At 39.7% G+C, this 144,179-nt stretch overlaps 2 protein-coding genes, 2 long non-coding RNA genes and 1 other non-coding gene across 6 annotated transcripts in view; 3 read left to right on the plus strand and 2 right to left on the minus strand.

The window, feature by feature from the left end:
- Window positions 1–10,609: 10,609 nt before the first annotated feature.
- On the minus strand, window positions 10,610–14,597 carry LOC147363909 (uncharacterized). The gene is made up of 2 exons (XR_015133904.1): window positions 12,396–14,597; window positions 10,610–10,831 (listed from the first exon to the last, which is right to left on the minus strand). It is a non-coding gene; the product is annotated as an uncharacterized LOC147363909 (long non-coding RNA).
- Window positions 14,598–22,381: 7,784 nt separating this feature from the next.
- GTF2A1 (general transcription factor IIA subunit 1) lies at window positions 22,382–59,684 on the plus strand. Its single transcript, XM_086319357.1, has 9 exons — window positions 22,382–22,679; window positions 26,672–26,773; window positions 33,747–33,951; window positions 36,107–36,171; window positions 41,026–41,101; window positions 42,539–42,672; window positions 44,985–45,305; window positions 48,333–48,422; window positions 55,450–59,684. Exons 1-9 carry the CDS (start codon window positions 22,650–22,652, stop codon window positions 55,555–55,557), a joined length of 1,131 nt encoding a protein of 376 aa, XP_086175483.1. The 5' UTR covers window positions 22,382–22,649; the 3' UTR covers window positions 55,558–59,684.
- LOC147363911 (small nucleolar RNA SNORA79) lies at window positions 35,118–35,261 on the plus strand. The gene has a single exon (XR_015135636.1). It is a non-coding gene; the product is annotated as a small nucleolar RNA SNORA79 (small nucleolar RNA).
- A 40,967-nt stretch (window positions 59,685–100,651) lies between the features above and the next one.
- TSHR (thyroid stimulating hormone receptor) overlaps window positions 100,652–144,179 on the minus strand; it is a 158,324-nt gene continuing 114,796 nt past the window's right edge. The window contains exons 8-10 of one of the 2 annotated variants that reach the window (XM_086319359.1): window positions 133,079–133,156; window positions 104,986–105,174; window positions 100,652–103,935 (exon numbers count right to left, since the gene is read on the minus strand). In XM_086319359.1, coding sequence (XP_086175485.1) covers window positions 102,525–103,935; window positions 104,986–105,174; window positions 133,079–133,156 — 1,678 coding nt within the window. In that variant the 3' untranslated portion in view covers window positions 100,652–102,524. Of the gene's footprint in view, window positions 103,936–104,985; window positions 105,175–131,834; window positions 132,932–133,078; window positions 133,157–144,179 lie in introns of those variants that run through there. The other variant, XM_086319360.1, reaches the window with a different exon arrangement.
- The window catches only part of LOC147363913 (uncharacterized), a 29,526-nt gene continuing 6,267 nt past the window's right edge, over window positions 120,921–144,179 (plus strand). Inside the window, exon 1 of the long non-coding RNA XR_015133908.1 lies at window positions 120,921–121,052. This is a non-coding gene — a long non-coding RNA (uncharacterized LOC147363913). The remainder of the gene's footprint in view (window positions 121,053–144,179) is intronic.

The following is a 144,179-nucleotide window of genomic DNA, read 5'->3' on the forward strand; positions in this document are numbered from 1 at the left end:
AAACACCATATTACAGAAAGTTAATCATCATGAAACAGCAGAAAGTTATATCCCAGATGAAGGGACAATATAAAAGCCCAGAGAAAAAATATAAATGAAGTGGAGATAGGCCCACCATAAAAGTGAAGTGCCTTTGTTAATAAGCATGGAAGGAAGGGACCGAGGTCTCCATAAAATCCTCTTTTCCCGCACACTCTCGGAAGACTTGGCGCCACCTCTACAAGTTCGGGGAGAGCACCAGCAGACTGCCCACATGCGGCAGTGGGGCTGAAACCTGAGGTGTGCAGATTTATGCCTTCATGTCGGCTTTGGAAACTCAGTGCCTAAGGGATATCTGAGTGGAAGACAGAATAATGGAAATCACCCAATCAGAACAGCAGACAGAAAACCAAATGAAAAAAAAAAAAAATGAAAGCAATGTAAGAGACCTATAGAATAACATAAAGCTTGCCAATCTATGCATATTAGGGACTGCAGTAGGGGAAGAAAGAGAAAAAGGAGTCAAAAACAAACTGAAAAAAAACTGTGGCTGAAAACTTCCCACACCTGAAGAAGGAAAGAGACACTTGGGTACAGGAAGCACAGAAGGCCCCAAACAAGATGCATCCAAAGAGACCTACACTAAGACATATTATAATCAAAATATTCTACCCAGCAAGTTTATGAGTTAGAATAGAAGTGATAAAGAATTTTTCAGATCTGCAAAAACTAAAAGAATACAGCAATACTAAACCTTTCCTAAAAGAAATATTGAAAGATCTTTTATAAATATAAGAAAAGTAGTAATCTATTGGAAAGAAGAAATTACAACTGAAAAGTAAATTACTTAAATAGACCAGTCTTCAGATTAAAAAAACAAACAAAAAATCTTTGTGAAAGTGATAACCACAATGAATGGCAAAAGGACAAACACAAAGATATAAAAGAGGACATGAAAATCATAAAATGTGGGGGAAGAGATTAAGAAAAGGTAACTCTTTTTTAGAAGGTGTTTGAGCCTATTTTTCTAAGTCTAATGAAAGTATATATAGGAAAGGGTTAACATACTTGAAAAAACAGGGTAACCACAAATCAAAAACATACAACACAGTCAGAAAAGCCAAAAGAAAAGATCATAAGCATAATGCAAAAGAAAATCAGCAAATCACAAAAGGAAAAAGAAAAAGGAACAAGGAAGAAATACAAAATCAACTGGAAAATAAGGTCTAAAATGACAGTAAATACTTCTCTCTCATAATTACCTTCTGTGCCAATGAATTAAATGCTCCAGTCAAAAGAGTGGCAGATTGGATTAAAAAAACAAGATCCTACAATATGCCGCCTACAAGAGACTCACTTTAGGACAAAAGACACACACCTATTAAAAGTGATGGGGTGGAAAAATATATTTCATGCAAATGGAAATTACAAGAAAGCAGGGGTCATAATATTCATATCAGACAAAACAGATTTTAAAACAAAGGCCATAAAGAAAGATAAAGAAGGACACTATATAATGATAAAAGGATGACTAAGAGGAAATTATACTTGTCAACAAACATGCACCCAATATAGGAACACCCAAATACATAAAAACTAACAGATATAAAGGGAGAAATGATAAGAATACAATAATAGGAAAACATTTTTCAGGCTTACATACATCAATGGACAGATCTTCTGAACAGAAAATCAATAAGGCAACAGAGATCCTAAATGATACCATACTACTGAACACAATCTACAGATTCAATGCAATCCCTATCCAGATACCAACTGCATTTTTCACAGAACTAGAATAATTCAAAAATTTGTATGGAAACACAAAAGACCTTGAATAGCCAAAACAATCCTGAGAAAGAACAGAGCGGGAGGAATCAGGCTCCCTGACTTCACATTATATTACAAAACTATAGTAATCAAAACAATATGGTACTGGCACAAAAACAGACATGTAGATCTATGGGACAGAACAGATAGACTAGGGGAAAAACCCTGCACTTAAGGTCAGTTAATCTATGACAAAGAAGGCAAGACTATACGAAGGAGAAGAGACAGTCTCTTCAGTAAGTGGCACTGGGAAAACTGGACAGCTACATGTAAAAGAAGGAAACTAGACTATTTTCTAACACTATACACAAAAATAAACTCAAAGTAGACTGAAGACCTCAATGTAAGACTGGATAATATAAAACTCCTAGCGGAAAACATAAGCAGAATGCTGTTTGACATACATCACACCGGTATATTTTTGGCTCTCTTTCCTAAAGCAAAGGAATTATAAGTAAAAATAAACAAATAGGACCTAATCAAACTTAAAAGCTTTTGCACAGGAAAGGAAACCATTGACAGAATGGAAGGACAACCTACTGAATGGGAGAAAAACTTGGAAAATTGTATTATTTGTGAGTGGTTAATATCCCAAATGTTATATATACAGCTTATCCAGCTCATACAACTCAGCATCAACAAGTAAACAACCTCCTCCCCAAACCCAAACCACCCAATTAAAAAAATCTGCAAAAGAAATGAATAGACATTTTTCCAAAAAGGACATGCATGTGGCCAACAGGCATAGAAAAAGATGCTCAACACTGGTAATCATCAGGGAAATGAAAATCAAAACCGCAGGGATGTCACCTCAGACCTGCTGGGATAGTGATCATCAAATAGAATACAAGTAACAAATGTTGGCAAGAATGTTGAGAAAAGGGAACTTTTGAACACCATTGTTGGGAATGTTAATTTGTGTAGCCACTGTGGAAAACAGGTTTATTTAAAAACTAAAAATAGAACCACCACATGACCCGCCAATTCCATTCGTAGACATATATTGGAAAAAATGAAGCCACTAATTTGAAAAGATACATGCACCCCGATGTTCATAGCAGTGTTACTTACAATTGTCAAGATACAGAGGCAAATTAAGTGTCCATCAACAGACAGGTGAAGAAAATAAGGTGTGAAGTATAATGGAATACTACTCAGTCATAAAAACGAAGGAAATTTTGCCATTTGCAACCACAAATGGACTTGGAAGGTAATTTTGCAAAGTGAAATTAAGTCAGAAAAAGACTAATACTGTATGATATCACTTATGTGTGTAATCTAAGATACAAAACTATAACAAAATACAACCAAAAAAAGACTCACAGATATAGAGAACTAACAGTGGCTATGCAGGGGCAACATAAGGGTAGGAGATTCAGTTCAGTTCAGTTCAGTCGCTCAGTCGTGTCCGACTCTTTGCAACCCCATGAATCGCAGCACACCAGGCCTCCCTGTCCATCACCAACTCCCGGAGTTCACTCACACTCACATCCATTGAGTCAGTGATGCCATCCAGCTATCTCATCCTCTGTCGTCCGCTTCTCCTTCTGCCCCCATTCCCTCCCAGCATCAGTCTTTTCCAATGAGTCAACTCTTCGCATGAGGTGGCCACTCCCACCAAATACAATCCTATTTCTGTGTTTTAACAACAAAGCTTCTCAAAAAATTGTCTATATTTGTTCTCATCATTTTTTCACTTATTTTCTTCTCAACTCATTCCAATTTATTTTCCGTCTCCATCATTACACCTTAATGGTTTTTTCCCAAAGTGTTTCAACTTGATAAATCCAAGATTTTTTTTCTATCATTATCTTGCTTGCTTCTTAGCACCACTGGACAGCAAGAAGCACTCTCTTTGAAACATCCTCTTCCCTTGGTGCCTATATCCAGCCTTCATTCTTCGTCCCACTCTCCTGGTTTATATGCTACATCATTTCCTGCTCCTTCCCAGTTGTGTTTTTTGGCTCTTTCTCCTAGGTCTATTCCCTAAATATCAGCATGCTTCCACTTTCTCCCTTTACACTCCACCCATGATCTCATACATTCCATGGCTATAAATAATTGTATATGCTAAATGATTCACAAATCTTTATCTCCAGGTGAGTTTATTGAGCTCTAAACTCATATTCAGGCTTATTATTATCTCCATCTGAATGTTCAACAGACATCTAAACCTAACCAAAGCATAACTTTTCTCATCCAAACATGTCTTTCCTTCAGTTCTCCCCAACCTTAGTATAATAGGGCACCAATATTCTCTCATTTGCTTAATAGAAACCTATGAGGTGTTTTCAATTGTTCATTTTTCTAAGCTTCATATTCTACCCCAAGCAAGCCTCGTTGTGTCTCTTTTCAAAACACATGATCAGTCTATCTCCACTCTTCTTACCTGAGTTTCTACAATGACCAAACATGCTTCATAATGTTCTATTTATGTACCTCATCTATTGTGTCTCTCCAGCCTTATGAGCTTCACGGGTGAAGGGAATTTGGTCTGCTTTGCTCTGTGTGTGCCCTCCTGGCCTAGAACAGGACTTGATGCACCATAAATATTTGTTGAATGAATGGAAGAAAAGTCTAGTGGGAGTCAAAAATGTAATTATAAAACTTTCCAAAAAAGGAGAATATGTACACAATGTAGAAAAGATATTATTTCCAGACCTTAGAATTAGGTACAGCTTAATCTTTCTCTTTGTATGAAAGAAAAATAAGTACCCGAATAAAGAACACTGGGAAAATGTTTGTCTTAATTTTCCCTTTAAAATGTATGTCAGAACAAAATACACAAGTAATTGTATCAAATATTATTACTTTTCTAATGATTTTTAAAAAGAGAAATAATGATAGGGAAAATGATGGAAGGAATTAAAGGATTCAAGAGCTGATTTCTCCAGCAAGGAAGAAAAGATAAAGATCTGTGGAGACATTTAAGTGTGTGGTATGAAGAAAGGTACAGAAAAAGGTAAAGAACTTTTTTCTAGAGGAAAGAAAACAGAAGTTGGTCCCAATTTTACAGGATAGCTTTGTGGGATTTTACAAAGTCAAAGAGGCAGCAGGGACAACCTGTGGACTGGCTTGACTTGTGACTACTGATGAATACTTAACAGGTGGAAATCCTAAGACTCATAAACTCCATTTCTAACAATCCATCCTACAAAGATAGTAACAGAAGTATATACAGGGGAATGCACAAGGATATTGTTGCAGCAGTGTTTAAAATAGTTGGGGTGGGGGGGAAGAGTCTAACTGTACTTTTCAAGAGAATACAGTACTGCATATTCATACTATGAAATTCCATGCAGCCACTAAAAACACTTGAGTCAGCTTGAAATTCACTAGCCTAGAAAGAGATCTGTGATAGACTGGATCTATAAAAAAAAGCAAGTTGCCTCTAAAATTTAAAGCATGATTCCATTATCATATTTACCTATCTAGAGATACGTGCAGGGAAGACACAGGTGTGACTGAGAGGTCTGAGCAGAGACAGGAACACAGGAATTCCATTTTTATTTTCTATAATTTTTATTTGATGGTTTTAGTAATTTAACATTCCTCATTTTGCTGCCCTCCCACTCTCAACAAAATATTTTTTAAATGTTATGATTGGCTAAGGTTAAAATTAAGAGGGCTAAATAGAGACTAAGAACAAATTGAGACTTTCAAAATGGTCTGTATTTGATAATCATCCAATCACCTTTCTTAAAGGACAGGAACTCTGATTTGATTTTTTGAAGCCGTTATTAGGAGGATGAAACTACATCAAGGTCACTGAACAAGGGCTATGTTTACCATTCTGTAACTATTGCATTAAAAAGGAAAAATAAAAGCAAAGAGAGAAACGGAGACTATGAGAAGAAAAGGGAGGGAGAAAGAAAAGTATAATATGTTAATAGAACTTAAGGGAAAAGGGCAAAGAGAAAGAAGGGATTTAGACTTGACTGTGTTGTCATTTGCTAAAATTAGCAAGAATTAAGAAGGAAATTAAAAGACACTTACTCCTTGGAAGGAAAGTTATGACCAACCTAGACAGCATATTAAAAAGCAGAGACATTACTTTGTCAACAAAGGTCCGTCTAGTCAAGGTTATGGTTTTTCCAGTGGTCATGTATGGATGTGAGAGTTGGACTGTAAAGAAAGCTGAGAGCTGAAGAATTGATGCTTTTAAACTGTGGTGTTGGAGAAGACTCTTGAGAGTTCCTTGGAATGCAAGGAAATCCAACCAGTGCACCCTAAAGGAGGTCACTCCTGGGTGTTCATTGGAAGGGCTGATGTTGAAGCTGAGACTCCAATACTTTGGCCACCTCATGCGAAGAGCTGACTCATTTGAAAAGACCCTGATGCTGGGAAAGATTGAGGGCATGAGGAGAAGGGGACAACAGAGGATGAGATGGTTGGATGGCATCACTGACTCGATGCACATGAGCTTGGGTGAACTCTGGGAGCTGGTGACCGACAGGGAAGCCTGGCATGCTGCAGTTCATGGGGTTGCAGAGTCGGACATGACTGAGCAACTGAACTGAACTGAAGAAGGAAATATGTGATGATTTCTATCTTTTGAAAATAAAACCACAGTTAGTGATAAATGTCACTAAGGAGACAACAAAATATATGAAAAGGAAATGAAATACTACCCTAGGGACTGTGGTTTCCTAGTCTTGTATTCTATCCAGGCTCAGGTGTATTTTGCCATCCTGTGGCCAAATAACAGTATTGATTTTTATCACATACTACAATATATCTGAAATTAAAATTTCATGAAATTTTATGGAAATTGATATTTTGAAATTTCATGAAAGTTTTATGAAAATTTCATGAAATTTCAAAATATCATGAAATTAAAAGACACTTACTCCTTGGAAGGAAAGTTATGACCAACCTAGATAGCATATTGAAAAGCAGAGACATTACTTTGCCAACAAAGGTTCGTCTAGTCAAGGCTATGGTTTTTCCTGTGGTCATGTATGGATGTGAGAGTTGGACTGTGAAGAAGGCTGAGCACTGAAGGACTGATGCTTTTGAACTGTGATGTTGGAGAAGACTCCTGAGAGTCCCTTGGACTGCAAGGAGATCCAACCAGTCCATTCTGAAGGAGATCAGCCCTGGGATTTCTTTGGAAGGAATGATGCTAAAGCTGAAACTCCAGTACTTTGGCCACCTCATGCAAAGAGTTGACTCATTGGAAAAGACTCTGATGCTGGGAAGGATTGGGGGCAGGAAGAAAAGGGGACGACAGAAGATGAGATGGCTGGATGGCATCACTGACTCGATGGACGTGAGTCTGGGTGAACTCCGGGAGTTGGTGATGGACAGGGAGGCCTGGCGTGCTGCGATTCATGGGGTCGCAAAGAGTCGGACACAACTGAGCGACTGATCTGATCTGTGATCTGACAATATATCTGAAGCCTGAAAACTTATCATTTGAGATTTACTGAGGAATGATGCTAAAGCTGAAACTCCAATACTTTGGCCACCTCATGCGAAGAGTTGACTCATTAGAAAAGACTCTAATGCTGGGAGGGATTGGGGGCAGGAGGAGAAGGGGACGACAGAGGATGAGATGGCTGGATGGCATCACCGACTCAATGGACATGAGTTTGAGTGAACTCCAGGAGTTAGTGATGAATGGGGAGGCCTGGCGTGCTGTGATTCATGGGGTCGCAAAGAGTCGGAGATGACTGACTGAACTGAACTGATAATGGATTCTACACTTCACAAATGAGCAATTATAACTCTTGACTAGAGATTTATATAATGTCTCAGTTTTAAATAATCTGAGTCATTTTAGGAAACGTGATGATCTTCAACTGAAGTGAAAACAGAGAAATCAGTTATTCAAATGATCTATCCTCAAGAACTGGTATCTAGAGTGTAGTATGTGTTTTATCTCAAACCTGGAATTACTTTCTTTTTTGATTCTAATTTTACAGATGGAAAAAACTCACATGTTCAAAGATAGATATGTATTGGCAAACTCAGTTCAGAAGTATGTTCTGATTCCTAATTTTTATTCCACTCCACTGCTTAACATGATCTAGGCAAGGACAAAATAGAATCCATTTAATTTTCAGTGCTATCAATATTATCCTCATCTCTAATCATTATGGAGGACCTACTTTGTGCCAATCACTTAGATAGAGGGCTTGACATGTACTATCTCTTAGTCCTCCCACAGTTCTCTAAAGTAGAGAATTATTAATTTCACTGCCTGCCATTTTACAGATGAGGTAACTTGTCTATGCCTGGAATAAGGACAAGCATCTTAGTCTATGTAATTACAAAGTTCACGCTCTTGAGTACTGCTATTCCATTATTCCAGTCAATATACATGGCCTCTTCTAATTTATTGTGCAATGACATTGGCACAGACCCAATTTAATTATATTTTCCTGTCTACACAATGGGAGCTATACTATTGGTTCATCAGGTAAAATAGAAAGCCTTCTCCTTCCCAATGTTCTACCACTAAAAAGTCACCCTCCATTCTCTTGTTTTATGAAAGCATTTAAAATATAATTGTAAAGTTAAGACAGAAAGGTTTTGATTAGAAATACTTGCTAGAAAATGACCACTCTTGTCAAATTCTGTAAATGAGTAAATGCTATTTTGAATGGGAAATGGATGATTTTCAACTAATGTAGAAACAGAGAAATCAGTTATTTAAATGATTTAATAAATGCTTTTGATGATGCTTTTTACAGATGCAATTACATTTAATTGGAACAAAGTCTCCAACTTTGAATATGTTACAGTTTCTTCTCCCAAGTGAAGTTTAACACATTATATAATTAACATGTATCTGACAAGCTTAAGGACCAGCACAGGGGCTTCCCTGGTAGCTCAGCAGTAACAAATCTGCCTGCTAACACAGGAGACACAGGTTAGATTCCTGGGTCTGGAAGATCCCCTGGAGAGGGAAATTACAACCCACTCCAGTATTCTTGCTGGGAAATCCTATGGACAGAGGAGCCTGGCAGGCTATAGTCCATGGAGCTGCAAAAGAATCAGACACAACTAAACAACGACGACAACAGGGACCAACATGATTTAATTCAAATCCTTCACATCTTCCTTGATTGATAACTTGTTATTTCTAAGACAGGTGGAAAGAGCTTTGAACTTGGACCTCTAACACTTCATGAGAAAACAGCAATATGTTGGCAAGACACTGCTTAACCCGAGTCTGTTTCCTATCCATAACAAAGCGATAATATTACCTGTCTCATTGGACTATTACAAGTTTTAAAGGAGGTTGCATGTTTTTTAGAGTAAATTCACTATTGCTTCTCAGCTTGGCAGGGAACACAAGATGGCAAATTCCTCATCTTTTTTAAAACCTCCATTTTTTCCGGTTTAAACGTCCTTTCTTTGTGCCTCCTGGCCATCTCCTTACTTTGAGGAACCATCCTAATTTAATGCAGACCCTTGTTCTCAAGAAGGTATTAGAACTATGCATCTTGATTTCCTCCAAGAAACCCTTGTTAAATCAAATACCAGCCCTCAGTATTTACACATTCCTTGCTTCCATTATGGTCTGAAATCTATAATAATCTTTCTGCCACCTCCCCTCTTATAATCTCTCCTACCTTTACTATCAGAGGAAGGTAGGTTTTGCAGAACTGAAATTGGCCCATCTAGTTTCAGTAATAATTCTCTAAGATATAGTTTGTAGATTAAGATTTAATTTACCTGCTATGATGTATTTTATTAGAAAATTGTCTGTGTAGTTATCCTTCAAACCTCTTTCAAGTTGAAGATACAGGAACAATGAAGTTCGTAGGTAAATCAAAGAAAACCTGGCCATTAGAAAGATAAGCAAGCACCTTACTCTTCAGCATTTCTAACTGTCCCAAATCACAGCTGCTCAACTTGCAGCTGAGATCCAAGAATCAGAGAAACAGGAAACCTGTGTAATTAAACAAAATGTTTAATATTATTTACAATACCAGGCCTTGCTGTATGGATAAAGAACCATTTGATTGTAAATGATTCACTGGGCTTATTTTGAATTCTTTAGTGGAAAATTTCATTTAATAATTCCTTTAATTTCATCACATATCCAGTAAGTGTTCAAATTTCCAGTTGTCTTGCAAATTGTCATCTTTTATAGTTTATAGTTCTGTGTATTGTGATTGACTGTTAAGTCTCTTAAATGTCTTAAGCCTGAAAGTTCCACTCTCTTTCTGAAATTGTTTGTTGAAGAAGAGACATCATTTATCCCATACCTTCTCAGGGTCTGGATTTTAATGATTGCATTTTTGACACAAATAGTTTTAAACGTCCCTGCATCCTCTGTATTTTTTGTAAATTTTAGTTGGATATAGACGCTTGATCACATTCAGGGTTTATATTTTGGGGCGGTAGGAGTGTGAGTAAGACTACTTTACAGGTGGTAGTATTTTCTTCAAGAAGCACATAATATCTGGATAAAAAGTTTTTAAAAACTTTTAAAAAAGGACAGGGATGTCCCTGGTGGCCTACTGGCTAAGACTCTGCACTCCCAGTGCAGGGGCCTGGGTTTGATCCCTGGTCAGGGAACTAGATCCCACATGCCACAATTAAGAGCCTGAGCCATCAAATAAATAAATACTTAATTTTTTAAAAAAAGAAGGACACAATGTCAGGGTATTTTCCTTTTTATGATGCTGGCAGATGTCAGTGTCTATCTCTTAATTTATTAGAGTTTGGGAAACGGTGATATTTTATGATTCTTTATTCGCTTATTAGCTACTTCTTTAAAGAGAAACATCCTCTTATTTACTGTACTGGTTTCCTGAGGCTTTTGCAATAACCACAAACTTGGTGGCTTAAAAACAACAGAAATTTATTCTCGTAGTTCTGGAGGCCAGAAGTCCAAAACAAAAATGCTGGCAGTGACATACTTCCTCCAGAGGCTCTAAAGGAGAACTCTGTTGTCTCTTCCAACTTCTGTTAGCCGTTGGCATTCCTTGTTGCTGTACTGCTCCAATTTCTTCCACTGTAGTTACATTTCCTCTTCCTCTCCTGTTTGTTCATTTCTCTGTCCCTTATAAAGACATTTGCCAATGAATTTAGGGTGTACCATGGTAATGATCTCATCACAAAATCCTTAATTTAATTATACGTGCAAAGACCCTTTTTCCAAATAAATAAATAAGGATTAGAACATGAACATATCTTTTGGGAGGCTACCAGTCAAACCAGGACATCTACTATTTGATACTTGGTGTACAGTTCATAGGAAAAGCTGGAAATGCTTGACTATTTTTATTTACCAATCTTCAAGATGATGAATTGTTTCCCTACCATTCTCCAATGGTGACCAATCAGAATTTTCATTTTTTTAGCAGCATTATAAATTAACAAATATAAATATTCGATGGAGTTCAACTTGCTGCAAGAACAATCTTATTGATACAAGAATTCCAGGGGTTGCTAGCCACAACCAGAAGCTGGGAGGAATCAAGGAAAGATTCTAACCAGAGTGTCAAATAGGGCACGGCCCTGTTGACAGCTAGATTTTAGACTTAAAGCTTCCAGAACTATGAGGCAATATATTTCTGTTGCTTTAAGTCACTCAGTTTGCGCTATTTTGTTACAACAGCTCTAGAGAACCAATATACTTCAGTGCTAGCTGTATGAAAAGATATCCCAGGTTCATTCTGTATTAAGTAGGGCAATACTAAAAGAACTTTCCAGGTGGCTCAGTGGTAAAGTATCTGCCTGCCAATGCAGGAGACACAAGAGACATAGGTTTGATCCCTGGGTCAGGAAGATCCCCTTGGGGAGGAAAAGGCAACCCACTCCAGTATTCTTGCCTGGAAAATCCCATGGACAGAGGAGTCTGGTGGGTTACAGTTCCATGGGGTTGCAGAGTCCAGCAAAACTGAGTACCCACACACTCACATTGCAATAAGGCAATTTGGTTAAAATTAGTATTTTTCTTGCCCCAGTCCTGGAGTCAGAACTATTTTCAAGCAGTTCTGATTCCTCTTAGTGGAAAATGGTACTGTAAGATTATAACTTGGAGCTAGAAGTTATCATGTATACTGGGGTGATCACCAGTGAAGCGTCTAGGCTTTTTCAGAACTATGTATATAAGTTAAAATATACCAAATTTGGATTTTAGTTGCTTAAAAAAAAAAAAAAAAAAGACGTTTCCTGCTCTTGACCTAGAATCAGAGTAAGATATTTCTCCAAGGAAAACTCGTCTTGAAGTATCATAATCTAGGTACTAGGTGTACTCATTGCTACTGGCTTGGTTCTTGTTCCCAGGCTTTTTCAGAGCCAGGGAGAAAAATTTAAGACAAAATACCTCATGATATCTCTATTTCAAATTCAGGACTATAGAATTTTCACTCAGCCTCTTCTATCTTAAATCTAAATCTCTCCTATGTTGGGACTCCAGATTCTCAAGAATGATTGGAAGGGCATAATTCAATTCAGTTCAGTTTAGTCACTCAGTCATGTCCAACTCTTTGCGACCCCATGGGCTGCAGCACTCCAAGCTTCCATGTCCGTCATCAACTCCTGGAGCATGCTCAAACTCATGTCTGTCGAGTCAGTGATGCCATCCAACCATCTCACCCTCATTCATCCCCTTCTCCTACCTTCAATCTTTCCCAGCATCAAGGTCTTTTCCAATGAGTCCGTTCTTTGCATCAGGTGGCCAAAGTATTGGAGTTTTAGCTTCAGCATCAGTCCTTCCAATGAATATTCAATGATTTCCTTTAGGATGGACTGGTTGGATCTCCTTGCAGTCCAAGGGACTCTCAAGAGTCTTCTCCAGTATCACAGTTCAAAAGCATCAATTCTTTGGCGCTCAGCTTTCTTTATAGTCCAACTCTCACATCCACACGACTACTGGAAAAACCATAGCTTTGACTAGACTGACCTTTGTTGGCAAAGTGACTCTGCTTTTTAATATGCTGTCTAGGTTGGTTATAGCTTTTTTTCCAAGGACCTAGTGTCTTTTAATTTCATGGCTGCAGTCACCATATGCAGTGATTTTGGAGCCCCCAAAATAGTCTCTCACTGTTTCCCCATCTATTTGCTATGAAGTGATGAGACCAGATGCCATGTTCTTAGTTTTCTGAATGTTGAGTTTTAAGCCAACTTTTTCACTCTTTTTAATTAGAACATCATATAAAGTACTCATTTTCTTTATCTTACACATCACATTAAAAAAAGAATACATATACAACATTACTACCACCAATAAAACTACTAAAAAAAGTGAAAATAATCTTTTGATATGTTTGTCCTTAGAGAATATTCCACTGCAGATATACAATCTAACTACTGTGTTTTTCAAGTCACTTGAAAAAGTTCTTCTCTGTGTGTTAGGGAACATTCTGTTAATAATCTGCTTCATTTTGTTTTCAATTTTGGGATTTTTCTCAAAAGTTAATTTTGTTTTATAAGTATTTGTTTCCAGAGTCAAATCTAAATAATTCAGTATATTTGTATAAGCCAGCTTCTATTCCTGTCCTCTATACACTATTTTCTCATTGTTCTTATAAGTAACTTTATTTTTAAAAAATTATGGTTTATCTTTCCCTTTCTAATTTTTAATGTAAGCAAACATATATGTGCATATTTTATGATTATTTCTTAAAAGGTAGCATACAAAGAATACTTTCCTATTTTCACTCAACACTATATCCCAAAGATCATTCCACAGTGGTACATAGAGATATTCCTCATTTCTTGTCATAGTGCACAGTAATCTACTGCTCATCCAACCAATCTCCTTTTATGCACATGTGGGGTATTTCCATTCTCTCAGTTTACAATTAGTCTCACAATGAATAGTCCTGCATATACATCTTTCCATATTTTTGCCATATAGCTATGGGTCAGAGTCCTAAAACTAGGACTGTAAATGGGCAAGTTCACAAGTAACTTTGCTATATATAATTGGATATGTGAGTAAGCAACTTGATGAATTCAACCAATAAATTATCATTCACCTTAACTTTTAACTCATGATAGCACATAATTATATTTTGTATTCACCACTTGAAATACTAAAGCTTTGCCAAAGTTTTTGTAGAAAAGTAATCACTGACCATTGGCATCATTATTAAAATCTAATGGTAGTGTTCTACAACTGAGTTAGAGACATTCCACCTGTTTGGACATCACTGATATAGCTGTTGTATACTTACCATAATTAATAAATTACTTATTAATAATTAACTAGTAATATAATACTAATAATTAGTAATAATAAATTACTTGCCACCAAATACTTATTAAAGCACTTTCTAGTACCTTTGATCTTCCCAACATTCATATGCGGTGGTCTTAGCAATACAGAGAGGCTTAGTTACTGCAGAAGGTCATACAATAATTACAGTCAAGCCTGATTCCACAAAGACTCTGCTAAACTAATTTAATTCATTTTTGCTAAGTCACCACAGACTACTTTATATTTTGGTATATAGAAACTGCAGTTTAGTTTGCTGTTTTAAGGAACAGGATAACAATATCAAACTATAAGTGAGAAGGGAGGAAGAGAACATGAATAGAAATGATTTCTGTGGTCAGCCAATTTCATATTATACACTGGATCAAAAATTACTGTATGTGAAAATCAATATATATATATATATATTTTTTTTTTTTTTTTTTTTGTAAAAGCCTAAAAATTGGGTGAAACCTTCTCTGAAGAAACTCTGCAGGCCAGGAGGGGCATGATATAGCTGAAGTCCTGAAAGGGAAAAATCTGCAACCTAGACTACTCTATGACTCAAAATATTTAAAACAGAAGAATTTAGAATAGAGAGATAAAGAGTTTCTCAGACAAGCAAAAACAAAAAGAATTCAGCAATACTAAATCAACCCTGGGCTTCCCCAGTGGCACTAGTGAGTGGTGAAGAATCCATCTGCCAATGCCAATGCTAGACACATGGGTTTGATCCCTCGGTCAGAAAGATCCCCTGGAGGAGGAAATGGCAACCTACTCCAGCATTCTTCCCTGGAAAACTCCATGGACAGAGGAACCTGGCAAGCTACAGTCTTGCTACAGGGTTGCAGAGTTGGACAAGACTGAGCACACTCACACACACAAACCAACCCTAAGAGAAATAGTGAAAGGTCTTCTTTAAATAGAGATGAAACAAGAATCTATTGGAAAGGGAACAGTCCAATAAAAAAGGCAAAAATATAAAAACTTTGGTAAAAGTGATTATAACCACAGCCAACAGAAAAGGGTTGTGTTAATCATTCAGCACAAGGCTAAGCATAAACTTGTAAAATTAGACATCAAAATCACAAAGTGTGGGGAAGGGGAGCATAAAAATCCAGGTCTTTTAGAATGTGTTTGAACTTATATGATCATCAAGCAAGCAGATATAGTTATGGGTCAACAGACTTGAACATCATGGTAACCACAAATCAAAAACATGCAACAGATTCACACACACACACATTAAACAGAACTCAAGCATACTACTACTACTACTACATCGCTTCAGTCGTGTCCGATTCTGTGCGACCCAATGGACGGCAGCCCACCAGGCTCCCCTCTCCCTGGGATTCTCCAGGCAAGAATACTGGAGTGGGTTGCCATTTCCTTCTCCAATGCATGAAAGTGAAAAGTGAAAGTAAAGTCGCTCAGTCGTGTCCGACCCTCAGCGACCCCATGGACTGCAGCCTTCCAGGCTCCTCAGTCCATGGGATTTTCCAGGCAAGAGTACTGGAGTGGGGTGCCACTGCCTTCTCCAGAACTCAGGCATACGATACAAGAAAATCACCAGGCTATCAAAAAAGAACAAAAAGAAGAAATGAACAAAGAAGAACATAAACAACTGGTTTATGTTGTTTATGTTGTTTATGTTTATGTTGTTATGTTTAACAACTGGTTAAAATGGTTGTAAGCACATACTATCAATAATTACTTTAAATGTCAATAGACTAAATGCTCTGATCAAGAGACAGAGAACGGCATATTGGATTAAACAAGAACCTACAATGTGCTGCCTACAAGAGACTCATTTCAGGGTAAAAAACACAAAGAGACTGAAAATATTGAGATGTAAAAAGATATTTCAAGCACATGGAAACAGAAAGTGGGGGTGGAATGGGTAGCAATACTCATATCAGCAAAAACAGACTTTAAAACAAAGGACATAAAAGAAAGCAGAGAAGGACATTCAGTTCAGTTCAGGTCAGTCACTCAATCATGTCTGACTCTTTGCAACCCTCATGGACTGCAGCACTTAACCAACAAGGTGGCTATGTGTAAAAACTATAAGACACTGATAAAAGAAACTTAAGATGACTCAGAGAAATGAAAAGATATCCCATGTTATTACATTGAAAGAATTAACACTGTTAAAATGACCATACTACCCAAAGCAATCTACAGATTTAATGCAATCACTATCAAAATACCCAAGATATTTTTCACAGAACTAGAACAAATAATCCTAAAATTTACATGGAATGACAAAAGACCAAAAGAATCCTGACAATACTACAAAGCTAGAGTATCAAAACAGTATGGTACTGGTACAAAAAACAGACAATGGAACAGAATAGACAGCCCAGAAATAAACCCACACAACTACAGTCAATTAATCTACAAAAAAGAATATGAAAGAACATAACATGGAGAAAAGATAATCTCTTCAACAAGTGGTGCTGGGCAAGCAGAACAGTGATATGTAAATCAATGAAACCGTAACACTCCCTCACACCATACACAAAAATAAGCTCAAAATGGCTTAAAGGCCTAAATATAAGACATACTACATGAAACTCATAGAAGAGAACACAGACAAAACATCCTCGAACATAAATAGTAACAATATCTTCTTAGATCAGTCTCCCAAGGCCAAACAAATAACAGCTAAAATAAATAAGACCTAATGAAACTGAAAAGCTTTTACACAGCAATGGAAATCAGAGACGACGTGAAAAGACAACCTACAGAACGGGAGAAAATATTTGCAAACAACGCACTCAACAAGGAGCTAATATTCAAAATATACACACAACTCATATAACCTAATATTGAAAAAAATCCAGTCAAAAAATGGGCAGAAGGCCTAGACATTTGTTCAAAGACATACAGATGGCCAATAGGCACATGAAAAGATGTTCAACATTGCTAATTATTAGACAGTCAGTTCAATCGCTCAGTCATGTCCGACTCTTTGCGACCCCATGGACTGCAGCATGCCAGGCTTCCCTGTCCATCACCAACTCCTGGAGCTTGCTCAAATTCATGTCCATTGAAGTCAAAAAATGGGCAGAAGGCCTAGACATTTGTTCAAAGACATACAGATGGCCAATAGGCACATGAAAAGATGTTCAACATTGCTAATTATTAGACAGTCAGTTCAATCGCTCAGTCATGTCCGACTCTTTGCGACCCCATGGACTGCAGCATGCCAGGCTTCCCTGTCCATCACCAACTCCTGGAGCTTGCTCAAATTCATGTCCATTGAGTCAGTGATGCCATCCAACCATCTCCTCCTCTGTCATCCCCTTCTCTTCCTGCTTTCAATCTTTCCCAGCATCAGGGTCTTTTCCAATGAATTAGTTCTTCGCATTAGATGACCAAAGAAAATACGAAATTATTAGAGAAATGCAAACCAAAACCACTGTGAGGTATCATCTCACACAGGTCAAAATGTCTATCATCAAAGATCTACAAATAAGTGCTGGAGAGGGTGTGGAGAAAGGGAACCCTCTTATACTGTTGGTAGGAATGTAAATTGGTGCAGTGACTATAAAAAACAGTATGGAGGATCCTGACAAAACTAAAAGCAGGCTACCATATGACCCAGCAATCCAACTCCTGGATATATACCTAGAAAAGACGAAAACTCTAATTTGAAAAGATACATGCACCCTAATATTCATAGCAGTACTATTTATAAAGCCAAGACATGGAAACAATCCAAGTGCCCACCAACCAATGACTGCCTTCAGAAGATGTGGTATATATTTCTGGTGTGTTCACGTGTGTGTATATTTATCACTGAATATTAGTCTTAAAAAAGAATGAAATATCACCATTTTCAGCAACATAGATGGATCTAGAGAATATTATACTTAGTAAAGTAAGTGAGACAAAGAAAAGGAAGTATTATATGATATCACTTACATGTGGGATCTCAAAAAAAATCCAAATGAACCTAACAAAACAAAAACAGATTCACAAATATAGAAATCAAACTAGGGCTACCAAGAGAAAAAGGGAGGGTGGAGGGATAAATTAGCAGTATGGAATTAACAGATACAAACTACTACACATACAATAGATAAGCAACAAGGATTTACTGTATAGCACAGGGAACTATATTCAATATCTTATAATAACCTATAATAGAAAAAAATCTGAAAAAAATACACATATATAACTGAATCACTTTGATGTATACCTGAAACTAACACAATATCATAAGTCAACTATACCTCAAATAAAAATGAGGTGAAACCAGAATATTTTAGTAGGACTGAAATATATCAGTGCTTTTCACACCTTGAATGAATGCAGTATATACCTTGAATGAATGCAATAACTATGCAGTATACTTTACAATAAGACTTTCATTAGGATTAGCAAGTTTGAGATATAAGATCTTTCCTCTCAACTTATGTATCCCACAAAAGAAACCAACACTACTGAACATATATGAGCTGCATGATGCCTATATACATCATTTGCTTTATTTATTCATTTATCATTATTTAAGATATAGGATAAAGGGAAATTACAAAATGATATTTTACTTTAAGCCAATGAGTAGTCTTCTTAGATTTTCTTCTTCCTTGGTATTGTTGCTTAATAGTCATTTGGACAATAAAACATTTAAATGCTTGGACACACTAAAGTTTGGTGTCACTCTGTTCATGGTATATTAAAATTTAGGTATTGAGTTTTTCCTTTTCTTTCTTGACAGTTACTCAGTGTTAGGCAGATATTAATATTAAAAGAAATAAATAAGTTTTTATTCTCAAACATAAAATGTTTTGAAGTTAAAAAAAGATTCATTTAGAGGCAAGAGAGCACTACTAGGTTACTAAGTATGTGACTGCTATAAAGTATGAATTCACAAACTGAAAATCCAATATAAGTGTTTCATATATGGTATAAGGAGATGATAAAATTAGAAAAGTTATTTAAACTTTCATATATAAAAAAAAAGTTTCAGTTCAGTTCAGTTCAGTCACTCAGTTGTGTCCAACTCTTTGCGACCCCATAAACTGCAGCACGCCAGGCCTCCCTGTCCATCACCAACTCCCAGAGTTCACTCAAACTCACGTCAATCGAGTCAGTGATGCCATCCAACCATCTCATCCTCTGTCGTCCCCTTCTCCTCCTGCTCCCAATCCCTCCCAGCATCAGAGTCTTTTCCAATGAGTCAGCTCTTCGCATGGGGTGGCCAAAACACTGGAGTTTCAGCTTTAGCATCAGTCCTTCCAAAGAACACCCAGGACTGATCTCCTTTAGAATGGACTGGTTGGATCTCCTTGTAATCCAAGGGACTTTCAAGAGTCTTCTCCAACATCACAGTTCAAAAGCATCAGTTTTTCGGCGCTCAGCTTTCTTCATAGTCCAACTCTCACATCCATACATGACTACTGGAAAAACCATAGCCTTGACTAGACGGACCTTTGTTGGCAAAGTAATGTCTCTGCTTCTGAATATGCTATCTAGGTTGGTCATAACTTTCAAAGAAAAAGTTTAGATAAAAGCAACTGAAATATGATGGTAACCCCAGTCTTACATGGGAGGTTTTCTGTTCACAAATTTTCAGTTTTGTGAAGTCGAGAGCTATGACCTCCAAATTACTCAGACTACCATTTTGGTGCAAGATCAGAAAACGTCTTTTTCAGAATTAAACTAGCTGACATATACATATTGTGATTGAAGGCACATTATAGTTAAATGAATATTGTAAACAATTAATTGGAATGGAATCCATGATGGTTTCTTAGATGCTAGTCATGGGAGAGGAGCAGTGGTGAAGGTAAATGTGCCGTGCTCAGTTGCCTTCCACTCTGTACAGTCACGGACTATAGCCCGCCAGGCTCCTCCGTCTGTGGAACTTTTCAGGCAAGAATGTTGGAGTGGGTTGCCATGTCCTTCTCCAGGGGATCTTCCCAAACAGGGACCAAACGCATCTCCTGCATTGGCAGCAGGATTCTTTACCACTGAGACACTTGGGTAAGTATGAATCAAGGTATTATTGTAATGTAGAGTATGTAAAAGGAGGTTGATGCAGAGCCTCCAGGGAGTCTGAAGGTCCTAAATGGAGGCCTGGACTCAGTTTTCTGCCTTTTTAATCCAGTCACTGTATTCTATTATTTTACAGGTCAGATCCAGTCAGAGAATAACTGTCATCAATTCCTTTAAGGAATAATTCTGTGGCAAATAAATCTCATAAATTCTTCCCCATGCCCCATCTGCAATGATCTTAATTTTAACCGCAGAACACTTATCATTCAAGAACATGAAGCGATAAAGAAAATGAGGTTAAAAGTGAGGGATTCCACAGGCAAACAGCAGTATTATATAAGGCACCAGCAAGTCTTCTTAAAATAGAAAAGGAAAGTGTTGGTTAGTATTAACTTTTCCGGCTAAAGGTCACCTGACATTTAAATGAACTACAAATGTAGACAGAATCATAATTTTATATAATGTATAAAGAACACTAAAGGAAATCAACCCTGAATATTCATTGGAAGGACTGACGCTGAAGCTGAAGCTCCAACGCTTTGGCCACCTGATGCGAAGAGCCAATTCATTGCAAAAGACCCTGATGCTGGGAAAGATGGAAGGCAGTAGAAGGGGACATCACCGACTCAATGGACGAGTTTCAGCAAGCTCCGGTAGATGAAGGGTGTGCTGCAATCCATGGGGTTGCAAAGAGTCAGACAACAACTGAGCGGCTGAACAGCATAAAGAACACTATCATTTTCTGTGATTTTTTTTTTCCTTTTGATGCTCCCAAACAAGCAACTCTGCAGGGAACTGAGAAGCAAGTGATGTTCCTCCAATATGGCTTTAGACACTATATAACTTTGACATTTTGTTTTGCTTTGCCTTTTGAGGATAAACTCCCTCATTTGTCCAGACTACATTCCGTGTCTCTGGAAATTCCCTATGGACAAAAAAATTAGGTACTGTTAAGTTCCACCTTTTAAAACATAGAACATTCTCTGTTGTGTGAAATGCTGCTATAAAGGCGGGTGATTAGCTTCCGCAGAGTAGGTCAAATGTCTATGGAGCTGCACCCGAAGACAAGAACATTTTCTGCCCGCTCTTTAGCAGCAACAGGCCCTACCAGTTAGTGGGGGTCAGAGGCCCAATATTTCAGATGTTAATATACCTTTGCCACGTGGAGTCACTGAACTGGGGCAACGTTTTTAAAAACCGGTGGGACTTGTGCAGTCATAATCCCGGTGATCCGTTTCGGGTTGGAGAGGGAGGGGGTGGCTTTTTCCACTGCCTTGAAAAGTCATTTAAAGTACGTGGAGGCCGGACCTTTGGGAAACTTGAAACCCAGAGGCTTCGTGGATGTACCCGCGGAGACAACTCATCTGGCTTCAGGTGTCATTGATTCTGGAATGTGTTAAAGTGGGGAGGGGGGTGGTGTGGCAAGTCAGCTTTCATCCCTTTTAGGAACTCGGTACAATTCTGCAAGCTAAAGACCCAGGCCAGGCGAGAGGTGCCCACGCCTCCGAATGTGGTATCTGAGCTGAGCTCCTCTTCAGAGATGACTCCGCATTTGAACCTCTGCCCACGGTCCGAGCGCGCGCGGGCGACGGGGTGGGGCACGTGACCGACTCTCCTCCGCGACCAGGCCTAGTAGGGTGACCGCCACAGGCCCTTCCACATCTTCGAGCCCCTCCGGCACCGGACGGCGTATAGACACCCCTCAGGAGGCGGTCCCCCAGCTAGCTCTGGACTCCAGGGTTACCAGCACTCACGCCTTTTCTCCAGCAACGGTTAGCGAGCCCCTATATCCCGAAGCGGGAGAAGGAAATGGCAACCCACTCCAGTATTCTTGCCCGGAAGATCCCACGGACTGAGGCGCCTGGTGGGCTTACAGGCCACAGGGTCGCAAAGATGCGGACACGACTGAACCACCTCACTTTACTTCTCTATCCCGAAGCAGCTGCCCGAGACTTCCGCCTGGGTGCCGACCACGTGATCACGCGAGACTTGGGGAGGCGGCGGGTCTTCTTCACAACTTTAAGTCGGCCCCGCCCCTCACGATGCCTTCCACAGGGCTCGACAACGCGGCCTGCGGCGGCCTCCGCCCCGGCGCGCCTGCGCACGCGGCTCTCGCGGTGTTCTCGCGCTCGGCCCCGCCCACCGCTGCCCCCGCCCTTTCCGCCCCTCCCTCCCCCCCTCCGCCCTGTCTCTCGGCGGCGGCGGCGGCGGCAGCGGCGGCGGCTCGCGCAGCTCGTTGGCTCACTATATAAAGGGGAGAAGCGGGCGGACCGGACGGCTGGAGCTGCAGCCGGTGGCGGCGGCGGCGCGGGGAGCGGCGACTGGTGGTGGTTTCCCTCCTTGCCGCGGGGGTGGGGAGCGGGCAACGCCCCCCGGGACCCTTGAAGGGTCGTGGCCTTTTTTTTTTTTTTTTTAAAAGGGCGATTCTCGAGTTTTTTTAGCTCCGGGAGGACTCCCCCTCCCGCCGTCCTCCCCTTCCTCCTCTCGCCGCTCCCCTCTCCTCCGTCAGGATCCGATTTTGTTTGAAAGATTTTCCCCTCAGTTTTGCGGTGGCTTGGGTCACCCTCGAGTGTTCTTTTTTTTTTCCCCCCTTTCTTTTTCATTTTGTTTTCATCTTGTTTCCTCGGGGTGGCCCCCCCCACTCTTGTTTGTGTTGTGTGTGGAAATGGCGAACTCGGCAAATACAAACACCGTGGTAAGGACGTGGTTCGGTGGCCGGCGGGGGCTTCGTTCAGGCGGCGAGCAACGGCCGGACCGGGCGGGGGCGGGGACGGCGGCGACTCCCCGGCCTCGACTCTCCTCAGCCGCCCGCGCGCGGCCGCCGCTTCCCGCCTCGGGCGGCGCGGGCCGGGGCGGCGGGGCGCGGGGGGTGGTGGGGGGCGGGCGCCGGGGCTCGCGGCGGGGGCGCCGGCGGCGGGGAGGGCGGGGGCGCCGGCCGGGCCTGGGGCCGCCGCGGGGCGGTTGGGCCGGGGCGAGCGCGCGGTCCCGGCCTGGACCCCCCCCGGCCGCCAGGAGGGGAGGGCAGGAGGGGAGCCGCCGCTTCCCTACCCCCACCTCGCCCGCCCGCCCCCGAACCGGCAGGAGAAGGGGCTCCCCGCGAGCCGCCTCAAAGAAAAACCGGCGTCTGGGGGAGCCGGGCGAGTCCCCCCTCGAGACCCACCGCGATCCACTGTTAACGCGGTGGAAGGCGAATGGCTACTCTGGGGGTTACTCTGAGGTGTTCTGGCGGTTGTGCTTAGGGAGCCTTCACTGGGGCCATTTTATGTATTATTTAAAAAAAAAAAAAGACGAAGGTTGAAAAGCACTTATCTCGGTTCCTTCCGAATCGGTAAAATGGCGAAGGGGAAGCAACCCCCACCCCCCCGCACGTCGTATATACCTCCGACTAGCAAAAGCACCAAACAAAACAAAGCCTCCAGTGTCCAAAGTGCCCCGCTTTCGCCTTGAAATCTGCCAACTTGCCACCGTTGGTCCCTTTTTTTTTCCTTTTTTCCTTGCGATCACGTAGGTTTGCAAAAAGCAGTCACATAAATAACCTTGTCTGTCAGTCACCAACGCAGTGTGATCACGAGTCCACCCCCACTCTTTTTTATTTTTATTTTGACAATAAAACACGTTTCTGCCCGGTCCCAAACGCAGACCAGCCCCGCGGCAGCCCGGCCCCGTACCGTTGACGACTCGGGTCGATCCATCATGGCTGCGGCCGCTTACCCTGCTTTTCAGTCCCTGAGCCTTGTGGTCCTCCTCCCTTTGGCTGCCCTGTTTATATAGAGCCATTGCCGCTCTCTAATATAGACTCTGCCAGGATGGGAAGGTGCTTTTCAGGCCTACGTCACCGCCTCTCCATTTAAACACCAGATCCGGCTTTAAATAGTGAGAGCTGCTGAGAGCGGGGCTGGGAGGTGCGTGCTCCCGAGGCGAGAAGCAGACGCGTGCAGAGCTCACTTTTATTTCTAGGTCCTTTTCTCTCTACTGTAATTTTGTGCCCAGTCGGGGCGGCCTTCGGAGCCGCAAGTTTTTGTTTGGACGCAGCAGCTGGGATTTGCCGGTCTTTGTTAGGGGAGAATAGACTTGCCGTCTCTTCTTTTTATTTTTGTTTTTAAAAACAATTTTAAGCTCAGATGTCTAGTCGTTTCTGTATTTAAGAAGGTACATGCATTATTGTCATTTTTTTAAAAAGCTTTATAACCCTAACTGCTAGCTGTAGAGGGTTTGATTTGGTAGTATTTTTTTCACCGAGCATTCAGGACATGTTAGAAATACAGCTTATAATATTTCATCATGTTTTCCTATAATAAATGTTTGAGACACACAGCTTTGCAAAGAAATAGAGAAGTGCCTAAACCTTCGACGTAGGGTCTTGTGTCTACAGTATATTAATTGTTAGGGGAATTGTGAGTAATGTGAAGAGGCTTAGTGCAAACTGGGTATTAAAAAAGTTCTAAGTAGACTTTTTGCTGCATTGGATGTTCATATGGTATCCAGTGTAGAAATTAATCCAGTTTATTTTCCAGTATTGTACTAGGAACTAACACTTTTGAAAGAAATTCTTTGTTACTTAATGACACTAATGGCCCTTTAATTTACGAGTTTGGAATATCTGGTGTTTGAAAACCAGGACAAACCTCAATTACTGTGTATTCCATAAAAAGCAAAAACTGGTTCAAGTAAAGTTTAGCATTTTAAATAATTTGGAAATTGCTTTTTTCAAATATTGCCTATGTACTCGCATACTCTGAAAGATCACAGTAATTTGGGTGCTTTTTAACTCTTGAACAATTTAAAATTCTGTACTTAATGATGAATACACATTTCCCTTTAACTATAGTGCATACGAACACATTAAGTGGTCAGGTTGTGGGTTAATTAAAGCAGAAAAACAAAATATTAAAACAGGATTGTTTCATTAACTAGGGAGTGCCAGAAGAAAGCACATTGTACCAATAAATGTGCAGATATCCAAGCAGAATATTTTTAGGGATGACTAACTTCAGAAACATTACAATTATTTTGCTGAAAAATAAATTTATATTGTCAATATGAGATTTACACTGCCAATTGAAAATTACACTGCATCTTTATAATGCCTTGAATCATTGGTTAAAAAAACTTTATAAATGTATTTTTGTAATTCAGTAGTTGAATCACTATAGATAAAGTAATATCCATAGTCAGGCTTTCCTTGTTTATAGAGTCAGAGAGACATTTTAAGGAGATATTGTAGAGATGGCAGAAGTCACTTGAATAATTTTAGTTCACAGAGACAGATGTGGCAAAATAAAAAGAAGTGGAACAGCAAAGGTGAGAACTCAGATACATTGTTATTCTGTTGCATTGAAAGGGAACAAATGGATTTTAATGGTTGAGGTAAGTTATATAGAGGAACATAACTTGTATTTTTGGCTGGACAAGGACACATAAAGAGGTTTCCCCTGTGATAACAGTATTGCTGATGGAGATGCTAATAAAACTTTTGTATTTGAGGTTTGCTTATAAGAGCAAACCTTTGGTTTTATTGGGTAGCAGTAACTTTTACCTTAAGCAACATATAAAGTGCAAATAATGACAAAGCATTAAAACAAAAAGGCTGTTAATAGCTTTGTGTGATAATGGATAGAATTTATAACAAGGTGGTTCTGGTTTTACACTCTGACAGCAAACTTCCTTTTGTCCAACATGTTAAAAATAGGATATGGGTTGGGCAAATTGTTCTCTTACTTTTTGGTTTTTTAAAAATACTTTATATACTTTTGAAGTGCTTTCACATCTATTCTCATTTTACTTTTTGGCAACCTTCTAAAAGCCCCCCCCCCACCCCCGGCCAGTAATGCCAATAATAACAGTTATGATAATAATAGTTTAAAAAATAAGTATCAAGGCTGCTCATTATTCTGTTCCATAGCGTCATCTGGGGCAGCTCCTTGGTTTTAGTCTCTCAGTCATGTCCGACTCTTTGCGACCCCATGAACCCACCAGGCTCCTCTGTCCATGGGATTTCCCAGACAAGAATGCTGGAGTGGGTTGCCATTTCCTTCTCTGGGCAGTAGTAGGAGAGAAATCCTGGAAAAGAGATCATTGTGCCTTGTTCCTCTGAGACCGAGACCTGTTATTGTGGTTATAGGAAAGGCTTTATGGTATAATTTAAAGGTACAGACTGGGTAACAAAAGCCAAAATCAGGTGATTTTAAATTTGAATACTCATTAACTTGCAAATTACTGCCAGGCGAATGATCACAGAACATAAGACTCTCCGAAGTCTTAAGAGAGAGATGAGATTAGGAGATATAACGGGTTAAACTAAGCAAGGAATAATAAGAACCAGACATAGCAACCAGTAATACTATATTGTTGGGTCCCATTGACTGTTTTGACTATAACAACATAGAAATTATAACTGAAAATAGTGTGGGCTCTTTATGTGTAATGATCTTCTCTGTTAAATATGAATTGTATTAGTCATAAAACTTTTGTTACAATATGCAGTCATCAAGTCATTCAGTTTAACTAAGGCAAATGATCTTTTTACAATGACCATTCCTTTAAAGTTACATCTTCTAAAATAAGTTTTAGAGAGTTAGAAAAATGACTATTGTGTTAATTTGTTTTGAATTTATGAAACATGTTACCTATTTTAATATGTGAAAAAGTCTTTTTCAACAGTCTTAAATTTTTATTTTCCCTTTAAAGCCTAAATTATATAGATCTGTGATTGAAGATGTTATTAATGATGTGAGAGACATCTTTTTGGATGATGGAGTCGATGAACAAGTTCTGATGGAACTAAAAACTGTGAGTTTGCCTCTTTTTTTGCCTTTTTAACACTCTTCATTCAAAAACGATACTCCCATTATTTTTTCATATGATGGCCATTTGACTTTGTTGCAGGAGGCGGTGTAGTTATGTGAAGGATGCTCGTTTTGAATTCCATTTCTACCATACATTCTTCCTCTGACCTTAGGCAAACCACTTATATTTCAGTTTCTGTATATATCAGATGGGAGTTCATAGTACTGACCTTTTAGGTTTGTTTTGAGGATTTAATGTAATAACTATCTGAAGTGTTTAGCACAGTGCCTGGCAGTAGTATTAGCTATTATTAGTGGGCAGTTTCATTTATGATCTAATAACTTCATATTTATATTCCTGTAAGTTTTTTTTTCCTCTCCTTTTTTTTTGTTGTCTCAATGTATGGATATTCTAAAATGTGTATGCTGTAGAGATTGAGCAAGTGCTTGATAAATTTCACATTCTGGAGTCAGATTTTCCGTGTGGGCCAAGTATTTGGTTTATCATATATCCTAGTTTGGGAGCGCCTTTTCTGTCTCTCAGATGTATGTGGATTTAAGCAGAAAAATATAGATATTTTTATTTTATGTTTGTGTTTTCTTATTGATCTAATGAGTCATGAAATCAAGGAGTATTTTTACCTTACTGCTCAGAACCGAGGTTCTCAAAATATGGTCCATGGACTTTCCCACAGGCTCTTCCAAGGGGTCAGTGAGGTAGAGCAATGCCCAAGTCTGAATAATCATAGTATGTCTCTCACATTTCCAGTAAAAGTTGTATTACATGAAAAAAGTGACCAGTTAAACTTGAAACTCAAATGAACAAGTGCTATTGCTTGAGATAACTGCTCCATATGCAGCAGAAGTGCATTATGCATGCTTCATATTTTGATGCACTGACTGTTAAAAATATGCTTACTTTTACAGTTGAGATAAGATCATTGTTGATATTAAGATATTCAGTTGTTTGATATTCTGTAGTGAGATGTGTTAACATCAGCCTATCTGCATACTACACTGAACTCGCATTTTCCAAATGACCAATGCATGATGTTGCAAAATCCTTTCAAAGTTAAAGATAAATGAATGGATTTTAATCTAAGAATATGAAAAGTTAATTAGTATGTGGTTTCACATAGTACATTGCAGCTAACCTTTAAGAAACCATTACTTAAAATACTTCCTTTCCCAGCTACTTAGCTGTGGGAAGACAGATTTTCTTAATATACGTCGATGAAAACAAAGTGAATGCAGAAGCAGATGAGAGAACCCAACTATTTTCCTTTAAGCCATTTCTCACTAAATTTTATTTGGAAGACATGGTTATTTTCATTGAAAGTATTTATGTTAACATATAATGGATACATGTTACTTTTAAATAAGTAAAAGTTTTTTTTTCAATCTTATTTAAAATTTTGTAAAAGCTCATTGAGGGACTTGCTTGGTGGTCCAGTGGCTAAGACTCCATGCTTTCAATGCAAGGGGCCGGGGTTTGATCCCTGGTTAGGGAATTAGGTCCCACATTGGGCAGCAGAGTGTTCACGTGCAGCAACTAAAGAGTGCACATTGCACAACAAGGATGGAATATCTCATGTGCAGCAACTAAGACCCAGTGCAGCTGAGTAAATAAATAATTTTTTATTTTTAAAGCTCATTGAGGTCCTCATTAATTTGTGAAAATGATAAAGGAGCCTGAGACCAAAAAGTTTTAAAACTGCTGGTTTAGAGGCTGGAAATTGAGCTCCTTTAGAGCTCTGTATAAATAAGAAATCACAGTTAGTGAATGCTATGTAGCACTTGTTGTGGTCTTATTTATCCGTTCAACAGAGGTGTGGAGGCTGCAATTTAGCAACTTATAAATTTAAATAAAGCAAATCTCACTTGTATTGTGGTGATGAAATATATCTTAGAATATTGCAGCATCTGTAGGCAGCTTCTGTAGGGTTTTCATTAAGAGTCTGCCCATGTGAGGAAGGGAAAATACAGGTTTGAATGAGACGAGGAAACATTTATTTACCTTAGGAGAAATATGATGGTTACTGCAAGTGAAGAGTAGGTATCTAAAAATAAAATGAAGGAATGCCAACTCTGAGATATGAGTTGGAAAAATAGCAATGGAAATTGCTCAAACACATAATGTATCTCAGGGATATGAATAAGAGTATAAACTTATTTTGATTCCTTAGTGTTTTTTGGAATGAATATTTTACAAATTATGTTATAACCCTTAAGATGATTGTTGTAGTTCTGTGGCCTTATGTAAAAGATACAGCATTTTTAGGTGTAGAAAATTAGTCCCAAAGCTTTAATTTACCCTTGGTCAAACTACTGGTCAATCCAAGTTATTATCTGCTCTAGCTTTTCAGTCTGAGATTGATATTTTGCTCCTGGTCCCAGTTAGAATCAAGGTGTTGTCTTCAAACAGAATGAACTGTCTTTGAGACCAAATAGTTCCACCTACATTTTTAGTACATAGGATTTTACGTATATATGCACACATACTTGCAGATATATGTACGTATATTGTAAAAGTAATATATATATCTATGCTCTATAGGTTATGCACTGATTTTTTGTTCAATGCTTAGCTTTATATGACAAAAATTGCCTTATTTAATTTTGAATTCCCAGCCTCTACCACAATGCTTGGTGTATGTGATTGGCATTCAGTAAATATTTAATTAAACAACTTAATAACAAATGTTGCTTCAGAATCTAACTGAAAAAAGTATTTTAATGTTTTTGTTGCTTTTTAAATGGGACATACTCTTCTATTCTGGGTTGTAGCTGAACTTAAATATAAAACTGTTAGACTGAAATGAGTTTGCATTATTTTAATTCTCTGCACTAGATTTCTTCCGGATCTCATTAGAATTTACAGAATGTGCCCTAGTTTTTACAGTTTTGACAGCCAGCATTACCCAGTAGAACTTTCTGTGATGATGCAAATGTTCTATAATTTTTGCTCTCCAGTATAGTAATCACTGGCCACATGTGACTATTAAAGCACTTGAAATATGGTTAGTGGAACTGAAGAACTGAAGTTTATTTAATTACAATTAATTTCACTTTAAATCATCACATGTAGCTACTGTATTGGACCTTATAGGTTTGAATATTCTTGCTAATGAAAACTAAGTGTTTCATATTCTGTGGTTTATAAAGGACTTTGTCATTAGCTCTGTCCTCTTTCTCACCCTTTTATGGTATTTGACAGACTTTTATCAAAAACTTCCATGCGGCTGTGAAGGATACAGTGGTGTATTAGATTGTAAATTAAGATGAGTAATGAGAGTGCCTGTAATTTGAAGTTTAGCTAGATAATACAGGAAGGGACCTCTTGCGTTAAAAAATTCAACCTGATTCTTGAGGTTATTAACAGTATGGGTCTCCTTTAATGTATAAATTATAGGAGATAGAAAAGACACATGAAATGTAGTGTTTTTCTTTCTTTTCTAGTTGAAGTGTAGTTGACCTACAACACTATTAGTTCTAGGTCTACAACATAGTGACTCAGGATTTCTATGCATTTCAAAATGATCACCACTTGATTTTCATTAAATCTATATTTGAATGTAAATTGTGTTTTAGATTGGTGAATGACTACAGGTGGGAGTCTTCTTCAAAGAAAGTGAAAGAATTATCCTGATTTCTAAACTGTCAGACCCACCCCTATCCAAGTACTGTGGGAGAGAGAACATGGACCCTCTTTTTAGCAGAACAAAGTGAGAAGAATTCCTCAGTTGGAAACAAATCTGAAGTAGTTAATCTTCCCCTACATCTGTTTTCTCATCCTTGGCACTGCTGACATTTTGGACGTGTTAATTATTTGCTGTAGAAGGCTATTTATTGTTGGAATTTAGCAGCATAACTGATCTCTGCCCACTAGATGACAGTAGCACCCCTTAGTTCTAACAACCAAAAGTACTTCCAGGCATTGCCAGGTGTCCCCCAGGCAGAAGGGGCACAACCACCCCGACTGAGAACCACTATTCTAAATATTCTCTAGTTCTATATAAACACTTGTTGAACAGGGATCTACTGTTCTACGTCTTTTGGCCTTGGGGAAAGCTCTGTTTCCCAACGTCATTTCTACAGAGCCCTAAAATACATTTGTTTTATGTTTTGTCCGGAAGCTAGATGTTTTTGTGAGAGTAGGAGAATCCCTCAGAATTTCTAGCCCAGCGTACTTCCAGGAAGCAGTAGCTCTGATCACATTTTATAGATCAAAAATAAGACTCAGAGGGAATAAATAGCTGATTGTTTAGTTTAGCTAGTGGTAGAGACTTGAATGTAAGCCTTTTGTGTCCAGATAAGGAAGGCACCAAAGATGTGACTAGACCTGCTCTGATAGCAGCAGCACAGTTTAAAGATTAGAAATTTGGACCGGAGCTGGACTTGTATGAAGCAAGCAAGGTCCCAGAGTCCAAAACTTAAACTTTATATTTAAAGGACATTTATTCTCAGGTTCCAGTGTTCCTGACTCCATGTCTGGGAAGATTGGAGTCAGATTGCCTGGATTGTGCTGTGGTTTTGCTTACTATTAGCTGGTGATCTTGGAAAAGATACCTAACTTCTTGTTCCTCAGTTTCTTTTTCTGTGAAAAGAAGATGATGACAATGTCTGTTGTAAAGAATTTTTGTGAAAAATGAGTTGGTACACATAAAGTACTTATCAGGTGCACATTAAGCTCAGTATTAGTCTAGTAAACGTGATCCTCAAATGCATAACCAAATCATTTTGGGAACAGAAAATGAATTTTCTCCATGTCTAATTTCAGAGACCTGGTGAAGATTGCTAAAGAAGGACTGCCAGAAATAATAGCCTGTTGGGGGAAAAAAGTACTATGAAAATGAGTAGAGAGTTCTTTATATTTTCTAAGCTAGCTGAATAAATGAGATATGTATGCTATATTCAGGGAACTGCAGGTAGTTTGAAAAATAGAGTGCAAGTTATAGTAGTTGGAGAAGTTAGCATAATAACTGCTTGAAGGAGCTGCATCTTTAGAATGAGAAGGATTCTCTGGGGTGCTAGTTAAAAGGCAGAGTTTTGGACTTCTGCCTCAGAAAATCTCACTTGATAGTGGTACATTCTAACATTTAAAAAGAAAAATTTGCATTTACCAAAAAAACCCACCCTAAATTAACAATTGAAAATGCATTAATGGGTTGTAGTCTGCAGTTTTTAAAGTATTGGTTTATACTTTAAAGCGGCAGCTCTTCATTTAGTGTACATAATAACCTGGACAGGTTGTTTGAACAGATTCCTGGCTCTACCTTCAGAGTTGCTGATTTGATGGGGGGGGGCGGGCGGGAGGGGGCTTAGAATTGGTCTGTCTTAACAAGTTCCCAGGTGATATTGATGCTGTTAGTCTAGAACCACTGATTTATAGAGGATAAGTTGGAAGGACAAGTTTGCACTAAAATGTTGAGTCTCTAAGGACAAGGATTTTTGTCATATTTGTTCACTCTGTTCTCAGTGCCACTAACAGTGTAGCATATGAGAGATACCCAGTAATTATGTGTAGAATGTATGATTTGAAGCAGGGAGCTCAGTTAGCTTATCATTAACACTTTGCAGTAATATTGATGGGAGGAAAGGACTTGAACCTGGGACCATAATAGTAGGGATAGATTGGAATAATGCTTTGGAAGGGAAATCAACAGTGATAATAGGGTGTCAGGGTAGATTCTGACTCACAGATCATTGACTTGAGAGGCTAGATGAGAAGTGGTAAATAGCACTTAGCACGTAATGTGTATTCATTAATATTTGCCTTTATCATGGAAACTTCATTGAAGTAAGGGGTCAGGATTACAGTGGGGAGACCAACTGGAGGTGATAAAACTGAAGCTTTAAATTTAGAAAATTAGGGTAAAGACTTGTATCTTAAAACATTAATTAATAGTACTTTTTTTCAACCTTGATTTTGGCCTACAAGAAGCAAGGTTTTGTGTTAGAGCAGAGCAAAGTGTCGACAGTTTGGGTGATAGACTTGTTTGGGAGGCTTACTATATAGCCTTACTGCATAATACATTTAGAGTGTATCTTACACTGTATAGTATATTTTATTAAATGTCTAAGCCTATTTTGTATTTTGAAGCCTCACATGAGTTAGACAGTATCGGAAGAGCAGATCCTAGGGGAGAAAACAAAGTTTCCATAGAGTCTTGTATACAAAATGATGGGATTAAATTTGATGTGTATGTTTAAGGAAGGTTTGCAACTTTCTTGGGCAATTTTTTATAAGTGCTCTATAGATTGAACATTGAACCTTGTAGAGAGAAAATGTATTTGGGAGACGGATGAAATAGTTGTAAATATTTTCTTACTTTTTTGCCCACTTTTTTTTTTCTCCTTCATCACAGAAATGGGTTAGATGAGAAAATAGAAGTGGTTAAGCAAAAAAGGATTGTCAATCCTTGTCATAATGAAATGAGGGAAGGGAATTTCAAGAAGTGTGGAGGTTTGAGAATACCTTTGAAAGTGCATTAAGAATTCTTTTCCCTTATATAGGATTGGACAGATAGAAAAGTGGATTTTTGTAACTTGAGAACTGCCTTTAATAGTGTTTCTCATAGTTCGAGGAAAGATGGATTTGTGTTTTACATGTTATTTAAAAGGAAAGAAAGATTTCCATAAAGTAGATAATGATTTGATATTAAAAAGGATGATTTTTGATTGCCGAAAAATTACTTATATGAAACTGGTAAATAAGGAATTACTATACAAAGTTTGTTGAAGATAATAGAAAAAATTCTTCAGTAGCAAAATAAGTAGCAAAAATGAGGTTTGATGCTTTAGAAATTGGTTTTCATATTTGTATACACTTGGGTCAGAATTAGAGATTTGCAGGTTTTATGGTTTTATCAGTTTTGAAAATGGAAGAATTTTATAAACAGACGAATAAAGTATGTTTTATCCACATGTCCAGATCTTCCCTCTTACTTAGAAATCTTTAATGTTCTTTGCTTCAGTTATGGGAGAATAAACTAATGCAGTCTAGAGCGGTAGATGGATTTCATTCAGAAGAGCAGCAGCTTTTATTGCAAGTTCAACAGCAGCATCAACCCCAGCAGCAGCAGCATCATCACCATCACCACCATCAGCAAGCTCAGCCTCAGCAGACAGTGCCTCAGCAAGCACAGGCCCAGCAGGTCCTTATTCCTGCTTCACAGCAAGGTGAGACTGGGTAATCCTACTACAGCTTGGAGGTGAAAGCTGTCATTTTCAAAGAAGAGAAATACTCTGCATGTCTCCTTTCTGTTGGCTGAGGGGTTGGATCTGTGTGTGTCTGTATATACGATGTGGGTCCTATTTGTGTAATAATGAAGAGTAATTCACTAACAGAAGCCTAAAATGATATTTAGGTAAGTATATTAATACTTTGAGAAGGCTATGCAATGGTGAATTTCCTAAAATAAGTCAGATCTATAAGTTTGTTTATTAAGAGTTTCATTATTATAGTAGGATCATTATCTTTATGAAACTGATTTGTTCCTTCAAAGATATTTCACCTTAGTTTTTATTAATAAACACTGGAGGATTTTTGTTACTATACTTTGGCAGTCTGAAATTCAAATTCCCATTTATGAGAATTTACTAGATTAGATTTCCTTTAAGTAAAGAGTGGATATATGATATCTTATATGATTTTACATAGGAGAAGGCAATGGCACCCCACTCCAGTACTCTTGCCTGGAAAATCCCATGGACGGAGGAGCCTGGTAGGCTGCAGTCCATGGGGTTGCGAAGAGTCGGACACGACTGAGCGACTTCCCTTTCACTTTTCACCTTCATGCATTGGAGAAGGAAATGGCAGCCCACTCCGGTGTTCTTGCCTGGAGAATCCCAGGGATGGGGGAGCCTGGTGGGCTTCCGTCTATGGGGTAGCACAGAGTCAGACATGACTGAAGCGACTTAGCAGCATAGACTGTGTCCATAGTGTTTTTGTACTGTGCAAGTCATTTTAAAGATTTTGTTTCATTGAAGCCTCTTAAAGGCTTTGTGAAATAGCTCTTAAAAATCACAAGTGAGGAAAACCTGGGCCGTGAAAAGTCTTAGAAGCTTTATCCTCTACATGGAGTATTTTCTGTCTTGACAAACAGTTCAGTTGTAAAACTTCTGGGCATTCAATTATGTAAATCAGAGAGGAGAATGAAGGTAAGATGAAAGCTTCAATTTAAGGTAACTGTTTACTCACTTGACTCACCTGAGAGTTTATATGAGACTGAAAATTGATATTGATGCATATTAGAAATGTTTGTTTTACTGTTTGTATCAAATATGACAATATTTGATTTTATTCTATACCTTATACTAAGTAACTTTGTCCTTTTAATTTTTTTTGATGACTGTTCCTCCTATTGCCTTCAGATCTGGCACTAGGATTTTAGGTCATCATAAATTAAAATTTGATTTTCTTCACTCAGAGGATATTAGGATAATGGAATTATCTGTTTATTCTCTGAAATTTGCGGAATCAAACACCTAATTCCTTTTATATCAGCATAAGTATTGCCATTATTTATGGGTTGTGTTTTTTTTTTTAAGCTGAAGAAAATAAGATTCTGGAAACTGTCAGATTGGGAGAAAAAGATTTTTAAATGCTAAATTATAACTTTTTGAGTTCACTCTGAATGAGTTAATAACACATTCAGCAGTAATATATTAATAATATGGTCAGTGCTGAGTTGGCAAGACAGTATTAAATTTTCCAATTTAAGAATATACAGAGGGCTTCCTTGGTGGCTCAGTGGTAAAGAATCCACCTGCCAATGCGGGAGCCACGGGTTCAATCCCTGATCTGGAAAGATCCACCACGTGTGGCAGAGCACTGAAGCCCGAGCGCCATGACTGTTGAGCCTCTGCTCTAGAGCCTGGGAGCCGCAGCTACTTAGGCCCATACCCCCTAGAGCCCATGCTCCCCAACAGGAAAAGCCACCACAATGAGAGCCTGTGTACTGCAGCTAGAGAGCAACCTCTGCTTACCACAACTGGAGAAAAGTCGGCATAGCAATGAAGACCCAGCATAGCCAAAAATAAACAAATAATATATTTCTGTGCATTTTTTTAAAAAGTTTTAGGTGTTAGGTATCTCATTGCTTTGTGTTTCCAAGGTCCTTTGTATTTGTAGGTGTTTGTTAACTCAAATATTTTAAACTGTGGTTTACAGTAGAAGGAGGGTATATCATGGCTGTTATTTACCATAGAAGTTTATAACATTCTGAGATAGCAAATATTTGGACAGCATGAAAAAAAATTTCAGTATGGTATAGCCTTCTTATGAAATAGCCTCATCATCCATTGTCTTTATGTGTGCTTATGTTTTTTATAGCTGCAGCACCACAAGTTATTGTTCCTGATTCTAAGCTGATACAACATATGAATGCATCAAACATGGTAAGACTCAGAACACAGTTCTTTGCTTGGCTCTATTTATTCTAGTCCAGGTTGTGATTATGCTTGAGTATGTTGTGTATTAACATCTTAAAGTTTTAATCAAGACTTGAGAAAAATACCTGTTTTGCTTGGTTTCCTAAGTATTAGATTTAACAGCAAATCTAAAGTTTAGCTTGATACTTAAGACAATTAAGGTTCATAAAATTACATAATTTTCTGTTGAAAATACCAAAAGGATGATGCTTCATGGGAACTATTTTTTGAAAATAGGTTTAGGGGACCTACCAAACATTATGCCAAGTATAGTTATGTTTCAGAAGATCTATTAACTGAAACAGGTTAGGAATGCTAAGAATTATAAATTTTTTTAAATGAAAATAAACTGTTTGAATAAAGATACCTAGTATCTTTAAGATCAGACATTTACAAATTCTGCTCTGATTTAACCATAGCATCGCCTAGTAAGTTTTATTACAGTATATAAATTGCTATACAATATATAAAATGCGTTTTAACCGATTGAGTTTATTATATGTAGACTTGATATTTCTAAGGGATAGCCACTGAACTTCATAAGTCCTCAAATTTTCACATTTCACTCAGCACATAAAGTGTATCCCGTCAGATATAATACAGTATAACTATAAAACCGAAACATTAAAATAAAGTTGAATTACCATAGTTGTTCCAGTACTTTCTTATAGATGGCTTTTCTTTTGTTTAAAATACACAGACTGTTAGTGGTATCTCAGCTCTGGCACTCCATTCTTAAATTCAACCAAATCTTTTTATTAGGTAAGAATTGTTATTTTAAATAACATCTCTTAGTTTAGTGCTATCTATGATATTTTCTTTTCTGATCCAAGTTTTTTTTTTTTTTTTTTTAATGAAGAAGCAATTAAAAAAAAGTCAGTTTCTATGATTTTGTGAATGATGAGCAGTGAACCTGAAAACTCAATTGTGTTTTATAAGACATATAGGGAGCAGCGCTTAACATACCAGACAAATAACTTCTATCTGTTGCTATATACCAGCCTTAACATATGTATAATTTTACAGAATTTTCCACTTCTGTATGACAGAAATTGGAATTTTTAATTCACAAAAAATTGAGAATCTCTATTTGTACTTCTAGTTCAGGTTGCCAGAGTCAGTTATTTTGGGTGAAAATCACAAAAGTCCACTGCTGTTGATTCTAACACATAGTTTTGTTATTTTTAAAAAAATTTCCTTTCAAGTTCCAGGCACCAAAATTTTCTTTTTAACCTCCACCCTTAAAAATAAACCTCAGATTTTCCTGGTGGTCCGATGGTTGGGAATTTGCCTGCCAGTACAGGGCACACAGGTTTGATCCCTGGTCCAGGATTTCCACACGCCACTGGGCAGTTAGTTAGCCTTGTGCTCTAGAGCCCGTGAGCCACAACTACTGAAGCCCACACACCCTAGAGCCTGTGTTTTGCAGCAGGAGAAGCCACTGCAGTGAGAAGCCTGCACACTGCAACTAGAGAATAGTCCCCACTCAGCAACTAGAGAAAGCCTGCATGCAGCGGTGAAGAGCCAGTGCAGCCAAAAATAAAATTAAAAAGTTCTCAACAAAAAAGTTTTACAGTACGATCCATATTATGGTTGGTACTATTGAGGCTGTTTCCTAGGGAATAACTTGTATAACTATAAAACAGAAAGTTTGGCAGAATCACTTGTAGTAGGCCCATCTAATTTTGAAGAATTTTTAGTGTTGTGGGAAAGAATTTTGAATTAAAATTGTCTTTAAAAGGACTGGCAAAATTAATGACCCATCTCTGATTAGTTGTGTCTCCTTGATTCTAAAGAACATATGTATTTAAACAGATCATAGGTCAGACTTCAATCAATAAAATGTGTTAGCATTTATATATATTTCAGCATTTTACTTGTTTTCAGTTAGTGTTTGTTCCATGTGTTTCTCATGTTCTAAAATGCAATCAGTATAGGCTCTTGCAAATAAAAGTTTTTTGGATTTTTATATGTTTGCATTACTATTCCTGATTCAGAGATAGCCATTAAAAAGTTTGATTAAAAAAAAAATCTAACAGCTCTTTGTGCATTGGAAATGAACATATTGAAGAGTTACATAATTTCATAAGATATGAAATACTGATAATGTATTTGGTAGAAGGCTGTTTCAGGGAACTTATAAAACAGGACCTTATATCAAACTAGTTTTGCAGGTTCTCTTTATGAAATTATTGCTGAAATGCATTATTCATGTTATGGCCTTTTCACAAGATCCAGGAACGAACTTTCAGCAGACATTAAAAAGATGGTTTGTGTATGATGTATGTGTGTATACTCAGTTGCTCAGTCATGTCTGACTCTTTGTGACCCCATGGGCTATATAGCCTACCAGGCTCCTCTGTCCATGGAATGAATTCTCCAGGCATAAAAACACTGGAGTGGGTAGCCATTTTCCTGCTCCTGGGGATCTTCTCAACCCAGAAATTGAACCCACATCTCTTGTGTCTCCTGCACTGGCAGGCAGATTCTTTAGCGCTGAGCCACCTAAGAAGCCCATGTGTATGATACATCACAAGAGATATTTATAGCAACTTGAATGTGCAGAGGTATGCAGGTGGTATTGTGTCATGTGTGCTATAAGGAAAATGGTAGGTCAGTTTGCTAGTAGAGTGAGATCTATTAATCTTAAGTTGTGAATTACAGGCACTTAACATTCCTAAATAATATTTCTCAATACTGAGTGGTTTTTAGTATATTCCTTAAATTTAGATTACCTTTCATTTGCTTATAAGGACAAGATTTATTTAAATCTTTCATTTATTTAATAAAATGAAATGCAGAATGCGGCATTTTATAAAGAGAACCTGGCAAGCTGTAGCTGAATTAGGAGGATATAATGGGAATTTCAGGCTTGAGATATAAAGATTACTTAGGGCTGTCAAATGGCAACAAGCATGTTTTCTTGGAGGGCTGTTTCTAGAGCCTAACTTGATAGTTACATCATTAAACTACTTCAGTATAATTTTCCAAGATTTGTTGGCTTCTCGAAGATTAGCATCTCCAAAGCAGTTAATGTTTATTTCTTGAAGTGTTTTCAAATTAAAGTGTTAGTCACTCAGTCCTGTCTGACTCTTTGCAACCCCATGGACTGTAGCCCACCAGGCTTTGTCTGTCCATGGGATTCTCCAGGCAAGAGTACTGGAGTGGGTGGTGAATCCCTTCCCCAGGGGATCTTCCCAAACTCTAGTCTCCTGCAATGCAGGCAGATTTGTGGGCTGTGAAAATTCTAAAGGAATTCTCCCTTGATTCCCTAACCTGTATTGTCCCTGCACTGGCCCCTGGAGGGAGTGGAGGGTGGTGAGTACTCACATAAAAGTGTTTATAAAAATGTGTTCGTTAGATTGTATATACGAGCCTGGTACCTTAAAGAAGGTTGAAGCATGCTTCATGCTAAGTTGCTTTGGTCATGTCCAACTCTTTGTGACCTCATGGACTGTATGTAGCCCACCGGGCTCCTTTATCCGTGGGATTCTCCAGGCAAAAATACTGGGGTGGATTTCCATGCCCGCCAGCAGGGGATCTTCCCAACTCAGTGATCGAACCTCTATCTCCTGTGGCTCATGCATTGCAGGCGGATTCTTTACTGCTGAGCCACCAGAAGCCCCAAAAAAGGTTGAAGGAGAGGAGGGGGGGAAACAACTCTTCTGTAGTTTTATAGTTACAGTATAGTGAGATACATGGAAAAATGGGCTTCCCAGGTTTCACTAGTGGTAAAGGACCTGCCGACTAGTGCAGGAGAATTAAACGAGGGTTTGCTCTTTGGGTCTGGAAGATCCCCTGGAAGAGGGCATGGCAACCCCTCCCAATATTCTTGCCTGGAGAATCCCCATGGACAGAGGAGCCTGGCGGGTTACAGAGTTGCAAAGAGTTGGACATGACTGTAGTGACAGCATGCATGTGTTTACGTGGAAATACTTACAGCTCAGGATTTTTCTTTTTTTTTTTTTTTTAACAAAAAGGAAAAACAGTAAAAACGTATAATTCTTTTGGAGGAAAGGGGAGAAATCTGTTGAAGTAGTAAATCAAGAATTTATCTTGGATTTAAAAACAGAGTATGTAATTCCATGTATATTTTTGTAGCTTAAAGTCAGAAAATATAACTCCATTTTAAAATGCAGAAATTAATTTTTGTGACTCAAGATTTTTAAGGCATTTTTTATATTACTAAAACTGTTAGTAATATATGTTTAACCTTGATAATGCCAGTGTTGTCACCTTATGCCATAAGTGTATTGTCATTTCAGAAATCTTAGTATTCTTAATTTATACCATAGTTAACAGCTCTCTATAAAGAAAATCTTTTATCAGAAGATTGCAATTCTTAGAGATGCCAGCTAAGAATTGCAATCTTTTGATAAAAGATTTTCTTTACAGACTTGTTACTTACGGTATAAATTAAGAATATTAGGATCTCTGAAATGAAGATATACTTTTGCCACTAGTATATTAGTTGACAATAAGGAATTGGGGGTAAGCAAATAGAATAAGAAAGAAATAATGGAATGGATATTTTATTTATCGTACAGCATTATTAGTGTGGGTTAGAGTTCCTTAGCGTACGTTCTCTAGGAGCGGAGAACCTCTTAATTACATTATTCTGCATAATTGCTTGAAATAATTAGGTAAGATATTTAGCTCATTGGTCTTTTTTGTACCATTTTATTAATTGGGAGGTAGTCTTACTGCCAGAACTTTTCATTTTAGTATATTCTAAATGAAACTTCAAATACGATTAATATATGCCAGAGGTAAACTGAGGTGCTGTTAAGCACATACATAGTTTGATTGTTTTCTTTTCAGAGTGCTGCTGCTACAGCTGCAACCTTGGCACTCCCTGCTGGTGTGACTCCTGTTCAACAGATATTAACAAATTCAGGTAAATAGAAATAACTGAACTGTTACTTACTTAACTCAGAATATGGTACCATCTAGCCTTAGTTTCGGAGAAGGCAGTGGTACCCCACTCCAGTACTCTTGCCTGGAAAATCCCATGGACGGAGGAGCCTGGTAGGCTGCAGTCCATGAGGTCGCTAAGAGTCAGACATGACTGAGCGACTTCACTTTGACTTTTCACTTTCATGCATTGGAGAAGGAAATGGCAACCCACTCCAGTGTTCTTGCCTGGAGAATCCCAGGGACAGGGGAGCCTGGTGGGCTTCTGTCTATGGGGTCGCACAGAGTCGGACACGACAGAAGCGACTTAGCAGCAGCAGCCTTAGTTTTGTCTTCCTTGAAACACAGAAAATAGTAATATTTCTTTTGCCATTTGGCTTACGTTATTAAAATAAGATGATTTGAGGACTATAGCTTATTAAACCATAGACACTGCTGAGGATGCAGTAAAGAAGATGAGAATTGCACTTGAACTTTTGATCTATGAATGAAATACTATTTCTTGAAATAAAGTATGATTATCTAGAATGCTTATTTCACTTGGTCTTTTTTTCTAAATGCATTTAACCTGTGAAATAATTAAAGTTTTACTTAAATTTAAAACCTGCCAAATTAAGCTTAATTTGTTTGAACTAATTTGTGGCATTAAACTAAATCCTATAGTACTTTACTATAAAATAGCAAAATTTATTGCATTCTAATAGTATCTCTCTATAGGCTGGCAAAATTTACTTCTGAGCATAATGTTTGAAGAATTTATTTATCTGGATTTTAAGTATTTTCTTTGTAATATTAATTACGCAATTTCTTGTTATTTTGTTAATTTCTTAATTTTTGAAGAACAAACTTAGGAGCTTATCTTGCTGCATATTTTAATGAAATATAATTGCTTGCTACTTAACTCAAGATTGTGAATTATCTAAAACAATATTTTAGAGGGATTTTGCGTAAGCCAATAATGCAGTGTTATATGGCATTGATAATTGGTTCAGCAAACTCTTACTTTTTTTCATGTTGAAGCTAAGTTAATGCAATGCTTTGGTTCAAGATATTAATGCTTTATTATACTTTTGTTTCTTTAAAGCTTTGAAAATAAACAGCCCCTGAAATATTTGGTCTTACATGACTTATCAAAAATAATTTATGCTTTTAATCAATTTATAACCTGTTAAAACTTTTTTGGAAAACAGCTTTATCAGGAAAATAAAGTATTTTAAGCAATGTATTTCACCATATGTGGAAGTTAGAGAAGGTGAGGATTATAGTTTACTGTGTATAGATGACAGCCCTTAATAATATTGTTAATTTTCTTACTCAACAATTTCTGACATTCACTATGGGCTGTCAGTCACTATAAATGTTTTATTTTGAGGTGGTCACTGCTGAAGTGGTAACTTGGAATGCATACTTTTTGCTTTAGGCCAGCTTCTGCAAGTGGTCAGAGCAGCCAATGGTGCCCAGTATATCTTTCAGCCTCAGCAGTCAGTGGTTCTGCAGCAACAGGTTATACCACAAATGCAGCCTGGTGGAGTACAAGCTCCTGTTATACAGCAGGTAAAAGTCTTTTAAGTTCTGACCACCATGGGGTTCTTTTGTCTTCTCCGTGCTTCCCTTTCCTTTTTCCACAGCTGTATCTACACATATTCTTAGACTCTTCTCCAATACTACACAACCTGTCATTCTGAATTTCTCCTGTACACCTCATAGCTTAACTTAGATTCAGTATGTTTGACTGAATTGTTATCACTACTAATGGTTTCTCCTCTCCCCCCACCCCCACCTTCCTTTTTATATGTGGCACCACTCTCCATCCAGCCTCCTAAGCTAGTTACTCAGCATTCATTCAACACACATTTACTGGGTGGCTACGTATCAGGGTCTTTGCAAGAGACTAAAGACTTAGGAGCTTAGGAGTGAACAAAGCAGGAACACGTCTAGTTTCATTTTGCTTTTGTATTATCTGGAAAGGGGTACATGGACTCCTCCCTTTTGCTTACCTCTAATATCTAAGGTACCATGAAGTTCTACCAGTTCTTAATAGTTCTTTTTTTCAGACTTCAGTTTAAACATGTTTTCAATCCTTTAATATATTTGAAGCAAGTTTTGTTTTCCCATACTCCGTTTTCATTTTCTTAGTTCATGTTTTCATAATTTCTAACTTAAAATACTGTGTTATCCTCTTGATTTCCCTGCCTCCAGTCTTATGCCCTCTTAAGTTGACTGCCGCTCTATTTATAGTCATTGTTCTAAACATATGTAAATCTTTTTTGCTTATTGGAAAACATGTAAATTTCTCAGCATGGGTTGTAAGATCTTTTTTTGTGATCTTGATTTTTTTTTAATCTTTCCTGTTTATTTTTTGCCATGCTTCCAGTTTTTACCTGCTTCAGCTGTTATTTATATCAACGTTGACAGATAACTTGAATCTGCTTGTGTGCCAAGTGTTAAACACTTTTGTGAGGACAAAGATGAAAGAGAAATAGTTATTTTCTTGAGGATCTTGTGTACTGTGAAAAAGAGGTAGAGACAAAAACACATGTTTATATGATAGTATGATGAGGGAGGTTAGGTCAGAGGAGTCGCATTCATCAAACCTGTTCACAGCTTTCCCAGTTTTGCTCTGCTGGTTCTTCTGGGTTTCTCTTGATGCCAGTCTGTATAGAATGCCACCTTTGGCCTTCCTTCTAGCAGTTCTCCCCACTGTCCCCCCGGCAAACAGAGAAAGCCTGGCTAATCTCCCAAAACACAAATACTAGAACCTCTAGTATTACCTACAGGAGAAACTTCCTTGACCAGGTCTTGTCCCCCATAGCTGAGTTTAGTACTCGTTCCTGTCCTCTCATATGCTATATCATATGTCTCTTACACCTTCTGTCTTTTTGAGTTGTTATTGTTTTGTCTATTGCACTTTATCTGTAAACTTGTGAAGAGAAATACTATCTTGTTATTTTTGCTTTCCTTGAACCTAGAGACAAGACATTGCCATTTAGTACTTTTAATTTATAACTGGGTATTCTCTGCTTTTTACTTAGTAACTATAATTATAAATATGTCCATTATAACAGATGTAATTAATGTTTATTAATATGTTCTTTCTGAGCTGCGATTTACTTCAGAACCCTAGAATGCAGAAGCTGGAAGGAACTTTAGAAGTCATCTGACTTGGTAGTTCGCAACTTCGGTTATATGATTAGAATTATCTGGGAAGCCTTAAATAAAATGAATAGATATTATCTCATATCAGTTAAATCAGAATATTAGAAGTAGTGACTTAGGTATCAATATTTTTAAATTACAGGTTGTTATAATTTGTAGCAGGGTTGAGAACCATTGACCTTAAACAATGAAGCGAGGTTAAATGACTTGCCTCTGCTACATCTTTATCTGTGATCTTAGAACTGGAACCCAAGGCTTCAGTTTCCAGATCAGTGTTCTTCATAGAGTGAAAGTGTAGCCTAGTATTAAGAGCAGAACCAGAAAGCCTAGGTTCATGTTTTGTCTCCTAGTGACTAGATTGCAAGCTTTGCAAGTTATTAAACCTCCATACCTCAAGCAAATTAATAACATATAACTCTTGGCCTGGAATCTGAAATATACATAATAGCAATTACTTGATAAATGTAGCAGTTGTAATTTTTTAAAATCTGTTTTTCTTTAGAAATTTGAATGGTAAAATGAAAATTGAGTGGATCTGTACACTCAATAAACATTCCTCTTGTGCTTTGGTAGTTTTTACCTGTATATGAGATACGGCCATTTGAGGGTGATTCTTTCCCACTGGGGCCTGTTTCTGTGTATCAAATGATGAATCTGAGCAATTTGATCCTCTGAGTAGTTCCTAATGTGTAGTTTTTCTTTTGTCTTAGGTCTTGGCCCCTCTTCCTGGAGGGATTTCACCACAAACAGGTGTCATCATCCAGCCCCAGCAAATCTTATTTACAGGAAACAAGACTCAAGTCATACCTACAACAGTGGCAGCACCTACACCAGCACAAGCGCAGATAACTGCCACTGGCCAGCAGCAGCCACAGGCCCAGCCTGCTCAACAGCAGGCTCCGCTGGTGTTGCAAGTTGATGGAACTGGGGATACATCATCTGAAGAAGATGAAGATGAAGAAGAAGACTATGATGATGATGAGGAGGAAGACAAAGAGAAAGATGGAGCTGAAGATGGGCAAGTAGAAGAGGTAAGTTTAAGTAAAAGACTTGAAATGAGGACCTGCTCAGTTGTTCTTCCTTCACTTGGTGCCAAATTGATGAATTCTATGTTTTTAGAGGCTGTTAGGGTACTATACAATGTAAGATTTTAAATACTAAGATTTTAAATAATTTAAAAATTACTATACAGTGTAAGATTTTAAATAATGTTAAACTGTTAATAAGTTTTTTAGATTGTTCTGGATGTATTTATAAAATATTTCTGTAGCTGGTAACAAAAAGCAGACGTATACCAAATTAGGTTTTACTTAGAAATGTGATGACAGTGCAAGTAATTCTAATTCTTTGGCTTAATACATTCATCATGATGTGGCTTAAGGGTAAGACATTGGTAGAACCAGGTAGATGTGGTTCATCTTTTCCTTCAGTAATCTAAAACAGCATTTGGGAAGAGAAGACACTTCAGAGTTAAAATGTTCCATATTCCATACCAGTTCCTTAGATAACCTCATCTGCTCTTATTGTCTGTCGGCAGTTTCACAAACCATTTTTTCTTATTCATCTTTTGTTGTGTATTTCTAGAAGTACATAAATATATCTTTGTTTTCCTCAGTGCTCCAGCTTAGGTACTTATAGTCAAGATGGTGTTGGTCTTATCCACAGTTTTCACTGTTATTGCCTCCTGCAACAACCTAAGATGTGATCTTCTGGTTTATCTTCTTTCTTCTTTTAAATTAAGTAATGTTTTTTAAAGAGTACTATTTTATTAAATATTGAATAGATAAAACAAATAAAAAGTGTTTTATGGTGTAAACAACCCAGTGTCTGCATCTAATTAAAAAAAAAAAAATCCCCTTACCAAACATAAAGTCCCCTGAGTGCCCCTCCCTAATCCCCATCTTCTTCCTTCTACCATCAGAGTATCCTTGCTCATGAATTGTGTGTTCGTCACTACCTTGCCTTTATATTTTACCATAAGTATTTATATTCCTAAGGAGCATATTGTTTAGTTTTTCATGCCTGTTTAGAAGTGGAATAATTGTGTATTCTTCTGCAAGTTGATTTTTTTCCCAAGATGGTATTCTTGAGGTTCATCTAAGTTGTTGCATACACCTAAAAGTATTTTCACTGTTAAATGTTAAAAGTTTATCCATTTTTGTGATACATTGGGCATTAGGGTTGTTTCCACTTGTTAACTGTACAGTTATAAAATATTCTGGAATATGTCTTCTAGGGACACATTCAAGTGCTATACCTAAAGATTGAATTGCTGAATCATAAGGCATGCATATCTTCAAGTTACAATAAAATGGCACAATGTTGTACTAATTACACTTCTGGCATTCAGTATATAATGATGCATGCATTGTCTTCACCAATACTTGACATTGTCAGGCTTCTTAATTTTTTTTGCCAGTTTGGTAGGCAGAAAATTTTTCATTTTGATTTTAATTTTTATTTCCTTGATTAATGATGAGCAGCAAAAGGCTTCTGCTACACCACTTTTTTTTTTCAATTTTCTTTTTTGTTATAAACACCATAGCAAATTTTAAAAAGCTCTTTGAAAAGAGAAACATATAGTTCTTGATTTCCTGAGTGTACTTAATGCCTACCTACTCCTTCCCTGTACACAGTGGGATGATCAAAAGAAACAGGATTTTCAGGTGGGGGTGCCGGCGGCCATGGTCATCTGTATTTACTGGGTAGCCTCTTGACTCTTTCATGTATTCTTTGTAGGCAATCAAATCAAATGTGAAAAAATAGCAGTTTTTCTTGCCTAGTTGGCTAAGTTCTATAATATTGGTTAGAAACGGTGATAGTGGTGATAATTGCACATACTAAGTGCAAATTGTACACCTTAGAATGGTTAAAACTGATGAAATTTACCTCAGTAAATTTTTTTACATTTATGTTGGTGATAACTATTTTGAATTACAGAATATATACATATACATGTGTGTAAGTAGGTACAGGCTTAGAGACTTAAAATCTGTTTTTTCTTTAAATTGGAGTATAGTTGCTTTACAATGTTGTGTTAGTTTCTCCTATACAACAAAGTGAATCAGCTATATATATACACATATCACCTCTGTTTTTGGATTTCCTTCCCATTTAGGTTATCACAGATCATTGAGTCCTGTGCTATATAGTAGGTTGTCATTAGTTATCTGTATTATACATAAGAGTGTATATATGCCAATCCCAATCTGTCCCACCCCTGCCTTCCCCTTTGGATCCATACACTTATTCTCTGTGTCTCTGTTTCTGCTTTGCAGGTAAGTTCATCTGTACCATTTTTCTAGATTTCATAGTTTATATACAGTATTTGTTTTGATTATTTTTCTTTCCATTTTTATTTTGCCCTAGCTTCTCTTTCTTCATTAATTAGAAATTAGAGTTGTATGTTTTATTGTCTGTCACAGCTGAGGTCAAGGTTAACTTGATTGGTCATTTTATGTTCTAGCTAGATCTTGGCATTTGATTCTCTTCATTAGTGAGATCAAGATCCCCCCCTTTAAAATGTGGTTGCCTTAGTTATGCTTTAAGCCTCCACCAGTAGAGATACTAATTTGTATTCCTAGTCTTTAATGTCAAGACTAGCTAGGCTGCCGACCTTTTTTATATACTTGTTTTCCTTTTCCAACTTCACCAGTGTTTTCTTTTTTTTACACAGCTGCTTCTGGTGGTACACATACCATTATCTCATTAAATCTTCATATTTTCCTAGGTCCACTTGTAGACAAATAGTTACTGGAAAGAGTTATCTTCTTGTGCTATTCTGAAAAAATGAAATAAAGTAACATCTTTTGAGTCATATAAATTATATAGCTTAACTATTTTAATTACTATATTTAATTTCTTGCTGGAATTTCAGTGACACTGGCAGAATCTTAACATAGCCAATTAACAATATGTTCATAGTGTATGTGGATCTGTCTGGCCCTTGGTTCTCAAAGAACTTCAAGGTCACTGTGTTTCTTTTCAGTGAATATTAGAAGGACCTTTTTTTAGTAATACATGAAATATAAATAAATGAACTCTTTTTTAATTTTTAGGAACCTCTCAATAGTGAAGATGATGTGAGTGATGAGGAAGGACAGGAACTCTTTGATACAGAAAATGTTGTTGTGTGCCAGTATGATAAGGTAAGGATTTAATCAGTTCTTTACTGTCTGAGCCACCAGGGAAGCCAGTCATCAGGTTACTAACATTTTTGCTATTGTAATTTCTTTCTTAAACCATCCTGTCTGCCGTGTTCAAGCATTTGGTTAGCTGATTGGTGCCTCTTAGAAACTTGAGTATAAACTGTGTGAATGAAAACAGTGTTATACTTTAGTAGATTATTGTAATGGAGTGAGAAATTAATTTGTATAACTATAGTTGAAAAATAAGTTATGCATGAAATCATAAAAAGTATGTTGTTTTCCATTTAGATTGTGTCTCCCAACTTATTAACAAAGTAAAGCCAGTTTATGTTGTCTTTTAATATGAATATTAAGTAAGTGGGATAACCCTATTTTCCCTCTGACCTCAACTACCTCAAAACTTAAAAGGCTTTAATTGAACCTTTCTGTAGCCTTTTGAATGAGGGTAATAAACAAGACTGGTAACTAACAAAAGATACGTTTTTACTGAAAGTTATTTTAAATTATTTAACTTTGCTGTATGCAGTCCATGGGGTCGCAGAGCCATACACAATGTGGGGACTGAACAACAACAAAATTTTGGTAGCAATAGAAAAATTTTAAACTAGGTTCTATGAAAATTAGCTATTGACTCCTTAATTTCTTAATTCTTAAAAAGGATGTTACTTCTCAAGTATTTTCGTTATAGTTTTGGCATTGTCGAGATTTTTTTGTTTATTGAAACATTTAATCAGAATTGTTTTCTGGCTATAGCCATTAAATTTATAATCCACAAATTATGCTTCATTTTTATAGTTTAATTTCAACAGAGATCTTTTCCGAGTGTTGAAAACTATGATAGATATAGTTGGGTTTTATTTATAAGCACTTCTCATTCACTAAACGTCTATTTATTAAGTGCCTAATTGTGTCAAGTACTAGAAGTGAAAGTGAAAGTTGCTCAGTCGTGTCTGACTCTTTGTGACCTCATGGACTGTCCATGAAATTCTCCAGGCCAAAATACTGGAGTGGGTAGCCTTTCCTTTTTCCAGGGGATCTTGCCAACCCAGGGATCAATCTATACTCATGCAAAATTTGTGCTCTTTATGCCCTCTTTTACAAATGATGAAAGTCTTAAATTTGTGTTGCTTTTATAAAATGAATATTATAAATAGCCATGTTTATTGCAAACATCTGTAGGAAAAATGTTTAAAAAATGAATCTTATCATTTCCTAATGTAAAGGTAAAATTAAGCCAGTTAAGTACCAGTGAAATTATAGAATTAGGTTAGTGAGGTCACTGATTCAGAGTATCAGGGCATCCACTTTTGTACCTTATGACTACTAAGTTAAGCACTCATAATACCTTACACCAAGCACATGGTAATACAAGTAATTTCTTGTTATATGCATTTGGAGGAAAAGTATTGAAGTTGAAACAACAGGGGATACCAGTAAATCTTTATTGTCAGGAAGACTCAAGGGACCCTGTTGGCAACCAGATTATCCAGAATGCAGTATCATGATAGCAGGATGTCAGATACATAAGAAAGGACCTTTACCTTAGCTTGACTGAGGAATATGCTTCTAAGTATTTTCATATTATAAGAGACTAGTATTCTCCTTTGTACACTTAATATTTTTAACGTTAAAATTGGTTTGTTTTGCTCATGGAGGCAATATTTTAATGTTTTAAAGTAAGAAATTTAAAAGTAACTTTTAAGTAGTTTGTTGTATGGTAAACAGTTTTAAAGTTTACAGAGATCTAATTTTTATTATCAAATGAGTTTTGGAGATTGGAGGGTTTTAGCCAACAGTGTAAGAATGGTGGTGTTCTGAAATGGGCTTGGGTGTAGTTTGAGGCAACTTGAACTTTAGGAGTTTATTTTTGAAGCCTAAATTTCAACAGTGAGTCAGTTTTAGCAGCAGTCATACAAAGAATTGATTGTGTTGCCAGTCAGATGAGAGCTTTAAATCTAATAATGAGGCAGAGTTCTCACATAGTATGGATAGGTAAGGACTGATGGCATCAGGTATTGAGGCATCGGCCTTGTTTGTAGATAGTGTTACTTAATATTTTTGTCATGAGGAAAGTTCAGAGGCCTTTTTCCTTGCACTCAGTCCTGTATACTCCTTTATACAGGACTTAATGTAAGGCCAGTAAATGAATTGTTTTTCAAGTTATATTTTGTGATTTAGTCAAGTAAAAATATTTACTACTTAATACTCAATATGACTTCAGTACTTAGTATATGGAATATTACTTGATGCATATGATACTTTCTGTATTTGCTTTTTGCAAGTTGTCTTGCAGCAAACTGCAGTTCCTTTACTTGTCTGTGGAATTCTTTTTTCCTGGCTACTCATTGCTTGTTTATTTAATTCCATATCTTTCAGCTTATAGTTACTTGTTCCGTACTAGAAATAAATTTATATATCCATTTTTAGGATAATTAATACTTTCTCTATAGGAAGTCAAAGAGAAAAGGAGACAGAGATCTTTTTATTCAAAAAATACTTAGTGTCTGTGATGTTCCAGGGCACTCACTGTTCTAGGAGCTTGAGATAAGCCAGTGAACAAAACAAAACAGTCCCTGCCATTTGGAAGCTTACTCTAGTTGAGGGAGAAAAGGCTAAAACATAACAAAAAGATAAAACAAATTACAGTTACCTTAATACAACACTGGGGCTAATTGCATGTAACTTAGAGGCAGCCTTCTGTATCTGTGGTTCGTCTGTATATGTATAGTCATCCAACCACAGTCCACTTAATTCTGTGGTATTTATTATTGAAAAATACCTGTGTATAAGTTGATTTGTGCATTTCCAAACCCATACTGTTAAAGGTTCAACTGTAATTAATATGCTATGTTAGAAGTTGATAATTAGTGTGGGTAATTATAGAGTGGGAAAGGAAACAGGATCAAAGGCTTGATGAAAGTTAGCCATGTCGTTATTTGATGGCATACCTGCCTTCTTTGTGTGAGAAGCAGCAAGGAGGCCAGTGTAGCTGGGCTTGGGGGAGCAGTATAGCAGGAGATTAAATCAGGTCAGTGAGGGCAGGCGGTGTGGTGTAGGACTTTGTGAGGACATGGGCTCTCACTCTGAGTGAGAAGCTCTTGGAAGGTTTCAAATATACAAAAGTAGTATCACTTACATTTTAATCTTAAAAAAAAATTGCTTTGTTGGGAACAGAATATAGAAGAAACAAAGGTTGAAATGAGATTAATAGAGGGAAATCATAGTAATCCACATGAGTGAAAATGGTGATTAAGGCTAGGATGATAGCATTGGAAGTGATGAGAAGCATCTGGATCTTGGATGTTTTGAAGGAAGAGTCAACAGGCTTTCCTGACTCTTGTGTATGTGGAAGAAGATAAAAAAGGGAATCAAGAATGACTCCAGGATTTTTTTTTTTTTAAATGAGGAATTAGTCAAAAGAATGAAGATACCATCAACTGAGATGGGAAAAGCTGCAGATGGAGCAGATTTAGGAGGGGAGAGTGGCTGGTTTGGGACATGTTAGTTTTATATCTGTTAGATGTTCAAATCATCCATCCTAAGGTGTTAAGTGTAATAATCTAAATAGTGTAATTAGACCAGAGTTATAAGACCACTTGGACTTCTCTGGTGGCTCAGTGGTAAAGAATCCACCTGCCAGTACAAGAGACACAAGAGACATGGGTTTGATTCCTGGGTCAGGAAGATCCCCTGGAAAAGGAAATGGCAACCCACTCCAGTACTCTTGCCTGGAAAATCCCATAGACAAAGGAACCTGACAGGCTTCAGTCTAGGGGAAGTCACAAAAGAGTCAGCTACGACTTAGTGACTAAACAACAACAAAATAAGACCACTTAATGTAAGAGGCCCTCTTCTGAATACTGTTTCACTTTATTATACTCTATTTTGCTGTAATAAATGAGAAAAGATAGATATATGGTAAATTTATATATAGCTTAAGTTAGTGATCTTAAGGAAGGGCATGAGAGTGGTTTTCAAATATATGAAGTATTCACTGTTTTTTAGATTAACTTTCCAAAAGGCAGGACTAGGATCAATAAGAAGTTTGGGGTAAGCAGCTTTTAGTAAGGGGTAAAGTATGAAAGACTTGCAAGGGGGCTGTCCCAGGAAGGGATAACTGAATTTGCAATTCTTCACCTTCCACTTTTAATCACACTCAAGCAGACACTAAACAGTGATTTGCCAAGAATACTCATGGAGACTGTTTGCATGGGGATGTTAGACCATGGAGTTTTAGCAGTGGGATAAGAAAATGCCTGTACATAGTGAGAATTTCTGCATTATTATGGAAAACAGCCTGATAAATAGAAAGCGTCTTGGACTGGGGCAAAGGAATCATCTTTTGTCACTTAATTGTGATATGTCATTGATCATCTCATTGAACTTCTCCAGGCTGTAATTTTCTCCTTTTAAAATGAAAGCCTGAAATGGGAGTGATGCTTATGATTGAAGGTAAGGGAGAGAGTGAAGACCTGGAAATCAGTTAAAAAGTATTTTAATATGTCGTATGACAAGAGGCTATTGATGCAGTAACTAGAAACTTATTGGTGGCCTTTTAGAAAACAGTTGCCAGGTGTCCTGAAGACAAGTAAAGTAGAATTAGAGATAAAATAATAATTAGAGAAATACTAATATTAGTATGAATTCTTATACTGGGGGGCCACAGTATTTAAAAAGTCAGCAATATGTAAGTTGTTAGTGTATGTGAGGAAGAAGAGAGTAGTTGTAAGCATGATACCAATAATGAGGAAAAAATGTCCTGGTGGTCAGTAGATAGGGAGAATGAAGAAAAGCCTCTGGTTAATTAAATCGTATAGACTTAAAAGGAGTTACAGAGAAAAGGCAAAACATAAAAAGTGTTCTAGAAGCATCAGGGAGAACAAAGGGTATTCCTGTTTTAAATATTTGCCTCTAAAGAATTGTATAGGAAATGACACGTATATGCAGACCTGGTAGAGATTAAAATAATTTGCAGAGAAACATTATTAACTACTTTAATGAACCCAAATACTAAGAGCTATAAAATAAATATTAATTATAGACTTTTGAAAAATTCACCTAGCTAATTGGTTTTTTTGAGAGAGAGATTGTATCAAACTATTAAAATGCAATTTGACCACAGTTGTATGAAAATAGAAATCAGATGGAGATTAAACAATATGCTACTGAACTTGAAAATACTTTGAGACAAATGAAAATGGAAATACACCATACTAAACATGTAGAATACAGCAAAAGCAGCTCTAGGAAGGAAGTACATAGAAATGCCTACATCAAGAAACAAGGAAAAATCTCAAACAATCTAACTTTACACCTAAAGGAACAGGAAGAAGCCCAAAGTTAATGGAAGGCTGGAAATAACAAAGATCAGAGGGACTAAATGGAGACTAAAAAGATAATAGAAAAAAAGATCAATGAAACTAAAAGCTGATTATTTGTAGAGATAAACAAATTTGACAAACCTTAGTGAGACTCAAAAAGAGAAAAGAGAGGATTCAAATCAAATGAAAGAGTTAACAACTGATAATAGAAATACAAAGGATCATATGAGACTACTGTGAATAATTATACTTTAACAAATTGGTCCATATAGAAGTAGATAAATTCCTAGAAACATAAAACCTTATAAGACTGAATCATGAAGAAATTAAAAATCTGAACATACTGATTACTAGTAAGGAGATTGAATCAATAATGAAAAACTTCCCAATAAACAAAAGTCTAGGACCAGATGGTTTCACTGGTAAATTCTACCAAACATTTAAGAAAAATTAATACCAATCCTTCTCAAATGGTTCGAAAAAACAGAAGAAGACAAAACATTTTTAAACTCATTTTACAAGACCAGCGTTAGTTACCTTGATACCAAAACTAGACCAGGGTGCCATAAGAAAAGAAAATTATAAGCTGGTATCATCCTGATGAGTATAGATGCAGAAGTGCTCAACAAAATATTAGAAAACTAAATTCAGCAATTTATTTAAAAAGATCATATACCATGATCAAGTGGTATTTATTCCAGGGATTCAAGGAAGGCTCACCATCTTCAAATCAGTGTGATATACCATGTTGACAACATGAAGGACAAAAATCATGGGATGGTCTCAGTAGGTGCTGAAAAAGCATTTGACAAAATGTAACATAAAAAGTCTCAACAAAATTGTTGTGGAGGTAATGTACCTCAACTGAATAAAGGTCATATATGACAGACCCACAGGTAACATACTCTGAAAAGCACAGAGCTTTTCTTTTAAGATTAGAAAAGAGACAGGCATGTTCACTCTCACCATTTTTATTCAGCACTGGATGGAAAGTCCTAGTCAGAGCAGTTAGGCAAGAAAAGGAAATAAAACACAAATGAAGAAAGGAAGGAGTAAGACTCATTATTCGCAGGTAACTTGATACTACAAAAAAAATGCTAAAGACTCCACCAACAAACTGTCAGAACTATAAATGAGTTCAGTACAGTTGCAGGATACAGAAATCTGTTGGGTTTCTATGCACTAATAATGAACTATCAGAAAGAGAAAATAAGAAAACAATCCCATTAACAACTGCAGCATAAAGAAAATCTAAACAAAAAACCCTGAATTTATAGATACAGAGAACAGATGGCCAGAGACAGGGTTTGGAGGTTAGGTGAAATGAGCGAAGGTGGTCAAAGACACAAACTTCAAGTTATAAGTATTCACGGATACAATGCACAGCATGATGACTACAGTTGATGACACTGTGTATTTGAAAGTTAACAAAGAGCTTAAATGTTCTCATCACAGGAAAAAAATTTGTAACTATGCATGGTGATGGATGTTAACAGGCTTAACTGTGGAGATCATTTTGCAGTATACACAGAGATCTAGTCATTACTTTGTACATCTGAAACTGCTATGTTACTTGTCAATTATATCTCAAAAAAGAAAACAGTTTGCAATTGCAATAATATACATGTTTGGTGTGTGAATGGGTTTTGTTGTTGTTTGTTTCCTCTTTTTATTTTATTTCATGCATTTTTTACTTATTTATTTAGATACACAGAAGTAAAAACAAATGGAAATTTCATCTCAAGGATGGCATTATGAATCTTAATGGAAGAGATTATATATTTTCCAAAGCCATTGGAGATGCAGAATGGTGAAAAGAGTTGGTTCATTTTCTTTTATAAATAAAACAAAAGAAACTTAAAAAAAAATTTAAAGTGGACAGTTTGAAACTTGGGACATATACCAACCAAAACTTAACTTCTGCATGTCAGAAAAGTGCAGTAGAAGCAGAGCTACTGGAACAAAGAGACCTTGACAACACAGACACTACTTCTAACTGGCAAGCCATGGAACTGTAGCACCTGGGGTTGTTGGGGTGGGGAGGGTGGGGATTTGTGTAAGAAAACCAGAGTTGTCGATTTTAAATACAGGTACCTGCCACTGGTGATTAGCATGTAAAGCTTTGTTTATATTCCTTCCTCCAACTTGAGTTCAGCCAGAAGATACTTGTTGGAATGAACTGAAGAAACTTCCCTTTTGATAGATTGAACTGAAACTGCTTATTGTACGTGGTTATATTTGGTAAAAATTGCGTGTTGAGCTTTTTACAAAAGGGTAAGAATTATGGTGTTGAATTTTAATTCACTTGTATAAGGAAACAGTTTAGAACTCTTATAGGTCTTAAATATTTTTACTTGCTGTTCTCCCTCAGTAATATATACCTCTTCCTTCCCTGCTTGATGAAACATCTATTTACAAGTTAAAGGAAGTGTATAATCAGTAATTACAGTTTGGAGACAAAATTTACCTAGGAGTGGATGTTTATTTTAATTAGGTTTTCAGACTCATTATAAAGACTTGGGTCTTGTCTGAGTTGAGCAGAATTAAAATGACAACTTCAGTTTCCTAACAGAATTGTATTTGTTTCTTTTAGTCCCACACCTTAAAAAGAAACCCCAAGTGGCTCCTCAGGAATGCAGTTTTGTTGCACACAGGTACCATCTAGCTGGAATTATATACATATGAATAGATAATTTTCCTGTTGGGCTGAAGTGTATGCTTATATATATGTTTAGTCTTTAAGCTAAACAAACATTTAGATAACATTCTGTGCATTGATTGATGCATTGGGCAGGTGGTGAGGACCTGGATTTTTATCAAACAGTTTAGTAATTTTAAAAGTTTCTTGTGTTTACTAGTAAAGAATTTTAAAACTCTTATTCTAATTGAACACATTTTTTAAAATGCAACTTTGTAATTTGAGGAAGAAATTTTTGGGGTTAGAGGAGGGTGGGCCACTAAGTACATACTTACCTCTCTTGCACTGGCCCTTCCAGGCCGCTGATAATACAGACATGGGCTCCAGTTTGCACATCGGGAAGACAGCATAGAAATTTGACTTGTATATTAAAAACAGTAGAAATGTAATATGTATATGAAGAATGCATAGCTCTGTATTCTGTAAGGGGCTCTAAAGAACGATGTGGCAGTGCTCTATGTTCAGTGTGAACGAGTTGCTTGGGAGAATTGCAGGAACACGTGTCCTCACCTTTGTTCTTAACACCTAATTCTTTTCATGGTTTATTTTGACAAAATTCACATGTGTTTAACTTGTATATTGATTTTTTTTTAAGTCTTCCACTTTTGTCTTCCTTTTATTTGCCTTTGTGTTTCCAGAAGTAACAGAGAAACACTTTAAAGTACGTTGCAGAGAAAAACTGTGAGCTGTTTTATATTGTTTTTTTTTTTTTTTTTTTTTTAGCACAAATCTTTAAACTTCTTGAAAAGGCTAATTTTTTTTTTTTTTCTTTTGCCTACTTCCCTCCCAAAATACCACCTTGGTCCCTTTAACTTATGTTCTGAACTTTGATATAAATGGTGGTTTCTAGCATGCTAGTAGTTAGATTTATTTCGATGCCATATCTGGTGATACGGTTTTAATTTTTACTATATTAGTTTTTTGGAGGTTTATTTGTTTACCCCACTATGCTCAAAGCACACGCAGGTTTTTTGTTTTGCTTTGTTTTTTTTGAGCCTGGGAGGAGAGAGGAAGGGAGTAAAATCACAGAAGTCCTGTTGTTCGTTTGTCCTTCAGTATAGTTGCTAGTAGGTTTATATTTACCTGGTGAAGAAGTCAGTGACCTGAACTACCTATAAAAGTTTAGCATTGCTGCAGTGTTGATTGAAACCCTTTGGCTATCTAGTAGTTCTTACGCTACTGAACCTTGGATTACTATATGATACTCAGCTTATATTTTGGACTCTCTATGTAGACAAAAACATTGTATTCATAATAGAATTGTATACTAGCCTGTTTTTAGAACAGTGAAATATGAACAACCACTGCTTTCAGTGTGACTTAGTAGGGTTGTTTTGAAGCAGAAAATAACCATTTATATTTGCACCTGTGTATATTGCATATCAATTATAACATACTTGGCAAGCGCTTTTCTTTTACCTGTGAAAATTCTGAAAACTGGTCCAAACAACACTGCATACCAAATTGTGCTCTTATATATCACTGCATTGTGTTCCTTTACAGTCAAATAGCATGTTTTAGTTTTATTATAGTGGCTTGCTGTAAGAATGCCACTTGCTTATCTTTTATTGTACTTGAATTGTTAATCATGCTTTTAACATTTTATTTAACATCATTTCATTAGGTTCCATTAAAAATGTCATTCCTTTGAAAATGCAAGGATTCCCACTTTCAAAATTTTGAAGTAAAGATAACGTTTATTCAAAGAAGGAAAATAGTTCAGACTTGGTATTATGAAATAAGTGAAGGTTTCAGAAAAGGATTTGTTTAGATTTGCACATGATGATGGCACCTTTTATTAAAAAACAATCAACAGTGCTAAGGAAAATTTACACAAAAGTACTAGGTTTAAGTGTGAAAATGTGTGCCTTTCAGTGTATGTACTCTTTTTTTTTTTTTGGTGGTCATTTGGATAATCAGACCATTTGAATGGCTGAGAGCACATTTAAATTCTGTGGAGTGCCACATTTGGCTAAAACAACTCTAATGTGCAATTAGTTTCTGGACTAAAATGTCTGTTATATGAGGGGGATCTTTATATTGGGCTTTTATATTTTTTTAAATGTTCACATTTCTTTCTATTAAATGCCATCATAGCACCACATTTATATTGTTGCCTCTCTTAAAATCAAAGCCACCTTGATGATGTTCTTTTTGGCATGCATCAAGATTTGAGCAGTGTGTATAGCGATTAAAATGTGTTCTTGAAGAGCATAGTCTAATAGACTCTGGTTTAGACTGCAAGAACATAAAAATAAAAGTATAATAGCTTTTGTATAAAGATTTTCTTTTGCTATATGAAAATCAAGGATTTGGTTTGCTTTTTTTCTGGCTTTTATGGAGGAATGAAAAGTGTTATCTCCTTCTAAGAGTAATTTTTGATTATCTTATAGCAATAATGTCACCATTCTTTTCAGAAATAAATAAACCTTGTATAAGAAATCAGACATAATTTTCTTGGGAGCTCCCTTTATATCTTAGCTTTTTCTTCCTCTTAAGAAATTCCTGTATTTTCAGATTATTTCATCTTGAACTTTTTTGAGCTTTTGTGCAATGTAATATTTTATTGATCCACCTTTGTACATTTTCATTTTATTTCATACATCTATCTATCTCCCACCTATCCGTCTGAATCGGCTGTTTCAGGTTTTTAATTCATTGGTTGAAAAATAGTTGCTTTATATATTTCCTCATGGGTTTATGTTAAATAGTTTTGCATTTTAATCTATTATGCTATGGAAATTATTCTGAAGTTTGTATTCCCTTTTTAAGTCTGCCTTAGTCTATTTTTTGTCATTTTTTATGGTTTAAGGAAGAACACACAGAACTTGATATTTTTATTTTGAGGAACAAGAAAAATTGTTTTTTCTTTTAGGAGAAGAACTACACTGAGTTATTAACTACTATTTCAAGTTAAGTTTCCTTAAATCATCCGGTATGCTTCAGGGCTACAATTTGGGGGGAGGAGCTAATTCTTTTTGCTGTTCTGAGCTACTATTGTCAACTGCTGTTGTACATACTGTTATGTGTAAGGGCGTAAATATATTTATTATGTTTGTAAAATTCATTCTGTACAATTGCAGATCAAGGTTGCTCTTCTGTGATATACGGGATATTATGTTTTAAAGACCATCTTGGAATACAATTAGAGAACTTAGTATTTTGATGTACTAAGACCTATTTTAAGTTTAATATTTTACCTTTGCAAAAACTTTAATTAAAGATGTTATTTAAAAGAAGTAATGCTGCTTGCTTTGCTTACTAGTTTATAAAATTGTTATATAGATAACTGAATAAAACTATAGAGTTGAGAAAGGAAAATGCTTCACATTGTTAATAAGTTCCATTATCAAAAAGAGGTATCATTAAATTCTATACCTTTAATTGGGGTGGGATGTCAGTCTGAATATTAAACTGTTATAAATTCTTAGTACTTTTTAAAAGGAATAGTTGTAATTTCTAGGCACACAGGAATTTAAATTGGGCTAAAGCCACACCAACAAAGTGTAACTAAAAATTGATATAAATAACATATTGTATTAAGTGAGTATTTCTACTCCAAAGAATAGATTACTTAGGATAAAATTATTTGAGAACAACCTTGTTTTTTAATTTCACTGTTTAGCTATATATTTTTATTTTACTTTAGAGTTTGTAAATAGTTGCATAAAAGAATCAGATCATTAAGGCCTGTACTACATATTGAATATATTTTGTGTTATTTTAGAAAGTATTAAATAATTAGCAAGTATTTTTATTTATAGTTATTTCAAATGAATCATTAAGAAGCTTGCTTTTTTGTAATTTTTTTTATCCTGTTACTATTTTATCTAGGAAACTTGCAAAGTTTAACCATTAAAACAATCATAATAAAGATGCTTTCTTTGTTGCAGCAAATCTTGTATTTTTGCAGTTTAATTCAGGCTCCTACATTGATGACCTTAACCTTTTTGGCCTCAGTTTCTCCATACATAAAATTACAGCAGTATGGTTTTGAGAATTAAGTGAGATAATATACATAAAGATCCTAAAGTGGTGCATTTTGTACCATAGTAGGCGCTCAGATATCCCAGTTATTAACTTCATAATATCCGTGGAGCTGAAAAATACTTTTAAATGGTCAAGAATAGCAAAAGAGAATATGGTCTGAATTGAGAGGCAGTAAAAGATTTGGATACACCAAAACAAATTAAGCCTGGGAGGTTTGAGTTAATGGAGCCGTGCGTCTGTCTGTAGCAGAAAGGGCCTAAGAGGAGAAAAGTGAATGATGGGGTATGGAGAAGAAGAATGAAACACACTGGGAAGTCTGTAAGCTTTGCTTTCCCTTCTTGAATTATATGTCTAAAATAGATTGGATTTTTCCCAAAGCTAAAACTGTAGTAATGTTATAACATTTTAAAAATTATGTAATTTTCCTAAATAGCACTGGGTTCTGCTCATTTCATTTGTGGAGAAAATAATGAAACACTGTTACTGAAAGACATTGAAAGAATGATTACATCACTCTGACATGAACCTCTCTCCCAGTGCTTGTTGGCAATCCTGTTTATGGAGGCAAATAGCCTTTGTGTCATTGCTCCTACTTCCAGCCAAAGAGGAAGATGCTGTGTAAGTAACTGGTTACTTCTGTTTCTGTCTGAAATGTATGTTTTCTGAGGCTGAAAGGGAATCAAGCACAGAGCATGTATTAACATACTCATTCAACTCTGTGATCTTCCATAGGCATGGAATTGTGATCAGTGTTATTGGATAAGCCACAGATGAATAAGGTAGTTGCTGTCTTTAAAAGCAGTGAAGTTGGATTGTCTGGGTTCTAATCCTAGTGTGGATTGGATTGACAGCAGTGACTTTGGGCATATTACCAAACTAGACTACCTCATAGGTTTGTTGTGACATAATGACAAATGACATGATACATACGTTGCATTTATTACAGTCCTTGACACGTGTATGTACCCTTGACACCTGTATGTACCCATATGTCTTTGTAAGGCATGATGGTCACAGAAAAGATCTTAAACTGGCCGGGTTACTTATGTGAGTTCTCCTTATCTTCCTATTTAATAGAAAGAGGTCTACCATCTATAATGAGACTTAAGCAGATTAAAGTGAGAGATATGGTGTACTGGGACAACCCAGAGGGATGGTATGGGGAGGGAGGAGGGAGGAGGGTTCAGGATGGGGAACACATGTATACCTGTGGCGGATTCATTTTGACATTTGGCAAAACCAATACAATGTTGTAAAGTTTAAAAATAAAATTTAAAAAAAAAAAGGAATTTTAAATTAAAAAATAAAAAAATTAAAGAAGTGAGAGATCTGAGAACTTAATATTAGCAATTATTGAGAGCATTGAACTTGTTAGTGGAAATAGTTCTAGAAACTTATAGTTGTGCTCCTCACATTGGAAATGAATTTTGTGTCCTTGAACCAAGAATGGCCTGGATCTTAGCTTTGAACTTCAGCTTTCTGAAGGTTGTTGTGTTGATACGATACCAGTTACCTCCTGAGCACTTCTTGAAATAGCCTACTTTCTCAAACACAACATGACAGAAACAGAATTCATTCCGATTTCTATTTCCCCACTCCCAAATACACAATGTGAATTAGTGACTACTGTTTTCCCAATCACTTTTTTAAAGCAATAAAAACAATTGGAATAACTAAATCTGCAAAAACAGGTCCTTAAAAATAGCACATGTGCCTGCCTATATACTAGTTTTCTCTTGTTAGCCAAAATTATAAATTATCCCTCAGAGAAGTGCAAGTTACCAAATAATCAAGTTTTCACTCTCTTTACAGTGAACCAACAAATTATCAATTGGAAAATGGGTTACCAGAAATGGCCTTGATCATTGTAGCTTTAAAGACTTACACAGGTAACCTTGCTGTCAACTGTTTTAAATCAGTCTGATCATTACTAGGTGTCTTTTGGGACTCCTGAAAAGTGTCTCTAGCCCTCTTCCTTTTCCTCAGCACATATTGGATTTGATGGCTATTCTTGTTTTTTGTTGTTGTTGTTTTTTTTCCCCAGCCATCACTGGGATTTGAAGCTCAATATCATCTAACCTAGTCTTAACAAATACTAGGAAATAGCTCTGCTGCCTACTAAGTTTTGCTCAAAACAAAATCCACAAGTTGTTCCTTATTCCCTTCCTTTTTCTCTTTTCACAGGTACCAACTGTAAGTCACCCCTAAACCCAACCGGCATCAACCGGTCTGACAAAAGTTACACTTTACCTTCCTACAAAGGGAAGGGGCAAGCTTTCCTTAATCGGATCTCAGCTGTGTCTGTCAGAGTCCCTGGTCTGCCTCTCAGGATGTGGGCTCCTTCCTGTTCTTTTCTTGCTGACCCTGACTTGCAGATTTGTCTCACTAAAGCCCATTTCTTACCCCACATTCATGCACAGGTGCAACTCCACAGGGGGACTCACCTGGTCACATGAGCATACAAGTACAGTTCCTAAGTGAGGCATTTGCAGCTGATTTTTCTCTAGTCCTGCAACACTCTCCCTTCAGATCTTTAGATTCTAATTATCAAGAACATTCCTGTTGCTTCTACCATGCTTTGTTTTAACAGTGACATCTCTTGATTGGTCCTCCTTCCTCATTCCAGATTTGTTCTAACTTACTAAGACAGCTGATATTTTTAATATATAATGGACTCTAAGAATGAGTAAGATACTCCATCAGGGAAAATGCATATGTGTAGCAAGTCAGTTCATCAAAGAAGAAAAGCACATATCATTTAATTGACTCTCTTAATAATTGAAGGAGTACAAAATAAGACTATTAACAACAAATAATAACAAAATATTAAGTCATTTTTCTACTTACCCAGTGATCAGAAAACAATACTCTGTCATAGTCAGGGTGTGCATAAATGGACCTTACAGTGGATTGCTTGTGGGAGTGCAAAATGGTACTACTTTCTGGTGGACAGAGGGAAGAAACACAAGTGCTTCAAGTCAGGGCGGGGACGGTACCTACTCGTCCCCCTTAACAAAAGCTATCTAAGAAGAGTGTAGTGACCGTGGGGGAGGACAGGCCCTTGGGGGTGGGCTAAGAAGACCCATGTTTGGAATATTAACTTTGTGGTGCCTGTTAGACATCCAGCTTGACATACCAAGAAAGCAAGATAAGGAGACGGAGCCTGGAGCTCAGCAGGGATGCCTGAGCTGAGTAATACCTTTGGGATTTATTAGCATGTGAAGAGCATTTAAAGCCACAGAGATAATCCACCCAAGCAAGAGTGTAAAAAGAGAGGGTCAAGGACCAACCCTGAAGGCACAACCAAGCTAAATATTGAGAGAAGAATTAGCTAACAGGAATGGCTTCATAATTTATAGAACCCAGTACAAAATGAGAAACGGAGGCCCATTGTTCAAAACATATTAAAAATTTAAAGGTAGTGACTGTGGGACCCTTTGTGAGTGCACTTGTCACATACCCTTGAAGCTGGCCCTGGGAGTCAGTCAGGGAGAATGAGGAAGCAAGGCTAGTGAAGAAGGAAGAAAGGGGAGAGGTTGGTATCTTACAACTCAAAGAGCACAGTATTTTAATAAAGGTCGGGTCCTGGTCAGCTTGATGCTTTCAAATTGTGCTGGAGAAGACTCTTGAGGGTCCCTTGGACTGCAAAGACATCAAACCAGCCAATCCTAAAGGAAATCAGCCCTGAATATTCATTGGAAGGACTGGTGCTGAAGCTGAAGCTCCAATATTTTGGCCACCTGATGCGAAGAACTGACTCATTGGAAAAGACCCTGATGCTGGAAGAGATTGAAGGTAAAAGAAGAGGGCAGCAGAGGATGAGATGGTTCGATGGCATCACTGACTCAATGGACATGAATCTGCGCTAGCTTCAGTAGATAGTGAACTAAGGACCTGGCATACTGTTGTCCATAGGGTCACAAAGAGTCAGACACAACTTGGCGAACACCGCTTTTTGTTGTACAACAACAAAGCTTAAGCCATTCTTTCCTGGCTATGGTCATTGATTCTGGGGTTCACAGTTCTTACTTGAAATGCTCAGACTCTCCCTTCAGAGTTGAATGAGGAGGTATTAGTTCAACAGCCATCCTGTGACCTTGAGAAGAACTAAGCTTAAGGTAAAGATGATATGGGGAGGCAGAGCAAAAGACATAAAGAAACAATGTCTTTCATGACCTTACAACTAACTAAGCCTTTTAGTTGATAATTTATTCTGTTTACACCAACCATAAATACTGATTTTATATTTTCTGTTTACATTCTTTTCCTTTAATCTTCCTCACCTCTCTGCCTTTTAGCTGTATACAGTTTTCTGCATTTTACCTTGCTCACTTGCTAGCTTGCTTTAGGCCTGGGTTGTCAGACTGAGACTTGGGCTTCTTGGTGGCTCAGATGGTAAATAAAACGTCTGCAGTGTGGGAGAACAGGGTTTGATCCTTGGGTCGGGAAGATCCCCTGGAGAAGGAAATGGCAACCCACTCCAGTATTCTTACCTGGGGAATCCCATGGACAGAGGAGCCTGGAGGGCTACAGTCCACGGGGTCACAGAGTCGGACATCATGGAGCGACTAACACTTCACTTGTGAGATGGTTTCCCTGCAGACAGAGGAGCCTGTAAGCGTAGCTCCCAGACAGTGGACAGTACTAGAGGCTGAGACAGCTCTGACTTTGGAACCAGATCTCGGGGTGGGGGCTAGCTATACCACTCTCTCTCAGACTCAGATCCCTCATCTATAAAATCTATAGTAAAACCATTGTTATAATGGTTACCTTACACCCTTTTTGTAAAATGTAGTGTAATGTAAAGTGTAGAGTACACATTAGGTCTAATTTTTTTTTCTTTTTAGCCGTGCACTGTGGCTTTCAGAATCTTAGTTCTTTGACTAGGGATCAAACCCAGGCCCTGGAGGTGAAAGCACCAAGTCCTAATAATCACTGGACTGCTAGGGAATTCCCTGAAAAATATTTCATTATATTAACAAAAGGGCCTTAAGTTTCTTTTGGTTTGATCTTAATACTCTACAGTTGAGGCCTTTAAAAACCCAAAAACGAATGCAAACTAACCAACATTGTGCAACTAGTATAAGGTGTAGCCAGAAAGCCTCCTGATGCCTAGGTGGAATCCTTGAGGCAGGCGGTGGTGGTCCGTGGCAAAGTTTCGTTGAATTTAAACAGTATGCTGGGATGTTTTTTAATGCACAGTTGCAGCACAAGAATAGCAATTCTCTTCTTGCACCTGGTCTACTGTACACATTTGTCCTAACTTTTTTTTTTTTTTGCAATACATCTCTGATCCCGTGTAACAGCCTGTCAGCTTGTGTTGGTTTTAAGAACAGGTTCAAAGTGATTGGTGAAAATACACCATTCAATTTGGAGTCAAGTGGTTACCCTCCTAGCCCACTGTATTTTCTCTGGGTTTATCAGTGAGAAGGTGCTGAAAGCCTTGCTGCCTTTTCAAATAAAAGTCAATTGTATTCTACAACAAGGCAGACTGCGGGGTAGTAAGGGGATACCTGGAGACCACCACAGTGTCTCTGTGGGCTTAATCATGTACCTTTGTGTATGAAATTCTCCTGAGTGTAATTAGAGAAATAGAGTAGAGCTGGCTGTTTTGTTGTCAAGCTTGATTTAAAGGCATAATTTCCATTCCTTGATACTCATTCCTTTATTAAGAGGTCTACTCAATATGAAAATTTTACACATTCCAAGTTTCCCATAGGATAAAGGAAACGAGGGGTTATCTGGGTCATTTTGTTTTCTTAGGCGTAGACTTTGGAGGCCATGTTGACTCATAAAATAGTCACAGTCTAAAAGTAGAGAGTTATATTATTTCCCATGGGAATTTTTAGGTCCTCAAGACTGAGAGACGACAACTCCAGTGACCCTGAGATAACTGCTCCAAGGACGTGAGGGGAGGAGTCAGGTGCTAAAGAAATCTTACAACAAAGGGCAGGTGGTCTAAACATCAAAAGATCATTGTTCATTAAAACCAGCTATCTTAAGGAATGTAGTGCTTTTCTATGTTTGGGAAGATGTGAGAGTCTACCCTCATTGAAATCATGCCTTTCATATGTATCTCACCTACCTGGGGCCAGTGTCCTGCTTTGTTTCATGTCCTGAGTTCCTCAGTGCTCACCATAGGCACTGGCATTTGCCTTATGGCTGCCAGATGGCACATATTGTCTCTTTCCTGGTATTGTGCCCTCCAGACTCAGAAATTTGCTTTGGAGGGTTGGAATCACTGATGTCTGTGACATCCATACTACTGATATGGCAGGAAATATTCCATTTCTCAGCCATCATATTGATCAGAATGTGGGCATTTATTAAAAGCCTCAATAATATTCTATGCGATTCCTTAGGAGCTGAAGATGAACACTGGACTATACATTCCATTGGGGTTGTTCAGTTGCTCAGTTGTGTCCAACTCTTTGCGACCCCATGGAAGGTAGCACACCAGGCTTCCCTGTCCATCACCAACTCCCAGAGCTTACTCAAACTCACGTCCAATGAGTCAGTGATGATATCCAACCATCTCATCCTCTGTCATCCCCTTCTTCTGCCTTCAGTCTTTCCCAGCATTAGGATCTTTTCTAATGAGTCAGTTCTTAGCATCAGGTGACTAAAGTATTGGAGTTTCAGCTTCAGCATTAGTCCTTTCAATGTATATTCAGGGTTAATTTCCTTTAAGATTGACTGGTCTGATCTCCTTGCGGTCCGAGGAACTCTCAAGAGTCTTCTCCAACACCACAGTTCAAAAGCATCAATTCTTCGGCACTCAGCCTTCTTTATGGTCCAACTCTTAACAGCCATACATGACAACTGGAAAGAAACATAGCTTTGACTAGATGGATCTTTGTTGGTAAAGAAATGTCTCTGCTTTTTAACATACTGTCTAGGTTGGTCATAGCTTTTCTTCCAAGGAGCAAGCATCTTTTAATTTCATGGCTGCAGTCACCATCTGCAGTGGTTTTGGAGCCTCAAAAAATAAAGTCTGTTACTGTTTCCATTTTTTCCCCCACCTGTTTGCCATTCAGTAATGGGACCAGATGCTATTATCTTTGTTTTTTGAATGTTGAGCTTTAAGTCAGCTTTTTCATTCTCCTCTTTCACTTTCATCAAGAGGCTCTTTAGTTCCTCTTCGGTTTCTGCCAAAAGGGTGATATCATCTGCATATCTGAGGTTATTAATATTTCTCCTGGAAATCTTGATTCTAGTTTGTGCTTCATCCAGCCCAGCATTTCATATGATGTACTGTACACACAAGCTAAATAAGCAAGATGATAACATGCAGCCTTGATGTACTCCTTTCCCAATTTTGAATCATTTCATTGTTCATGTCCGATTCTAACTGTTGCTTCTTGACCTGCATACAGATTTCTCAGGAGGCAGGTAAAGTGGTCTGGTATTCCCATCTCTTGAATTTACCAGTTTGTTGTGATCCACACAGTCAAAGGCTTTAGTGTCGTCAGTGAAGCAGAAGTAGATGTTTTTCTGGAATTCCCTTGCTTTTTCTATGATCCAGCGGCTGTTGGTAATTTGATCTCTGGTTCCTATGCCTTTTCTAAATCCAGCTTGTACATCTGAAAGTTCTCAGTTCATGGACTGCTAAAGCCTATCTTGAAGGATTTTGAGCATTACATTGCTAGCATATGAAATAGAAACAATTGTGTGATAGTTTGAGCATTCTTTGGCATTGCCCTTCTTTGGAATTGGAATGAAAACTGACCTTTTCCAGTCCTGTAATCAGTGCTGAGTTTTCCAAATTTGCTGGCATATTGATTGCAGCACTTTCACAGCATCATCTTTTAGGATTTGAAATAGCTCAGCTGGAATTCATCAACTCCACTAACTTTGTTCATAGTGATGCTTCCTAAGGCCCACATGACTTCTTATTCCAGGCTGTCTGGCTCTAGGTGAGTGATCCCCATCCTGGTTATCTAGGTCATTAAGACCTTTTTTGTCTAGTTCTTCTGTGTATTCTTGCCACCTCTTCTTAATATCTACTGCTTTTGTTAGGTCCATACCATTTCTGTCCTTTATTGAGCCCAACTTTGCATGAAATGTTCCCTTGGTATCTAATTTTCTTGAAGAGATCTCTAGTCTTTCCCATTTTATTGTTTTCCTCTGTTTCTTTGCATTGATCTCTGAGGAAGGCTTTCTTGTCTCTCCTTGTTATTCTTTGGAACTCTGCATTCGGATGGGTATATCCTTCCTTTTTTCCTTTGCCTTTCACTGCTCCTCTTAGCTCTTTGTAAGGCCTCCTCAGACAACCATTTTGCCTTTTTTCATTTCTTTTCCTTGAGGTTGGTTTTGATCACTGCCTCCTCTACAATGTCACGAACCTCTGTCCGTAGTTCTTCAGACACTCTATCAGATCTAATCCCTTGAATCTGGTTTCCCTTAATTAAGAATGATCTTGTGATGTTCAGACTACCTTCCACTTATTGCAGTCTTCTACGTAACCTGACTCTTCCTCCTCACCTCCTCGGAAAAGTTCCTTCAGGGTCACTTGAAATGCTGTCTTCAGGCCTTGACGTCCTAAAAATACCCACCAAATAAAACATAACTCTAACTTCTAGGTTGTGACTAGTTTTTGAGCTGACACATCATAGTTGATGCACACTGGGGTTGCTTCCACGTTTTAGTTATTGTCAGTGATGCTTCAGTGAATATGAACGTACAAACATCTCTTTGAGATCCTGCTTTGAATTCTTTTGATTACATATCCAGAAGTGGAACTGTTGCATCATATGATAATTCTGTATTTAATTTTTTGAGGAACTGCCACACTGTTTTCCACACTGCTTTTCCATTTTCTTATCAACAATGCAGATTTCTAATTTCTCCACATTCTTATTAACATTAGTTTTTCTTAAAAAAAATTTATAGTAGTTATCCTAATGGGTGTGAAGTGGTATCTCCTAGTTTTGATTTGCATTTCTCAGTGATTAGTGATGTTGAGCTTTGTGTGCTTATTGGCCATTTGTTTATCTTCTTTGGAGAAATATCTGTTCAGGTCCTTTGCCCATTTCTAAGATGAGTGATTTGTGTTTTCTGTTGTTGTGTTAGGAGTTCTCTGTATTCTAGATGTTAATCTCATATGATTTGCAAGTATTTTCTCTCCGTGCATTGATTTTTTTTTTACTGTTGAACTTCCTTTTTGAATACAATTTATCTATTTTTAAAAATTCTGTTGTCTGTGCTTTTGGTGCAGTATCCAAGAAATAACTGCCAAATCCAGTCTTGTGAAGATTTTGCCCTTTTTTTTCTTCTTCTAAGAATTTTATAATTTTGGGCCTTAGATCTAGACATTTAAGTTAAATTTTACATGTGTTGAGTCCAGGTTCATTTTTTTGCATGTGGATATAAAGTTTCCTCAGCACCATTTGTTGAAAAGACTGTCCTTTCCCCATTATCCTCAAGATTGTCCATTCCCCATGAATGATCTTGGCACCCTAGTCAAAGTAGTTGGACTATATTTGTGAGGGTTTATTTCTGGACTCTCATATTAGTCTAATAATCCAGACTCTCATATTAGACGAGCATATTTAGGCTATATATTTGCTTTTATAATTGGTGCCACATTGTTTTAATTATGATAGCTTTGAGGTAAGTTTTAAAATCCGAGAACTCTGAATCTTGAGAGTTTGAAACAAAGTTTCAGGAGCAGGGGGAGGTCCTGTATGTGTTTTGGTTCAGTGGTGTGACAGTGGCTATCTGGGGCAGGGGGCGCATAGTAGCTGCCTGGGTACACTGTTGCTGGGGCAGGGCTGTGGCTTTGCCTCCTTCACTTGGTTACTCACTGAACCTGGTTTTTCAGGCTTTGCACTGATTCAGCAAACTATTCCAATTTATTCTTCTGCTTAAGTTAATCAGAACCTGTTTTTATTGTTCACAACCAAGAACCCTGATGGTGTAGCTCATTTCATCTGGGAATGAGCCACAATGAGTTAACAGGTTAATTAATCATGCCAAGCAGTGTCCTTTGCATGGTTCACCAGCAAGGTTCACACTCAGTTATATATACCTATGCAGTATTCAAACACTTCCACATTTATCCCTTAGTAAGCTGGGGTAAACAAGGTTTGATTCAGCAGAACTGTGGAAACAGAGGTATGTCTTAACCATCTTCCTACGCTTAGTTGTCCGACTTCGTATTAACTCATTCCTCCCATTAGGCATTCAGTATCCCATAACCTCTCTAGGCCAGAATACTGGAGTGGGTAGCCTTTCCTTTGTCCAGGGGCTCTTCCCAACTCAGGGATCAAACCCGGGTCTCTCACATTGCAGGTGGATTCTTTACCAGCCCTCACTGGATACACAAGACAGCAATGTATTATTATTAATGTTATTTATTGTTTAATAGGGCTTCCCAGATGGCTCAGTGGTTTAAGAATCAGCGTGGCCATGCAGGAGACACAGAAGATGTGGGTTCAGTCCCTGGGTCAGGAAGATCCCCTGGAGAAGGAAATGGCAACCCACTCCAGTCTTCTTGCCTGGGAAATGCTATGAACAGAGAAACCTGGTGGGCTACCGTCCGTGGGGATCACGAAGAGTTGGAAATGACTGAGCAACTGAGCACAGAAACTTCTGCTCTTTTAATTCTCATAATAGCCCCAAGGATGGTTATTTTTGTGGAAGTAAAATAACTTGCCTAAGATTACATAGTGAAATGGTAATAGTGAAGCTTAGGTCAAAATGGTAGCTAGGCTGAGTTAAAGTCTCTCTGCTCAGTTTGCAGGAAAAAATGGTTTTCACCTTAGCTAAACTCGTTGAGAAGAGGCTGTGGCCTTCCAGTAGCCTGGTCACCTGTTTTTGTTATGAGGTAACATTCTGGGAACACTCTGAATCACCACTGTTTGCATTTATCACTCTAAAAAGGCACTGAAAAGATAGGGAGAGAAATGAATGTACCATCTTGGGCCACGTGGCAAAGCCAGTCTGCAGAGTGGTTCTGTGCTCACTTGAGGATCAGCAAAGTGGTTAGTTGTGGTTTTTCCCCTCTTACTAATAGGATCAGATCAGATGAGTTAAAGGAAAAGAATATGGTTTCAGAAAATAATTTTTTTTGTTTGTTTGTTTGTTTACTGGAAGGGAGGGCTGTCTTCACAGCTCACATTGCTTCTCTTCTGGAAGTTTACTCCCAAGTAAGCTCCCTAATGCAATCAGAGCAGTTTCTGCAGCTTTTGAGTGTTTCATTGCAGGGCACAGCAGGTATATGGAAACCCAAAGGCTGATGCCCTGCAGTCATCAAAAAACCCTACTTTCAGTCTTTAACTGAAGTACCTGAGCATAGGTAGCTCTTCTTGCCTGCAGGTAAAGCTGTTGCATGCAGCCCTCCCAGACACATTTTGCAGCAATGACATCCTCAAGGCAGGGAGCAGTCTGTCCCAGGAGCAAGCAAGATGGTGGCAAACCAGAGAATTTAGATATGACGATAGTGCTGATTAAATTTGGTATGTTTTTATTATTAGTGTGTATTACTTTATTATTTATAATATTATTTATTATTTTATTATTACTGTGTATCAGCAACCCTAAGCAATGTAAATAGTAAAACAACTCCTTGCAAAAAATAATTTTTAGTGTGAGTTCTAATTAACCTAAATATAGCATTATTTTTAAATAACCTATATTATTTTAAAATATAGGTTTAATATATTAAATATTGTGTTAAAAATATAGGTTAAAAAACCTATATTAAATATAGGTGTTAAAAAATGAACCTATATAAAACAACCTAGTGTTGTTTTAATAATATGTGTGTTTTCTTCATTTGCATTACATCTTTTTAAAAGCCATTTTTCTTCATTTCAGGTGAATGAAAAAAGACAGTTAAAAAAATACAAATACTGTATGCTTCCACTGATAGGTGTCCAAAGTGGTCTGATTCATAGTAACTGAAAGTAGAATGGGGGTCCCAGAGGCTGGGGAGGGGAAGTGGGGAGTTGCTTCATTGATAGAGAGTTTCATTTTTGCAAGATGAAAAAGTTCTGGAAATTATTGGCACAAAAAGATGAATATACTTAACTGATAAAGTATATGCTTAAAATTAAGATGGTAAATTTTATATGTTTTTAACCAAAATTTTTAAAAGTATAAATAGCTTTTCATGACCATTGTAAACAGCATGTAAGTTAATTTGGAAATCTTCCACTTAATACTGCCCCACCCGGACACTTGGAGCACAGTCGGACTTGTTTCAAGAATAAATTCCCCTGCGTCCAGGACCTTCACACTCACTGAAGGCTAAGCTCATGAACTGAACTCTTGTGGTACTATATATTTCTGCATCTAAACAGTAGATTAGAAAGAAACAGTTGGAACACAGTAATTGTAAGCAGAGAAACAAAATTTAGGTTTTTAATTATGTCCTTTGATATGACCATTGGAAATTTTTATTTATGCTTAAGTATCAAACAGTGGGGCTTCCCAGGTGACTCAGTGGTAAAGAATCCACCTGACATTGCAGGAGACTCAGGAGACGGGGATTCAGTCCCTGGGTTGGGAAGATCCCTTAGAGAAGGAAATGGCAACCCACTCCAGTATTCTTTTCTGGAGAATCCCATGGACGGAGGAGCCTGGTGGGCTACAGTCAGACTTGACTAAGCACACACATATCTATGTATCAAAACAGTGAAACAATACAAACTCTGAAGTGCAACCGTTTTGTTTGGTTAATGCAAATTTTCATCTATAAATGGAATACACTCATTTCATATCATGACCGTTACTGAAAATAATTGTGTCGTCTACGAGAGGAGGAGGTGTTAAAAAATGAAGCGCTCTGGGTGTCAGATATTCTAGAAACTGAGCATCAGGATGAGACCCTATTTAATGATTCAGAAACAGTTTATTAAATACAGAAATAGAGGCATGGTGGAATGAGCATGCGCCTCTGAGTTAGTTGGATCTGAATTTGAATTCAGTCTCCACCTTTCCTCAGGGGACTTTGGGTGAGGCATTTAAATCTTTAGTCTGTTCAGGGGGAAGAGCATTACCTCCCATGGAAGGAGGGTTTGCCCTGAACAGAGGAGGAAATGAGGACAAAGCACTTAGCACAGGGGCTGGCACAAGGCAAGCACCACGAGGGCCATGCGTTCCGTTCTAGGGCTGCCATAACAACCCAGCACCAACCAGGTGGCTCAAAATAACAGAAGTTCACTCTGTGATCTGGAAATCAGACATTCGAAGTCACATATCAGCAGGGCCATGTTCCCTCTGAAGGCTCTAAGGGGAGAATCCTTCCTTGCTTCGTCAGCTTCTGGTGGCCCAGGTTTTTCTCGATAGATAGCTGTGTCCCTTCAACTTCTGCCTCGTTTTCATGGCCGTTTCCTCATCTCCCTGCCTCACTCTGTGAAGACACTCGTCTTTAGGGCGCACTTCAGTAATCCAGGATAATCTCATCTGAAGGTCCTTAATTGTATCTGCAAAGTGCTTTTTCCAAATACAGTCACATTTAGGGAGCCACCATTTATCTTTTGGGAGGTCACCATTCCACCTACTACAGTCAGCTATTAGTATTATTAAATGCTATACACACCTCAGTGTTCATTACAGCACTATTTACAATAGCTGGGGCAGGGAAGGAACCTAAATATCCATCAACAGAGAAATGAATAAGGAAGATGTGGTACATATATACAATGGGATATTACTTAGCCATAAAAAGGAACAAAATTGGGTCATTTGTAGAGACATGGGGGCTTCCCAGGGGACACAGTTGGTGAAGAATCCACTTATCAGTGTAGGAGATTCAGGAGATGGGGTTTTGATCCCTGAGTCGGAAAGATCCCCTGAAGAAGAAAATGGCAACTCACTTAAGTATTCTTGCCTGGAAAATTCCCAGGACAGAGGGGCCTGGTGGACTACAGTATATGGGGTTGCAAAGAGTCGGACACAACTGAGCATGCACAGATGCACGTAGAGATGTGAATGAACCTAGAGACTGTAATACAAAGTAAGTCAGAAAAAGAAAAATACTGTATATTAATGCATATATGTGGCATCTATAAAAATGGTATCAGTTCAGTTCAGTTGCTCAGTCGTGTCTGACTCTGCGACCCCGTGAATCACAGCACGCCAGGCCTCCCTGTCCATCACCAACTCCCGGAGTTCACTCAAACTCATGTCCATCGAGTCGGTAATGCCATCTAGCCATCTCATTCTGTGTCGTCCCCTTTTCTTCCTGCCCCCAATCCCTCCCAGCATCAGAGTCTTTTCCAATGAGTCAACTCTTCGCATGAGGTGGCCAAAATAATGGAGTTTCAGCTTTAGCATCATTCCTTCCAAAGAACACCCAGGGCTGATCTCCTTTAGAATGGACTGGTTGGATCTCCTTGCAGTCCAAGGGACTCTCAAGAGTCTTCTCCAACACCACAGTTCAAAAGCATCAATTTTTCTGCCCTCAGCTTTCTTCACAGTCCAACTCTCGCATCCATACATGACCACTGAAAAACCATAGCCTTGACTAAACGGACCTTTGTTGACAAAGTAGTGTCTCTGCTTTTGAATTTGCTATCTAGGTTGGTCATAACCTTCCTTCCAAGGAGTAAGCGTCTTTTAATTTCCTGGCTGCAGTCACCATCTGCAGTGATTTTGGAGCCCAATAAAATAAAGTCTGACACTGTTTCCACTGTTTCCCCATCTATTTCCCATGAAGTGATGGGACTAGATGCCATGATCTTCGTTTTCTGAATGTTGACCTTTAAGCCCACTTTTTCACTCTCCTCTTTCACTTTGATCAAGAGGCTTTGTAGTTCCTCTTCACTTTCTGCCATAAGGGTGGTGTCATCTGCATATCTGAGGTTATTGATATTTCTCCCGGCAATCTTGATTCCAGCTTGTGCTTCTTCCAGCCCAGCGTTTCTCATGATGTACTCTGCATAGAAGTTAAATAAGCAGGGTGACAGTATACAGCCTTGATGTACTCCTTTTCCTATGTGGAACCAGTCTGTTGTTCCATGTCCAGTTCTAACTGTTGTTTCCTGACTTGCATATAGGTTTAGGTGATCTTATTTGCAAAACAGAAATGGAAACACATATGTAGAGAACAAAGGTATGGATATCAGGGCGGGGGAAGTTTCGGGGGGAGGAATTGGAAGGTTGGGATTGGCATATATTTATATAGTTGCTGTACTCAGTGCTCTGTGCTGACCTAAATGGGGAGGGAATCCAAAGAAGAGGAGATATGTGTATACATGGGCTTCCCTGGTGGCTCAGCTGGTACAGACTCTGCCTGCAATGTGGGAGACCTGGGTTCGATCCCTGGGTTGGGAAGATTCCCCTGGAGAAGGGAAAGGCTACCCACTCCAGTATTCTGGCCTGGAGAATTCCATGGACTGTACAGTCCATGGGGTCACAAAGAGTCAGACACGACTGAGCTACTTTCATTTTCACCTTTGTGTGTATACATACAGCTGATTCACTTTGCTGTACAGCAGAAACGAACACAACATTGTAATGCAGCTCTACTCCAATAAAAACAGATAAATACTGAACATATATTGAGCTCTTCTCCCCAGTCACGTGCCAGGGCAAATTTGGTTCTGTGTCTTCTCTTTTCGCTGTGTGGTCCAGATAATGTAGCAGACTCTGGAAGCTCCTTCATTACAGGGTTTTCTTGCCTCTAGGTCTTGGCAACTGAAAGAAGTTCATGAGTAGGAATGTGAAGAGGCCTTTGTTCTGATGAACTTTTTTTTTCTTAATATATATATTTTATTGAAGTATAGTTGATTTACTATGTTTCAGGTGCATAGGAAGGTGATTCAGGTACACATACACACATAAATTGTTTTTGGAATTATTTCCCATTATAGGTTATTACAAATATTGACTATACTTCCCTGTGCTGTACAGTAAACCTTTGTTGCTTGTTGGAGGAGGGAGGAGGGTTCAGGATGGGGAATGCGGGTATACCTGTGGCGGATTCATTTCGATATTTGGCAAAACTAATACAACATTGTAAAGTTTAAAAATAAAATTAAGAAAAAAAAAATCTAGCATTCTGTTCATACTAAGTCAAACAAGTGGAATCAAAATGTCATACATTTTTTAGTTAGGCCAAAATTCATAAATTTTCTGAAATATATATGTTATGCATATTATCTGTGTATATGTATACAAAAGCTTTTCTACTACACTTGATAAAGGCTTGAGAAAGACCATAAAAAAAAAAAAAACAGAGTTGGAGAAACTGGAAAACATAAACTAAATGAAATGGGAGTACTAAATATGAAATAGAAAAAGTGAAACAAGCTAGATAAAAGTAAAAGATCATCATATAGTCCAGTTGTTTTCAAACATGGCTGCTCGTTAGAAACATACCTGGAGCTCTGAAGGAAAAAAAAAGCAATACCTGGCCTGTGTATTTTTCAAAAAATTCTAAGATAATTCTGATATGCATCTGGATTTTAAAAAATGATTACAGGTATTTTGTATTAAATGGTACTTTGGGTGATATAGAATTTTATTGTTTTTTTGTTGACCAATCATGATACAACAGTATTGAGTAATAGTTACATAATCACAACAGAATTATCTTTTATTTTTTGTCTGGCTATTAATTTGTGAATACTGATAAACATCTCTGATGAACTCTTAACTGAAGCACCCCACTTAAGGGGACTGACAGGGAGGGGTGAGTGTTTGTGTGGAGGGAGATGCTGTTTTCATGCTGGAAGGCTTCAGGAAAAGGAACCGATCCCTGCCAGGTTATAAATATGTTTAAGAATGAGGAGAATTAGATTGAAAAGTCAAGGGATCTGGTCAGGCACTGAACATAGTGAGATGAGGGCCTTGCCTCTGTGGTCTGATGTTTGCCACCTTTTGCCTAGGGTTTTCTGATGAGCTTTAAAGCCAGTGTGAACCGTTCAGGCTCTGACCTTGGCAGGAAAGGAACTGTTTTATAACCACCCAGGCACAATCACGGAGAATGCAATGGCAACCCACTCCAGTACTCTTGCCTGGAAAATCCCATGGACGGAGGAGCCTGGTAGGCGGCAGTCCATGGGGTCGCTAAGAGTCGGACACGACTGAGCGACTTCACTTTCACTTTTCACTTTCATGCACTGGAGAAGGAAATAGCAACCTACTCCAGTGTTCTTGCCTGGAGAATCCCAGGGATGGGGGAGCCTGGTGGGCTGCTGTCAATGGGGTCACACAGAGTCGGACACGACTGAAGCGACTTGGCAGCAGCAGCAGAATGGATAAGCCAGCTACTACTTTAGGCATACATTCTTGGTTTGCCTCTCATCTGGGCTTTGGCCGGTAGGAAAGGGGTGTGGGGAAAACAGAGAGAGGGTCACCGTCATTCCACTGCTATTGATGGCCAGACCTGAGGCAAAGGACACCCTCAGGGCAGGTATGGGGTGGGAGAGAAAGTCACCCTTCACTGACCATAAATAAGCCTCGCTCTCTGTTGCTTACTGAGCGGTGAGAGGAAGGGAAAACTGTTGTGACCTCTCACTTAGCATGCAGCTTCTCTGAAGTGGGCCGGGGGAGTGGGGGTGGGATAGACTTGTGGTGGCCATCTCTCGAGCCCAGGTTATAAACAGCACTCCAGGACTATGGGGCCAAATGCCATGACTGTCGCTTGGCGGTTCTTTATTGTTTCATTTGTAAAAGAGGAGTGGAGGCCTTAAAAGTTACTGTGTAAGCACCAACTCATTGTCGGGACTCTTTCAGAATCACATGGTACAAAAACCTGGCTTAAGCAAAAATAGAAATGTAGTGACTCACAGAATTGGGATACCAGGCTTTTGAAGCAAGACTGGAAGTAGAAGCTTGTCTAATGTTATAAAGGCATTCCCTCTACCTTCATCTCGTGGTCCAATTTAACCTTAAATTTTAATCTCATTTTGATCTACCCTTGACAGACTATGTCAAAGGAAGATGGTGGCCACAAGTTGCCCTGTATATAAATTCTTAAAGCTTGTGAGCTAAGAAAGGGATATGTCTCTTAACTTCATATTTTTTAAAATTTAGAGAACTGTACCAGTTGGCCTGGCTTGGACTGTATACCCAATCCTTGGACTAATCACTGTATCTGAAAGAATGCAGGTCCATAATTAACCCGAGTTGGTCACATCTTCACCTCTACCCAGGAGTGTTAGGGGACACGCCATTATTGACAATAAAGACCACGCAGAACAAGAAAAATGACTTGAAGCAAAAATAGATGTAATTTCTGTCATTCATTCATTTATTCACGCAGTGTATCCAGTTTATTGAGTGTGTACAACATGACAGGCACTGTTAAGTGCTAAAGATTTAACAAGGAACACAACAGACCAAGTCCTTGCCTTCTGGGAGCTCACATCCTAGTTGGGAAAGACATGATTCATTAAAAAAACTTTTAAATTAATTAATAAATGGACAAGATAATATTGGAAAATAGTAAGTGCAATTGAGATCAAAGAAAGATGATAAAATAGAGTGGCCAGGGGAATGAGTACTGCTCCAGAAAATGGTTGGGGACGTCCTCTTGGAGGAAGTAATGTTTGAGCTTACCTGTAGAAAATTCCTCAAGAGATAGGAATACCAGACTACCTTACCTGCCTCCTGTGAAACCTGTATGCAGGTCAAGAAGCAACAGTTAGAACCAGACATGGAACAGCAGACTGGTTCAGAGTTGGGAAAGGAGTATGTCAAGGCTGTGTACTGTCACCTGTTTATGTAACTTCTATGCAGGTGGATCAGATGGTAAAGAATCCACCTGCAGTGCAGGAGGTCTGGGTTAGATTGCTGGTTGGCAAGATTCCCTGAAGGAAGGCCTGGCAACCCACTTCAGTATTCTTGCCTGGAGAATCCCATGGACAGAGGAGCCTGGTGGGCTACAGTCCAAGGGGTCACAAAGAGTCGGACGTGACTGAGCGACTAAGCACAGCACAGCACATGCAGAGTACATCATGTGAAACACTGGGCTGGATGAAGCACAAGCTGGAATCAAGATTGCAGGGAGAAATATCAATAACCTCAGATATGCAGATGACACCACCCTTATGGCAGAAAGCAAAGAGGAACTAAAGAGCCTCCTAATGAAAGTGAAAGAGGAGAGTGAAAAAGCTGGCTTAAAACTCAACACTCAAAAAATGAAGATCATGGCATCTGGTCCCATCACTTCATGGCAAACAGATGAAGAAACAATGGAACCAGTGAGAGACTTTATTCTCTTGGGCTTCAGAATCACTGTGGACGGTTTACTGCAGCCATGAAATTTAAAAATGCTTGCTCTTTAAAAAAACAGTGACAAACCTGGACAGTGTATTAAAAACTAGAGACATTACTTTGCCTACAAAAGTTTGTATAGTCAAAGCTATGGTTTTTCCTGTGGTCATGTACAGATGTGAGAGCTGGACAGTAAAAAAGGCTGAGTGCCAAAGAATTGATGCCTTCAAACTGTGGTGCTGGAGAAGACTCTTGAGAGTCCCTTGGACCGCAAGGAGATCAAACCAGTCCATCCTAAAGGATATCAGTCCTGAATGTTCATTGGAAGGACTGATGTTCAAGCTGAAACTCCAATACTTTGGCCACCTGATGTGAACAGCTGACTCACTAGAAAAGACCCTGATGCTGGGAAAGATTGAAGGCAGGAGGAGAAGGGGATGACAGAGGATGAGATGGTTGGATGGCATCACCGACTCGATGGACATGAGTTTGAGCAAACTCTGGGAAATGATGAAGGACAGGGAGCAGGCAGTCCACGGGGTTGCAAAGAGCCAAACACAACTGAGTGACTGAACGACAACAACATTTGAGCTGAAACTTAAAGGATGAAAAGGAAGTAGACCTTGCTAAACTTTGGGGTAAATGAGTTCTAGGAAGAAGAACTATTGATAATATCAACTCTAGTGTCCTTTGGGTGAGAAAGTGTTCTCTGTTTTGTTCATGTGCTTAAAACATTACCCAGCACATAATAGATGCTCAGTATGTTTTGAATGAGAGCAGTGAAGGAAGGCTAGTAGGGCTGGAGTGTAACAAGTGTAAACAAGAAAGGGATTGATGGTCAATGAGGTTGGAGAAAGTACAAAAGGGCTAGAAAGTAGGGTCTGTAGGCCCTGGATTATATTCTGAGTGCAAGGAGAGTCTATTGGAGAGTTTAAAGCAGAGGATAACATGATTTATTTATTTTTAAAGATCAGTATTCCCAAAATAGGGAATGCTGCTGCTGCTGCTAAGTCTCTTCAGTCGAGTCCGAGGCTGTACAACCCCAGAGATGGCAGACCACCAGGCTCCTCTGTCCACGGGATTCTCCAGGCAAGCACACTGGAGTAGGTTGCCATTTCCTTCTCTGAGAGAGGGAATAATACCCGTCAATATCAGAGCGCCACAATGCCTCCATCCCTAACACACGCCTGTCATTTGCATAGTCTTATCCATTTCCCTTCCAGTGGAGAACAAGTATTGCTCCCAGTAGTAGGAAGGAAATGTTACTATTTCAAACAAGAAATGGACTGTCTTTAGTTCTTTAAGGGAGATAACAGCAGCAGGTGGCACAATTCATACAATAGGAAGGAGGAGTCTTTATACCGGTTCCTTCTCTGTAAAGACTTTGAAGAGCAAGGCAGCCACTTCTGGGAATGTGCTGTGTTTGGGTTGGAGCTAGGAAAGAGGAAATGGATGACCCTTTCTTTTCTTTATCTTTTTTTGACATTACATTCATTCGGAAATTTTTTTCTTTTTTAAGTTTTTAATAATTTCTTTAAAACTTTGTATTTTGTATTGAAGTATAGTTGGTTGGGCTTCCCAGGTGGCACCAGTGGTGAAGAACCTGCCTACCACGGCAGGAGACGTGAGGGGTGGGTTCCATCCCTGGTCGGGAAGGTCCCCTGGGGGCAGGCATGGCCACCCACTCCAGTACTCTTGCCTGAAGAATCCCCATGGACAGAGGAGCCTGGTGGCCTGCAGTCCATGGGGTCGCAAAGAGTTGGATATGACTGAAGTGATGTACCACACATCCATAGCCAATTGACAATGTTGTGATATTAATAGTTTCAAGTGAACAGCGAAGGGACTTAGCCATCCATATGTATGTATCCTGGGCTTCCCCAGTGGCTCAGTTGTAAAGAATCCACATGCAGTGCAGGAGCCATAAGAGACACAAGTTCGATCCCTGGGTCAGGAAGATGCCCTGGAGGAGAGCATGGCAACCTACTCCAGTATTCTTACCTGGTGAATCTCCATGGACAGACGGGCCTTATGGGCTACAGTCCATAGGATCACAAAGAGTTGGACACGACTGAAGCAACTTAGCATGCATACATGTATCCATTCTCCCCCAAAATTCCCTCCCACCCAGGCTGCCACATAACACTGAGAAATGTTTGATGTGCTATACAGTAAGGTGACCTTTTATTTTTGAAGCACATTAATGACATTAAAAAGTAGGCTTCAGAAGATTTGAGGTAAGGCGTGCAGAGCAGAACCACTGTGTATAAAAAGTGCCAACAGGTTGTGGAAACTCGGAGGCTGGTTGGGGAAGAAAGAAAAGAAGTGAAGAGGGCTGGTCCTGCACCACGTGGAGGGGGTCCCCAAGGAGGAAAACAGCCGGGGAAAAAATCGCTTATCATTGACAGTTTTTCCAAGTTAATTACGTTCTACTATTTCTGATAGCCATCAGCATGAACCCTAATGCCTAAATGCAATCTCATTTATGTGTTTGAACAACTCATTATTTGATTACTTGAGGATAAATATTGGATTAATTTCATTGGCAAAGTCTGTTGATATTTTGTCTCATAAATTTAACTTACCTATACGTGTATAGCAACAACTCCTAGAGTCCACCTACCCTCATAGATGGTGATCACACTTTCTGGAATAGTGTTGCTTTGGATTTGACAACAGTTGGACAGAGGAGCTCAGCATGCAGAAAGAAGAAAAGAGGGGTGTGTCAAAGGGATCTACATCACTGAGTTTGGTTCCACCCAAGGAATACAGTCTAATTCTTATGGAAGTTTAGAGAGAGACTGTCCTTTCAGAGTCCAGTGTTCAGTATGTTCAGTGAAAGTTATTAGGCTGCAAAAAGCATTCTTATCTTGTCTGATGTTCTCCTTAAAACAATTCCTGCCTCTTGACTGTTCACAAGGTCACTTGGCCTCAGATTAACTGGATTCCAGTGTCCCACCTATTTTGAGAAAGGAAGCCTGTCTTTAAACCACCTGTGGTGGGGAGGTGAGGTGAGGGGTACAATCTCCCATTCCCCAATTCAACCATCATTATCAGATGTGACAAATAGTCCTAGAGAGTTTTAACTAAAACAAAAGGATGCTCTTATGGGATGCAGTAAAGCCCCTTAATTTGGTGTTTTCTGGTACTGTTGGGGCCATGTTAACATGGATGTGCCTTACTCATGGCCTATATTGCAGACCAAGGCAAAAAGGTACAAAGAACCAAGTTTTAGGCTCACACATTTTCCATCCAGAGCGAGAGGGCCACCTTCTAATTTGTATAAAAGTTCAACATGGGCTAGTGATGGCCTTGACTGTGCTTCCAAGAATCAAGGGAGAGGTCATTTGTCTGTGACTACAGCTGGTGTTCAAGTGGACTAGATTTTGTCTGAGGTCAATGATACTTCCTGAGAGAGCTCCAAGAGGAAAAGAGTCATGCAAATGGAGTTGGAGCTCTAAAGCAGAATTTCACAACTAATATGTCTTCAGTGTGTTGCACATATGCCTCATGGTTGAACTGCTTAACCCTTGGGGAAGCTGGCCAAGGCGGGGGCAGCTGGAGCCTCTATCTTTGTCACCTCTGGGCAAGAGCAGCCTCATCCATTCAGGTGGTATCCTTGGCAATATGACGATATTCTCAGTGCACCATGATGAGGGCAAGTGTGGGGAGCTCTGCTACAAGCTCTCACTTGTCAGAGGACCTGGGTTTCACATCTTGAAGGAAATGTCTAATCATCCTCATACTTTATTATTTGGTTCCCAGAACCACCACAGACTAACATCAGAAAATAAGTGGGGAAATGTCTGCTAAAGACCCTTCTGCTACGACTGGTTTCTAAGCCAGAAATGCAGGAGGATCCTGCAGAATGGGCACAGGTTGATGCACAGGATGAACTCTGGAATACTGGAGAGAATATGAGCTATTTAGCTCAGACTTACGTAGTTGTGACGACTTCTATTTAAAACCGACAACCGCTCTTGCCTGGGTTAGTATCATAAATTGCCCATGATAATCTGAGCTACTGGTGGCATTGTCAAGTTGATTCTCTCCTTGAAATATCTCCCAGACCAGCCTCCTCTGTGTTCTCCTTAACCACGTCACCCCCTTTCTTAAGAGGAAGGCCTTCACATTTGGTTGTGTACTGCACAACACAGTACTATATGCTAAGAGCCTTGATATTCTCCACTGTATACTGGATAGAGGTAAAATTTTACAGTCTGGCATGTAAGGCCTTTTCATGGTCTGGCTTCAGTCTACTTGAATCAGTGAAGATGCTGGTGGGAAACAGATGGCCCACTACAAGGGTTTAACTGAAGAGAATTTAATGATCAAACTATTTACAGAGTGATGGGTGAGACTGAGGGAAGGCAACAGGGATGATGAAACTCTAACCCAGGAGTTAGCCTCAGCAAAGCTGTTGCTACCCTGGGCTGGGCTGAGTGGATAGGGAAAGCAGGGATGGGTGGTACTAGACCCTGGAGAGAACTTGGAGCCAAAGAAGAGAGATGGAGAAGTCGGAAGCTGAAACCATTTACCTACCACCACCAGAACAGTCAGGAGACAGGGAGAGAGCTGGAAAGCTGATTCTGATCTGAAGCCAGTGGCCACCCCACCCTCGTTGCTAAACCAACTGGAATCCAGAGGGCAGCAGGGTGTGGGTGATGCCATCCCTAGGGTCAGCGTCTGCAGGGCAGAAAAGGTTGGAGGACGCCTCTGGGAAAATAACCTGCACATTCCTTCCCTCCTCCCAGTCCTCTAAGCCTAAGCGTTAGGCGTCCGGGTTCCTTTTCTTATTGGTTCTGTGGTGGTTCACATCCCTGTGGTGGCTCATGTTTAAGCCTCAGTCTGGAATGCTCTCCTCATCCCCTTCCTGTATTTATACATTTGAAATCCGACTCATCCTTTAATCCCAGCTTACAAATGGCCTTCTTGAAGTCTTCTTAAAGACTTGTCTGATCCTGCTCTGGCAGAATCGTCTAGGCTAGGGATATGAGTGGCTCGCAAAGCCTAAAATGTTTACTCTCTGGCCCTGTGCAGAAGAAAGTTTGACCGTGCTTGCTCTCAATCTGCTGCTATCCACCATGGTAGCCATTAGCTGCATGCGGCTAATGCAAACTTGCATGTGGCTGCTGCAACTGAGAATGGAATTTTAGATTTTACTTAATTAAAAAAAATTCTATTTATTATGTATGTATTTCATTTTTGTCTGAGCTGGGTCTTCGTTGCTGTGCGGGCTTTTCTCTAGTTGTAGACAGTGGGGGCTACTCTCGTTGCGGAATGCGGGCTTCTCATTGCGGAGGCTTCTCTGGTTGTGGAGTACAGGCTCTAGGGCACGTGGGCTTAGTTGCCCCATGGCATGTGGGATCTTCCCGGACTAGGGATCAAACCTGTGTCTCCTGCATTGACAGATGGATTCTTTACACTAAGCTACCAGAGAAGCTCGAATTAATTCAGTTTTAAGTTATAAAACCAATATGTAATTCAGTTATGGGCAACTTTTAAGCGTTTAGAACACTTTGGGTACGAAAAATCTGTTTATTTTTAACCTGTAAATTTGATGAACTTTGAATACGGATCAAGTATTTCTGAAGAAAATTTAGCTGCAAGTTGCAGTGTGCCATAAGTCCACAGTGACTTTTGAAGACAGTGAGAGAAGAAAAAAGGATGTAAAACATCTTAATATTATTTTGACATGCCAAAATGAAAGTAGTTCATATATATGGGGTTAAAGTGTATTATTAAATGTAATTTTACCTCTTTCTTTTTAAAGTGTGGTTACTGAAAAGTTTACAGTTACATAGTGGTTTGCATTGTGTTTCTACTGGACAGCATTTTTTTTTATACTAACATCCAGAAACTCTTTGCAAATGTTTTTATTACAGTGAATATATCTCTCTTCCTCTCTCATTGTAAATTTCTTAAAGACTGAGACATAGTTTAAAAAAAAAAAATCTCTGATTTTCATGTGTTGCATGTAATATTCAATAAATGCACAATGAATTGAGCCATTCAAACACTTCTTGGAAGTTGTGGTCAATTCTCTGGGTTTTTGAAAGGGAAATTTAGGCTGAATTTCAGTGATCTTCAGGTATTTCAGATTTGTAATCCCAAGTGCTTCCTTAGATTTATGCCTCAACAAATGACTTCTTGCAGAGGAAAAGATATATAGTGGAATCTTTTTTTCCTCATACTCATTAAGAAGAATTTATATAAGGCCATCTCTGATTTTTTAACCACAGCAGATGTCTAACTGTATCATAAAGCAGAAAATTGATATATAGTTACACTATACCAGAGATGTACTGTTATAATTGAAGTATGCATTTTAAGGATTCAGCATCATTTAAATATTTCATAGACATTAAGGATAATTCAGTTAAAATCTAACACATATTTATTGAGCATCTACCATGTGTTAGGGATTCTTCTAGGCTCCTGGGATATTATCAACAAATAGAAATCAACAGAATGTCTATTCTTTTGGAATTTATGTTACATTATATTTAGTATAACATGATAAATAAATAAATCCAGCAGTTTGTTAGGAGGTGATGAGCACAGTAGAAAAAAAAAAAAAGAATAAGATAAGGGAGACTACAATTGTAGCATGGAACAAGTTACAGTTTTAAGTCGGGTTGTCAGGACAGGACTCTGAATAGGTGCCATTTGGGCAAAGGCTGGATGAATGTGAGGGATTTATCCATGGAGCTATCTGGAGTAGCTCCCCAAGAGGTGCTAGTGGTACAGAATCCGCCTGCCAGTGCAGGAGACTCAGGAGACACAGGTTTGATCCCTGGGTTGTGAAGATCCCCTGGAAAAGGAAATGGCAACCCACTCTGGTATTTTTGCCTGGGAAATCCCATGGACAGAGGAGCCTGGCAGGGGTCTCAAAGAGTCAGACATGATTGAGCATGCACACATCTTAGGGGTGAGCATTCCAAACAGTGATGAATTCATGCCAAGAGCCTGGTCAAGGAGCTTTTGGTGTAAGCAAGAAATAGTAGGCAGGCAGAGCAGCTGGAATACAGTTAATAGTGAGGAAAGTCAGAAATGAAAGCAGTGAGGCAGTTGGGGCCAGATCAGAGGGCCTCGGGGGCCAGATCAGAGGGCCTCGGGGACGACTGTAACACTTTTGCTCTGAGAGAACTGGAGAGCGCCTTACTTTGTGCAGAGGAGTGACCAGGTCTAGCCTAAGTTTTAAAACGACAACTCTGTTCTGTTGAGAATATACCGGAGGTTGGCAGATTGCTCTGTAAAGGAGCAGAAAGTAAACATTTTAAGTGACAGCATGTGAAATTTATCTTTCTCCTTCTGACTGACTTCAAACTTAGCGTGATAATCTCTAAGTCTATTCATGTTGCTGTAAATGGCATTCTTTCTTTCTTTTTTTTTTTATGGCTGAGTAATAAAAAATGTCAACTCCAGTATTCTTGCTGGGAAAATCCCATGGACAGAGGAGTCTGGAGGACTGTAGTCTGTGGGGTTGCAAAGAGTCGAACGTGACTGAGTACTTGCTGCTGCTGCTACTGCTAAGTCACTTCAGTCGTGTCCGACTCTGTGTGACCCCATAGACGGCAGCCTACCAGGCTCCTCCGTCCCTGGGATTCTCCAGGCAAGAACATTGGAGTGGGTTGCCATTTCCTTCTCCAATGCATGGAAGTGAAAAATGAAAGTGAAGTCGCTCAGTCGTGTCCGACTCTTAGCGACCCCATGGACTGCAGCCGACCAGGCTCCTCCATCCATGGGATTTTCCAGGCAAGAGTACTGGAGTGGGGTGCCATTGCCTTCTCTGGAGTACTTGCTAATTAATAATATTCTATGTATGTATGTACCACATCTTCTTAAACCAGTCATCTGCTGGTAGGCATTTGAGCTGATTCCTTGTCTTGGCTGTTATAAATAGTGCTGCTATGAACATTGGAGTGCATGTATCTTTTAGAATTAGTTCAGTTCAGTCACTCAGTCATGTCTGACTCTTTGCTACCCCATGAACCACAGCACACCAGGCCTCCGTGTCCATCACCAACTCCCGGAGTCCATCCAAACCCATGTCCATTGAGTCGGTGATGCCATCCAACCATCTCATCCTCTGTCATCCCCTTCTCCTCCTGCCCTCAATCTTTCTCAGCATCAGGGTCTTTTCCAGTGAGTCAGCTCTTCGCATCAGGGGCCAAAGTATTGGAGTTTCAGCTTCAACATCAGTCCTTCCAATTAGAGTTTTAGTCTTTTCTGAATATATGTCCACGAGTGGGATGACTGGGTCATATTGTAGCTTTATTTTCAGATTTTTAAGTAACCTATTAAGGAGTTTCTCCCATACTGTTTTCCACAGTAGATGCACCAATTTACATTTTCAGCAAGAGTACACAAGAGTTCCTGGATTTCATATACTTTTTATGTCTCAAAATACTCTTAAACAAATTTTTTTTAAACCAATAGTCTATAGGGAGACCAGAGAGGTACAATGGAGATAATTTAATAATTGAAGGAAGAGAGATGATAATAGTCCAGATGCTAGCAGTGAATGAGTAAGAAGAGGTCATATTTTAAATATATTCTGTAGGTTAAGCCAAAAAGACTTGATGATTTGGATGTGGGGAGGAAAGAAAGAGAAGAATCAAGAACGGCTTTAAGATTTTGGTCTGAGCCCCTTGAAGGATTTGCAATCAACTGAGATGGGAAAGGCTGTAGGTGACGTGGCTTTTGTGATAGAAAATGAGGGGGTTAGTTTTGGACACATTGACTTTGAGATGGCTGTTAGATGTCAAGTGGAGTTGGTACAGAGGCAGATGGATATGCACATACAAGTTTGGAGAAAGGTCTGGTCTGGAGATGTACTTTTGGGTACCATTGTATACAGTTAGCATTCAAAATCTTCTGCCCTTATGAGATCACTTAGGGCACAAATGTTGCTAGAAAAGGCAAAAAAAGCCTAGGACTGAATTCCAGGTTATCATGACATTATGAGGTGGATGCATAAAGAGAGAACAGGAAAGGTCTTTGAGAAAGGGCAATTCATGAAGTAGGTGGAAAACCAGGATAATACGGCATCCTAAAAGCAAAGGGGAGAGAAGGCATCAATAGGGAGGAAGGGAGCAGTTGTATCAAGTACCGCATGTAACTGGTCAAGTGACATGGGGACTGAAAACAGGCCATTGGGTTTAGTATCATGGATTCGTGAATTACCTTAATGTAATCAATTTCCATGGAGCTATGGGATTGAAGTTCAGTTCAGTTCAGTCGCTCAGGAGTGTCCGACTCTTTGTGACCCCATGAAACACAGCATGCAAGGCGTCCCTGTCCATCACCAACTCCCGGAGTTCACCCAACCCATGTCCATTGAGTTGGTGATGCCATCCAACCATCTCATCCTCTGTCGTCCCCTTCTCCTCCTGCCCTCAGTCTTTCCCAGCATCAGGGTCTTTTTAAATGAGTCAGCTCTTTGCATCAGCTGGCCAAAGTATTGGAGTTTCAACTTCAACATCAGTCCTTCCAAAAAACATCCAGGACTGATCTCCTTTAGAATGGACTGGTTGGATCTCCTTGCAGTCCAAGGGACTCTCAAGAGTCTTCTCCAACACCACAGTTCAAAAGCATCAATTCTTCAGTGCTCAGCTTTCTTTATAGTCCAACTCTCACATCCATACAGGACTACTGTAAAAACCATAGGTTTGACTAGATGGACCTTTGTTAGCAAAGTAATGTCTCTGCATTTTAATAGACTGTCTAGGTTGGTCATAACTTTTCTTCCAAGGAGCAAGCGTCTTTTAATTTCATGGCTACAGTCATCATCTGCAGTGATTTTGGAGCCCCCAAAAGTAAAGTCTCTCATTGTTTCCATTGTTTCTCCATCTATTTGCCATAAACTGATGGGACCAGATGCCATGATCTTAGTTTTCAGAATGTTGAGCTTTAAGCCAACTTTTTCACTCCTCTTTCACCTTCATCAAGACGCTCTTTTTTCTCTTCACTTTCTGCCATAAGGGTGGTGTCATCTGCATATCTGAGGTTATTGATATTTCTCACAGCAATCTTGATTCCAGCTTGTGCTTCATCCAGCCCAGTGTTTCTCATGATGTAGTGTGCATACAAGTTAAATAAGCAGAGTGACAATATACAGCCTTGACATACTGCGTTCCCAATTTGGAACCAATCCATTTTTCCATGTCCAGTTCTAACTGTTGCTTCTTGACCTGCACACAGATTTCTCAGGAGGCAAGTCAGCTGGTCTGGTATTCCCATCTCTTTCAGAGTTTTCCACAGTTTGTTGTGATCCACACAGTCAAAGGCTTTAGCGTCATCAATGAAGCAGAAATAGACGTTTTTTTTCTGGAATTCTCTTGTTTTTTTTGTATGATTCAGTGGATGTTGGCAATTTGATCTCTGGTTCCTCTGCCTTTTCTAAAACCAGCTTGAACATCTGGAAGTTCTCAGTTCATGTACTGTTGAAGCCTGGCTTGGAGAATTTTGAGCACTACTTTACTAGCGTGTGAGGTGAGTACAACTGTGCAGTAGTTTGAGCATTCTTTGGCATTGCCTTTCTTTGGGATTGGAATGAAAACTGACCTTTTCCAGTCCTGTGGCCACTGCTGAGTTTTCCAAATTTGCTGGCATATTGAGTGCAGCATCCGGTCCCATCATTTCATGGCAAATAGATGGGGAAACAGTGGCTGACTTTATTTTGGGGGGCTATTTTTTGGGGGGCTCCAAAATCACTGCAGATGGTGATTGCAGCCATCAAATTAAAAGACTCTCTTACTCCTTGGAAGGAATGTTATGACCAACCTAGACAACATATTAAAAAGCAGAGACATTACTTTGTCAACAAAGGTCCGTCTAGTCAAGGCTATGGTTTTTCCAGTAGTCATGTATGGATGTGAGAGTTGGACTATAAAGAAAGCTGAGCACTGAAGAATTGATGCTTTTGAACTGTGGTGTTGGAGAAGACTCTTGAGAGTCCCTTGGACTACAAGGAAATCCCATAAGTCCATCCTAAAGGAGACCAGTCTTGGGTGTTCATTGGAAGGACTGATGTTGAAGCTGAAACTCCAATACTTTGGCCAGCTGATGCGAAGAGTTGACTCATTTGAAAAGACCCTGATGCTGGGAAAGATTGAGGGCAGGAGGAGAAGGGGATGACAGAGGATGAGATGGTTGGATGGCATCAGCAACTCAATGGACATGGGTTTGGGTGAACTCGGGGAGTTGGTGATGGACAGGGAGGCCTGGTGTGCTGCGGTTCATGGGATCACAAAGAGTTGGACACGACTGAGCGACTGAATTGAACTGAACTGAGTGCAGCACTTTCACAGCATCATCTTTTAGGATTTGAAATAGCTCAATTGGAATTCCATCACCTCCAGTAGCTTTGTTCATAGTGATGCTTCCTAAGACCCACTTGACTTCACATTCCAGGTTATCTGGTTCTAGGTGAATGATCACACCATCGTGATTATGTGGGTCGTGAAGCTCTTTTTTGTACAGTTCTTCTGTGTATTCTTACCACCTCTTCTTAATATCTTCTGCTTCTGTTAGATCCATACCATTTCTGTCCTTTATTGTGCCCATTTTGCATGAAATGTTCCCTTGGTATCTCTAATTTTCTTGAAGAGATCTCTAGTCTTTCCCATTCTATTGTTTTCCTCTTTGTTTGCATTGATCAATGAGAAGGGCTTTCTTGTCTCTCTTTGTTATTCTTTGGTACTCTGCATTCAGATGTATATATCTTTCCTTTTCTCCTTTGCTTTTCAGTTCTCTTCTTAGCTCTTTGTAAGACCTCCTCAGACAACCATTTTGCCTTTTTGCATTTCTTTTCCTTGAGGATGGTTGTGATAACTGCCTCCCGTACAGTGTTACAAACCCCTGTCCATAGTTCTTCAGTCACTCTCTATCAGATCTAATCCCTTGAATGTGTTTGTTACTCCCACTATATTATCATAAGGGATTTGATTTTGGCATACTTGAATGATCTAGTGATTTTCCCTACTTTCTTCAATTTAAGTGTGAATTTTGCAATAAGGAGTTCATGATCTGAGCCACAGTCAGCTCCCGGTCTTGTTTTTGCTGACTGTATAGAGCTTCTACATCTTTGGCTGCAAAGAATACAATCAATGTGATTTCAGTATTGACCAAAATCTGCTGATAGTATCTGGTGATGTCCATGTGTAGAGTCATCTTGTGTTGTTGGAAGAAGGTGTTTGCTGTGACCAGTGCATTCTCTCAGTAAAACTCTGTTAGCCTTTGCCCTGCTTCATTTTGTAGTCCGAGGCCAAATTTGCCTGTTACTCCAGGTATCTCTTGACTTCCTACTTTTGCATTCCAGTTCCCTCTGATGACAAGGACATCTCTTTTTGCTGTTAGTCCTAGAAGTTCTTAGAAGTCTTCATAGAACCGTTCAACCATTCAACTTCACTGAACCTTTCAACCATTCAACTTCAGCTTCTTTGGCGTTAGTGGTTGGGGCATAGATTTGGATTACTGTGATATTGAATGGTTTGCCTTAGAAACAAAAGAGACCATTCTGTTGTTTTTGAGATTCCATCCAAGTACTGCATTTTGGACTCTTCTGTTGACTGAGAGTTTTTTTTTTCTTTTTTAGTTTTGTTAAAAAAAAATTATTGTGGTATAGTTGATTTGCAGTGTTGTATTTCAGATGTACAGCAAAGTGAATCAGTTATGCATATACATATATCCACTGTTTATTAGATTCTTTTCCCATATAGGCCACTACAGAGTATTGAGTAGAGTCTCCCCATTTAGTAGGCCCTTATTAGTTATCTGTTTTATATTGTATAGTGTCTATATCAATCCCAACCTTCCAATTTATCCCTCCACCTCTTCCCCCCTGGTAACCACAAGTTTATTTTCTATATGTGTAACTCTACTTCTGTTTGGTAGTTGAGTTCATTCGTAGACCTTTCTTAGATTCTACATATCAGTAATATCATATGATATTTTCTTTCCGTCTGACTTACTTCACTCAGTATAACAATCTCTAGGTCCATCCATGTGGCTAAAAATGGCATTATTTCCTTATTTATATGGCTGAGTAATAGTCCACTGTATATATGTACTACACCTTCTTTATCCTAAATGGATGACTTTTAATAGAACAAACTTAAAATAGCACTTGGAACCTAGTAAGAACCATAACAGAGTTACTATATACATATACACATACATAGGTATGTGTTAGCTATTAACATAGAAAGTGTTTTTAAAGTTTAGGGTTTAAGAACTCATGTGTTTTCAAAGGGATTAGATGCTTCTGGACACTTCTTCCAACCATTGATTTTGTTGTGGTTGTTATTGACTTAAAAAGTTAAAGAATCCTTCTGCAGAAATGGGGGACAGTACTAAGTAATCGCTTTAAGAGGCCTTCAAATGAAATTATTAGCCCCTTCATTTCCTTTTCAGCTGAGGAGATGATAAACAGCACCAGCCACACATTTCTGTCTCGTATGTAATCACCACCTTACTCCTGGACCACGGAAGCCCTGCTACTACCGCATTCTGCACCTTCTCACTCTCTCCGTCAGCAGCCTATGTGATGGTTCTTGAACAGTTTCTGAATATGCCCTGGATGCAGCCTCCAGACCCCTTTCCCCTTTTTTAATGGTGGAATGAGGACCATAGCAATGATCTTTTTATGACCTGGAGAGGGACAGCAAAGAATGAACAGGTTGGAAAGACGGTATTAAGACTAGGATAGGATGGACGCATTGGAGGAGGTTGAGGGTCTTCCACATGGAGGACAGTATGGCTGCAGGTTGAGTGGGTACCAGGGGCACCATTGAGGCTGGATGAAAAAGCAGAAGGAAATGCTTTTATTTCCTCCAACTGTTGCTCCCAGTAGTGGCTCAAGTGCACTAATTAAAATGAAGTAAGTAGCAACTTGGATGTCTGGGAAGACATAAGTGCCAGAGGTGTGTGCTCACTTTTTCCTTTTCTCCAAAGCTGGCCCACAGATGGTGAAAACAGGTATGACGTCAGGCATCTCCCCTTTCATCTGGACCGTGGCACTGACTGGTCAGGGTATCTCATTTCTCCAACATTTGCTGAAGCTATTAATACTTCCCTGGGTTCCTCTTCTGTGAGAGTGCTTAACAAACACTTAGAGAAGTTAGAGAAATACCTGAGAGTAAATTGAGCAAAACGGTTCTAATTTGTTACTAATGAAAAGAACCCTAGGAGTCCCGTATTCCCACAGATCCACAAATCATCTGCCAATGTCTTGTGTGACAATATCTAACTTTGTCCACTCTCATTCCAGAAGTCTTTTCCACGTGGTGTCTGGGGAACTGATGTGGAATGTAGTAAAATTTAAACGTGGGATTTACTTTAAAAAAAAAAAAAAAGTAGGGATGAAACTAGTCTTGTTTTTCCCAACCTTTGCTTCATCTATTTAATATGGCCCTTGCTGAGATACTTGAAAAGCCTCCTAGAGAACTGAGGCTCTTTCTCAGTTTCTCATACTTTTTTGTGACTCTCTTTGGGGTTAGTCTTTACATGGCAGGGCCTGTAGTGAAAGAAACCTGGGTCACAGGAATAAATTATAAATAGTCTTTTGTTAAAGTACTTCCCATGTAGTGGGCAGATCTGTAGTGCCATTTTGATTGTAAATTTCTCAATGACTAGAATCCTTTATTTATATCACATTACAGTGAATTATTAATACCTCATTGCTTCATTTCCAAATGCCTGAACTATTTCTGTAGTTCACTGTGACATTTAAACACCCCCAAAATGCGCTATGAGGAACTGTGTTGTGTTTTTTTAAGACTGGGTGGTACAGGGACGTGACACAGTTAAACTTTTCATTGTATGCTGTCCAAGAACAAATGTCCATCACCTCCTAATCCCTCTCCATATAAAATACTTCAGTAAATGAAACAGAATATTCCTCAATATTCTCAAATTTCCAAAACAGATTTCAAAATTATACTGAATGGGTGATGAAATTGAAGTGGTTCACACAATCTTGGTTTCCTTACTTTATTCAAAGTTTTACTTTTTATTTACTAAATTCATTACAGATAACAATTAGTTGTTTAATTTTCCTTATGCCACTTTTACAGCAATCCATTTTAAGGGAAACAAAAGGTCTGATTTAATGTAAATAGGTTGTCCAGTAGAATAAATTCTAAAGGGCTTTTACCTTTTTAGTGATTAGCTTATCAGATATTGCTAGAAAGTAAGCACTTTAAAACTCATTGTTTTGTTTTGTCAAATCCTAAAAAGCTAGATTTCATAGTGGTTAGGTTATTGTTCAAGTGACCTTCAGTGTGATATCTGCCTCCTGCCCTTGTAACTCTACAGACATAATAACTCAACTACCTGATAAACTTGGCCATTTTGTACCTTTCGTTAAATGCCACATTTTGATTAATTATCTTAAAGCATAATATTAGTATAATAATTTCCATTTTAATGTTTTTAAAAAGTAAGCATATGATAAAAAAAAGAATTAGCAGTACAGAGGAATACCAGTTGAAAAGTTTTCATCTACAATGGCACCCCACTCCAGTACTCTTGCCTGGAAAATCCCATGGACGGAGGAGCCTGGTAGGCTTCAGTCCATGGGGTCACGAAGAGTCGGACACGACTGAGCGACTTCACTTTCACTTTTCACTTTCATGCATTGGAGAAGGAAATGGCAACCCACTCCAGTGTTCTTGCCTGGAGAGTCCCAGGGATGAGGAGCCTGGTAGGCTGCCGTCTATGGGGTCGCATAGAGTCGGACACGACTGAATCGACTTAGCAGCAGCACAGTGTATTAGCTTGAGCTGCCATAACAAAATACCACATGTTGGATGGCTTAAACAACAGAAATTTATTTTCTCACAATTCTGGGGGCTAGACATCCAAGACTGAAGCGTGAACAGATCCGTTTTTTGGTGTGGGCTTCTTCCTGGCTTGCAAATGGCCGCCTTCCTGCTGTATCATTGCCATCATGTTTACTGTGTGTACGTGAGAAAGAGAGAGTTGTGGCGCGTCTTATTCTCATGAGGACACCAGTCCGATGGGATTAGGGCCTTACCCTTATGACCACATTTAACACCAGTTACCTCCATAAAGGCCCTATTCCCAAATACACTCATGTTGAAGGTTAGGGCTTCAGCCTGAATTTGGGGGGGTTCAATTCAACTCCTAACAGTACTCAATTCCTAGTCCCAACCCCTAAAGGAAACTGCTTTTAGTCATTTTCTGATTTGATTTCTGCTGAAGGTTATTATTATATTTTTGTTATGCTTAGGTAGCTGTTATTTGAACTACAGATATTTAGACAATATATCTTTTGTCTGCACATAAGGGAGGTTAGGAAATTAGTTGTTTTAGCATAATCTCCTAGCTCCCAGCCTTAAAATTTGGAGGCTGGTATTAATTTCAGGCTTTTTAGCTGTTTGACTTTATAACAAACTTCTATTTCTTATTGTGTTCACTGTGGGCGGTCTCTCATCCCTCCCCACTGTGTAACATAGGGAATTAACTCCTTTATCATGTCCTTCTCCTTTACCATTCTCCTCCCCCTCCTGACTTTTGTTAGCAATACCATTACTTTGACTTGTCAAGGTTTGTAGTATTTATAGTCTATTGGGAAATATGAGTCATACAATTTGATTTTTAAATATTTATAGAATTATAGCACACAAATATTATCAAGTGTAAAACCAAGACTGTGTCAAGAGCCATTGAAAAGGAAATTACATTATATCTGAAGTACTACTTCAAGTAAGTTTTCAGATGGGAGATATGGGTAATGTCAGAAAATGACTCTTCTGCAAATGTAAACATTTTCGAAAGATTTTATTCAACTTAAAATTTGATGACAATATCAGCAAGTTGTTAAAACTGGTCCAAATATGCACTTAAGAAGTTAAGTACCTAAATGGCAACCCACTCCAATATTCTTGCATGGAAAATCCCATGGGCAGATGAGCCTGGTGGGCTACAGTCCATGGGGTCACACACAGTCAGGCATGACTGAGCAACTAATATTTTCTCTTTCACTTTCACCTAAAAGCAGTTGTAAGTGTTATAAAACTGCTGGGTTAGATACAAAACTGGTTAACATTCAGTGGGTCCACAAATCATGCAGAAGTTGGTTGAATCTCTGTCAATAAAGATCATCTAGACAAGTTAACCTCTGTCCTTATCAAGTTGCAAATTGCCTTAACAATAGGAAGTCAAGCCCAGCACTGCACTGAAAACACACCAAAAAAAAAAAAAAAAGTTATCTTTTTGCTTAATTCCAAGTTTTGAATAATTTATCTGACATAAGTAACCTTCCAGGTACTTGCTATATAAACATGTCATTATTTTGCCCTTACACTTGGATGAAAATTCGACTGGGTAAGGCGATGGCACCCCACTCCAGTACTCTTGCCTGGAAAATCCCATGGACGGGGGAGCCTGGTAGGCTGCAGTCCATGGGGTCACGAAGAGTCGGACACGACTGAGTGACTTCACTTTCACTTTTCACTTTCATGCATTGGAGAAGGAAATGGCAACCCACTCCAGTGTTCTTGCCTGGAGAATCCCAGGACAGGGGAGCCTGGTGGGCTGCCGTCTATGGGGTCGCACAGAGTCGGACATGACTGAAGCGACTTAGCAGCAGTATAGGATCCTGGATTTAAAACACTTTTTCCCAAGGCATTGAAAACGTTGCATCACGTCCTCTAGTATATGATGTTGTTAACTTGAATTAAACGTCACTCTGATTGGAGAAGGAGATGGTAACCCACTCCAGTATTCTTGCCTGGAGAATCCCTGGGACAAAGGAGCCTGGTGGGCTGCCGTCTATGGGGTTGCACAGAGTTGGACACAATTGAAGTGACTTAGCAGCAGCAGCAACTACTTGTTAATTTTTTTTATAATACCTGACTTTTTTTTTTTCCCCTATATCTTTCTTCATTTATTCTCCAACATTTTAGATCCCTCTTTTACTTTTGGTGTTCTGATACTTTATATGGACTGTTCCACATGTGAGTCTTTTTTATCCATCCCCGTAGTACTAAGGAGACACTGTCAATCTGCTCAAGAAGTTTTCTTCTTCTGTGGCTCTGGTTATTATTACATTTTGTATATTTTCTCTAAAACTATTATACTTATGTTGGACTTTGAGGCTGATCTTCTATATCTTTCAACTTTTGTCAGATATTTCATATCTTTATTTATTTGTTGAACATTCTAGAGTTCTTCTACTTTAGCTCCTAGTCATTCTGTTAAAGCTCTTGCTTCAGCAATCCTATTCTAAATTTGCCAAAACTCCTTCTTGCTTTTGATTAGTAAATTTATCTGATATTATTAATTAGAAATTTAAAAATAATACCGTGTTTCTGAACAGACTTTTCTGGAGAAATGTTCTGTTTGTTCAATTTGGTCTTTGTGTGTGTGTGTGCTATTGATATGCACTTCATTTTTCTCAAATGTCTGGTAATTATTGTGGTTCATTTTTAATTTTTGATTAAAGAAAGAAGATGGTTCATGTCAGCAAATGATGTAGATCTCTCTCCACCTTTCCCTGGCTGGGCACTGATATTGATACCTTTGCATCAATGACCCGGCTTCACTTAACAATGTGAGGGAGGAAGTGGGCAAGTGAGTTCAGTTCTCTGCTTCCTGCCCCCCACCCCGGACCAGAAACTTAGCCCTATCTACACTGAACATTTACTTTCTTTACAATCAGTTTCTTGATTTCAACCTGGGCAGAACCCTGAATATGTCAGTTGTTCTAACTAAATGGAATGAGAGGGGATGGGAGGGGCCAGGTGAGATGGACTTGCAATTAATTACATAAGTCGCCTCTTAGACCTGTGACTTCCAGACCTGGGGGTCTCTTGGGACTCTGCAGGGAAGCCCATCCTTCCACTGCTCCAGCCTTATCCTGTGAATGAGTTCTAGGCTGTGACCTTCTGCACCCTAAGTCATCCATCAACTCAAGGCCAGAAATTTTCCATCTTTCAGAGAGTGATCAAAGCCTTGGGTGTGTTGTTGGTACCATTTCTCCTGTTCACAATACAGTTTCGGTTTGATCTCATTTTATATTTTCTCACTATCATTTCAGTGAAATTTGGAAAAGGAAGGTTGATAGATCCCAGGCCTTGTTCACCACTTTGAGTTGGAACTTTATATCTTTTGAAACAATGCATTGCTACCAAGTTTTTCCTGTCTATTTAGGTATTTAGAATGAATGAGAATCAGTCCACTGTGTTATAATTTTTTCTTCAAAGACTTCAAACAGGATTATTTTTTCCCACACAGTTATTGTTTTTAATTCTAACGATTCAGTTTTATCTTCTTGCCCTCGCTTTTACTATATTGAGACTATCATGGTGCTGCCTTGTAATAGACTCTTCTAATCAGCTGCTTCTGATATGTAGCAGATTATCCATTGAGCAAGAGTCAAACTTTGAGAGATTTTTGAGAAACTCCTTTGAGCAACATGTACAAACCTTAGGGCATGAATTTTGTGACATCTGTGTGACTGACCTGAGGCTATTTGTCTTTATGACTTGGTTCCACATTTAGATAGCTGAAATATTTAGGTAGTTACCAAGTTAAACTAACTCTGACCAGGTCTTGTATTAATAGATGTATTATCTTCATTAAGGGCTAGCCAGGTGGCTTAGGTGGTAAAGAATCTGCCTGTAATGTGGGAGACCCAGGTTTGATCCCTGGGTCAGAAAGATCCCCTGGAGAAGGGAATGGCAACCCACTGCAGTATTCTTGCCTGGAGAAACCCATGGACAGAGCAGCCTGGTGGGCCACAGTCCGTGGGGTCCCGAAGAGTGAGACATGACTGAGTGTCTAACACATAGCGTCTTCATTGCTTTCTGAAAGTTGCTCAGTTGTGGCTGACTCTTTGTGACCCCATGGATTGTAGCCTGCCAGGCTCCTCTGTCCATGGAATTCTCCAGACCAGAATACTGGAGTGGGTAGCCATTCCCCTCTTCAGGGGATCTTCCCAACCCAGGAATTGAACCCAGGTCTCCCGCATTGCAGGCAGATTCTTTACCAGCTGAGCCACAGAGCACTATATAAATTCCAAGGGTAAATACCAATCATTTTTTTCTCTTAGATGTCATTGCCTGTCAGTGAATCATAATTTATTTTACCATGAGTAAATTTTTTCACATAAAGACCATTTACAACCAAGATACAATGTTATACTTAAGTTATTCGTAGTCAATAATTTTTTGATATGGATTTATTAGGTAGTTAGAATAGAAAACAGGAGTCTAAAATGGCGGTGGCTAAAAGACAAGGTAGAGAAAAGCCCGTGAAAATAGAACAAAGAAAGGTCAAAGGAAGGTCTGAGGACCGGAGTGAGAACTTCAGATAGAACAAACAGCACTTCTGCTGCTGCTGCTGCTAAGTCACTTCAGTCGTGTCCGACTCTGTGCGACCCCACAGACAGCAGCCCACCAGGCTCCCCCCGTCCCTGGGATTCTCCAGGCAAGAACACTGGAGTGGGTTGCCATTTCCTTCTCCAGTGCATGAAAGTGAAAAGTGAAAGTGAAGTTGCTCAGTCATGTCCAACTCTTCGTGACCGCATGGACTGCAGCCCACCAGGCCCCTCCGTCCATGAGATTTTCCAGGTAACAGTACTGGAGTGGAGTGCCATCGCCCTTTCCGACAGCACTCCTGGCTAGCCCAATTTGCATAGGGCAGGCCCAGGGGGAGGGAAAAACATATAAAAAGAGGAGCCAAAGGGCTCTCTCTCTCCCCTACACGCTGGTGCGCTCATCCACTCTTCTTTTTTGTGTCTTTGGGTTGGCATGCCCTCACGCTTTGAGGATGGATTCTCCTGCTATCTTCTAAATAAAATAGAGCTGTAACACTGATTCGTCTAAGAGCTATAACACGTTTGTCCAAGACCCGAGAGCTGTGATGCGCTGAGGGCTTTAATGTCCGTCGCTCCAAATCTTTGTTGTGACGAGACAGAACCGAGGAGCACACACTCGCCTGACAGATTTATTACCCAATGTTTTCCTGTCTTTAGTTTTAGCTCACAGATTATAAAAGAAATACTTTAGGACTCAGCACACAGGAAGAAAATTTACTTCATGTCACAAATGCAAACTTTAGCAACAAATCTGTAGAAGTTACTTTTTCTAGGAATGTATTATTTCAACTACTCAAGGTAAAACATTATCAGAATGTGATGTTTCAAGATGTCACAGATGAAAAGCACATGTCAAAGGTAACACATTTGTTTAATTTCATTAGTTACAATTAATTTGTGAATAAGTCATGACTTTAGGTGTGTATATCATTTCTACTGAAATGTCTAATCCACATCTCAATGATAATCAGGAATGTGTATGGCTATTGAGAGATTCCAGGTAAGTCAGGGTCACCATCTCTGGGGGCCCATTGGGCCCACCAACCCTGCTCCACAGACTTAACAAAAGATTTTAATTCATGCTGTGGTTTTAATCCATAGTGTGCTTCATGAGCACTGAGAAGCAAATGCTGTCTCTGCTTAGAATGAAATTAAGGGGCTGTCTTGACAGATAACCTGGAGAATACATCTGTGATAAAAATCCTGTCCATATTAAGTAAGGGAGCACTGTTGGGGAATATAGACTTTAATGTCCAGTGGTCAACAAGATTGGAAAAAGCTGACAGTTTCAGAGAGAAGAAACCTGTCTTGATTGTTTTAGTGTTGTATCGTATTTCTTTACTTAGCCAATCCCCGAAGACAAGTTAAATGTTTCAAGTGAATTTTCACAGTGAAGTAGTAACTAACCAGCATTTGCAAAAACCACCTTTTATGTTGTTTATTCATTATACTGTGTGTATCCGCCTGCTTTTGGCCTGATAATGATAGCTGTGTAGGTCTAGGAATTAGATGAGTGATTCAGAGCCAGCTTGATATGTTGGTCATTTACTAGAATTTCTGGTTCAGATCATAACCAAAAAATGAAACAAAGAAAACATTTCCTGGGTCACATGTCTAGGCTCCAAAGAGAAGGAGATGGCAGTGCTGAAAGATGGGAAAAACAGATTCTGCTTCCTTATTGTTTTTCTCTCTCTTCCTCATGGCAACCTATGTTTTGAGGGGGAGGGTTATCCATGGAGTTTTAAAACTGGAAGAGGCCGTTAAGCTCCTTCATTTCTACAGACTGCAGAGGCCCAGTAAGTTGGCCAAGGTCCAACAGTAAATGGATGTCCAGCCTGCTTTATTAATAAGCAAGTGATCTAGAATGCCCAGCTCATAATTCCCACTTGCCATTTAGAAATACTTTCTAGAATGCATGTTTTTAATGCCAGAAGACTGGCCAAGAAGAGCACTTCTTAGTTTGCTCAGCCACAACAGCTGAAATCTTGCCAGTTTTCCCAGGCAACAGTTGGTTCCCATCAGGTAGATTCTTGTGAAGAGATGATTACGTTTCAGAGTCAGAAAAAAAAAAACAAAGCCTTCTCCTCCCCTTCATGTGTCAAAACGGCTGTTCCTTGTATGATGTCCTCTTGGACGTTTCAGTTTCGTGAAAATCAGACTCTCTTGGGTTGTATCAATGAGCGTGAAATTGAACTGAACCAACACGGAGTCAGTTTTATCTTGTGGTCACCAACCAAGTTAATAGCATTTGCCATTTGCTAAATCTTTAGTATGAAATGCTATATAAAAGTGAGAAAGCGCAATGTCAACATGGCTCAGTTGATATGTATTAAGCATTTTACACAGTGTCATCGCTGCACTTAACATCCAGTAAATCTTCCAGGAAGTATGGATTACTGTGATATCACCTGGAATTCAGACACGCCGGTTGCCTCTCTTCCTTCTTGGAGGCAATGATTAGGTTACTGCTAGTCCCTCTCCAGACATAAACATTATCTACAGATTAGATCAGCCACGTGTTGTGTCGATGGTTGGAATGATGCTCAAAAAACCAGCCTAAGTCCTTGTACCACTTACAAAACTGTTTGCTTATACTCTTTTGAGGTTTGGTCCTGCTGCTTTGGGGTTAGATGAGAGTTTTCAAGCAGCTCATAGTCATCCTGCACATTGGGGAGACTCTGCCTCACATCTGGGGGAACCTTTTGGACCCGAATACCAGTGCTGTTCTTTGGAGAAACTCTCTGACCCCGGTATGCCTGAGCCTGGCGTTTACAGATGCCAAACTTGCTGAGCAGCATAAACACATCCCTCTGGAAGGCTTTGGTGAAAATGGCATAGAGGAATGGATTGGCACAGGAGTTAAGTGGGTAGAAGAGGACCAGCAAGATTTTGGAATTGGTAACGGTGATGAGAGGCTTGTTCATAAGGGCCGACAGAGCGTAGAAAGAGATTGGGGCCATGCACATGAAGTCAGTGAAGATCAACACAGCCATCCTTTTGGCAATTCTGGTATCTTTGTCCCCTGGGTTGTAGTGGGGATTTCGGACTGTGATGTAGATCTTCACGTAACAGGCACAGACGATGATAAAGGCAATGATGTTGAGTAACAGAACAAGGATAATGTATGCCAGGGCAAGAGGAGTCTCGGTGTCCATGGGCAGGCAGATGCTGACCTTGGCATAGCTACTTATTCCCACCAAAGGGAGCAGGGCGAGCAGGAAGCAGCAAACCCAGCCCCCCAGCATGATGACGTAGGCGTGCCAGAGGCGGATCTTGCGGTCCAGGCGCATGGCGAAGGTGATGGCGTACCAGCGCTCCAAGGTGATGACCGTCAGCGTGTACACAGACAACTCGCTGGCAAAGACCGTGAAGAAGCCAGCTGTGTTGCAGCCAGGGCCTGTCTGCCAGTCAATGGCATGGTTGTAGTACTCAGACTGAGTGTAGAGGTCTACGGAGGCGATGAGGAGCAGATACAACCCCATGCAGAAGTCTGCAAAGGCCAGGTTGCACATGAGGAAGCGTGGGACGGTCAGCTTGTAGTGGCTCGTGAGGAGGATGACCAGGACGAAGACGTTGCCCAGGAGAGCCAGCAGACTCACAAACCACACCACGATTCTCAGGAACTTGTAGCCCATGATGTCCTCACAGGGGTTGAACTCATCCGACTTGGGGGTACACACCATGTCCTCACTGCCCCCACACACGGTATAGTCGTAATGGCTGTCAAAGGCCTGCAGGGTCTCCTCCTGGGGGTTTTTGAGCTGTTGGCCAAAACCGATGATCTCATCTTCTTGCTCCTCAAAGAAGACATAGTAATGAGAGTTGCTGTGGGTATCTTGGAACTTGGAGTTCTCCTTGTACCCAGCACTGCCATCACCCAGATCCTCATATTCCTGGTAGAAGGGACCATTCAAAGCACTTGCAGATTTTCTCTGACGCAGGCCCCGAATACTGCTCTCATTACACATTAAAGACTGAAGGATTCTGCAAGGCAGTGGATAGAAAGTCACCACTTGTTGGAAACCCACTAATGGTCCCCACCACACTTAGCAAAATGTGCAGACTACATAGTGTGATACACAGGATTCTACAGGATCCGGTCAGGCCTGTCTCTCCTGCACCATTTCCTGTTACTGTCCCTCCCCAAGTATGACCCACTGACGTGCTGTCCTTATTGCTCTTCTGCAACCAGTTCAAGAACAGCAGTGATTTAAAAAAATAAAAAAAATCATGGATACTAGAGCCAGTCTGCCTAGGTTAGGACCTGATTCTACTATTTCCTGGTTATTTCACCTTGGGAAGGTCTGTGAGTATTGGTTTATTATTGTATAGAATGGGAGAGTGAGCGACAACTCAAATTGTCTTTCCTCAGAAGAGCCTTTCTTCCTCTTCTTTAATAAACTGTCTGCCCCTTGTGCTCATTTCCCTCGTAGCACTATCTGAGATCTTCCTTGTTTGCCTGTTTCTTTTCTGACTTCCATGCTAGAATGTAAACAAAATGCCAGAAGGCTCTGGTCTGTCCTATTCATTGCTGTGGGTAGGACAGTGCCAGGCACATAACAGGTGCTCAATAAATGTTTACTGAACAGATGAATAAGGGACACTATTGTGCAGGCATGCTTACAGAAGTAAGCTTTAGTGTTTCACTAGCCCACCAGGTTGATCCCAAAGAGATTCTTTAGATGGCTTCAGCTGCTGCACAGATTCGTCTATGGAGTGGTGTTTAAAATCTGCAGCGGACTGCCTGTTCTACCTTGTTTGGAGGTTCATGAGAAATCATTCCTGTCTCTCCTGCATCACTGCCTAAAATCCTCCCCTCCTCTGCTTTGATCCAGAGATACAAGCCTTATTTCTTATCTATAAACACTTTTGGTCTGCAGAGTCGTCGTGTCCCATGGACTTCATGTTTCTTACGGACGCTTCCAAATTCTTCTCCACCTGTTTTGCAAACAACATAACTTCTTCCTCATACCCAGATATTAATTCATCTTCCACCAAAACCTTTTGTTACTTAATCCAGACACTGCCACTTACCCTCTGATTTTCTTCTGATTCTTAAAAGCGCAGCAGTGGCTCGGATAAGAAAGGTCAGCCCGTGTGAGGTGAAGGAAACTCAAGGAAAGAGGAAGTTTCCTTAGAGTCCAAGTGTTTCTTGCTATCAATTCCTTCAGGTGTTCCAGGCCTTTGGATGGTAGGGCTGCGACACTGGTATAAGAGATGTCCCTGAGAGGGAGACACAGTGATCAGAGGGTGAGCAACCAGGACCTTTTAGAATTCAGACAGGTCTGAGATTCACAGGGAGATGACTGATTAGCCTTCTACTGAACATGCCCTCTGAGATATTACACACAGCCACTGGTCTAAGGAGGGATAATATGCTTCTAAGTTGATATGCTACCAGGGACTCCCCTTTTAATAAACTTTTAGACGGGAGTATAAGTGCTTTACAGTGCTGTATTAGCTTCTGCTTTACAACAAGGTGAATCAGCTATATGTATACATGAACATATATCCCCTCCTTCTTTAGCTTCCCTCCCACCCACCCCGTCCCCACCCTACCCCTCTAGGGCATCACAGAGCACCGAGCTGAGCTCCCTGTGCTATATGGCAGCTTCCCACTAGCTAGCTATTTTACACATGGTAGTGTATATCAGTTCAGTTCAGTCGCTCAGTCGTGTCCAATTCTTTGTGACCCCATGAACTGCAGCACGCCAGGCCTCCCTGTCCATCACCAACTCCTGGAGCTTACTCAAACTCCCGTCCATCGAGTCGGTAATGCCATCCAACCATCTCATCAACCTCTGTCGTCCCCTTCTCCTCCCGCCTTCAGTCTTTCCCAGCATCAGGGTCTTTTTAAATGAGTCAGTTCTTTTCATCAGGTGGCCAAAGTATTGAAGCTTCAGCTTCAGTCCTTTCAATGAATATTCAGGACTGATTTCCTTTAGGATGGACTAGTTGGATCTCCTTGCAGTCCAAGGGACTCTCAAGAGTCTTCTTCAACACCACAGTTCAAAAGCATTAATTCTTCAGCACTCAGCTTTCTTTATAGTCCAACTCTCACATCTATACAAGACTACTGGAAAACCCCATAGCCTTGACTCTCCGGACCTCTGTTGGGAAAGTAATGTATATGTGTATATATGTATATATCTATCTATATATATGTATATGTGTTCATATGTTTCTGTGCTACTCCTGAGTTCGTTCCACTCTCTCCCACCCCTGCTGTGTCCACAAGTCTGTTCTCTACATCCACGTCTTTATTCCTGGGACTCTCATGTTTATTGCTTAGAACTCCAGTATCAATAAAAATAATAAATAGTACATCAGACATTTTGTTTTACCCATTGCAACACACACAAACTCTTGGAATCAGAGACAGTTGTCAATTTTACTCTGGAAAATTACACCATATAACTACTAAAGGATCTCAGGAGGCAAGAGAATAAATCTGAACAGGCTCAAAGGGCCTGTTGCTCCCAGTCTCTGTGGGGACTAGGGTTTGGGGACTGATAAATTACTTGTTGATCTGGATCAATACCAGTATCATGAAAATCTTCTAATGATACAGAGCTTAGGAGTCATAACCAGTTACATGGTAAATTCATGACAGGTCAATCTCACCATTCTTTACAAGCTTCTAAATGTATTCCTGGAAAGAAAACTCTAGTGTTTATATTAACAATCTGAAATGAGACTCAGTAGAAGTAGTGTTAGTCGCTCAGTCATGTCCGACTCTTTGTGACCCCACAAACTGTACCCCGCCAGGCTCCTCTGTCCATGGGATTCTGCAGGCAAGAATACTGGACCCAGGGATCAAACCCTGGTCTCCTGCATTGCAGACAGTTTCTTTACCATATGAGCTACAGGGAAGATCTACTGTTTATATTAACAATCTGAAATGAGATTCAAGGTACTTCCAAAAACAGTGGGAGAGATAGTGAAGCTGGGAGAGTGTAGACATTAGTGTTAGTAACTAAGGTAGCATTACTTCATGGCTTGTAGACATTTTCTGCTCTTTTCTCTGTTCAAGAGTCTAGCTTATGTATCTTGCTCCATCATTTTTACTTGCATTGAATAATGGCTTGAATAAACCACAAATATTTAACCTAGTGCCTCTCTTATTTTATATTTTATCAGTGTTCATTACATATTCTTTTTATACTCATATTTTTATATGCCATATAATTAGCACGGAATATTAAACTGATTAGCAAATGAATTCCAATATTTACAGCTTCCTCCTCCACATCACGGTAACTGAACTTTGCTGGGATTTACCTTCTCAAGGTTCAAGGCTGCTAGAACTTGCTGCTGTTGTTCCGTTGCTACGTTGTATCTGACTCTTTGTGACCATGGACTTTTGCATGCCGGGCTTCCTTGTCCTTCATGTCTCCAGGAGTTTGCTCAAACTTATGTCCGTTGAATTGGTGATGCTATTCAACCACCTCATCCTCTGTCACCCCCTTTTCCTCCTGCCTTCAGTCTTTCCCAACATCAGGGCCTTTTCCAATGAGTTGGCTCTTCGCATCAGGTGGCCAAAATACTGGCGCTTCAGCTTCAGCAACAGTCCTTCCAATAAATATTCAGGGTTGATTTCCTTTGGGAATGATTGGTTTGACCTGTTCCCAGTCCAAGGAACTCTCACAAGTCTTCTGCAGCACTACACTTTGAAAGCGTAAGTTCTCCGGTGCTCAGCCTTCTTTATGGTGCTATTTCTCTTCTCTTCGCTGGTAGCATGTTGGACGTCTTCGAGGCAAGAATATTGGAGTGATTTGCCATTCCTTCCTCGAGGAGGGACCGCGTTTTGTCAGAACTCTCCACCGTGACGTGTCTGTCTTGGGTGACCCTACAAGGCGTGGCTCATAATTTCGTTGACCTATGCAAGCCTCTTTGCCACCAGAGAGCTGTGATCCGTGAAGGGGAGAACTTGCTACGTGAGTTTTATTAGCATGAGGTTTGCGTGTTAACCCTATTCACTGTGGAACTGTGATTCTTGGGGGAGGGTATCATGTTTACCATTTTGTTTTATATTTACTTTTTATTTCTGGGACTTCCCTGATGGCCCAGTGGTTAAGAATCCACCTTGCAATACAGGGGATGCAGGTTCAATCCCCTGTTGGGAAACTGAGATCCCACATGGAAGGGGGCAACTAAGCCCTCCGTTGCAGCTTCTGAGCCCGTGCGTCCCAGAGCCGTGCCCCACCACTAGAGAGTCTGGGCACCACCACAGAAGTTCCTCACGATGCAGCGAAAATCCCATGTGCCACCACTAAGACCTGGCCCAGCTAAATAAATAGTTTTAAAAATTTAAAAATCCATATATTGGCATTTCCCCAACTTCCCTGGGGGGGTAACAATTGCTCTTTGTGCTTGTTGTTTTATGACCTCCAGGTGATTTTTAACCTTTGGAAAACAGGCATATATGAATAACTTCCTAGCCAGTGAAAGAGTTGAGGAATGAAGCACAGCTGTGAGGGAAATGCGGTTGGACTTTGCTCTCCTGCCTGTCCTGTTGACGCATACCTTTCTCTTTTAACTGTGCTGTCTTTGTGGCGTGGCCACCTTTCTGCCTCCAGTTTTCTGGAAGCCACTTATGTGTCTCTTTTCTGTCAGTGAAACAAGAGAGCGTCTCTTGGCTCCCTTTCTCTGCTTTGCTGTCTGTTGGATACACTGGTTGTGAGTGTTCATCTGAAGGTGTTTATCCTTCCAAGGAATGTGTCTGCATTTTAAAAGATATTTCTTAAGGAACCACTTTAATAACCGTTCCAGTTACTGCATGACAAAAATACCCCCAAACTAAGTGGTATCAAACCATTTTGTATTATAAGCATAGCTTTTATGGGCCAGGATTTAGAACAGGGCGTGGAAGGGATGGTTTGTGTCTGTTCCTGCTGTCTGGGGCTCAGCTGGGCAGACTCGGTGGTTAGGGTGGCTCAGTGGCTGGGGGCTCCGTCAGACTACTTCACTTGCATGTTCTGGTGTCAGGGCTGAGACGGCTCAACCCTGCATTCAGCTGAGATTGCAGATGTGGCTTCTCCCAGTGGTTTGAGCTTCTCACAAAATGGTGGCTTACTTATGAGAGAGATCATCTGGAGAGAGGCCATTCCAGGAGCATCGGTAGATTCAAGGGCAGGAGATTCTGAGCCTCATGGTTTGAGCTAATAGCATCTCTTGCTCCTATAGTGGTCTTGTCAGTTACTTGCCTCCAAACCACTCTCCACACAGCAGCCAGGGGAGTCGTCACATATGAGTGAAGCAAGGTCGCGTTCCTGCTCAAAACCTTGCAGTGACTTCCTAACGTACCGTGAATCACGTCTACCCTTCCTCCCATGCTTGCCAGCGCCCTGCAGATCCGTGGCCTTTCTCTCCTCTCCAACCTCGTCTCAAGGGCCAAAGCCATTTGCAGCCCAAACTGGATCCACTTAATACTAGGATCGATCTGGAGCCATCTCCCTCCCCACGGGCAGGGGCCACTCGATGTCTCTCTAAGCATCCATTAAGCCCGCTGCTCCGAGAGTGCCCTGAGATGCTGCACTCTCCTGATGCAAGCCACTTCATGCCTGCTCCTTCAGCCTTTCCAGAGTCAAGCAAGGGGAACAGCTGCAGCCCCTCACCCTTTGAGAAACAGTTTCAGTTCCCCTGCAGAGATCTAGAGATCACAGGGAGGAAGGGGGGAGCTCCCTACACTTCTCAATGGACGCATCGCCTCTCCTCTCAAGATGATGGAATGGTTCTTCCCTTTAAGCCTACTGGCATTTCTTTATTTCCTGCCTACCAACTACCATCTTCCAGGACTTGCATCCTTGTGGATTCTCTCTTGTCCTTGCTCAATATTCATGCCACATACATAGGCTATCATGCATATATACTCCTGTGAAAAAGATAGCTACTGGGGACCACTATAAAGCATAGGGAGCTCAGCTTGGTGCTCTGTGATGACCTGGAGGGGTGGGAGAGATTGAAGGTGGGAGGAGAAGGGGATGACAGAGGGTGAGATGGTTGGGTGGCATCACTGACTCGATGGACATGAGTCTGGGTAAACTCTGGGAGTTGGTGATGGACAGGGAGGCCTGGCGTGCTGCAGTCATTGGGGTCACAAAGTGTCAGACAGGACTCAGTGACTGAACTAAACTGAACTGAGGAGGGGTGGGAGAAAGTCCAAGAGGAAGGGGATATATGTGTATATATATACACATAAAAGCCTTTTTAGGCATTGTGTCCAATTTACAAATTATGGCAGAAATAGTGAAAGATGTGACTATGTAAAGCTATACACTGTGTTCCATAAAATACTGCACAGTATAGCATCAAATAATTTAAAAAGGAACATAAATGGAAAAAAAAATATTCATGCCATGAATATTTACAGTAAAATGCAATTGAGCTAGAGCCCAAATCAGATGTCAGGTCAGCTGTTTATATGTCTGCAGAGTCATGGTTCTTATCACTACCACTTTAGTTTAGGTCTGAATTACATTTCAACAGAGTTTTGCATAGACTTCCTAACTCATCTCCCAGAAAGTGTCTACTAACTCTGCCTTCAGACTTAGGAGAGGATGTTCTTTCTAAAACTTGAATCTCATCCTGTTGCTTTCCAGCCTGAAACCCATGGCCTGCAGATTGAAGTTCAGGCTTCTGTCAGTCTCTGCACTCTCTCCAGTGGGAGTCTCTTCCTGAATCCACATGGCTTAGGGATCTTAGTTCCCCAACTAGGGATTGAACCTGCACCGTTGGAAGTGAACAGGCGGAGTCCTGACCACTGGACAGCCAGATAATTCTCTGTAGTATTTTTTCAAGTAATTTCTTAGAAAAGTGATATATGTAAGATATTTTCTGAATCCTGTATGACTAAAAAATGACTTTTTCCCCCCACTCTTAATGAATGTGGGGGAAAGTATCAATTGATACTTTACCTGGCTATAAATTTTAGATTGCAAATCACTTTCCTTTAGAATTCTTAAGGCTTTACTTTATTGAATTCCAGTACCTGGTGTCCCTTTTGGCTAAATACGATGCCATTCATATTTTTATTCTTTGGTCATTGACTTGTTTCTACTGTCTGATAGCTTTTATAGCTTTCTTTTCTCTCTCAGCTTTATTAAAATATAATTGACATATAACATATTAAGTTTAAAGTGTACAGCATGATTTGAGATATGTATACATTGTGAAATGATTATATGGCCTTCTTTACCCTGGTGTGAGAGTTCATGAAAGTGTGCCTTGATACAGATATAGATATATTTTCATTTATTGTACTGGACCCTGGGGTGAAGGGGGTCCCTCCAATTGGAGACCTGTGCTGTTCACCTGTTTGACAATATTTGGCATTGTTCCCAGGATAGCTTGTGCCTCTCATTTCCTTTGTTTTTTCCCTGGAATTCCTGGCAAGTGGAAAAGGGCTGTCCTGGAACCCCTAGACATTTTCTTATAATTTTCTCCTACTATTTTTATTGAATCTTTTGGTAAAATTCTTGACTATATATATCTTCTATGTCTTCTATTGAATTTTTAAAATTAATTAATTTATAAAGTTTACAGCTTTACTGAGGTAATAATTGACCAATAAAAATAATATATATTTATGGTATACAAAGTGATGTTTTGATATGTGTATACATTGTGAAATGATTACCACAATCAAGCTAATTAACATATCCATCACCTTACATAAATGTAATTTTTTGTGTGTGGTGAGAACACTTTATATCTACTCTCTGAGCAAATTTCAAATATGCTATATAGTATTATTAACTATAGTCATTGTGTGAAATACTAGGCTGGATGAATCACACGATAGAATCAAGATTGCAGGAGAAATGCCAACAACCTCAGATATGCAGATAATAGCACTCTGTTGGCAGAAAATGAAGAGGAACTTAAGAGCCTCTTGATGAGAGTCAAGGAGGAGAGTGAAAGAGCTGGCTTGAAACTCAACATTCAAAAAACTAAGATCATGGCATCTGGTCCCATCATTTCATGGCAAATAGAAGGGGAAAAAGTGGAAACAGTGAAAGATTTTTTTTTCTTGGGCTTTAAAATCACTGTGGATGGTGACTGCAGCCATGAAATTAAAAGATGCTTGCTTCTTGGAAGGAAAGCTATGACAAACCTAGACAGTATATTAAAAAGCAGAGACATCATTTTGCCAACAAAGGTCCATATAAAGGTCCAAAAAAGCTGTGGTTTTTCCGGTAGTTGTGTCGGGATGTGAGAGTTGGACCATAAAGAAGGCTGAGCACCAAAGAATTGACGGTTTCAAATTGTGGTGCTGGACAAGACTCTTGAGAGTCCCTTGGACTGCAAGGAGATCAAACCAGTCAATCCTAAAAACAGTCAACCCTCTTGGGAAGGACTGTTGCTGAAGCAGAAGCTCCAATACTTTGGCCACCTGATGTGAAGAGCCGACTCATTAGAAAAGACCCTGATGCTGGGAAAGATTGAAGGCAAAAGGAGGAGGGGGTGGCAGAGGATGAGATGGTTGGATAGCATCTCAACTCAATGGACATGAGTTTGAGCAAACTCCAGGAGACAGTGGAGGACAGAGGATCCTTGCATGTTACAGTCCATTGAGTCAAAAAGAGTCAGACGCAGTTCAGGGAGTGAACAACAAGGCTGTGCCTGAGACTGTCAGAACTTAGGCTTTGTACTTTTTGACCAACGTTTTCTTATTTTCCTGTCCCCCAGCCCCTGGGAACCACCACTGTACTCTGTTACTATGAATTCCACTCTTTTAGATTCCACAGGTAAGACAGATCATGTGGTATTTGTCTTTCTGTGCCTGGCTTTGAAGATTTTAATTTTAGCTTGACAAGAGCTGGGGCTCTGCTGGTTCTGTTTCCTGTTACAGTTTTTGCACCCAGACTGGTACTTAGAAGACAGAAGGCTCTGAATATATATTTGTCAAATACATTTTTAAAGTGCTTTCTTGTCTTATCTTCCTTTTTTATAGCATGTTTGAAGAAGCACACGCAGCAGTCAGGAGCAGGGGTTTTAAATTCAGACTATCTGGATTTGCATTTTCATTTCCCCATGGACTAAACTTACTATCTGCCACTGAATTTTTTTGTCCCTCAGTTTCCTTGTCTTCTTGAGCAGTGGCTCACAGCGTGCTGTCAATAAATATTAACTATTATTATCATTGTCGTTATAGGGATAAAACATCTTCTCAGATTAACCTCAGGTCACTAATCGTTGCTTTGTAAAATGTTCTTTTCTGTTCTCTGCATGCCTTTTGTTGTTCCGGCTCGTCCCTGCCCTTGACCCCTCCTGCACATCCATTTGTTTATCTTGGTTTCCATCTTTGAGGTTAGTAGCATTCTTTGAGTGGTGTTCCTTGTTGTCATATTCATGCTTAAGACTGAGGCACTGAAAATCTGATCTCAGGAGCTTGTCTACCAATAGACTTTGCTTTAGGGCAATTTTGTAGGGAACTGGCCATTCTGCTGTTGAGCCCTAAAATGCCAACATGGAGGTCTTTTTCGTTTTAGAGTTTTTCAACTTCTTCAGAAAAGGTACTTCAAATCTCCAGCTTAGAGAGGAGGTACTTGGCAGCTGGTATTTTGCATAAATAGGGTAGAGGGTTACCAGATTGTTGTTGTTTAGTTGCTCAGTCGTGTCCGACTCATTGTGACCCCATGGACTGCAGCCCACCAGGTAAATCTGTCCATGGAATTTTCCTGGCAAGAATACTGGAGTGGGTTGCTATTCCCACGTCCAGGGCATCTTCCCCACCCAGGGATCAAACCAGTGTCTCCTGCATTGGCAGGTGGATTGTTTACCACTGAGCCGCCTGGGAAACCCTCATTTCCAGACAGAGACGTAAAATTAGCCCTTTTGTCTTTAGCCCTGTATATCACTCTTGCTACGTCCAGCACCTCTAAATCCCCCCCCCACACCCTTCAGAGGTGCTTCAGGGTGAGACAGTTGCCTCTGAATGTGGCTTCCTGTGGGCACTTTAAGCTTTGCCCTCCTTCTTCTCTGTCTTCCCCCCAGAATTCTGTAGCTCTCTAGACCACCCATCTGTCCTCATCTGTCCTCTTTGTCCTTGTGGATGTCTATATATTAAAATTTTCTTTCCCATGTTTCTTAAGGGGATCTCAGGAGGGAGGAAAAATAAAAGCTTCGGCTCAATGCATCATCACTGACTTTTAATCACTCTGCCATTTCTCGTGTAGAAATGAACAGGAGGTGAGGATGAGCACGTCTTGAGAGCTGAGCCACGCTGGGCAACCTCCAAATCTGGAGTTGATGGGGAAAGAGCCTTAGTCTGTGGAAATCCTCTAACTTACCAAGGCAGGGATCATTTTATTTGAAGCTGTATCTCTTCCCATTTGCCTACATTTTTATTTGACCACTTTGAACCCAGAATTTCCTAGTGGTGTACCTTTTCTCAAATAAACCCTTCAGGGTACAGTTAAAATTTGTAAGTGCTGGTACTGGAGTGAGAAGGATATGGAGAGTAGCTGTCAGCCGGCAAGGGACCTGAATTCCTTTGCAAACGCAGCCATGCAGAGTGAAGTCTACAAGCTGGAGGGCCTTGCTCTCCCCTGTCTGACTCTGGCACTTTCCACAAAGAGCTCATCAAGTGAGGGGCACTGAGCTTCAAGAGAATTTGTCTCTAGCCAGTATTTACTCACAAAAAGCATGCAGCTGAGCCAAGCCTGGCAGACAGTTTGAAGTCTAATTGCCTAGGTCATGGGAACCTTCTCAAGTTAAGTGTCTAATGAAAATAACAGGACCTGAGTTTGGAGGGAATGAATCCTGCAGGGTTATGTGCTGGGCAAGAATATCACCAAATTTTAAAGATGCCAGGGGGGGAAAAAAAAAAAAAGCCAACTGATATTTGACGTCACAGCAAGAACAAATTGCTTCTCATTAGCAGTTATGTGCTCTAGCATTGCCAAACATTGGAACAATGTCCATTTTTTGTGTGTGAGATGTTTTGTCATGATCAAATACACAGTTAACCTTTGATGAATTCAATTGCAAGTTAAATAAGCACTAATTGGCTCGCCAGTGTTTCAGCAGCAATTACAAGTCTCTTTTATGTCTGCTTGTAATGAACGTGGACTTCTCTAAAGGTCAACATGTAGACACAGATTCATTATGAATGTGTAGTCACATATGTAAATTGGTAGATGGAAATGCATCTAAGAGCAGAAAGAAGGTTAATTGACTGTTTAAAAAGCAGTTTAATTAATTGATTGAAAACAAGGGCTTAGAGGCTTTAAGTTCAAGACAGCCTGTCATTATTTGTTTGAAAGAATTTTAAAATAGGATATGCATTTATTTAATAAGGATCGATTGATTGTTTTCTATGTCTCAGGTATAGCAGTAAACTAAGCATGCAGAAATTACTGTGCTTCTCCTGCTCATTCTAGGGGGGCGAGAGGAACAATCTTTTTTAAATAAAAGTAAAACACACAGTATGTTAGCTGAGGATGATCAATACCATGGGGAAAAGCAACACAGAGGAGGGGAAGGGAAGAGCCCAGAGGTAGACCACAGTTAGAGAGTGTAGGGAAGGCCTCACTGAGGAGCTGGTTGAGCAAAGGTCTGAAGGAGCTGAGGGAGAAAGCCACACTTTTATCTGGGAAAGAGTATTCCAGGAAGAGAGACCAGTCAGTACAAAGGCCCTGCGGCAACAGTGTCCCTGGGTTGTTTAAACAAGCGGTGAGGCCAGTGTGGCTGGAGCTGAGACAGTGGGACATGAGAGTGGGACGCATGCGAGAAGTCAGAGACATTACGGGGAGCAGGTCACATGTGCCTTGTAGGCCATCCAGGGGAGTCTGTCTTCTTATCAGAGAGAGAGCAAAGGCCTTCAGAGTGGTACAGTCTAACCTACCTTAAAAGAATCAAACTGACTACGGCTTTGAAAGTAAACCAAAGGGAGCAAAGGGTGGAAACAAGCAGACCAACAATAGACAGGATGGTTCTTGGACCAGAGTGGTAGCCGTGGAGATGCTGAGAGCGGTTGGAGTCTGTACAGATTTAAAGGTAGAACCAATGGTATTTTCTGATGGATTTGGATATGGAGTATGAGAGGAAGGTCAAGAATGAGTCTATTACTAATGGTCTGCAGCTGGAAGAATGGAAGTGCCATTTCCCAAGATGAGGAAAGCTGCAGGTGAGGCAGGTTTGGAGGAATGATTGGCATCTAGTTTTCACAGGTCAAGTTTGAGATGCCTGTTAGACATCCAAGTGGCATGTCAAGTAGGGGGTGTGTTATATAAGTCTGGAATTTGGTGGAGCTGTTTGAATTGGTGATTTCTATTTAGGTATCACAGGCAGTATGCAAAGACATATGAGTGGATGAGATAACCAACGATGTGGATAAAGAGATAGAAAGAAGGCCAAAGGTGGAGCCCTGGGGCACTCTGACAACAGGAGATCAGGAAGAAGAGGAAGGACTAGAAAAAGAAACTCGGAAGGAGCAACCAGAGGTGTGGAGAGAAACCAAGGGACGGATGGTGTCTTGGAAGCCAAAAGAACAAAGTATTATAAGGAAGATCAAGTCATCAACCGAGTCAAATGCTTCTGAGACATGAACTAAGAATTGGCCATTTGATTTAGCAACTGTGGAAGTCACTGGTGATCTTGAAAAGAACAGTTTTGGTGAAAACCTAACTGGAGTGAGCTTAACAGGCATTGGGGAGAGGATTTAGAATTCTAGCCAACTCTTTTGCCACATCTTGCTACAAAAGGACACAGAATTAGACATAAACTTGAAGGACATTTTTAAATTATAAGTGTTTCAATATATAATCCTAAAAGATAAAGTATCTTCTAAAAATTAAAAAAAAAAACCCTAAATATAATAATAACTCTTTAAAGTCACCAAATAATCAGTGTTCTAAAAGAGGCAAGGCAATTGTCTCACTGGAGTCAGGATCCATATTGATTTAAGAACTGCAGCTGACTGATATGTCTCTCAGGTATCCTTTAATCCATAGGCTCAAGAAATATTGTTTTATGATGGGAGAAACAATAGCATGTTTAAATGTTGATGGGAGATAATCCAGTAAAGAGGAAAATGTAGATGCTATTGGACAGAAGGGCAAGGATTGCTGAAACAATGCCCTTGGATTGCTGAGAGGGCATGGGGCCCAAGATTAAAAGGTGGCTTAAAATTCAGGAGAGGAGACAGAGGATGTGGACACAGATTCAGGAAGATGGGTAGCTGTGGGACCATGAGGAATTCTCTTCTGGTTGATTTTATTCTAGATGAAATGGAAGTCAAGGTGATCACGTGGGCATGAGAATGGAAGAGAAGGACTAGAGAATGGAGGAGAGGGGAGGAGGCCTGGTGTGTTTATCTGGGGGAGAGGGAGAGTAACTCGGGAAATGGGATGTTATTGCTGTATAGCACTTAGGGTTTACTTGGGGTGAATGACTTAAAGTGAAACTGCTTGCCAAGCTCACCTGCAAAAGTCCAGCCCATAGTAGGTGGGTAATTGGATTTAACCAAGGTAGAGTTTTTCTAGGCAAGGATGACAGAGAGAGAGTCAAGGCTATGAATACAAGTCAGTGCTTATAATGATAGATGATGGAAACTAATCTTCATAAGAAAGAAATGAAGATATGAAAGAGGTGAAAGACAGTGAGGTGTTAATAATGGACGTGAGAAATAGAGTATTTCCTACCATGGTGGTGGTTTAGTCACTAAGTCATGTCTGACTCTTGCTACCCTATGGACTGTAGCCCACCAGGCTTGTCTGTCCATGGGATTTTCCAGACAAGAATATTGAAGTGGGTTGCCATTTCCTTCTCCACGGGATCTTCTGGACCCAGGAATCAAACCTGGGTCTCCTGCATTGCAGGCGGATTCTTTACTGACTGAGCTAAGCTGTTTCCTGCCATATCAATAAGCAAAGGATGTCACGTGCGTGCATGTGATAAGTCACTTCAGTCGTGTCCGATTCTTTGCAACCCCATGGACTGTAGCCCTCTGGGCCCCTCTGTCCAGGGGACCTTCCAGGAAAGAATAGGAAGTGGGTTGTCATGCTGTCCTCCAGGGGCTCTTCCTGACCCAGGGATCACACCTACGTCTCTTACATCTCCTTCACTGGCAGGTGGGTTCTTTACCACCAGTGCCACCAGGGAAGCCCAAAGGGTGTCACAGTCAGCAGCAGTTGTAGCCACCACGAACGGTGAGCTGGTGAACCCTGCGGGAACACAGAAAGGAAGAATAGCTGCCATCTGGCAGCTATCAGACTGCAGCCACTCCCCACAGTGAGCCCTGAGGAGACCTGGAATGTGAAAATGCAGGACACTGGCCCCAGACAGCTGAGGTGCATGTCAAAGGAGTGATTTCAGTGAGCCTGGACTTGCATCTTTCCACACATAGAAAAGCACTAAATTCCTTAACTTGACATGTCTGATTTCCTTAGTTAACAGTAGTCCTTGGTGTTCCCAAAGTTGGTGTCCCCGACTACCTACCCTTTGTTGCAAAACCTCTATATATCCTAGTTCCTCCTCTCACCTCCTCAGAGCAGTTTCTCATAACTGTCTGGGATGCTGTCTCCTAGGTTGCAGTCCTCATTTTGCCCCAAATAAAACTTGAAGCTCACATGTTGTGAAAAACTGTTTTTCAACAGTCTGTAGCTCCTAATCAGACCAAAGAATTGAAGGAATGACTGTATGAGAAGGAGACACGTGGAAAGACAGCAGGATGTTTGAGACTGAGACTATGAGGGTTTGGAATCTTCGGTAATGCCAGGCCTATGGCCACAGAAGGGGAGTCGAGAGGCAGGGTGGTAAGCACGTCTACTGGAGTGACCAAGTGACTCACTCAGAGGCCAAGGCATAGGAAAGAAGATCTGCATGGATACTTGATCTACATCAGCAATTACAAGAGAAGGAGGACAGAAGATTCAGTGCATCAGGAGTTGAGATCCTCAAGCAATGAAGAGAGAGGACGACTGTGCAGTTCATCAGTAACAGCAAAAAAGATATCTGGGTGGTAATGGCTGAGGGCATAAGAATCAAGGTAGGGTTGGAGCTGGATGTAGTCTGGCACTTAGTTGCTGAAATCCTGGAAGAGGAGTAAAGGAAGGGTGAGGGCACAGGCTCTTGGCTAATATCTCCATTATCTGGAAGACAGTTTTAGGTTATAACTGCAGCAGCAGCATAGGTCTGTATGTGCATTTTTGTGAAGCACTTATGTTTATTGTGGACAAGGTTCATTATTTTGCAACATCTAGGGTTTTTAGATGTCCTGAGGTAACAGTGTATGATACAAAGTAGAAGTAATGAATTAACCAATTTGTAAATACCTTCGTTATAATTGCTTTTTTAAAAAAGGCAGCATCTTGGACCTGGAATTATTAAATTGTCACTGAGAAATGTATGTCAGGACTTGTTCGTTTAGGTTGGCAGCTGAGGGGCAGAAGGAAGTATAGAGGGAGGGCTGTATGTGGATGTGTTCATATTTATATTCTGATGATAACCACTGATGTATGTGCATCTCTGGCTGTACCACGGGAATGCATAGTTAAATAATTCAGCAGAAACATACCTCCTTTCTAACACTTTATAGTTTAGGTTGGATAATGAATCCTCTTAGAGGCATTATCCCTTGTGTACTCCGTTGCTTTATGTCTCATTTTTAATTGAACATTAAGGGGATGTAGTATTTTAATCATAGTTATGCCAATGTTTATCTAGAGGCCTATTGCCATTTTTTGTCTTTGAAATTTTTGTCGCCAAGAAAGGCAAGATTACGTTTTTTCCTTCCAGATTGAGTCAGTGTAATGTATTCTTGGTTATCAAAACACTCATAGCTTTGGGATTTTGAAATGGTAAATATTCATGATGTGTGAAACAGCATGATCCATAACTGTGTGATCTTAATTACATAAAAATGGATGCTCAGTTGTGAAAATACACAAATGAGACCTAGAAGGCCATGTCCAATGGTAAACTGCTTGTGACTATGAATGACTTTGTTTTTTGCTTCTTGTATTTTTTGGTTTCCTATTATGTACATGTTAATTGTTAAGAAATGTTATCTTAAAAACCTTACGAAAAAGAAAGCATCGAGGTTGAGAATAGATTTTTAAGGAGGAGGAGAAATAATGGTCCAAAGCACAGTGAGGAAGGAGGGCATCTGTTCAACTTCATTTTTAAAATATATAAATATATATATTTTGTTTGTTTGTTTGTTTTTGGCTGCATTGGCTCTTAGGTGAGGCACGTGGGATCTTTGTTGCATCACGCGGGGTCTTTCCCAGCTGGCGTGCGGCCTTCATGCAGGCTTCTCTCTAGTTGTGGTGCACGGGCTTGGTTGCCCTGTGGCATGTGGGAATCTTAGTTCCCTGACCAGGGACCGAACCTGCGTCCCTTGTATCGGAAGGCAGATTCTTAACCACTGGACCACCAGGGAAGTCCCAACTTCATTTTATATAAACTGTTTATGTTTCTATAACGTGAGTCAATAATTAGCATATTTTACAATTAGATATTCTACTCTAAGATCCTTCCAAGCTGCCAGTGCCCACCAGTAAACACCTTTCATCTTCTCACGTGTGGACTGACTTGCAACAAGAATTTGCAAGTTGTTCACGTGCACTGCTTTGCTGCTGTGCTTGTTCATTTTCAGAAAATGAAGATTTTTCTCATTTTCAATTCAGAAAAAGAAAAGCATTCTTCCTGGAACTTCAATGCCAAGACAAACAACCCAGGAACAGAAATGTACAACGATTCTTGCCCCATCTATTGCTTTGGTTCAAAATTATTGATTATCTATCAAATATTTAAGAATTTTCCACTCTGTGTCTTTCCGTTCGGAAAGACAGACAAAAACCCCTCCTCCCATTGCCTTTATATACTAATGGAGGGAGAAAGAGAGAAAACACGTCAGCAGACGTCTAAGACGTCTAGAAGTTTGGGTGGTGCTAAGTATCACGGAGAAAAAGAAAGCGGGGAACTGGGATGAAGGGTGATGGGCAGCTTCAAATTTAAATGGAGAATTCAGGGAAGACCTCAGTGAGAAGCTTACGTTTAAGGAAAAACTTGAAGGAGGTGGAGGAAAGCCCGTGGATCTTCCAGGAAGGAGCCTCCTGGGTAGAGAAAACAGCGAGTGCGTAACTGCCAAGGTGAGAACACACCTGGGGGCAGCGGTTCAGTGTGGCTGGAGTGGAGTGTAAGGGAAGACAGAGGACAGGGGGTCACAGATAATGACTCGTAGCTGGGGGGCAAACAGCAATAGGTCTTTGAGGACTTTGTGAGGATTTTTTTTTTCCAAGTCAGATATTCAAGAACCAGAGGGTTTTAGGTAGAAATTTAAGAAGAGTATGAAGTGAAGTTCGGAAATTACAACAGGCACATGAATAATCTTATGTGAAAAGGGTTGATCTGATGTTCTAGGAATTGATGATGCTTCTCCGTTAGGGCTGGGTTTGCATCCTAACATCACCGCTTACGGCCAGGTGACCTTGGGGACTCATCTGATTTCTCTGCACCTGAGTTTTTGTTAAATAGGGATAACGACATCTCCTATTGAATAATTAAAAAGACTCAAGGTAATAGACCATCTGTAAAGAACCTAGCACACAGCTGAAGCTCAAAACTGGCCCCTATTATTAGGAAAATGTGTGTCTAAAGATTTAGATGATCATAAATGACCAGTCTTTTCTTAAAGTCTGCATACAAACAAATTGCTTTGTAACTCAGATATCACTGTTATCTTCTTCTCCCTCTTGAGGTTGCATAACTACACTTCATTTAAGCCCCTGGCTTCCATGACCTAGGAAATCTCAGGGAGTTCATTGTCTCAGCATTATAGATCCTGCAATGAAAAAACTACCTCCATATTGTAATACTTTGGCCACCTGATGTGAAGAGCTGACTCATTTGAAAAGACGGATGCTGGGAAAGATTGAAGGCAGGAGGAGAAGGGGACGACAGAGGATGAGATGGTTGGATGGCATCACCGACTCAACGGACATGAGTTTGAGCAAGCTCCGGGAGTTGGTGATGGACAGGGAGGCCTGGTGTGCTGCAGTCCGTGGGGTCACAAAGAGCCAGACATGGCTGAGCGACTGAACAGCAGCAACCACAACATTGTAATTCAGTAAGGTTGGGGCTCCTCCGCACAGAAACACAGGGAAATGATGGGAACTTACTGCCAGTAGTCAAATGCTGAAGCACAAACATACCCTTCCCAGCAAAGTCCTCTCCCCTGTGCTCCAGCACCCCCAACCCCCGTATAAAATGAGCATCACCATCAGCCTGCACACTGCCTGGGAGAAATGAAAAGTCCACTTTCTTTCAGAGTGTTTCTTTCTTTTAGACTCAGAAGCAGAACATAATTAACAAAATGGATTTCGGAGACTTGGCAGAGAGAGTGTGTCAGAATGAAAACCCTTAACTACCTTATTTCCTTGCACCTGTTTTCCAAGAGTAAAACCCTCCAGATGAGTCAAAGATGTAGTATGTGTGCTGTGAGCTCAGTTGCTCAGTCGTCCAACTCTTCGTGACCCCGTGGACTGTAGCCCACCTGGCTCCTCCGTCCGTGGGATTTCCCAGGCAAGAATACTGGAGTGGGTTGCCATTGATTTTAGTACTCATCCCTGTTTACTTGGGAAGAATTGAGTGCCTCATTGTATACACCATAAACTGCTTCTTTATTTATATTTGTTGGTTATTTATTTAAAAATAAATAACCCAGGTTGATTATATAATTACATAATATATAATAATTATATAATAATAATGATATATAATAATCCCAGGTTGATTCACCCCTCCTATCAGTTGACCTGTTGTCAGCATTTTTTAGTTAATTATAAGATCATGAGTAAAACTTGCTACAAAGCAGAGTACACATCAGTTTTACTTCATCTGTGTGGCCCTATACAGTCTCATTTCTTTTCTTTGATCATACAATTGAGACTTGATATGGGTAAAATCACCAGAAATTATGAAAGGAGCAGTTTGGAGAGGTCAGAATCCTTTGGGACTGCTAATATAAAAGAAAATAATTTAAAAATTTAAGATATTCAGCACTGAGACTGGTAGGCACTCACTAAAAAGTAGATTTATTTAAATGTAAAGTTGCAAAAAAATGTTCTCTTACTTGCTTTTCATTCGAAGATTCATCACTGTTGAAGGCTCTTGGCTAAAGAGCACTGATTAGTTAATAAAACTGTTCAGAATTTATATGGTTTAGAAATATTTTTCTCATTTTTTCCCGTATAACTTCAAGTGTTATTTACCTAGAATTCAGACTCAGCAAAAATTCTTTTATGTTCTACCAATTTTGATCAAAGTGAAAAGCCCTTAAACAATTGAGCAAAACTGAGTTACAAGAAACAGTTAATGGATTTGTGAATTATTCTTCTTTGGCAATGAGGTCATCCTAGTTTACTTTTTGGCTTGGCACAGATACAAGACTGAATCCCCTAATGTTACTTTTTGGCTTGGCATAGATACAAGACTGAATCCCCTAATGTTACTTTTTGGCTTGGCACAGATACAAGACTGAATCCCCTAAAGTAAAATGAGTGATCATTTGAGGACACTGCACTCAACCGTGGCTTCCATTACTTTGAAGAACTTTATTTAAAGTAAACATTTTTTTAAAAATTTTTACTTCTTTATGGAAGGATAATTGCTTTACAGAATTTTGTTGTTTTCTGTCAAACCTCTACTTGATCAAGTGAACATCTTTTGAGGATAATAGTAGCTGGGCTTTTAGTCAATTGAAGAAACCCAAAGATTTGTACCACTTTGAGGATCTTTGCAATAATTCCATCATCCATCTACCAGAGTCATCTCCCTAGTAGGGAAGTGCTCTGAAAATTTCTCAATAGTTGTAAAAAGTAACCTTATCATTAGAGATTTCTGTGACTAAAGTCTTAATCCCCTCTTCTCATATCAATGGCTATGATAGTAAGAGATTCTACTAATCAATAAATATGGATTTGAAGGGAATCAAGGATCCTGTCCAAGGGGGTTCTCAAGGCAAGAATCCTGGAGTGGATTGCCTCCTCCAGAGGACCACATTTTGTCAGACCTCTCCACTATGACTGGTCCATCTTGGGTGGTCCTGTACAGCATGGCTCATAGCTTCATTGAGTTATGCAAGCCCCTTCACCATGACAAGGCTGTGACCCATGAAGGGGACTTAATCCTAAAGGAAATCAACCCTGAATATTCATTGGAAGGACTAATGCTGAAGCTCTAATACATCGGCCACCTGATCTGAAAAGCTGACACCCTGATGCTGGGAGAGACTGAAGGCAGGAGGAGAAGGGGACAACAGAGGATGAGATGGTTGGATGGCATCACCGACTCAATGGACATGAGTTTGAGCAAACTCCGGGAGATGATGGAGGAGCCTGGTGTGCTTCAGTCCATGGAGTCACAAAGAACTGGACACAACTTAGCAACTGAACAACAACAAAGTATCCTGAGTGGCTGACATAACTCCTTTGGTCCAAAGATTCCTAGGGCTGAAGCAGACCATCCTTTTGTTTTTAGCAAGAAGCCAGCACACACACAATTCTAGAAAGGTAATTGTCTACGCTTTCTCTTCAGATTCTTCTGTGACCTTCCCCACAGCTCTCATAGACTGCGCAGAATGGCTGCGCAGCAAAGGCCCTCTCCTTTGCTGGGCCCCTGGAGACGAGGCCCCTGGAGACTTAGGATGGCTTTGATTGCTTCCCCAACAACCCAATTCCCTTGCCATAAGTCTGGCTGGGTGCCCAAGCCAGGCATGGCAAGAAATCTGTTTGTCTTTGCAACTCATTTCCCAGCCCAGAGCAGAGCATCCTTGCAGACAAACCTCTGGTCTTCTACGCCTAGGAGATTCCCTTCCTTTCCGAGAGAGCTGCTCCAGAAAGGAAGACAAGGAAAATGAGTCTGATTAGGTCTTTGGGCTTGATTTCCTTCCCTAAGTGGGGCAAGTGCCTGCCAAATAGCCAGGAGGTAGGTAGAGAGGAGAGATCCCAGTGTTGCTGGGACCCAGCTCCCCAGGGCTAATACGGTTGGGGCCAAGGAAACAAGGCCCAGGGTGAGTTGAAGAGGACCACAGACCTGTACTGGACTATGAAAACCATGACTGATGTTCCATGGTAATCCTTCAGTGGGTCACCCTTACCTGCTGAGTGAGGTCACATTCCCACAACATGATTTCAACACAGCACACTTTTCAGACACTGTCCTTTGGCCCAAATTATGTTATTTGGTTGTCATTGCTCTTAGAATATATCCAGTGTTTTCCTTAGGCTTACCTTTGTTCTTCATCTTATCATTTATGTCTCTGTCTCTTGCCATTTTAGCTCTCATCTGAAGCCCATCTCTAACACCACCTCCTTTAAAAAGGCCTTTGCTGGTCATCCTAACCAGAAATGGGGTCTCGATTCTCCAAATACTTCTTATGATCCTTTTTACATTAAACTCACAGTTACTTATTCACATTTCTCCTGAATTTGATTGTGACCTCATTCAGGGCAGAGACTGTGTCTTATTCTTATAATGTCCATGGGGTTCAGTAGGTGTTCATTAAAATGCCTGCAGAATAAGTGAGTAAATGAACACCTTGTGTTGGATTAGCTATCTCTCCTTAAAAAGAAAAGAGAAACAGAAAGAATAAACTAGGAATGACAGAGGACTGGTAGTTTGGACTAAAACTAATTTCATTCTGGTCAAAACTCTTCTCCAGGACCACAACGCAATAATAAATTGAATGGCAAACCACTCATTTTTTAAAAATATTTGAACAGGCCCTTAACAAAAGAAAATAAACAAATGGCTAACAAGTACACGAAAAGATGCTCAACATCATCAGGCAAACACAAAATAAAATCACCATGATATGTTACTTTACACCCACAAGCATGGCTGGAATATAAAAGATTGATAAGGCTGTAAACTGTCAAGTAAGAAGCTCATACTTCACTGTTGGGACTAGAAAATGAGACAATCATTTGGAAAACAGTTTGACAGTATTTCCTGTAAAAGTTAAATATACACCTATCCTGTGACCTGACAGTTTCACTCCTAGTTTTTACACCAGAAAAATAAAAAATGTGTGATTGTCTATGGAAGATGGAGCAAGAGAGAACTTTCTGGGAGATGAAAATGTTCTAAGTCTTGACTGAGATAGGGTAATATAGTTTTGCCAAGACTCATCAAACTGTACACTTTGAAAATGTGTGTGTTATAGTGTATGTGAATTATACCTCAATAAAAAAATAATTTTGCCCAGGATCAACCTAAAAAATCATTCATTCTACCTGCCTGTGGACTTCGGGCATGCTGGAAAGAACCCTGCCACAGTTTTTCAGCCATCTAATACTATGACCTTGTGAAGAGCATTACGAGTCAAAAGAAATACATGAAAGGTTTATTTTTCTCTAAACCCAGATGGCACTGCCATGACTCTTAGATTTTCAAATGATTAATCTGATCAGCTACTAGCAACAATAGTTTATTTTTAAAGTTTGTTTTTGTTGATACGCAGAATGCAAGCTCAAGGATATGATCACAGAGATCCTGTCTTCTTGGGAGTTACTTATAATAGTAAGTGGGACAATTACAATACAGTCATTATCAACAGTAAGTTAAATGCTTATTAGAGCGAGTTACGTAATTTAGACCTTGGAGGACTTCGGTTATTTATTATGGAAGGCATTACATTTCAGTGTGTTCTTTCCTTTGGGACTTTAAACACGAAGAGCTCCTCTTAAAGGATAAAAGTGGAAAATGAGATCATATATCGATTAAAAAATCAGTGAGTAAAAATGTTATGAAACTAAATTTAAAAGGCTTTTAAGAAACCAGTGAGGATTGGAGATAAGATCTCCCTTTAGATGCTGCACCTGTTTTAAGTTAGATTCTTTTTAAAGCAGTGACCTTGAAAAAGGTGGTAAACTAACTGGGCAAATTTGATCATTTTTGTCATCAGAGATGATTGTGTTCATTCACAAATACCTTTATGAGGCATACACATATTCGAATTCTCTTCTCTTTAGATAGAGTTTAAGATTTTTCAGCTTGGGCTTTTATACCAAATCACAGCCAAAATATGGCTATTTGATATTCAGTTATAATTTATCAAATACTTATTGAGTATTTACTGTCTTTTTGATTCATGGGGTCACAAAGAGTCGGACACGACTGAGCGACTGATCTGATACAATCTGATCTTGAAGTGGGGGGATTACAGAAAGTATGAGACACAGTCAATTTCCTCTAGGATCTTCAAGTCTAGTTATGGCGGAAAGTTAAGGGGGAAACAAAGTAATGAAGATTTTGAAAAAAATTTAAGACAAGAGTTAAAATATGTTATAAGACCATGCATGGTTAGTTAAGAGATGCCTTTTAAGACAGATGCTTGGAATTTGGGGAATGAGGCTGAACTCTCATTCCTTTCTTATGTTCCTCCTGTGGGCCTGTCAAATGCTATAGTCTCCATTGTCCTCTTTTGCTATGCTTTTGTTGCATTCTTTTAAAATTTAAGCTAAATATGCATTAAAATAATGCATGGACGTATTTTTATAAAGCAAATTACACTGGAAACTTACCACATACAGCAGACCTTTGGGCAGCTCTTGCCTGCCTTCTGCTTTCTGATGTCCCAGAAGCAACCACTTTCAATTTTCAGTATTCTTTCCATAATTGAAAATATTTCTTGATTTATTGGGTTTTGATTCACCCACTGACTCCCTTTAGCTCTCTTCCTTCACCCAAACATACACCATCCTGACACTTGCCTCTACTCTCCTGAAATACTTCTAGGACATATTTGGTTATGGCCATTACAAGTATATATTTAGTACTATGGCCATTACTTGTCTATATTTAGTATTATGGCTATTACAAGTGTGCACACTGTGATTTCATTTCTTGTGTAAGTTTTTTTGTTTCTTCACAAGATGTCTGTTTCTCCTTTTTAAAAATTTTGCATATCTTGGTTTGAAGGACCTCCTACTGAGTCTTGTCACATGCTCTAAAGTTTTTTAAAATATCTCTCAGCCCAGTTTTTCATAAAGTCGACCCTGTCCGATAATCTATCAGTCCCTTTTTATTTGTAGGCCTTTCTCTTGGAGCCCTCCTTCACCGCTGATGTAGACAACCTGGTCTCAAAATTCCTAAGACCTCCCTTTAGGTCATGCTGGAATGCCATTTGCCTCTTCCCTGTGTGGACCACTAAATTCCTCATTTTTCTCTTTATTGATCTGTACTCCCAGAAAAGGTGATTGGGAAATCAAGTTGTTGAGACTTTGCACATCTGAGAATGTCTTTATTTTACCTTCACCTTCGACAGATAGTTTGGAAATTACTACTTTTTCTCAAAATTTGAAGGCTATGCTCTGTAGTTTTCTAACTTTCAATGTTATTGCTAAGACTGGATGGCATTCTGATTCTTCAGCCTTCAGAGGTAACAGGATTTTTCTCTCTGTAAGTTTCTAGTATATTCTCTTTATCACAGCATTTTTTTTTGGTAAGCCTGGCTAAAAGTCTATCCATTTTGTTTATCTTTTTGAGAACCAGCTCTTAGTTTTGTTGACCTTTTATACTTTTTAAGTCTCTATTTCATTTATTTCTGCTCTGATCTTTGTGATTTCCTTCCTTCTACTAATTTTGGGTTTTGTTTATGTGTCTTTTTCTAGTTCTTTTAGGTATCAGGCTAGGTTGTTTATTTGAGGTTTTTCTTATTTCCTAAGGTAGGCCTGTATCACGATAAACTTCCCTCTTAAAAAATGCTTTTGATGGGTCCCATAGATTTTGGAACACTGTTGCCTTTTTCACTTGTCTCAGGGTGTCTTTTCCTCTCCTCTTCGATTTCTTCAGTGGTCCATTGCCTGGTTAGTGGCATACTGTTTAGCATCCGTGTGTTTGTGTTTTTTCCAGTTTTTTTCTTGTAGTTGATTTCCAGTTTCAAACCATTGTGGATGGAAAAGATGCTTGATATGATTTCAATCCTAAATGTATTGAGACTTCTTTTTTGGCTTAGGCTGTGATCTGTTCTGGAGAACATTCCATGTGCATTTGAAAAGAATGTGTGTTCTGCTGTGTTGGGATGAAAGGTATATGCCTATTTAGTTCACTCTGCTTAAGCGATAACAGCCTTCTTGCTACTCTTCAGACAAGCCAGGTATGTTTTCACCTGGGGGTCTTTGCACTTGTCTAGAATGATTTTCCCTCATATAGTCACATGACTCACTCCATTATGACCTTCTGATCTTTTCCCAATTGTCACTTTTTTAAAAATTAATTAATTTTTAATTGAAGGATAATTGCATTACAATACTGTGTTGATATCTACCAAACATCAACATGAATCAGCCATAGGATCACCCATGTCCCCTCCCTCTTGAACATCTCTCCCACCTCCCTGCCCATCCCACCCTCTAGGTTGTTACGGAACCCCGGTTCAAGTTCCCTGAGTCATACAGCCAAATTCCCACTGGCTATCTATTTCACATATGGTCGTGTATGTTTCCATGGTACTCTCTCCATGCATCCCATACTCTTCTTCCTCCCCCCACCAGCCATGTCCATAAGTCTGTTTGCAATGTCGGTGTCTCCATTACTGCTCTGCAGATAGGTTCCTCGGTACCATCTTTCTAGATTCCATATATATGTGTTAGCATATGATATTTGTTTTTCTCTTTTTGCCAACTGTGACTTTCTTAAAGAGGCTTTTCCTGACATTACTTTAAAGTGGTGACCTCCTGGGTTGAAAGTTGGTAATGAAGAATTCTTAGGCTTAGAAAGTTTTCAGTAAATGTTTACTGTACATTTTCAGAGGTTGGTTAGGAAAAGTTTCATCCAACTTGATTGGAATGGGTAGGAATGAGAGGAAAAAGAGGGGAAATTCCAGGCAGGTGAGCTGACTAAATAAGTTACAGCCTGAAACCTGAAATTTAGAAATTATTCATATTCTCATAATATTTGAGAGCAAATGATTTAAACAAAGGAGAAAATATGAAGGAGAAATTTCCGGGGCTAACCCTCATTGAAGTACTGGGGCAGGGAGCTCTAGTGCGAGAAATTGGGAGGGAGTTATCACAGAGGTTAGGGAAGGAAGAGTAGTGATGTTGTCCAGAGTCAGGAAGAAGTGAAGGCAAATATATGAAGTGATTTAGATTTATTTTCCTACTAAAGTTTCACTACTTTTAGCTACCCTGTTTTGACATATAAGAAAATTGAGACTTGGATCTCACCAGTAGTGATGGAGCCAGGAATCAACTCCAGATCTGGCTTCTAATCTAGTTATGTTTTACAACCTGGCCTGCTTATGTCACTTATCTGCAGAGTACATCATGAGGAACGCCGGGCTGGAGGAAGCACAAGCTGGAATCAAGATTGCCAGAGAAATATCAATAACCTCAGATATGCAGATGACACCACCCTTATGGCAGAAAGTGAAGAAGAACTAAAGGGCCTCTTGATGAAAGTGAAAGAGGAGAGTGAAAAAGTTGGCTTAAAGCTCAACCTTCAGAAAACTAAGATCATGGCATCTGGTCCCATCACTTCATGGGAAATAGATGGGAAAACAGTGGAAACAGTGACTGACTTAATTTTCTGGGGCTCCAAAATCAGTGCAGATGGTGACTGTAGCCATGAAATTAAAAGACACTTGCTCCTTGGAAGAAAAGCTATGACCAACCTAGATAGCATATTAAAAAGCAGAGACATTACTTTGCCAACAAAGGTCCATCTAGTCAAGGCTATGGTTTTTCCAGTGGTCATGTATGGATGTGAGAGTTGGACTGTGAAGAAAGCTGAGCGCTGAAGAATTGATGCTTTTGAACTGTGTTGTTGGAAATGACTCTTGAGAGTACTTTGGACTATAAGGAGATCAAACCTATCAATCCTAAAGGAAATCAATCTTGAGCATTCATTGGAAGGACTGATGCTGAAGCTAAAACTCCAATACTTCGGCCACCTAATGCAAAGAACTACCTCATTGGAAAAGACCTTGATGCTGGGAAATACTGAAGGCAAGAGGAGAAGAGGGGTGGCAGAGGATGAGATGATTAGACAGCATGAATCTGAGCAGACTCCCAGAGATAGTAAAGGACAGGGGAGCCTGGTATGCTACCGTCCATGGAGTCATAAAGAGTTGGACTTGACTTAGCAACTCAACAACAACAATTTACCACTTTCAAAGAAGCAGAAATAGACACTCTTCCATACAGGCAACATACTAAATTATCTTTAAAATGTGACTGCTATTTAAATGCTGTAGCATTTATGGAAGTGTGATTCAAATATTTATTGTGGTAGTTTAGTTGCTAAGTCATGTTTGACTCTTGCAACCCCACGGACCGTAGCCCACCAGGTCTACAGTCCATGGGATTTTCCAGAAAAGAATACTGGAGTGGGTTGCCGTTTCCTTCTCCAGGGGATCTTCCTGACCGAGGGATCAAACACTGCTCTCTCACACTGCAGGCGGATTTTTTAGCATCTGAGCCACCAGCAAAGCCCAACCATACATTTAAAAGGATAGGATAAAGACAAGTAATACTTTTTAAAAATATTTCACCAAAAATGTCCTTAAGTATATTTTACTGATTTTGAAAATTGTTGTTTAACCCTTTCTGATACAGCTATTCAGGGTCTGCTTCTGGGTCAGTTTATTTTGGTTTTCGTTTATATTATTGTCAGTTGAAAGTTACCTCACAAAGACAGATGGTTCCAAATGGAATAGGGCAGGCTTGGCTGTACTTACTAAATTAAGATTCTCATCTCTCAATCCTATTCAGTAATCAAATATGTTTTTATTGAAATTCATATTCTCAGATGTCAGTAAGTAGTTTCTGCAAACTAAATCTAAAGATGTTTCATTTTCATATATTATGCATGTGGATTTTACCCATTGCAACTCAATTCAAAAGGTTTTAAAACATGTTAATATTTGATTTCTGATTTTTAAAAATATTTTTATAAGCGATAGTCACTATTTTCATCAGGAAAATTACATAACATGTAAATGTTTCCAAATACCTGTTTCTAAAGACTCTTTCCAAAGCACACATTTCTTTAGAAAAGCAACAAGTTTCCTCATTCATTGGTGAAATATCACCTTTTATCTCAAAGGAGCAGTTAAAGATATCTTTAAAAAATATCTTCAAGGTTAAAAAAAATCACGGAAGAGGGCAATACAATTTTTTTACTTGTCTTTTTGTAAGAAGAAAAATGCATAATACTTTTAAGTACTTTGCCATGAGTTATCAATGAACCCCAGTATAGGTACAAGAAATTTTCAGGGTCACTCTGCCCTGTTATTTGGAGGCTGTGTGTTAAGAAAGTAAGGCCATAAGCCCTTTTAACTGGGGTGCATTCAATCTTAAAGTGAAGTGAAATTGTTAAAAATGAAAGAGTGAGGGTGTAAGTCTTCAAGACTGTGGACCACCCACTGTTGCCTTGGGCTGCACCTACTTGATGGAACCTCTTATTTATAAACGGAAACTTCTTGTCTCTGATGGATTGTCTTGTGCTTCTCCTGAGTGGCTGTGTTCCACTTGGGCAAGGATGGAACGACTGCTCAAGAATGAAATTCTAAACTAAGACAAAACCAAGGGGATGAAGAAGGTGGACCTGAGAAACAGGCTTGTGGGAGACAGAATCAACAGGACTTGATCATGATTAGATACAGAGGTATCAGTATAAATCAGAGCAAATGCACACATACAACTTTTTCTATGCTGCTTCACAAAAATGTTCACATCTCATCTTTTCTAGTAAGATTTCCCAGATGTGAACCAAGCTATTTGTATTCTTCCTTCTTTCTGCCATGCATTGTGCAACACAGTCATTTCTCGGCAAAGACTAAGTATCTTCTGCTTGTTTGTAGACCTTATGCCTGCAAACGTCAGCTGCTCAAAAATGTCTTTTTTTTTCATAAGAGGGCCTTCATGAATGTCCACACCAAGGTGGCATCAGGCATCAGGATGGCACAGTGGAGTGTGGGACCCTCTGAGTCTCAAAGAACAAGGACTTTCTTCTGAACTTTTTTCTGCCCTATATGGCTGGGCAGAAAAGCACTAGCAGAAACCTTTATCCAAGACAACATTCTGTCCCCATAAACATCATCAGCTAATCGTCTTAATGGCCCCCTCCCCCGCTGCACCAAAAGGCAAACCCTCTTCCACATGTCACTCACAGCAAGGTTGGGCCACTGTAGACTCCTGCAAATGCATCTTGGCCGATGACTGTCAGGTATTTATTCTTGTTCAGGTAACTGGAAAGACACACACACAGAGAATGGATTAGGTGAGGTTAAGCAAATTAATATAAATACCAAGATAAAATGTGAGTGTGGTCTCCTTGGCTATTAACTGTTTTCTAGGAATTTAGACCACGGGGTCACAAAGAGCTACTGAGCGCGCGCGCGTGCGCGCACACACACACACACACACACACACACACACACACACAGGGATTTAGAAAACATCTTCCCTTCTTCTGCCTTAAGCACTCAAAATATTCTAGGTTCCGATTGTGCAAGCTTTAGATGCATTCATCACGGCTGAAGTCTTTGAAAGGGAACGTGCTTTTATATAAGTTTTTATATAAGTTGCTTTTATATAAGATTTTATATAAGTTGCTTTTATATAAGATTTTATATAAGTTGCCCAATTCCCTATTTACCTGGCCAGTGGTGACGGTGTTTTTTAATCCTCTTCAATACCAACTAAATTAATTTTTGTTTCTCAATACTGATCAATATTTCCATTTACTTTTGCTGCCTGGGCTTATATCAGGTATTAAAGTGAAGGTGGTGAGTGGTGATGGGGACTGGCAGAGATTCAGATCTTTTGTTTGGGGAAAGGTTGCCAGATTGTGCAAGTAAAAATGCAGGATACTAAGATAAACAATGGATAATGTTTTAGTATAAATTGTGTGTATGTGTGTGTGTCAGTTGCTCAGTATAAATAGTTCCCACGTAATTTTTGAAACATTCTTATACTGAAAGCTTATTTGTTGTTCATCTGAAATTCACATTTAATTGGGTGGTCTGCATTTTCTCTGGCAATTCTGAGCGGGGGCAGATTATACTGCTAAAATTATAGAATATAGCTTCCGTGGAAGGGGTTTGATGAACACTTTGATTTTTCCATTTTGAAAAACACTTTGGCATTTGAGGGGAAAATATTTTTGAAGCAATTGAAGTCATAAAGTCATCCTGAAAAATAAAATTACCTCTAAATGGATAAAAAGCTTTCAAGTGTTTTGAAACTGGCTTTTTTCTCCTAGCTGTTTTAGAAAACAAAGTTATCTGAAAAGAAACCAAGTATTATATATATAAGTATATATTTTTTATTTCTTTTTAGATAAATATATCATTATAGATATATGTACCTTCTTTCTATATATACCTTTATTTCCTTTTAGGTTATGTATATGTATGTATATAATCTCCTTATTATACATGATCTCAATTTACACGTGTTTAGAGTAATTCACCATATAGACAAGTCGGTTTAGAGTCCGTGAGTTGCACCTGTTGGTGCAGCGCGAATGCAGCGGAGACTCTTGGAGACTCTTTGTTTAGATATAGACAATGCTTCCATTTTTCTGCTATGGTGCTTGCTCTTCATGGTGCAAAATTCTTGAGGATGATGGTTAATAAGAATAATATGACACTGGTATATATAAAATGGATATCCAACAAGGACCTTCTGTATAGCACAGGGAACTCTGCTCAATGTTACTTGGAAGCCTGGATGAGAAGGAATTTGGGGGAGAATGGATACATGTATATGTATGGCGGAGTCCCTTTGCTGTCCACCTGAACCTATCACAACATTGTTAATTGACTATACACCAACATAAACCGTTAAAAAAAAGAATAGTGTGATGCTAGATAAACTACAGGGACCTACGGTGTGATACAGGGAACTATACTTGGTACAGTTATCTTGGGATAACCTATAATGGAAAAGAATCCGAGAAACTATATCTATATATATCTCTGACTGAATCACAGTGCTGTATACCTGAAACCTACCCAACATTACAAATCAACTATACTTCAATTTTTAAAAAAAGGAACAGTATGCCATGAACACTTTGAGTCAGAAGGATGCTTTCTCCAGAGCCCGTACAGAGGAACTTGCCCTCAGTGAACTGGCTGTCCCTCCTTTTCTCTGAATCTCGGAGGGAGACTGAGGACAGGGAGGGTGGCTGTGTCTGTGGCTGAGCTGGGGAGGCAGCGTCTGTCGCAGGCCAGAAGGCAGAACAGGAGCAGCGCTTCTGTGAGCCCCCGGCCCCTCCTGACCCACCGTTGGCTCCCCTCCAGCCCTTTGTCCAGGATGGAACCTGGAAGAAGAGGGGGCAGCCTCAGAGCCACAGAAGGGTCTCCACTGGGGCAGCTGGACGAAGAGTTTTACCAACCACCACCAAGTCTCCCTCTCCTGGATGGGGGATGAGGACTTAACCGAATGACAAACACTGCGGCTCCAAACAGTATTGTCGTTGTTTAATCACTCAGTCATGTCCGACTCTTTGCAACCTCGTGGACTGCAACACCACACTTCCCTGTCCTTCACCGTCTCCCAGAGTTCCTCAAACTCGTGTCCACTGAGTCGCTGATGCCATCCAGCCATCTCATCCTCTGTTGTCCCCTTCTCCTCCTGCCTTCAATCTTTCCCAGCATCAGGGTCTTTTCCAATGAGTCAGTTCTTCACATCAGCTGGCCAAAGTATTGGAGCTTCAGCTTCAGCATCAGTCCTTCCAATGAACATTCAGGACTGATCTCCTTTAGAATGGACTGGTTGGATCTCCTTGCTGTCCAAAGGACTCTCAACAGTCTTCTCCAACACCACAGGTCAAAAGCATCAATTCTTCAGTGCTCAGCCTTCTTTATGGTCCAACTCTCATATCCACACACGACAACTGGAAAAACCACAGTTTTGACTAGACGGACCTTTGTCGGCCAAGTGATGTCTCTGCTTTTTAATACGTTGTGTGATTTTTATACATCTTTTCTCAAATCAAGGTTCAGAACGAAGTTGACCTAAAGTAGCCACCACCTGTTTTCCTCATTGTACTCTTTATTTCCTTCACGGCATTACCACAGTCTGTGATTATCTTGCTTCTTTGTTTACTTTTTCTTTATCTCCCCAATCAGAATGTAAGCTCTCTGTCTTACTCATTGCTATATCACCAATGCCAAGTTCAGTGCCTCTGTAACTATCTCCTGAATGAAGGTATAAAGGATTGAATCAAAAAAGCAATGCACTTTTCCTTCAAAATAATGAGGTGGGCCATGCTAAACTTTCACTGTAAGGAAAAAGTAATAGAGAATCAATCATCATATGATGTGTTGGCCAGTTGACTCCTCAGATGGCAGTGATAAGCAGCCTTGTTTACAAATGCCACAGGGTATGGTCCAGATGTGGCCTCTTCAGGAAATGGCTGGATATCAAGCTTCCAGGATACTGTTAAGTCTAAAAATGGAGGGAGGGGGTCAGTTAACCTCATATATGTACAAAGACCCAAGTAAGAGGTTACAGCAGCCAGTCTATGCCTTCTGAATGAATGGCTGTCATGTCTCTCTCAAAGACTTCATTTGAACACTGTTTGACTCTCCTTCAACTCAACATGTCTACAGAGTTCATGGTCAGTGATAGCTAGAGCAGACAAAAGCCGCCTTGGAGAAACAAGAACTGCAGAGAAGATCTTGAGCAGCATGATCTTGTAAGAAGACAACTAACTCAGCACAAGTGCCACACTGACTCGCACCCCCTTTTGTGTTCTTTGGACCATGCAATTTGCAGATCACATTCTGTTCCCAGACTGCTGGAAATCAAGTAAGGATTGGTGTGTTCATCTCAGTTTTTCCTCCTCATCTCTGACTGCCGCAAGTGAAAATCGGCTTGCTCTAATCAGTAGAAATTATTGTAAAACTAAATAATTGCTTGTCCAATTCTGCAGTGTTTTCATCGGATATTCAATACGCCCCCAAGGATCAGGAGGCTGGTTGATAAGTGCTACAGTTTACCAGAAATGCTGCAGGGGATTTTAAACTGGGAAAGCCAGCCAGAGTCCAGGAGGGGAGCAGCCGGATGAAAAGACGGTGCAGCCAACTTGAACGGAGATGAACTGAGTCTTGGGGGGAGGCTGCCTTCTCTAAAACCAAGGATTGTTTGTACACTTCATCCCTTAGAAATAACGAGGGGCTTAAAAATGAAACCCCACTCTGCCATTGGCAGTTTGGAGGCTGTCTTCTTATCACAGATGATGATAATGCCACGAAGTGTTAACCTTGGGTTCAGATTGCGGATTCTACCTTCCTTCTGAAGCAAAGTGGATGGGGTGGGGAAATACGTCTGCAGAAGCCTTTATATTCAAGAAGTGTGGACTTCTGTCAGCCCCATGTATCATATAATGTTCATGGGGAACGTCGGTTTAAATTGAGTCTTTGACCCTGACTTATCCTGATTCCTCTAGAATCCACAATCTGTAAGCCAGCTTGGGTAAGTCAATCACAGATCTTGGCAGGGCTACATGGGTAACCTACTGCAGACGATTATTTCATATGGAGGGTATATCAGTGTGATCAGCTAAACTCTCTCTTCCACAGAAGGATGAATGTAAAAGACGAAAAAGAGTAGAAAGTCTTGGAGTCTAAGGTGAAAATAAAGACTTCTTGAAAGGATTTCTAAATACTGGGAGGGGCTTACTTGAAAAGGACTGGTATCTTCTTTAAAAATAAGCTAGACACTGCACCACATGTGCATACCATGCCTTTTTACTCTTTGGAGTATGTAGGCCTCTTGGAGAACTTCTTGGAAGAAATTAAGTTCCTCCTAGAAAAGATACATCAGATTTTTTCATATGGGAGTCGGGGACGGTGTGGGGAAGGGGAGGGGAGTTAAGAAGCCCTGTGCTGATTTAAGTGCTGTGTATCTCACAGTTATGGAAGAACAGTATGGTCAGGGAAATGAAGATGGTCAGGAGTGAGTTGCAGAAGACTATCCAACTGATGAACTCAGCACTACAGACACGGCTCACTTTAATCCCCATTGGACTCACACTGGGCACGTAGCAGCCATTCAGGAAAAATAAGCTGAATAAAATATATGAAGGTCCAGGCGCTGGGTACCTCCTAGTTCGAGGCACCCTCTACATTATGTTTAGATGAGGACATGTCAGAGGGAGAAGCATGATGTTGCAGCAAGGCAAGTTGTGGGTGCCAAGCTTTGTTCTCTGGGGTGTTTTAGGATATGTCGCGGCTCCAAGGTAGAATTTCAGCCTGCATTTCCATAATCCCTGTAGGGTACCTGTTTATGTTGTGAGACTCTCATGGGAATACTTCCGTGGGGAACCGTGTTTCCCTCTCACAGCATCAGTTATTTGGAAAATTGAAGATTACCCCTGTCCAGCCCTCAGTGCTCCGTAAAAGTCCTTTTGGTGGCAGAAATCAGGACTGTTGTTCTTCAGTCACTAAGCTGGGTCTGACTCTTGGAGACCACATAGGCTACAGCATGCCAGGCTCCTCTGTCCTCCACTATCTCCTGGAATGGACTCAAATTCATGTCCATTGAGTCAGTGATGCTATCTAATACCTGTCTGTAAACAGTAACAGGTGAGAAAATGCTCAAGGTTTCAATAGGCAGAGGTAAGAGCCAGCCTTGGAGCATATTCTGCAAGCTGTTCAAATACTTACTCCATAAGAAATAATAGCCTGCCTAATCCTATAATCTTTGCTCTCATCATCTTTTCCCAATGCTCCAAGCTGTGGGGTTTTGCTTGTAACAATGTGTGATGCTAATTAGTACATGGATTGTGTTGACTTCTCTGTCCATAACGATTGGTGTTTCAGTACACCCTTAGCCCATCAAAATGGTATTTTTTTCCTGCCCAAATGTTTACTGTCAGTTAGTAGCTTGTTGCTAGAATTTGACGATAGAAAATACTATACAGAGAATGAAAAGTTCTGAGATAAGCAACATATCCTCATGCCTGATGGTGTGGAGGAGGGGAAAAGAGGTTGCAAGGACTGGATGTGTGACTTAACTTGAGACTGAGAGCAGTTCAACTTCTGTTGAGCAAGGGATGATGGTATTATTATTAATTTCACATCTGAGTGATGACAGTGTGCTTGGTTCCATGTGAAATCACAGGACCGTGTACTCTCGCACACCAGCCATCACTTTCATGAACTTTTAACTAATTACCCAACTGCTGCTGAGGCATCAGTGCTTATTCTCAATGTGGAATTTGTCCAATTTGGCTGCAATCATGTTCTTCAGTTACACTAAAAAAATAGGTCTTGGTGAGGTCAAATCTGCTAATTTCAGCACATTGACATGAGGCAGAAAATGGGGAATAATCACTGTTTTGGATGAGCCCTTGTTTAAATTAGAAGTTAAAATATTTTACATCAATAAAATCTTTGAACACTAGTAGGGTAATTATAGAATATTGATGTGTTTACATTAGTTTTAAAGCATAATTCGCATTGAGGCTAGCAGCAACAGCTCCATGTTAAAATCACAAAATCAGTACTATTTTGTTATTACTATGGAAACCTGACCTCTGTTTTCTCCATCTACAGCTCAGCCCTTAATTTATCTTCCTCCAGTTCCAGGTCTCTTTATCATGATTACTATTTTGATTTTTACCTTGCATTATTAGGATACCTTTTACTGAAGAGAATAAAGCTAAGAAAAATTTAGTTTCTATCAAGCAGGAATTAAGAACTTAGGGTAGAATGAATAGATGGAACATTTAGTTTTATAACAGGAACAGAGATTAAGTTTAGATTTCAAATACTGATTGGAAAAAAAAAATCTTTGTTTTATTTTATGATTTAATATGAACTTTCAAACCCTTAAATATTTTTATCTAGATACTTCTTATCTTTATCCCATGCTAGCCATTTAATCTTTACAAAGAATTGGGAGAAACAGACTACATATTTCGTGACACAATAGTCATCCTCACTGAATACCTACATCTAGATCAGTTTAGTTCAGTTTAGTCACTCAGTCATGTCCAGTTCTCTGCGACCCCATGGACTGCAGCATGCCAGGCCTCCCTGTCTGTCCATCACCAACTCCCAGAGTTTACCCAAACTCATGTCCATTGAGTCAGTGATGCCATCCAACCATCTCATGCTCTGTCATCCCCTTCTCCTCCTGCCCTCAATCTTTCCCAGAATCAGGGTCTTTTCCAATGAGTCAATTCTTCACATCAGGTGGCCAAAGTATTGGAGTTTCAGCTTCAACATCAATCCTTCCAATGAATATTCAGGACTGCTCTCCTTTAGGATGGACTGATTGGACCTCCTTGCAGTCTGAGGGACTCTCAAGAGTCTTCTCCAACACCACAGTTCAAAAGCATCAATTCTTCGGTGCTCAGCTTTTTTTTTATAGTCCAACTCTCACATCCATACATGACCACTGGAAAAACCATAGCTTTGACTAGACGGACCTTTGTTGGCAAAGTAACGTCTCTGCTTTTTAATATGCTGTCTAGGTTGGTCATAACTTTCCTTGCAAGGAGTAAGTGTCTTTTAATTTCATGGCTGCATCTAGATCAGAGTTTCACAAACTATGACTATGTGGTCACATTCTACTTGCCACCAATTTTTATAAATAAAGTTTTATTGAGACATGGTGACACTCATTTGTTTATGAATTGCCTGTGGCTGCTTTCACGCTACAGAGGCAGAGTTGAATAACTATGACTGAGATCTCATGGCCCACAAAGACCAACCTGTTTTTTATCTGGCCCTTGCCAGAAAAAGTTTGCTTATCTCAGCTCTAGACTTCTAAAAATCAACAAGAAAATGATTTTCAGTTAAGAAATATTTCCCACATTTGTGAAACCCTTCCAAATCTTACATAAAAATGTCAAGAAAGTATGTGAAAATGATGCATTGATTCTTTTCTATGTTTCAAGGGGTAGTAGTGACTAGAACAGACTGTAATTCTGGGAATCAGTGAATTAAAATCCACTGTCTTCAACAGAAAAACCCTCTCCCGTCAGCCAAGGCTCTCACAGAGCCCATGATATGGTCTGAGAAGAAACCTGGTAGGAAGGTAGAAACAGTCTCCCTTCATAACCTCTTCATAGATTTAACTTCAGAAGACCCCAGGATGATCTGAAACTTTACTGGCTCTTATATCCTCCATAGCCTGCCTCTTGAATAAACCTTGTTAAGTTCACCTTACCCCCAACAAGGCAGTCTATCAAAGATTTCTCTTGAGTGTTTTTGTTGTTCAGTCTCTCAGTCATGTCCAACTCTTTGCAATCCCATCGATTGCAGCACACAAGGCTTCCCTGTCCTTCACTGTCTCCCAGAGTTTGCTCAAACTCACGTTCATTGATGCCATCCAACCGACTCATTCTCTGTCTTCAGTAACTTTCCCCAACAAGTATTCTGTGGCATGCCAGTCCAGAGAGAGGCTCCTGAACCAAGACCTCCTTAAGAAGCTCTGCATACTGTATCCTCCTACTGTGCATGTGTGTGTGTGTTCAGTTGTGTCCAACTCTGTGACCCCCATGGGCCCACCAGGCTCCTGTATCCATGGAATTTTCCAGGCAAGAATACTAAAGCTGGGTGCCACTTCCTACTCCAGATCCTCCTACTGGATACTAGGAATTCAGATTCTTCTATCAAAAGACCTAAGAAGCCCAGCTGTACATTTTGTTTAACTTTATAAGGTCATAAACAGCTTTTAAGAAATAAGCCTCATTAATTTATTATGGAAAGAGAGTTCAAGGAACATAGTTTGGGAAATGCACTCTTTTACCCCAACCCAATTTATTCTCTTACCACAAAGGCTGGGAAGAAATTGGGATAGAAATTATTGTTCCATTGTTAGTTTTTCCTTTTTTATTCAATACAAAATGTATCTATACTTTTTTGATATTCTGCAACTGACTTTATGTCCAAACTGTAAAATAACAGGCTACCGGATTACACCTAGATCCTCTTAGCACAGTAGTCTGCCGATTAAGGAAGATGCACTCTGGAAACCTCCTGAAGTGTCTGTGGAGTTCTCTAAATATGACCAAATGGCCAGTTATGAGCAGGCATGAGATGTTTTGGAGCAAAACAGTGAACATACATGGAGTGATTTTAGTCCCAATTCTTTGAAATTAATAACTTTTGATCATGCCCGCCTCTTCATCAAGGTGTCCCTCACTCAAACCTCATCTAGAAGTAGGTTGAGTGGGTGACCTTGCTGCACTGGTAAAGCCAGACTCTCACTGACAAATACCACTGGTGCTTGGTGTAACTGTTCTGTGAAACTTCCACTGGTTGTATCTTGAGTCTTGAGTGACCTCCTTTCTCCAGCATGAATCCACTTCTCTGCAAGATCTACAGATCTGCAAGATCTTTTCGTTTCTGTGTTTCACGTCTTTAACAGACTAAGAAGGATACATATTATCCTGGGCTATGAAGCAAGTAGCAGCAGCTAGAGGATTTGGGTGTCCAAGCCTTAGAGGTGGCTGGTAAGTCAGCAGCAGTGAATCCCAGCAGAGCACAAGGGGAAGGAATCTTGAACTAGGGGTTCCAGGCCCTGGCTTTGGCCTGGCCACTAGATAGCTCTATCAAATGTAAAAAGCCACATTAAAAAAAAAAACAACAACCCATGTGTCATTTATATTTTGGGCTGCACTGGGTCTGCGTTGCTGTGTGTGGGCTTTCTCTGGTTGTGGTGAGCGGGGTCTGCTCTCTAGGTGCGCTGTTTGGGCTTCTCACTGTGTGGCTCCTCTTGTTGTGGAGCACGGGCTCTAGGGGGCTGGGGGCTCAGTGGTCATGGCACAGGGCTTAGTTGCTCCATAGAGGCATTTAGGATCTTCCTGGACCTGGGATTGAGCCTGAGTTCCCTGTACTGGCAGGCAGATTCTTAACCACTGAACCACCAGAGAAGTCCAGCTATGGTTCTTGACCTTTGCATAGAGCAAAGGTTGGACTCACCTGAGGGGACTTCTAAATTCCCATGCTCTGGCTACACTCAGACCAACTAAACCAGAATATCTGGTGATAAAATCTAGGTATCAGTGCTTCCAAATCTCTTCAGGTGATTCAAATTGGTAGCCAGTACTGAGAACCTTGCTCTGCAGAACTTAAAAAGTCTGAATTTTATACCCAAATCTCTTGTCAGATACCTGAGAGTGACTGAGGGTGATATCGTCCAATGACTAAACATGGCAAGATAAGGAAGCGAATAACTGAGAGCAGGGATCCTCACAGGAAGTGAAGTCGCTCAGTCGTGTCCCACTCTCTGTGACCCCATGGAGCGTAGCCCACCAGGCTCCTCCATCCATGGGATTTTCCAGGCAATAATACCGGAGTGGGTTGCTATTTCCTTCTCCAGGGGATCTTCCCAACCCAGGGATTGAACCCGGGTCTCCTGAATTGTAGACAGACGTTTCTCAACCGTCTGAACCACCAGGGAAGTCTACGGATCCTCATTTTGGGCATTACAATCATTTGTGTATGGAAAAGCAAAAGTTTTAGAAATGAATCACTATATATTCAAGGTTGGTTTCTTGTTCTTCTTATTATCCAGAATTCCAGAAAAGTAATTTGGATTCTGGCAAATTTGGGTTCAGCTGGATATGGTGGATAATTCAGAGCCATGTGACTAGCTCTCATCTCCCTGACTGGAAGGCTCTTCACCATTCCTTTCGAGCGTTTGCTAATGTGGTTCTCTGTTGCCTTAATGCTAACATTGTGATGACCCTGATGTCCCTAACGGTGTGACAGTCTTCTGAAATCTCTATACCTTAAGTATCTACAAACTGACTTAATTATTTTGAGAAGTCCCAATTCCCCACTTCATTCATAGAAAATTTGAATTGGGAAGATTATTGCCCTAAGGGTCATGGCTTTCTAGGTATAAAGAGGAAAAATATTTGGTTAAACTCAAGCAATATTAAAATTGAATGCTAATAATTTTTTAATGTGATAGCTACAGAAAATCATGCTCAGGTCTCCAAGCAAGGGTTGTTGGGGTTATTTTCAATCTGAACGCATATTTTGGATTGGGTACCTTTCTCCCCAGGATACTCTGACCCTTGATATTGCTTCCCTCAAGTTGAGGCCACTGGGATGTGTGTTTGGTGTGGGCAGGAAGTACATTGGTCTTGTTCATCTTGATATCGCACAGTTCCAGGATCGTTGAGGGCTTTCCCCGGTGACTCAGTGGTAAAGAATCTGCCTGCAATGTAGGAGCCACAGGATATGTGGGTTTGATCCCTAGGTTGGGAAGATGCCTTGGAGGAGGGCATAGCAA

Source organism: Bos grunniens, chromosome 10 (assembly GCF_055505025.1).
Source record: "Bos grunniens cultivar Pamir isolate PY7600 chromosome 10, Bosgru_T2T1.0, whole genome shotgun sequence".
Lineage (NCBI taxonomy): Eukaryota > Metazoa > Chordata > Mammalia > Artiodactyla > Bovidae > Bos > Bos grunniens.

What these genes read in the sequence shown, in the direction of transcription:
- GTF2A1 (XM_086319357.1), top strand. Translation starts at nt 22,650, where the DNA reads ATGGCGAACTCGGCAAATACAAACACCGTG. An exon ending in CGGCAAATACAAACACCGTG is followed by an intron (nt 22,680 to 26,671) that starts GTAAGGACGTGG and finishes TTCCCTTTAAAG; the next exon opens with CCTAAATTATATAGATCTGT. An exon ending in TATTCCTGCTTCACAGCAAG is followed by an intron (nt 33,952 to 36,106) that starts GTGAGACTGGGT and finishes TGTTTTTTATAG; the next exon opens with CTGCAGCACCACAAGTTATT.